Raw genomic sequence first — 128704 nt, 5'->3', positions numbered from 1 at the left:
CTGAATATACCTTAGTAAAGCATACCGAGATATTCTCATGTATATTCCTCTTTAATTAATACCGAGCAGTGACAACTATTTCGCATGAATTCTTGTACTTTGATGTAGAAAAATGAAGCAACTGAAGGAAGAAATTTTACTTACAACTGCTAAATATGGGAGCATTCATACTGATAAAGAAGACATCACCTTCCTTACCAAATATTGCCAACAAGCTGATGATCGCGATCGCTCTTGACTTTCGATCAATACACGGAACGGACTGTGTATGTGTATAATGTCAACTTCTGAAGACAGTAATAATCTGTACAACGTATAGTCCGAATTTCTAGTTCCATCAGTTTCATACCGAAACTGACAAAATATTACATCAGTTGCTGAGAATATGTGACAATATCTTCAGCTTAAATTTGCCGAAGAAACTTATTTGTTCAAATTATCTTATGGAAAAGTTGAGTCCATTTCGGAACTCATACGAAGACTATATGAATAAAGGCAATTATAAATCAAAAAGGATAAGCTTGCAGAATGAAAGAGAAGTTAAAGAATTACAGAAGAGATAAAAATCTTTTTAATTTCAAATTATTTATGGAATGTAGTGACATACTAGTAATACTAAATAAAAATAGAGCCACGATGTTGAAGGAAATAATCTTTTCTACAGATGAGAAGCTGTAAATAATTGGATTACTGAAATTTTCCTGGTAAATTTAATGTGATAGCAAAAGAATTTGAGAAAGGGGATGAAATTATCCTCTTGTCAATTTTCAATTCACTATTTAGCTTACCCATTCAAGTTATTCATTCGCCATACAAATCGTATCGGAATTAAAAACACTTCTATAAATTCTACACAGGGTGCTCACTACATTTCCATCGATAATTAGCTATTTTTGGGTTTGTGTACGAAGTACTTGTGTGTATATATATATACATGCATGTATGCATGTGTATTATAGCCAGGAGTATATATATATGTCTGCACATGCATCACTTTTAATGGCGAAAACTCATTGCTGTGAGTTGATATTTATTTAAACCGTACGCAACGATGTCAAATATCTTACAACCAAAGGTCGGAAATGTTGCGTGGCACTTTTATGCCGGCATCGTCATCGATACGACCCACCTTAGTCATGCACACATACTATTCAAACAAGATCTCAGGCAGATAAATATATATACATACACAGAAACATACACACATACATACATACTTCGAATACTACACTTCGATGATCAAACAATTCTTTTAGCGATAATAAGTAAAAGTAGAATTAGTTGATAATATCGGAGGATGATTTCTTTTATTTAAAGAAAAAACATTTTAGGAGCCCCAAGTGTACATACTAGTATTTTAATATTTGAATTTAGCCTCAAATGTTTTCAAGAATGATGTGAAAGACTAATCTGGATTAAAAAGTTTAATATTATAAGCGAGAAAAATGTATGGATCGAGTATCACAAAACTCCTAATATTATAAAAGTGATGATCAGCAACTTTTTGTTGACCCGAAAATGAAGTATACAAATGGTCTTATAAACGGGAAGACAAGAAATGCATGTAGGAAAGCACTGATGGTAACAAAATGGTGCCTTCCTGCATGTTGGTAAGGACAGAGCGTCGGCATTCCATGCAATGACAATGCCTATAGAACTGCGAGATATGAGTAATGCATGCAGCCAGCCGACGTGGATATTTTGTCCTTCTCCATGTCATGTCAACTCATGCACCATACAACATGCATTTATTTTTATTGTTTCGTTGATTGAAAATCATTCAAATTTTCATGACCCTTGAGAGTTCGTTATGAACAGTTACTGAAGACGACAGTTATAAAATATAGTTATATGCCGATGTTCCAGTAATAATAATTCCCCAAAATAAATGGTTAGTAAAAACTTATTTTCCTTGTATTAAAACTTTGACCTGCATTGTAGAGGCAAGATACGAAAATATATTGTTATATATTGTTAATTACATGTCAATAAAAATTTTTTTTCCCCACTTAACATGTTTAAATAGAGAGGATTTTATCAGTTAATTCATAAAATGGCATACACTAGACAACATGTGTACACATCCTGAATTATGGTAATTTCAGTAGTTATACATTTCCCTGTTCCAGAAATATTCCAGAAAACATTGTTCCTAATTTTTTATTCCGTTCTAACTTAAATCTTATAAACCATTTAATTTTTGGGATAAAATTAGATAGTAATTGCATGCTATTTTTAAAAAGTCGAAGTAAATTCCTCAAAAAAGCCCCATTACCGAGTATTGTTCGATGAATAATAATTTACTATTAGGTGTTAAGTATTAATTATTATATTTTAGTTTGCTGGGAGATGTGTTACAACAACAGAAAGTCTTTTTTTCTAACCACAGTAACCATTTGATCAAATACAGCAGCTACTCACTAAACAGGGAACCACTGTCTTGAAAGTTTGTCCTATTACAATTTTGCTGACGAGAAAAGTGAAGTCTTGAATAAGCAGCCCATTAATCAACCTTTTATTCAGCTTTCCGTGCAATATTTGATTGAACAACTAAATCAGCATTCTTTGTCTCAAATAGAGTAAGTAAATTTAAAGAAAAAGGAGGAATAGACCACTCCAAAAAACTAAGTGAAATGAATGAATGGAAGAAAAATGGTAATTAAACAGCGGCAATAGCACCTGCACCTACAAACGTAGCACTGATATAAACATGCTCCATTTGTTAACACATGCTATCTAAACTGCTTTATGATTCCAAACTGCGCTATAATGTTTTAATGAAAACCCCACTTGATAAATCTGTCAATCAACTAGAACTCCCATCTCTTCCTCACAGCTTTTGATTAACGGAAATGATTCCTTTCTGAAAATGATATAATATTTGAGATGATATAATATCTATCTTACCTAATGCAAGGTGAGGATGTTCAAAAGATAATAAATGTATACGATTATAATGCGACAATTGTTATGAGAGCAAGGGACTTAGCCAAGCAAAATTATTGCTCGTACTTTATTTAGCCTTATAGTTTTATTTACAAGACAGATATCTTTTTTTATAGATATTGTAATTTAATCAGATTATTCATTACATAAAGAGATTGTTACGCTGATTTCTAGCCTAATGGCTACAACGGAGTAAGCAACCTGATTATTGCTCTAAAAAGCGATAGAGTTCAACGATAGCTGGTAAGGCATAGTTGTCGTATGCTTGACTTGTTGCAATTGGCTTTCATATGTAACAACGGTTGTAATATCGATAATGTGATGAACGAATGCCCTTCACGTCTTTATGATCACTAGACCGTGTCCCTCAGTACCCTTATGACGGTACATATAATCTATGTAGATTATGTAATCACAATCAACATGCATTCATTCCTCTATTTATCATCCATTTTATTTAGCTTATTTTTTACCATTTTATTTATCTTCTTACCAACATTGTAAAAGAACACTTTTAAAGTCAGTCAATCTCTAAAGTCTGAAATTTTCTGAGCAGTAAATAATACCAACTTGGTTCTATTTATAACAACATAATTGAAGAAATGTTTCTATGCCCCACGAAATATATACAGTAGTAATAGTTTCGGTTATGATTCAGGATAATTAGGATTATTTGCACCTTAGGAAATTAAGGCTTTGGAAATTTGGTATCTAATCAGTAAATGCAGCACTTCCAAAATAAAAAGAATGAAATGATCAAAGTAGATTTCAGGAGGTTATTATAACTTTAAGCAGTAAATACGTGTAATTCAGGTCAGTAATCTTTAAAAATCTGCCGGAAGTACAGTACAAAGATAGAACTTTTTTTGACATTACGATCCATAGTCTTGATTGAAGATACTGCTTATCAATGTTATTTCTTTGCAAAAAGTAACAATTACTGTTTGTAAACAAATAGCAAATGACACACCACTTTTTGCGAAATATTGAAATGAAGATACAAAGAGAGAAAAAGAAGAGAAAGAAGAGTTAATATTCTTTTTTTGCTTGATATTGGAGATTCCCCTGCTCATCCTCTCTCTCACATTTTCTTCCATTCTTCCTAATTACTAACGAGGGCGAAGCCGATGTGATATTGGATTGTCCATTCATAAATGGATGCACAGACCTCGCCGCCTTAATTATTCCTTTGATGCCAACGGGGATGAGATTCACTGTCCCACAATTATCAACATCATTTCCACTGTCATCCTCATCATTGACGGTACCACTAATAGTGAAAGCAACAATAAACAAAAACTAATTGAAAATTTCTATCTTTTGGGACTTGAAAAGCACTAACGTATACTAACGTTACCAGCTATGTTGCCAAATTAGAAAAATCCTCTCCCAATTAGTTTTGTGATGCTACGAGCCGGATGAATTTTGATCTTTGGAACATATCTGCAATTGTTATCTCTACTAAAATGCGGTCTTGACAACTTATAACAATTGGATTAAGAAATACGAAGGATACAATAGGATGAGTGGATATCTCAGAATTTTAGGGATAGTCGTTAAGACATCGTACAAAGCATATTTCATGTTGAGAAGCTTATCCAAAAGCTTAGTCAGTGCGAGATTAAGCGTTCAATTTACAGCCGATATTATTATAGCGCTCATTTTCATACGACTGTATCTGACAAACAGTGGTATCACTATCGACAGACAACTTTCATTGACTGCTGATGAAATCCTGGCGATTTCAGTGAACTCCCAAGAGCGATTTTTTTATCCTCTGATCCTATTTACTGAAGAAATTACACTCTAAAATTCTGGATCGAAATGACCACTGGACTCAGTAGAGAATTGCATGTAACATTTGCAGCAATGGTTTTCCTCTTTCTCTTTTATCCCTTTCGGGAGACTTTTTTTCCTTTCCATCTTTCACTAAGTGATTAGTTCCCCTTCTTTTTTTCGATACAAAAAATATTTTACTGACCCATAGATCCTAGTAAAAGCCTGAGCAGTGAGGCTCTGAAACAAAAAACCGTGCACGATGCATTTTACTGTGTAAATTCAATAGTTCATATTTATTGGACAAAACATTAACATTGTGCAGGGAAAAAAGTATTGCATTCAAGAATACTGCGCCTCAAAAAAATACTCAAATATCAAATCATGTCACAGAATTGTTTAAATCAAAAAATTTGAGAAAAGGAGAATAAATCATTGTCTATTATGCCACCATTTTGAGAACTTATTAAGCTAAAACGTTCCATGCATATCAGTTTTCACAATTGTTCATTTTCCTTTTTTCACCGCTAACATTAAAAAACTAGGACTTCTGTAAATCACCAGAAAATCCTGGGTTGAAAGGCTGTTTCCTTTGCAAATGATCTCAATCTACTTCTGACTTCACGGATACGACTCTTTTCTATCTTGTAACATAGATATTCCATAAATTTAGGACTGATGGTACTAGCTATCAAATGATTATCAATTCATCATCTGACTGGTTGCTCTTACAAGTTAAAGATGCGTTTTAAAACAATATTTACGAAACTAACATGCAAAACATTTTTTTGTCTCCACTGCAGTAGCAGGCATTTCACACACTGCAAGAACTAATCATTTACAGCTGATTTGAAATGAAAAAGTAAAAGTGCTGTTGAAGATATTCAAACAACAAAATATTTTATTAAGAATAAGAAGGAGAAGGGATCGTTATGAAACGGCAACTAAACGGTGTAGTAAAACGTACTTTTAACTATAGAAAAACCGCCTAAGCTTTTCCAGGCAAGCATAACACTGAATGCCACAAATACATATGCATACGGCACGAGCTACTACTAATTCGCATATAGCTATCAATCGTTTCCTTGCTTTCGTCTCATATTACGTCTTTAACAAAAAATTTCTTTCGAACATAAATTTTTGCTCGGAGGAAATTTGAAATCATTGCAGTTGTACACAATATTGCTTTTAAATCCAACAACCAAATTTCAATTTGAAAATGTCGACTTCAGTTTGATTGTGACTAACACATACGATTAGAGTAATCCAAAAAAATCCAAATTTCATAAAATGGACTGGGAAACAAAGAGTGAAATTCTCAGTGATCTGTTTACTAAATTATTTATGTCTAAATAATAAATTCAAGAACAAAACTGCTGAAAATAATCTAAAGAGTATGGAGTGTTTTTTTTCTTTTTCACAATAAATAGATGGTGAAACGAGAATTATTAAAAAAGCTCTTATTATATTCGAGACTTCAGGCTTTTTCAAAATCAATTCAGAAATAATTCTGTACTTGAAAGAAGAGAAATGGAATTTGAAATTTATTGGAGGCTAAACAGGAAATCGAAGACTGTTTTTAAAGTAGTTTATTAGGACTCCTATCCGGTATTGAAGATATGAAATCGCCATAACATATTTATTACTAAACAAAATCCTCGAGTATTGCATAGAAGATGATCAGCTTTATTTTAGAACTGTTTTTCCTGTAAAATCTTTTGTTATCAATTATCAAAAATAAGTCAATTATTTGCCTGTTATGATAATAAATTATCATCGCTTCCTCATTCTCTCATATTTGAGGTAATCCGAACTATTAACAAAATGAAAATAAATATGCAGTTCCTACTGTCATAATTTCGTTGAGCGGTTCTTAACAGTTGAAAGGCATGAACTAAATATAAATATCGTCTACAAATGGATGAATGCATTAGCGGGTAAAATCTAGTTCCTAATGATTTCATTTCCATCAGCACCACCAAAGTCCTTTCTTTTCATGATGTTCATTCCCTCCTCTTCATTTCCCAGTTTATTAACCTTTTACAGAGGTTCAAAGGTTGAGGATCACCCACTAACATGTTCACTTTTAATTCATTTTTGTTTTGAAATGATATAGAAAAATATTTCGTAATGGCTTTGTGATAGATTTTGCTCACAGCTAGGCTGCAAAGTACTTCAGTGAGCTTGAAAATAAGGTATAACATGGCAGAATATAGGAAAATAGAAAATGCATGTTACATTACGCCGCCATTGGTACTTTGCTCCCTCTGCTGATTCCAGTTTTTCATTTAATTCTAGAACAGCAGCTTGTTCCACGCTACCACAAAGATGCACAGCTATTCAGGCATTCATGAGCATGTTTTTGGGAACCATTAGGAACAAGAAGTGATTTAGCAGCGTGAACGGATTTTTATATATACAAATAAAAAAAAACAGATTAAAAAAAAACTAATATCCTCAGCGTTTTTTTGCTTTTTAATTAATAAACAGAGCATTCCGCAATGCAGTTATGGATATTCATATTAGACTGTCCTAGAGAGATGAACAATAAGGACAATAGCGACGAAACTGTGTAAGTTAAAAACGGTAGTAGTTTTCAGATGCAGATATAACAGTGTTGACATTGCTCAAAGAGGGGTAAGAAGAGATAAGGGCGATGTTGAAAATGAGAGAGAGAGAGAGGAAATTAAGTCTTACAGGACAATACGCTTTAATTATTCAAATAAATATACTTCAAATTTCTTCCGGTGTAGGTAGACTAGGAAAAAAAAAATTCAAATTTCTGTGCTGATCAAAGAAGAATATAACTTAGTCTGTAGTGATGTAGATTATTTTAATCGCATTCATTCACCGAACAGACTTGAGAAGTAGTTCTTGCAAGCATCAACGATCAATTTCGTTTTAAAAATATGATTACATTGCGCCATAAATTTCAGGAAATTTAGAATAATGTCCGACATTCAGGTATTATGATTTTTCAACTTTAATATAGAAATAATTAGTTCGAAATCCAAAATATTATTGAATATATGGCTACTCAAAATCTATTCTGAACTGATGACCATGTTAAGCATCTTCTTCTTTCAGTACAAACAGAAGAACTAAAATCGCCTGTTACGAAACCGAATCAAATTAGACAGCATATCGGCTAAGAAATTTTATTCATTCATGAAATTTTGCCATAAAACTTCATTCATTCATGAAAAACTAAGTTGCAAAAATAGCATTAATATATCCTTCCAAAATTTTTCAGCTCGTCCTAATTTTATTTAGTTTTTAAATCAGTTCCTTAAAAAAATTATTTTTCTTAAACAATAAAAAAAAAATTATTTTTCTTAAAAACAATATCACGGGAATTAATGTTATCTTATCAGACACAACAAACAAAAACCTAATCAGTACAAAGAAAAAAAAATCTTATTGCATTTTTTCTAGCAGTTATGTAGCACTAACTTTTTTAATATTAAAATCTTTAGCGATGTTGTAGTGACTTGCTTTCAGCAAGAAATCACAAAATTCTATTAGAACTGTCGATTGGGTTGTTTCAAAAATTCTATCTTAAAGGAAAAAATTATAAAAACTTCATTGATTCTTTAGGTATATCCAACATTATTTTAGGCATACCCAAATATCCAACATTATTAGGTACCTTTATCAATGTGGAATTATTTTGCCGTACTTTTTTATGTCAGACTGAAGAAAGGACATGATTGACTAGTAGCTTCAAAACGCTACCAGTAACTAGGTCGAAAATTATAACAATGCTGCAGTTTTTGTCGATTTTGTTGATGCACAATCGTCATGTCATATCACACAAATTGGTAGTAATGATCATGACTGCACACATGTTTTTTAAGTTTATTACCTCATAGGTTATGCATTTCTTATGGGTGCACAACTTCAAGCATATGAGATACAATTCACGAATAGTATAGAAAGTCCAGTGAATCTTACAAAAAGATTTTAAAATATGCTAACTATAGTAAAAGACGAAAAGTTTTATGCAACCACAATAAAGTTTTAAGGCTTGAAATATTCCAATTAAGACTTGAGTAAACGAACTTCGAGTCATTCATTAAATATACCAATCACTTTCCACTATCGTAAGAAGCAATTGATGCTGACTGTAATTGATAATCAGAATAATCAACACTGAAACTTTTTGAAGAAAATTTCTGTAAAAGTTGCAGAACTGAAGCACAAAAAGTACAGAAGAAATGCAGCTTATCATTATCCTCGCTTCAAAAGTAATCGACCATTGCATAAGTCAACATCAACATTTTTGTTTGCATCCAGTTTTTTTAATTCATTGTTTATTCATTGTGTCCTTTTCAAATCTTTTTTGGAGTTGCGAAGACATCATCAGATATCACTTATGAGGAAAAATGATTGTAAAACCTGTTTGTGAGTTATCAAATGTTATAAGCCTATAACTAGTCTAGGATAAATCCTTAATATACGTAGCTTGCTTGAGTTTTTTTTTTTTTTTAACAGAGAAATATAAGGACGAATGATAGCAACCATTTTCGCCATAATTTAATTTCAAATGTCGTGACATCGTATACTGTGGCCTTCGCTACGAAGTAATTTTTGGTCAGTTGTTCATTTTAGACTAAATACAATTTGTTGGTTAAAGAGTTATCATCAATGTCATGAATAAACGACCGTCAAAATCTTCATTTAAGATATTGAAGAAAATTAAAAAACAACAAACTGTAGAAGAAAAAAATCTGGATTTTGGATTTAAATTAGTTATCAAAAGAGTTCCCAGGAAAATGAAATTTGAAATAAGTTGAAAGACTAAGATTTAAAAAATTCGTCCATGAAAGCGCTCCAGCTTTCTCACTTTGCAAAGTATTTAATCTGCAAAAATATGTGTGATAGCAATAAGAGTTCTTTCAGTTTCAAATATTTATATGAATTATGAATGGAGGAACGAATTTTGAAATTTGGATTGTGTGGTTCATTACATCAACAATCTAGATGATAGCAAATTGAAACTTATAGATAAAACACTAATTTAATATTAATTTGAATCATTGTCACTAGTTGTCAAAATAAATGAGAATTGGTTAATATTTTGAAAGAAGACTGAAGGATGAACTTAAAAGAACTTTTTCCGTCATTATATGTAGCAAAAAAAAAAAAAAAAAAGGTAAAAAAAGTGGATTTAGTCCAGTTACAAAGATAGATGAAAATCTATTTTGTTCCACTCCCCAATATAAAAATGAAACATTTGAAATCCAATGAGTCAAAACCATTAGCACTTCAAAAAGTTGCTATATTTTGTTTTAACTTTACTGACATGAAAATGGTACTAAATAATGTCGCAAAATAAAGAACACACATAACATTTTATGCAATCTTTTTGCAATCTGTACTAACAATAACAAATCATAGTAAGAAAGGTTTAAGGTGATTAAGGTAAGTTAATCCACTAGTAGCTTTTACCTTATATAGTCATCAATCATAACGATGTAAGCAACAACAACAACAACAAATTCAAATGGAAGTGTGTGAATTAATGATCCTGCTAGTGATATTTGCACAAGAATACGGAAGTTTGCCTCTCTTTGAAATACAGATATTTGTTTTGCGTTTAAGTAGCAATAACAGTTGATATTCAAGTGTTAAGTAAACTTTATAAGTATAAAAAGAAACGACAGATAGGAAGTGACGAGAGGTAGCAGGTCAGTAAGAAGTACCGGTATGGGCCACTTTTTTAAGTTCGTATTTATACAGCTTCGTAATTTATAAAGCTGGCATGTATTAGAATTTTTTATCTGCTTTATTAATCCCAAATTTAAAAGGAAAGATTTTCTATTTAAACCATGTCCTTTTTCGATCTGAATCACACGTATCTTTTGGAAAAGATTTTACTTGTGATATTCATGTAACTATTGTGCTACATTAAAAAGATGGAAAAATATTCTCAGAATTAAAGACGTCACATTTATTGAAACTAGTAAGCCAAACTGGAATGCAAAGCTAGTTTTGAAATGAAGTTAGAAGACTCTTGGAGGTAGAACTGAAAATGATCTTAGGATGATTGACAGCGTTTGCTGGAAAGATATTGCGTTAAAGAGCTAAACTTTTTACATTATTATTCGTCCAGAAAGAGCGAGTGAGAGAGATTTATCACTACTTTTGAATCATAAGTGAACGAACTGCGTGACTAAATCTGGTAGGGTAATTTTTCTCGGCACATTTTATTAAAACCCATTCTATTATTCCATCAGTCGTTTTAAGCTTTTATGGTCATCTAGTTTCTAAGAAAAATTTTATATAAATGAAAAATTACTTTCTTTTTAGAGAAGCTTTTGTTTTGATCGAACTGTAACTCAGATTGGTCATAATTTGAATTTAATCACATATGCATTAATAATTCTTATCCTCTTCAAAACCTGACCATACTTTATGAGCTATTATTTATAATGGTTTTTTACAACCTTGGTCACTGATTTCTCGTAATCGGTAAGCGATCTACATAAATATTAGAAGGAAAGCAGTTTTATTATTTTTCTAGAGAAATGGAAGAAAAGTCAATTAATCTTCGCATAATTACACTTGCGCAAATTTCTATTTTCAAAGATTGTTATTTCTGAGCTTAATGCTTTAGACGATTTTATGACATTTTTGGAAGACTCGCAGGTCAAAATTTTGATCATTTCTTCCATACGACCCTATTGAAGTTTTCACTATGAAAAACGTTGTTACTGATATTAACAATAATGTGCAATATTGCAGTCAATGATTTATGACAAGATATTCCTTTATTGATATGTCATACTAAAAAGTGTTTGAAGAATGTTGAAATTATTTCAAGCATTCAAATCCTTAATGAAATGATACTGCAATATCACGAAGAGTTGTTCGAAAGAAATAATTATTATAACAATATTTGGAAAAAAAAGAGGGTGACTGGGAAGACAGCAATGCCATCAATATCTCGCTAGTGCTACGGAAAATCCAATATGCAAATTAGTTTGAATTCTGTAAACAAAATTAATTTTAATTCACTACCAGTACAGAACCTTAATGAATTTCTAGAAAAGAAATGAATTGCTTTCCTAGTGATATTTATAAATAACTCACCCCACAAAAAAGAATTTGCTAAAAGAGAAACATTTAATGCTTAAAAAACCCATGAGGAAAGTATAACTCACGCCGTAAAACGCAAATAGCCAGTAAACCAAAATTTTCATTTCCATTCCCAACAACTTATTTACCAATTTGTCGTATGTTACAGCTTTCTAAATTTGACCAGTATTCTTAAGTTTATTCTATAAAATGAGCAATGCTAAAATGTTAATATCATTCTTCAAAGTTTGACTGGATCACATGAATTTGGATCATATAATGAGTAAAGGTTTAGGAGAAATAACGAACACTTTTTGTTTACAAAAAAATTATGTCAGTGGTATATTTGAGGCAATGGAAGTGAGAGGTTGTTGTGAAGTGACAACTGTTACGAATGATATCTGCTCGGTACGAAATAATGTGATTTATTTGTTGCAATAAATTATTATTGCATTCAGTGGATATTAGTAACTAATTCGAAATTTGTATCTAAGCTAGAAAAGAAGGAAATATTTTCAAAATGCCCTGTACAACATTTTGAAGGTTAAAATGTATTGCCATATATTCTTTTCCTTTAATAAAGTAATCAAGTAACACATAAACAAGTAGCACGACAAATATACTTCAAGACATAATTCAGGTATTTTTTAGAGCAATTTTGTTTGCTGTATATAGGAAGTAAATTGTGGATTTTATTTTCTCAAAAAGGTTCCCGACAATTTCAATTTCGTGATTAAAACGACAATGCAAAACTTGTTATGCTTACTATGTATGAAAATAAATTATATCCATAGACCTGATGTTTTCAGCGACCTTGTTACTGTGAAGGAAAATGTTAGTGTAAAGGGAAAAAGAATCAAAAAAACCTTTAAACCTCCAACTCAAAACCTTCAAAACATGCAAACTTAAAATTTACTCTTGTAGTATGAATAAAACAAAGTTCCTAAAATAGGTAAAGATAAATGGATTTGCGTCCGACCTAACTTTTCTCCAAAAACCTTGTTCTAAGAAGTCGTCACTTTCTAAAACTTTTTTTAATCTTAGTATGGTCGCATTATAACACAATCTTTAGCTCATTTCTAATAAACATTATAAATAAAAACTCATTCTAGATAGAATAATTCTCACATTACAGAATCAAGAAGTCTATTTAAGTAGTATTTTTGCAAATAGTGAACAATATTGTTGTGGCATAATTTCATCTCTGTTAATTTAAAATCCATACTCAAAACACTCAGCAAAAAACACCACAACACACATTTTTCATGGCATTTAAATGGCACTATGTTATAAAACTATTAAAAAAAAAAAACAGAATCCACCGTCTATACACCTTATTTTCCCTGTAATTATGGAAGCACATGTACCAGCTTCCATAGCGAAGTCATCGATATTCAGATCTGCACTTTAAGACTGAGCATTGCGTTATGGAACTTCGATTATATCTTAAATACAATGATAAATTTTATCAACACTAATGATTTTGAACGAGCTTTCATTGCAAAAAGGTTATCATTCAAATTAAGATTTCCGTCCTATTTGAAAAAAAAAAAAAAAAAAAAAAAAAAGAAAGAATAATTTAATGTAACTGCCATTCTTCAGAAAAACAGAAGTACCCCAAATATTTTGCAGGATTCATATGTTCTTGATTTGCCTGTTTAATAAACTGCCACTTATCGACCAATTTCAAGTATACTATTATAATAAGAAATATAGGATTAAAGTGTAAGACAAGAACTCTGGTGACGAATGTATTTAAAACTCGATGTTCTCAAAATAATGTCTGCATGGGAAAAGGTATGGTCATTTGAAAGAAAAATTATAAAAAGCACAAGGGAATTCGGGAAGAACGTGTCAATTATACAAAGGAGAAACAGCTTTCATTAGTTATGAGATTACAACAAACATCAAAAGTCTGCTGGAAATATGATTCACCCCAGAAAGCACTCTCCTTTCGCATTCTCCTGCTCTCCAGTCAAGCTAAAACTGATGACAGCTCTATTTTTAAGCGATAAGCAGTCCTGCAAAAATGCAACTACTTCATTTTACAATTTTGCATGCTAATGGATCATACTGCTTGCCTAGATTCATGTTTTAAACAACAATGACGAAGAAGCACCATCGAAACTTCAATGTCGAATTATCTTACTCTTGGATATGAAACTGCAGCAGATGAAACATAATTACATCTTTTACACATGAAATAGACCAACACCACGTCCAACTACCAAAAAAATGAAATTTCAAGACTTTCCTCTGAACATACAAGTCATTTGTAGTACCTGCTCCTGCACATACATCCATAAACGGTTGCTTAACAGAAACCGGCATACAATGACAATTGCGTAGTGCAGAGTATTTATTCACGCCAAAAATCCACTCCTATAAATAGAAAAATTTTTTCACTTTTAATAACTTGTTTAAATTCATCCATTAAACCCATTAAAAACAGTAACCTTCTGCAGCCATTTTAGAAACTCAAAGATCAAATAGATCTTGTGAAATGGAGCATTTTCAACGAATAACATACGGAAATCATCGATATTTATGTTAACAGTACTCACACAGAGTAGAAAACGCATTCTTATCACAGATAGGACGAACTGGAAAATCTTGGATCACCAGTAATCCTTATTTTTTCTTAATGTAGCCATATTTTTAGATTTAAACATGGCGGAGTAAAGAAATAATAAATATTTTATAATTTGAGAATACAGTGAAATAGAAAAGAAGTTATAGATAAAATTGCTTGCAGATTCACAGTTACATTTATTGACAAAATGCTGAAAAGTCATTAAGATTTCAAAAATTTAACAACTATAAGAGTTACTGTAGCAGTAATTTTTTATGGTTACTGCAGGTCTTTCATCAACCATAGTAATGCAATGATAATGAACTGCAAGTAGCAATAAACAACAAGATCAAATACAAACAAAAGTGTCATTCATATAAATCTGAGTGAAAGAAAAACAGGAATGGATGAGATCAATAGAAGTTGGACAGCTTTTTAGACATCCTAAATAAAAAATCATACAAATCAGTTAGATAGGCTGACAATTGCAGTAAAATATATTATTTGTTTTCTTTGAGGCATCAACCAACAGATTCTATTTCTTTATCCGAGTGAAACATCAGAAGACGTTGATGAGTAATCGAGTAGGTGTTGTTGATGAGTACATTCAACAGATGAGATAAAATTACTACTTGGTAACAATACATGTCCCATACTTTCCACTGATGATGAATCTATCGAGGAAATAATTCTACTATTCGTTGGCACTTGTAGCTGCTGAGACTCTTCGCCGCTGCATCCCATATCGATATGAACTGGACGAGTAGTCTTCACCTGAAAATAAAATACAAAAAAAAAAAAAAACTGCTTTTCAAACTGATTATCGCTGTCCATACAAGCCTGATCATTGAACGTGTCAGTAACAAAAAGTCTGCTGAAAGAAAAGCCGCTAATAGCAAAGGGCGAAATGTGCAGAACTAGCTAAATATGCATAACATTTTAATACGATAAATCATTTCGAGTGAAAGTTCTGCGATAAAATGTGTTTAAAAACATTTCGGCGTTTTTACTTTAATATAACAAAAAGTTCATTTGTTTAATGAAATTGGCAGTGAAAAAATCAAATATCCACATACAGATGCAAGAGCAGATCATTATGTACCTTTGAGTAAGATGGTGGAGGACTATAAGTTCTGGTGATACCAACAGTACGTGAATGATTTCGTTGTTTTCGTCTATTTCTAGTGGAAACTGTCCCACCGTGCTGCAAATGAACTCGCATCCCAGCTGGTTTCACAACACCATATGTTGACAAACTATAAATGATCGATTATAATAATTTTTTGAAGCCTTAATTCTTTAATCCATTCATAATTCTTCAAATTCAATTTTCCGGTGTAAATTCTTTTCACTGATTAAGCGACATTAACCCAAAATTTATAATAGTACAAAAGATTAAAATTTTGAGCTTTAGTAAAAATGCCAAACCGTAACACCTTGCAGCAGAAGGTGGTGGTGCAAAAAACTTCCGCGAATTTGCTTTAGCTACAGCAGTAAGCATGGAACCCTTTTCCGAAGGGCTACCATTGAGTGAGTGAAGATATGAAATTGTATCGGCTGATAATCGTGAATTTGGTGGAGGCAATGCATTATACAGCGATGATGCTCCAACAGAGTAAGTATGAAGCTGGAACTAAAGAAAATGAAATGAAACTTGTTTACAAACAACTGCTGCGCAAACGAAATCTGATAAAATGGATTATTCCAGATTTCACGGAATTCCTTAATAACATACCTCAATCTGCGTATCATCTGGATGTGCTGGCAATAGCACTAGTGGCTCAGCATTCATCGGCAGTGAATGTGTTGTTGCATGAGATAAATTTTGTCCTGGTGGTCGTTGCTTCGAAAGATGGCAGCAGCACACACTTACAATACTAAGTGCTAAGAAAAATACTGCCAAGGGTATAATCAATTCGAATGAAGGTGATATAGCTGTAGCAACTGTTACTGTCGCAACAAATTCAGCACATAGCTAGAAATTCATAAGCATGATGTACGCTGTATGCAATGGCATTTAGCTTTGAAATGCTTTTAATACATCTTCCAAATTAACTGGAGTTTTAACCTGTTTCTCTTCATCCTGACCAGCATAGCAGTTGTTTATACCATTACAAATCAACTCTCGGCGAATACATTCAGCAGGATGCAATGCAGCATTTAGTCCAAAGGTACAGTCGAAATAAAAAAGCGGATTAGTACACCGACAATGAGCCTCGTCTGATCCATCGGCACAATCTTCTGCTCCTAAATAAAGAATATATCGAAAACCAAAAAAATGCTGACATTTGCGAAAAGTTAAGTTCACAAACAGTAAATTGGAAAAATGAATAAATAACCGTTACAAACAAGCGCTCGGGCAATTGATGCTTTCCTGTTATCACATGGCCATTTATCAAAAGCAATATTGCCACACCAATGCGAAGATTCATCACTACCATCGGCGCAATCATAATGACCATCACATTTTGCCATTGCATGTATGCATTTCTGTCCATCGTCACATTTAAATTGCCAATGCAGACACGATGTATGTTTAAAACAAAAAGTTTCACTGAAATCATAATTCCAACTTCAATGTTACAAATATAAATATGATGTTCTCAGTCAAATAGCAAAACTGACCTTGGAGTTTGCAAGCCAAATCCAAGAGGGCAAAGACATTCATGACGTTTCCTGGAATCTCGTGGGACTCGGCACAAATGTGAACAGTGTGATACTGCACAAGTATGGTTCAAATTAACATAAAAGTCCCTTTCGATACTGCCAACCACTGTCAGTGCCAGAATATGCTTGACTGAAAAGGGCGATGTTGTGCTCCATTTCAGTTCATCCAAAGAAACAGTAGGAATATCATCCATTAGTTCCAAGAGCATATCATCATATCTGTAATTGTGAAGAAGAAAAACTGACTGGCACATCTCTCGTATAGATAACAACTAAATTGTAGATTAACTCTAACTGGGATTCATTTTTCGCAATAATTATCAATTTCTTCTCGTTGATTGGAACCATATCAAGATCTGAAGGTCGCGCTTTGACGTGATGACGTACATCCGAAAACACGTGTGCATCTCGTGACCACAACCCTAAAAACTAATTATTCCTTCGCTGTCCAGAAACCTAGCTTACTGAGCAATAAAATACGATAAGTCTGCTTAACACAATCTTCACAAAACGACCTGTAGCAAAGCAAGTTTATTTCCTCGATTTTAAAAATCAAATCTAACCATTTGCTGTCGTATAGTACAATCGGTCGTTGATTTGAAAAGCATGAAGTTTCACGGTGTGCATTAAATTTGGTGTTTCCCACTGTACACACTGGCGACCATTCAATGAACACCGAACAATCACAGGAATGGAAGCAGCATCATCAACGTAAAAAAGGAGGCTGAAATAACTTCCACTAATATAAGAGCTCCAAAACTTAACGATTAAACAAAAATCACGAACTAATTTGATGAATACACTGTAAAGAGACGTACTTCAGTCTAGGAAAAAGAGCAATTTGTCGAGGATAAGGAGGTCGATCAGTTACTACAGAACGCTCTCTTCCTGACACGACAACGCCGATATATTCCAAATGATCATTATTCTGAAGAAAAATAAAGTAATTTTGTTATAATAACTGAAGACAAAAAATGTAAATACGAAATACCTTTATACGCCAGACATGAATGGATGATGCATGGCTAAGCCCATGTTCTGCGCATGAAACAAATAACTGTCGACCTACTTCATCGACTGCTAAGTTGAAAAGTATCGCACAATTCGAATGTTTTGATAATGTAATTGTCTGCGTCTAAACATAATACCAATAATGTGAAAATAACACGAATAACGAAATATTCATTTACGATGTTAAATTTAATTCTTCAGTAACTTTGAAAGTAAAAAGATAATAAAGTGTATACCATTGATTGCGATAAATCTGATGATCGTTTAATAACTTTATCATCATTTGAATCAATCCAGTAAATCGAACGATTTGCAGAAAATAAATCAACACCCACTGAAACCGGTGTGCCAACATCTGTTATTGATAAAATTGAATAAGGGTCCTGAAATTACATTAAATCAAAATCGGATCCTTTCAAAAAATTCTGGTTAAGACATACATTCTTCCAGAATACGCCATCGGTATCTGTTTGTCTCAGATTGAAACGTATGAAGCGACTTCGAACAGCGACCAACAGAAAGTGTTTTGGTGCTAAAATAAACAAATATTTCAAAAAATATAAATTAATATCCCTCATTCAGAATACAAGTATCCTGCTTTCCTTACCTACGTCTTCATAGTAATTTTTGCAAACAAATAAAAAATAACTTACGCAAGCACTTTCCACCAACGTCATCAAAGGTAAAGTGGTCCTCACAAAAACATTTGGCACTTGCGTTGTACAAACTTCCGCTGACTGCCACGCATATATCACTACAGCCACCATTGTTCTGAACACAGCCATTCCAACCTAAACAGTTATGAATATTTAAGTTAAATGGTATACAAAAACGTTTGTATTCAACAATTTCTTCGCTGCTTTTTTCAGCAGATCCATCTCGTTATTATGTAATCAACAGAACCATTGGAAGCAGCTCATACACACTAAATGAAGCAAGCTTGTTTAACTAACTCGTAATTTTTTCCAAAGAACAAACAGATTCACCTTTACTTATCTGCGCATGTGCAACAACAAGATTTGAAACATGACTGACACCATCATGTAAAACTGTTAATGCATGGCCGCTATACAGATCAATAGTATTGCTATTCATATTGGCAATATATATTTGTCGATTATAAACAGCTAATGCAACAGGTAATAACTGTTCACTATATACTAAACGAACACGATTTCTCCCTGCAAATGATTTGATTCCTTACCTTGAAACATTCACTATTTAAAGGTGCGGCTTGAATTATGATGAATCAGTTTCAATTCGCAACACCAATGAGTTGTAATAATAATAGTAATGAAAATAACGATAGATATCACAGATTTAACATCCATATAAATTGAGTGATTTTGGTAATTTAGGCTACTTATATGATTCCACTTTTTTTGATGATAGACTCAGTTAGAGTGCAATAATGTAAAAGAAAATTTTTCAAGAAAAAAAAAATTCACTCTCTTTATGAAGAAATGAATTTGGCTTAGGATCTAAACTGGATCAATATCATTAGATAGTAATCGATTCGCTACTAACAGTAGATCCCAAAATCCAAAAACATACATCTCTGTCTGGAAGACAAAAAACAAACCACTGAAGTCAGAAATGGAAACTCCACCTCCACGTTCATTCAGTTCTGACCACACTAACAATTCAGATTCAAAATCAATTGCAAGTGCATTAACTGTGTCCAGCTGTTGAACAATAACTTGGCCTCCTGATTGTTCGCCATGGAGAGGTATTTTCTAATTATGTAATACTCGTAAAATGCAAAAGAAGAAACCTAAAGATGGTCTTAATCAAACCATCTTCAAAAGAATACTTCTAAACAAACAATCAGGAAAAGAATTTCACTGTGAAACCGTGAAAAGTAAGTTAGAAAAAGGCATCTATTTCAAATACAGAATTTTTCAGACTAAAAATGAATGCATAAAATTTAGACCATCTATCAACCAAAACGAAAACATTATAAAACATAGAATGCACTTACATTTATAGTGATTTTTTGCTGATTATAATAATTAACAAAAACAAGAAATCGCTGAAGTGGATGGACAACTAGATATCGAGGATCAATATTTTCCCATGCAATTGTACGATGACGACGTCCATCACCACGAACCATTTCAATTCGACGCTGTTCCATATTACACCTTAAAATGACTAAAATTAAAGTAAAATCAAAGTAGAAGAGAGATATATAATGAAAACGTCGATACTTTTTTATTTTTATTTTATTTATTTATTTATTTTCTCATCTTCTATCTCAAACCTTTTATTAGAAAGCAAGCGTACAAACTTAATACCATTGAAATCCAATTCAAAGCTGGCTGATCTTTGTAAACACTCAGAAAGGCTATGAAAAATTACTCTTCTTACATATTAAAATCAATATCTTTGAGTTAAGAAAAAAATTCACTGTCTAACCAATAAATATTTGAGGTGATCCAGTCCACAGCGATATAATTCACTGCGTTTCCTTCATACACAGTTTCCAAACCAGAGCCGTTAAAAAAGGCGCTACGAAGTAGTGAGCGGATCGAGCGACCATGTCCTTCAGACGACCAAAAAATTCTCTGGGAATTCTAAATAAAAGGCAGCGATATTTAACGCAATTTGATGAATGGCAATGAAAGCATAGCATGATAAACGAGAGAAACCAACAATAACAGAACGACTGGGCATAGTAAATGCAATCATAAACCTCTTTCAGGAAAGGATCATGTTCAGAGATCAATCACGATCAATCAGGGTTGTGTTGCTCATTAAACATGAAAAACAAATCAGTTACATAAGAAATCGAGTTAGTCACCTGATTAATGTCGACGCTAACTGGAGCTGATGTCATATCAGCAATGTTGATACGGTGATTATTAGCTGGAGCTGTTTCCAAAGAAATTCGCATGATGCTGTTAGCTGTATTCACTGCAGGACTTTGAGTGTAGATGAGAAATGCAGTAGGCAAAATGCATGTTGTATTATCTGCTTGCAACTCATAGCCAACCGGACAAACACAGCCTCTTTTGCCATTTGGTCTGCAAAAAATGTACTATTTATCAATTGTTTAGAAAACAGTACTTTAATATGTTCACCTATTTAAGAGAAGTGAAGTAGTTCAATCAAGATAACTTCGAAGGTTTATTAGATAATGTTCACTTGACAAATTTCAGTAATATTTTATTTGCTAATATATACCAAAAGAAATATTTTATAGAAATCTACAATAAATTTCACTGTTTTAAAATTATACTGAATTCACAAACTCACAGCTTGACACAAATGTGCGAACATCCACCATTACTTGTCTGACAGGGAGAAACACCCTCTGGGATATGATTCAGACTAACCGCTCGAATACCCATCTGACCAAAAATAACAGAATCAGATACCACAGATAACTGTACATTCAAAACAGATTCATTGTGTCGAGGTACACGAAATACTGATATCTTACGACCATACAGCGAATTGCAGTATAATGAATTACCTGCAAGTGGAAATCTTATCACGTTCAGTAAAATACGCCTTTTATTAGAAGTAAATTTAGAATTAAAAAATTTTATAACTTTAGTTCTTCATAAATTCCTCAATTAATTAAAAGGATTCCACATTTTTCATTTAGCGGTTTGTACACAATATTTTAACGTTGTGCTCGGTTAAAAAGAAATCCTTTGTTTCGAGAGGTAAAATAATATGACACCAACATAATATGAAACTCGACAATACTAACTCCATCACTTTTCATCAAATCTTGATAAGGACGGTTGAACTTTGTCTTCATAAAAAATCTAGAAATTTCTGAATACACGCAAATGAATATAATGAAGCAACCTAATATAGTAAGTGAATAAGGATGGTTCACACTTTCTGCGAAAACCTGAACATCTAACGTCCCATCAACTGCTACTGACTTAATAAATGATCGACTCCCTTCTGCCCAATATAAACGCTTATGCCTTGCATCAACCACAATTCCATTTGGCCAGGCATTTTTCTCCAGCGAAACCTGAATGTTTATATTATTCTGTTAAAATGATTCAAGACACTAATATACGAGAGGAACAATAACCTGAAAGAGCGAAATTTTAGAAACAGAACAAAAACATACGAGCACTCGCCTATGTGAACCATCTAGCCATGCTTTTTCGATGCGGCTCGTGCTTTCGTGCCAGTCTGAAAAAAACATATAACCACCATCTGGATCCAAAGCTAAACCACGTGGCTGTTTCAATCCGTGCGATATTACTATCTGTCGTCCTTTGCTAGATAAGCTTTGCATCTAAATAGAAAAGAAAAATTTTCTAGAAATTTCAAGCACAGAAAAGTTAAAAACATTAAAAACAACATGAGTATATCGTCAGTATAGACAATATCAAAACAAATACAATGTTTGAGCTTCTTCTAATTGCTACATAAGATTTCAGAAGTAACAAACAGACAATCACTATAAAAAAAAGTGCGTTAGGAACCTTGATTTGTGCAACGTTACTATCTAACCAGTATAAATTACGATTCAGCCAATCAACAGCCAGAGCATCGGAAACTAGCTTATCTGAATCTTCAACAAAGACCTGGAAACAGGAAACATCAAAGTCTTTCAGCAGTAACCTAAAACTAAAACAAACATTTTTTTAAAATATAACATTTTTTTTTTAAAAAATATAATTTTCCAAGCTAAAATTAACCTCCATTCCTGTGCCATCTGGATTGCACCTACGAATAACACCCATGTCTCCGTCAATCATGAATAACTTCTTATCGATTGGATCAAAATCAATATGCACAACTTTAGTGTCTCGTATCTCAGAAGCTACATTTGGGAGTGGCAGAGGTGTATGATGGGCTGTATCTAATGAAATAAAAATCAAGCCTGATGTCGTCGCCACATATAACAAACTTTCTATTCCTAAAATTTCAAAGACAGCAAAGACTAAAAAAACAGCTTCGAATATCTTCTAACATAACTTGCATCAATTTTACAAATTAGCACCACAAAGCATTCAAAATCTGAAACAGTAGAGAAAACCACATTATCTTATCAATTGTTCAAAAATACAGATTTTTAGTTACGTAAATATGAGATAAAAATGTAGCTTAGATCATAATAAAACATCTTTATCTATCCAGTACCCACCACTTATAAATGAACATTACTATCACAAAGTTGTTTAGTGACTTATAGAAATAAAACTGAAAATTGTTAATTACCATTAGGTGAACAAGTTAAACGATCTTGAAGAAGACGAACTCCCACCGGGCATAGGCAAGATCGCCATGGTGCACCAGGAATCAGAACGCAAATGTGTGAACAACCACCGTTTTTTGATTCACAAGGATTCAACGACTGCTCTGAAATAAGAAAAACAAGGTTTTTAACAGAATAACCTTCAAGGTTAATACTTGAAGTATTTTGAAATATGCATTAGTATTTTCACACCAGCATCATTAAGGACTTCATATAAATCAATTTCACAACACAAATATACAGTGGACCGATTTAGAAAACAATATCTGAAACTTACTCAGTGGCTGAACCTCTTCATCGAATACAACGAGAGCTTCAACACCACTTGAATTGATCATTTCACGAGTTGTACGATCACAGTCCATTTTCTCACATACTGTTATGCCGGAGTTCTGATTTGTCACTGATGTCCATATCAAATAATCCTTAATTCTTTTTATTAAAAAGAGACATAAGAAGGGTCAAAATTCTACTGTCGGAAAAGATATTCGATTATACCACATGATGCTTGTGACCACATGATTCTCAAATAAATATTTTTATGCAAAACAAAAATGGATTTCGAACCAACTACGTACACTGAAAACATCGAGGTAGAAGGCGTTCACTTTACTGGCAACTGTTCGGCATGATTCACGATCATATAATGAACAGCTCCAAATTTGTGATTCGTCCAACGATGTCCGAGTACGAACATAGTACAACATTCGACTTACCTTAAAATCAATTAAATTTAAAAAAAAAAAAAAAAAAAAAAGAAAAAAAAAAAAACGAAAAACCTGATATTGATTGATTACGACAGTTCCTTAAACATATTCATTCTTCATTCAAACAACCTACAATAGAACATGACCACAACTTTATAACTGGATCAAAATGTTTTTCATCAGATCAATACCCCTTATTCCAATATGAGATGGTCTTACTCCCAACATATGTGTTGCAATGAGTGATCAGACAAACCCTGTTTATTCGTTATATTAAAAAGAGGTCTACAACTAACTGTTGTTACAAACGTGTTTTTAAAAAACAATTTCTTTGCAAACATTTATAATCACAGATTTTGGAAAATAGATTCACCTGTTCTAGCGTAAGAGCAGATGTAGCAACAACACCAATAGTATCATCTTTAAAACAGTGAGGATCGTGATGTCGACCGTCCATCCACGCCCGTTCAATACGTTTATGCACACGATTCAACCAATACATATAGCTACCAAAAAAAATTGGTAGTGAAGAAGTGATAAGTTTCAACAACAATAAAGTTCATTTGAATTTGAATTTACAAACGAAGTAAATTGATTAAGCACGAATTCAAGCAAACAGCGAGCCTAAATATGTAGCACTTCTTAAAAAAAATCTGGTTTTTTGGAGGGCTGTTAGTAATAAATTAGAAAAATTATTACCCATCAACTGGGTCAAGTACAAGAGAATGAAGGGCATCAACTCGAGAATTCAGATTTTCAAAACTAGAGTGCAGTGCAATAGCACAAGTAGTCTGGCCATCCAAAGGACATACTTCTATGCGTCCAGCATTATGTATACTAGCTGTTTCAACACCCACGTATCTTAAAAAGTTTCCATAAAAAATCTTGCTTCCATTACTTAATGACACAAGCTTAAAAGATATGCATAACTGTTACCGCACTTCAATTACCATGTTATATCGACATTCAGTTCCATTTTTTCCGATTGTGACTCCCTTTGACAGTGTTCTATCTACCGTACAAAAAAAAAGAAAAGAAAATTTTTTCCGTCAAGAGTAGTTGTTCATGTCACTTTATTTTTTAAAAGCTTTTTTGGAACGTGAACCGTGTTAAGGCTTAGAAAGCATTAATTTTGATTCAAGCTCATCTAAAAATTACTGATATATGGTATGCGAAAAAATAACTCGTAGTTATAAGTATTCCACAAGTATCCATCTGTACGGCTAGGTCTTTGGAATAGGTTAAGAAATTGAGTCTAAAAAATATTGAAATGACTTTTACATTATTAAAGAGATATTTTGACAAGGCTCAGCTAGCTGAATATTTCCCAAAATATTCCTTTCCTGATGTTGCAACTTACTTCCATGGGGAATGCGAATACCAACGTAAGACAAGCAAACCACTTTTTCCACTTCAAGACATCGAAAATTAAAAAAATTTAAAAAGGTACATACAGTTTGCCAGTTACCCAATCGATAGCAAGTGAAGTGACTGTTTCTTCTGCAACACCGCTACTGCGTTGTATGTATGATGGAACTGTACTATTATCCAGAGCAATCACGCGGATGTTGCCACTAGATGATCGCTGCCAGCTTTCCATATAGGCCAAAATGTTCTGTAGTAAGAGTTGCTTAATGTTATAGTTTGATACTGCTTAATATTAAATATTTCCAAGACAAATTTATTATAAAAACTAGTCAGTACTAAAACTTTAGTTAATCAGTACTAACAAATGGAATATGGTTCTTTCCACGCTATTCGTATTAATACAAAGATAAACTTTAGTCAAGTGGAACGTATATCAAAGATCAAAACACTGGAAGAAGTGTAATGTCTCAGGCTTTTTCTTTATCAACCAGCAGTAGAAATAGATAATGCGGTTAATGCCATATATAAAGTTAAATAAGAAAGAGATCCTTATCAAAGTTTTGGTATTAACCAGCCGACAAATGGTATACTTATATAAATTATGTTCATCCTTTAGCTAGTTTCCAAAAATATAATTTCAAACCCTGCTAAAGTCCAAGGCGATGAGAACGGGGAATGATTCATCAATACCAGAAACAATTTCCGTTGCTGACGTGATCACAGTTTTATCGATGTCCAGTGTTAATTGTGTGATAGTTTTCCGTTGTCGAGCTAACACTGGAACTTTTGTTAACACCGCTAAAAAAGCATAAAAATGACCACATATTCATATTTCTAACGCATGAGATTTAGTGATGTGTATCGAGAACTAAATTTTTCTAATTGTTTATTTCGCTTTTTAAGAGGCCAAATTATGCTTGACTCTTCCGAGCACTTCAGCTTGGTGTTTCTCTTGAAATGGGATAAAGCTGAATGGAAGGAGGGACTCAAATAAGATTAATTAATGCGGATGAAATTTCCAGCCCGACCCTCAACTATATAAGCTAAATCCATGGAGTCTCGTAGGTAAAGTAATAAATAACCTCGTTCGATCAGAGCATAATACATAGCGATGGTAAAGAGATTTGCTTTCATGTCACTTCATTGGCCATGAAACTCAAAGTGTTGAAATGTCAAAGATGGAAACTGAAAAATGTTATGCATATATATATAACCTGGACGGATGCAGAAGAGAAAGCAGGCAAATTTTAGAAGGCCTACGTAACTTTATCGACATAGAGTGAGTCATCATACGCTCCCATGTTGAGAATAGCACTATATTGACTTTATAGCTGCCGATTTAGATACAAAACTCTATGTTTCATACAGTAAGCTACCATGCACGCCCGCGCCCTACCCGCACTTCGTTATCATTGCTCGCACCCAGCAGTAATATCCATACTTTTTCGAGTGTCTTCTACTTTACGGTGGCACAATATCTGCCAACAGAATGATGATAGAAGTGCTGACTTGATTTAATGGGCAAGTGGTTGAGAGGCTAAACTTCGCTGTTTTAATTACAAATTTTCTATTTTTTCCACTTTCAAGAAAGAAACTGTTAGATTTGTAGGTAAATTTAAAATGACTGATCTGATGCTTAGTTTTCATTACACAAGAGACCACTTATTTCTTTGCCAGTCATTTCTGTATGTGATGTAAAAATAAACATTGGCTGAAGAGGCTGTATTTCTCAGATGTAGAACAATTCCTTCCTCAGCCAAAAACTTCAATTTGAAATAAAAAGCCATTTTCAAAATTATTTAGCCTGTTTGCTAATTTTCTTTTTTTTTTTTATTCTGTCAGGACTTTGATATGTAACACAATAATTATCTTGGTGGTCGAAAGAGTATATATTTATCATCAATAGATTGAATATTCCGAAAAATAATAGAGAAAATAAATAAAAACAAAACAGCTACAGTTGCAACAATATACACTGTTATGACATAAATCAGTGAAACAAAACATACACTGCTAAAAATATTGTTTCCTTCACAAATCACTAAAACGAAAACATCTGTTATCCTGTTAACACTTTTTTCTAAACAACAGTTCAACTATTTCGAAAAATTTTTTCAGTCCAAATCATTTTTTAGACCAAATCATTAATTTGCTAGCACACATGTATCACCTATTAAATACAAGAATTAACTGCAACTACCAGTATACAAGCAAAAAAAAAAAAGTATGTATTTATGATGAAACCCCTTGAAATATTCACGAAAAGAGCGTCTAAAAGTTGATATTCTCTAAAAATTAAAAGAAAAAAAAAATCATCTTCATAAGGATTTTCTGGGCACATTCATATTTGCTTGGATTTTGAATGTCGCATTTGGAGAATCTTTTACCTACTCAACTTGCCGCTTCTGACATTACTGTATTTTAATCGGAAGGGTCCAACATTTATGCTGCTTTAATTTTTGCATCTGAAAATACTTAATAATTCAAGGAAAATTTTACAGTCTTTGAAATATGTTTCCATACAGTTATATGATGAATAAAGGTGTTAGTCTCTCCGACCAACTTTGATGCATTTTTAGGAGCAGCAAATCAGACGTGATATTAATGTGTTATTTTGGAGTGGTGACTGTTATGATAACGGAAGCAGAAAAGGCAAAGTATATCTGTAGAAGAATTAGCAGCCTGATCAGTCAGAAAAAGATGACTCGTACGCTGGGTATTTTTGAATTCCGTGTAAAAGATAGAAAAGAGATAAACAACGTTGAATTGTAAGAAAAGATAGCACTGTAGTGAAGGTACTGGTTCTGCTCTAAACATTTTGAAGGCGGTTAAACATGGATATAGTACAGCAAGTCGAACGTGGTACGCAGTAAAGAGTTCTTGTTTGCTGTAGTCAGATTTTTGTATAACTAATGTAAATTCTTATAAAATATTAAACAAACAAGGATTGTGAAGGATAATCAAATGTAGCATATCCACTAATTTTATCGTTAAACAACCTTTACAAATATTTTAAACAACTTTATTAAAGGCTAGAATCCTTTCTGTTATCCAGTTATACTTGTTAACGACACCATCCACCTACCTCTTTATCATCTGTTTTTCTTGATATAGCATGGCCAAAATCACTTGTATGCAAATATCCAAAGTTTGAATGGTATTTTAAAAATCATATCTATCTTATTTAAGGATGTTAGAAAGTACGGGTGAGATTTGCAACATTCCAGGGGATGACTTTTTAAATATCAATATAAAAACTGATGGGTGGAAATGGACAAACCAAATTTATATTTTAAATTTTAAACAATAATATATTTAGCAATAATATATTGGAATGATTAAACACACAAATAAACGGGACTTACTGAGTTCTTCTGATACATCATTTGACATGAGAATTTCGCTAATACTACCGGACGCTTTTGGATCCTTTCCTCCGGACCTTTCCTCCAGCTCTTTTTCCATTTCACTAACTAAATACAGATCGCTTATTTCACTCAAAATAAAGTTCAGGTTAACATTGGTAATGATAATAAGATCCTACATGCTCTTAAACTTCTGAGTTTCTTCTCAGCTTCCATAAGAGCTTCCAGCACCACCGCATTTCTTACCAGTTGTTCCAATCGCCCTCCGAAGATATGAGCTGGCCAATATTTTATAGCTAAATTCGCACATACGCTTGCTTCTTCATTGAAATCTCTAAACTGTGAACATTTCTGGCAGTTATAAAAGGATTTGAAAAGTAAGATATAAATACATTAGAAATATAAAACTACATTTATTAATGATTTGTATTCATATTTGAGTTCAAGAATATTTGGGCATTCTTTATACTCATGGTGTAGTAAAAAAAAGATTTAGTGCTACTCACTCAAGAACATTTAGAAAAGTATAAATAAAAAGGTTAAAACGAAATGAACAAGTTACTACTAGATACATGAGATAATTCCAATAATTCAGTATTGTTCTCTTATAATTGAAAATGAGTTAGAGAAACCGCATAGGAGAGTAGGGAAAGTTAACTGAAGATAACGTAGTGATATGGATTGAATATTTGCAACATGATGCAACAAGCTTAATTAGAAAAAAGAGACTGGTAAAAATGAGAAGGAATAACATATCATAATCATAATAATACGCAGCAATAATTTCAAAGACATAGAAAAAGCAGAAACTGAAAAATACTAACAAACGATGATAGAGTTCAGTGAGATTTAAATATAAACGAAAATATTCGGGATCATCCTTAAGTCGTTCCTCAACTTTGCCTATCCAATTTAAAATATTTTCTGTATCGATATTTTCTTCTGCAGAACATTTGTTCTCTCTGAAAATCTTTGTATAATTTGCTTCACAGCTCAAAACACCAAGCCATTACTTTAAAATAGTCAAGAGAAAAAAAACCGAAAACTTACAAAAGAAAAGATGCAATAAAACCAGGAAATAACAAATCTTTCTCTAATTCCATGCCGTACTTTATTGCTTCATCGGTGTCTCGGTTAATAAAATGAGCCTAGAAGTTTTTAATATGTGATGAGCATAGGAATTATGACTAAGAAAAAAAAAAGCTCCACTTATCTTTGCCTACCAAAATATTGTCGACCTATGCAGTTCATAAGGAAATTAATTACTATCATTAGAAAAACTTAAAAACTGGTGGTGCTTACAGAAAAAAGACACCATAAGGAAAAAGAGCGATCCTTAGGTTTGAATTTGTCCTGAATTGCTTCAATGTATTCTTTAAGTGAAGCGAGTGCGCGGGAAGAATGATTGCTTATATTATCAATCAATGCTATTTCCACCACCGTATATTCTCTCAGCATGCTAAACATGAATGTACTCCATTTCAATTTAAAAAGACTCTAATTTCATCTAATCGCCAAACATTGTTCTTAAACACAGCATCACAGCGCATTTGCTCGGTGTATGTTAATGTACGCTGTAACAAAAATTGGGAAATGAGACACACTCAAAAACAATGTGTTCTGTTTCACCTGTCCAGGCTCGTAAGGAATGCTATTGAAAATATAATGGGACATAACTAAGAAGCCAGATCGATACAATTGGACAGTATATCATCTCGATAATACGGAATGTCGTCTTACAGATGTTTCAGGAAATATGATTTTTGATCCAGTATTCTCAGTTCAGAGATTCAGCAATGGAATATATGATTGTTTTCAAAAATATTAGGGATGGCAAAGTAGTAGCCCAATGAACTAACCCAATGTGTAAAAACTGTCTGTCGGCCTTGATGGCGCGATCACATAAATTTTCAACATTCTCCAACTTCATCAAATTCGTTGTATTCATTTCCGCTCGTGCTTCTACTGTACCTCCCAAAAGTTGCAAGCGTAAGATTATTGTGAGCGCTGTTTGTGTATAAAACTGTGCTTGTTCTTCGGATGAAAACATTGATAAGTCGAGATTCCTTTAAGAAAATTTTGATAGAAGTCTGTCAATTTTCAATCCAGAGAGTAAGGATAGTATCTAGAAGGACAGATCTTAGTTTACGTTCCGCTAATATGTCTTCTGCAAGAACGCATCAGCATGTAACCCATCTATACGATGAAGTTTTGAAATGCTATTAAAAATTGTTTTTGTACATCCATTTTCCTTACTCAAAAGGTGATGATGGCAGAGCGCGCGCTAAGCTCATGTATCGCATAAAAATTTGTTTTCGTCGAGGAAGTGGCACTTTATACTGATCAACTTCCCAAAGGACTATAAAAGTGTCCAAATAATAATCAACCTGAAATTTCTGCTGCTAAAAAAAAATTGAAAACTTTACTGAGATATAGATCAGAAACAAATGAAAAAAGCTACCAGCTAAATTCCAGTTTTGAACAGAGATGATTATGCAGCTTTATATATATGTCAACTTTCATTTACATTTTAGTTTTGCTTAATTTTAAGCAACGTATTTGGAAGACATTTACCTTATTGTCGCAAATTTGAGAATAAATTAACGAGAGCAATAGAAATGCTTCGGATCTATAAATTCCTTGTCTTTCTGCATACGCATCAAGTAATGTGTCAACAACCATACTATGATATCCTCGAGCCGTTTGCTTCAGAGCATCCTTATAAGCACTACAATGATATAAGTAAAAAGGAGAAAGAACGTATTGATTCAACTGAATCCAATAAAAACAAAACTTCTTATCAAAACAATACAACAAAGAAAGGTAACAAAAATTTTTTTAAACCAACTATTTGTAGAATTTTTGTGATTACGAATAGAATTAAGGTCATTAAACATCAAAGATAGTTTCCGATAGGAAATTCTTTCAGAAGCATTTGATGAGTCTGAAGGGTACTGGTACTCTATTATAAATATTACAAGACAAGGCACAGGAAATCAGCCTACTGAAATAAATCATGACTACTACAAAAGACTATGTAAGACGTACTACCACGTTATAGTCGGAAGGTGATTAAATAAGTTGTCACTTCCGATGATCATTTCATCCAAAATCTCATCCAAAAAAAAGAAGAAAACCTCTTCCTATTACGGACTCTAAGTTAGGTTTTGAAATTATAAAAATGAAATGGGAATTGTGACCTTTCAGCGAGTGTGGATTTGTTCTGAGGATTTCTGTCTTCTTCACGAACAGATAACAAGTCTTCGAGTAGTATATCGTCACATGGACATAGAGCCCACAAATTTATCCAATCCGAAGTTAAGAAGGGCTTTTTGGCTCTCTGCTAAATTACGAGATTTCTTCAAATTAAGTACCAATGAAAATATGCATAGTTTTTGAGTGCAGTAAATCATTCTGAGACTTTGCATTTTATTCATTCTACCAACCCTGAGAAGATCTGACATCAGCAGTATCCTGGTAAATTTCATTGATAATGAGATTGTTTGTTATTTCCAAAAAAGAGCGTTAAGCTAATCAGCAGTTAAGCTTATACGCATTTATATGTTAAATGTTCATTTTTCATCGTTAAATTCTTATCTGTTCAATTTTCAACTATTTTTCCCTTGTTTTACCACTTTTATGGATAAAACTGATTGCATATTTCATACATATTTGGTAACTACTATTATATAAAAGAATTTTGACAAAACAAAGGTCATATTTGCTTTATCTGTGAAAATAGCTATCTCCTTCATGTCGATAAGTAATGAAAGTGGCAATCTGAAACGCAGATAGTGAACGCTCGGGCATTCGTGGTGTTCTTGATATTCTTTTAACAACTGTAATTTGGTAATTATTTTAAAAATTAAGGCTTACTTTTTCTTTTTCCAATAACCATGCCATCTTCGCTGTTTCTCGAAAACAATAAATGGTATCACTCACTTCTTCCTTTGCTACTATCAAACGATACTCCTTCATCAGTGTCGTAAATAACACAAAGTCTAATAATGTTGTTAGCTATTGAAAACTTTTTTTATCTCTTTTTCCTTAATATTTTATACAATGATTGGAGTGGGACTCTCGACCGAGGCTTAAGATGTAGTGCTGAACAATATTGCAATACTGGTGTATTCTACAAGCTTCAGAAACTGCCATATGTGAGCCAGAAATGACAAGAAACATTGAAAACTTTCTAACGATTAAAGCAACTAATACAGAAAAGCATTATGATCTTTCTTCAGTAGGGTGCAGTTAAAATCAAAGACTTATATGCAGCAATAAATGATTACTTTGGAGAACAATGATAAGAAATTAAAACTGACCTTTATAAGCTAATTTGTAGTTGTGACACTCGTCGCGCAGAAGAATTGCCCGTCTTTTGTACCAAAAAGCATGAGTCGAATCTTTCTCAATTAGCTGGTTGTAGCACTCAAAACATTTGGTGAGAAGACTCTATAAAAGTAAACAGAACTAAAAAATGTATATTAATATAATTATTTTTACTTGTTTACTCAATAAATGATAGATATCATTTGATTTTATTTGATAAAAATAAGTTAAAATTAGACTTTATGTCAGTGAAAGTTCCCGATTTTCCACTACTTCAATTAAAATTTCAATTTCACAATAATACCAACAGCGAAAACCAGTGCAATTTAAATTAGTTTTCATAGAAACTGGCAAAAAAGAGACTTGATTTCTCTCCATCCTATAGAGTACCCAGAAACAAATACAACATTTATCCTGATATACTCGCAACATTTTCATATCTCTTCCAAATTCATCGCTGATATTCCCGTGCTCGCCTAGTATCTTCATTGCGCATAAAAAATCAGCATAAGCTCCACGAAAATCTCGTTCCAGAAACTTTTGATCACCTCTACTATGATAGTCGGTGGCTAGTAACCTATACTCCTTCAGCCTTGCATCTAAAATATTTATTTCTATTTATATTTGAATTTCCATTTCAACACCGAAAAAACGAAAAAATCACTGTTACTTTAAAAAGTTTGTGTTTCCAATACTACTGTATCAAGCAAGCTATGCATCTTGAAGAGAATGATTTTATCTTATCTAGCAAATAGCTTGAACATTTAGTTCCTTATTGTAACAGCATTACGTTAAAATTATTGAACTGGCTTATTTAGATCTATCAACAAACATTCCAAAAACATATGTGAAAAGAAGCAGTAAACATTAAGATCGTTATTCAGTCACAGTGATGCTTCTTGCGTTAGTAATGGATATGAAGTACATCTGCAATTTTTCTTGCTACGAAAACGTTAGTAAGATCACAGACAAAATACTGTCTTACACTCCCGGGATTCATTACGATTAATATTTCCTCTTGGCGTTCGGCTGATATTTTCCGTTATAGAATTACTCCATAATAATAAAGGGTTGCACATTGGCTGTGCCTCAACTCGTGCGTTTGAGCTGTCATTGCTTGAGACCTCTTGTGTTAAACGACTTTTTCCCGCTGATAATGTCTGCGCAACGGAGCTTTTGTTTCTAACCTTCTTCACTTTTTTGCGACTTTTGCTTTTCTTAACCATACTGCGAAGTCTGTAACAATGGTCAGTTCACGGTATTATTCACGTCTGTTTCTAAATGCAGATGTTAATGTTCTCGCGGCTTGGTGGTGTAACTCTTGAATCCTGGACCTCTTCCTTGATTCATATGTTTACAATTTTACCTTAATTCACTATCTAAATTTCTCCTTCATTTCCTTCCCTAACAATGAGTAGAAAAAAAAAAAAACCAGTCATTCAAATGAACAATTAGAAAAATTTAGTTCTCGATACATACGACCAAATCTCATGCATTTATCTTGATTTGTATACTACATATAATCAATCTAATCAGTTAATGAGAATGATTAGTGCACAGAACGGATAACTACTTCAAGACTAGGTGAAAGCAGAATATATCAGAGCAGCTTTGTGCCACAAAGACATTATAGATCATTCTCCATGTTTGAGTGGCGAAATCGCATGCAAATTTTATGTCATCCAACAATGAAACAATGCAGATTTTATTAAAATATGCTTCACAATGAAGAACTTTTGAGATCTAACATGGAAAAAAAAATTATAAAATACATCGGAAATGCGGATATTGCAAATGAAAATTCGTGAATTGATCACACTGTATTGTAGTAGTTTAAGTTATGCGCACGCTGCAACAACGATAAAGCAATGCAAACTCCAATCAACTGAAATATTCTCTCACTGTAACCATAAGCGATCCCACAATGTTCGTAAACTTTCACCTTCGTTTAATTATAACTGCTTTTAATTATTTTTGCATTCCATCAGTGTGTACAATTAAAACAGAAAAAGAAAATTTAAGGACGTCAGTTAAGGAAACAACATACAATAACTGCAAAAGTTTAAACAGAAGCTGTAATAAATCTTTTAACTGATTTATCAATTTGAACCTTACTTTAAATGTATTATTATAATGAGCAAAATCAACTGTACCTTAAATATTGCGAATGATAAACCAACCAAGACAAATATGATCGTCTGGGCAGTGAGCCAGTCTAACAGCTTTTCATGACAACCCTACAAACAATGGTGTATTATTCCAGGATGCTACACCATTAAGATGTTAATGAGCTACACTCCATTTTTTATATTGTATTTCAAAATGGCTCATCAAATTTGGCGTATTTCTGTAACCTAAATGGCGTATGTAACAGAAAAGTGGAAGTTGTTTTTTGGAGAATCCTTCAGCAGTTTGCTACATTTTCCAATCATTTAAATTTCTTCCCGTTCAAGAAATTCTGGATGTAGGCATGTTTATCTCTTAGTTCAGCTTGTCGATACTTTTAAGCAAGAAGTCTCACACTCTAAAATAAATGATTTATTCATTTCCAACTTATCTTTAATACAAAAATAAGTTGAAAATGACTAAAGCACACCAAATACTTTTTTTTTTTTTCACTTTATCAGCATTTCAAAGTAATATTTCCAATAATTTACCATAGTTATCAAAACTATGTTGCCAGAAGGAAGATCATGTTCAGTGAATTGACTACAATGACTATAAAATAAAGAAGCAAAGATTATATGGACGATAAAACGTAATAAATATAAATAGCCTCATGTCCAAGTGATTATCTACTATTTGGAATCACCACTTATCTTTGAGAATTGAACGGGGAATTAATAACAATAGAACAAAAATGTCAAAAATGTACCCACTCACGAAAATGCAACAACAAACAGTAGTTAATTGTTAATGAATTTTTGAACATGCACCACTACTCCAATTGTAACAATATTAAAACAGAAATTCCACTCATTCAGTTTTCTCTTTTCTATTTCCTATATGACCTACAACAAAAAACTAGGATCACTGAAGAACGAGGAAATAAATTTGCCAGTAACATATGCCAAGTGTTGTTGAAATTTGTTGTACTACACTCAACAATCTAAGACATATCTTTCATAATCAGTGCCACTTGTTATCATGACTATCACAATTAGCATACCACAATTTTGAAACCTTTAAACAAATCTCGAGTCTTCTCTATTTTATTCTTTTAGCATGAACACCTTCTCAACAAATCTTGTTTACCTTTCCATACAATCTTGAACAGCACGCATTTCCCGATTCTGTACAAAGTGAAAGACGACCAATCTTTCGGCTAATAAACCATTCCTAATAACAAACTCCTTTCACTCCTCTCCCATCCTTGAAGCTACCGCTCATGGCGGTTCTTCCACGAAGAACTTTCTTCACTACGAAAATAGAGGACTACCACCAAAATGCTTATAATTACTTCAGAACTCTCTATCGTCTCTATGCACCTCCTTCATCACTATTGTTTTAAATCCAACGTTTCCCGTCTTCTCAAAAGTTTGTTTCCTCATTGCAATTATTCCTAATTGATAATGTGCTGTAACTGTTGCCTCGAATTCCAAACTAGCAAAAATCCTACTTCCTTTTTCTTGATTAGCTTGAAATTGCATTGAGCTCTTTTAATGACAGAATTATAAAAATGGCTCCGCTTATCTTCATATTATGACCCAACTAATGTGGTAAATATCGTTTATCTATTTTCAACTGTGTTATCAATTATTTACCATGTTCCCAACATGGTTTGGTCATACTGAGACATCATTTATCACCAACTCTAATCCATCAGTGCAAACCAATGCCTACGTAACTGTACTTAGAATGATAATGTATTTCTAGTGTTTTGTATTTTAATGATCCTTACATGACAAAGTATCACTAGTAAGCAATTTTGAACGAAAAGTTTTTAGATTAAAGAATTATGGGACTAAGGACAACACTCTGATTTCCCCATAATAAAATTAGTATATGTTGAAATGTACAGCACCCGTCAAGTAGCTGCGAAGATTTTTTACGCTTAAAATAAAATGTGAAGAAAAAAAATAAAGAGATATAAGCACCATACCTGCGCATTGACAGAACTATTGAAAGCAGAAGTATAGTAGTTATATGATGTACACATTGGATCAACTGGTTTTATGAACCAGGTTCGTGCCTCCCGCATTTGTTTGCAGCACGATTGCGGTACAAATGATATGGTACCACGCTCTGTATTGGTTTTGTACCAGAAAGAATCATAATAATTGTGGGGACCGGTAGCACCGCAACACTGTTGCTGAAGAATATATAAGTACATCAACAAACATGCATTAGTTAGGCATGTTTGGAATTTAATTCAATATATATTGAATTGTTTACGTACCATCTATAGTGATTCATTATCCATAACTTTGCCCAAATCTCCCGGTAGGAACAAATCACGACAAGCTTCTGCTTTGCAAGAGACATTAAAAAACCACAAAAAACTACACGAAAATAACACTGATTTAATAACATGATGACAAGAAGTTGGTAACACCCAGTTCAAAAGATACAACAACTCGGAAACGAAGACGAATAACTTAATTAAATAGATAACAAAGAATTCTAGGACATAAATTTTATAACATAAAAACAGTGGTAAGACAGAAACGTCTGATAGCACACAGAAGCATATATGTACATATACCATATAAACCGCTAATTATTCATACCTTACATCCCCTAATGTTCCCGTCCTCGTAACACAAAGGTGACTAATTCCATTCGTCAAATTGCAAGTAGCAAAGCGGTTATACATTATTCAGCAATTTTTTTAACAACCAACTTTTGTCATGTTATTTAGACAAAAGATGACCGTGTAACTCAGATATATTTCAGGAAAGCAGAGTGTTCAGTTAATTCTGTTCCACACAGCATATAGGAGCCTATCAAGAAAATAAAAGAATGGGTAGAATCGAGTGAGAATACTAACTTAGTGTAATTCATAAAATTTGAATTTTTATGTAATATATAATCTTGATGATTTGGTAATTTGCAAAGTTAGTGTCAATCTTAACAAAGCAAACGGCTTAGATTTAGAATGTGTTATATCGGCCACAAGGATTATTCGAATTTAAGATTTCAAAGTGTTAGCTACAGATCTCCTGAAAGACTGAATTCCTTTAGATATTTCAGTACTTGCATTAAACAAAACGAATTTTACTCATAAAACTTTCAATATAGGATACCGTCTGATGTCTCCATAATTTACTAGCTTGAAAATGTTGACAACGTGCCAAACTCCTGGCAACCGGATTCTTTGGTGTTGCACCAGCCAACTGCACACAGCATGTACTCGGTACTATATCAAAGCCAAACTCTGGGTTATGTTGAATTAATTCAATACCTGTCCAGTAGGATGCACGCCACCGACTACTGCTCCACTCCCTGTAATCCAAAGAACCACAACACTGTTCCTAAAAACAATTGCAAATTATAAATCTTGAAATATTCATATACCATCTCAATATTAATATCGTTGTTAGTATCATTGATATTGTGTACTCCTAATTAGCACCACTAGCAGTATTCATAATCAGCTAAATTCCGTGTTACTGAAATTTCAATGAAGAAAATATAACTAACATTAAACTGCAGTTTATCAATGAGCGCTGTTACTTTGGTATTATATTCGATAGCTGGATTAAATCCATAACTTTCTCTTATCATCAGTTGCAATTTCTGGTCAAAATCACTTGTTAAGAACTAAAATTTTAAATGAAATTCCACTCGGAATTTTGAAAATTCGGATGGCATAATTTGAAAGTAAGTAAATGAAAGATTTGATAACGATGGTTAGATTTTCTATCAGGAGATTCTATCAGCTAACTGCATCATACCGCTCCTGAAGTTTTAAAAAAAAAAAAAAAAAAATGTTAAAAACAATGCGTCAAAGCTTCCTAAGAGTAGCTGTGAAAAGAATTTCTGCAAATGGTAAAATGTCAAGCAAAAAAAAAATGGTCAACGGTTGTCCCTGTGAGAAAATTGAATTTCACATCAACAATGATGAACGATAATACAACGACACTCCACAACACACCATACAATATTTTATCTTTTCAAAACCTTTAAAAAACGGAATAAACAAAACAGCAACAGACATGCAAATAGGTGACTAAAGTGTGGGAACAACATTAAATTAATTCTAAGGTATTACACAAGCTGAGATATGAACTGGAATAACTTGAAAATTCATAATGCTCTTAATCGACAATATTCTATATCTCTGATAAATAAAATTAAGTACTTATATCCGACCTTCGTACTCTTCCAAGAGTTCCACATATCACCCAGTTTTTAAAGCAAAAAAAAAACAAAGACTTTGAAGTCAAACTGTTTCTTGCAAAGTTCGGCCGCTGAAGTAATTTGAACCTAATGGTGCTGCGTTATAAATTATTGTGAATATTAAATTAACAGAAGACAAATTTAAGTAAAAGTTACATAATACTGGATGATGTCGATGAGTGGCGTGACCCAATAAAGACGATAATACCGATCGTGTGTTAAATTTGTTAAATACACACTAAGTCTATTGCCAACAAACTGCAATTTACAATTCATTACATAAAACATTAATTGATAATATAAAAAGTTACCAACCTTGTTGCGGTAGAACAGTGCCAGGCAAGCGATTGTTATATCAGCAAAAAATAAGATCAATAAACAAATCACGAACTGAAAAAATTTCGCAGAGTTTGAGGTACTATTTTTGGAATCAGTGCTCAAGTATATTTCTAAATTATCACTTAGTTCAGGATTAGTGGTTCCCAGACCTGATAGCATTACTGCATACTGTTTATTTTTTAAATTATAGAAGCATTTCAACCAAAATTTAATTGAAATTATACAGGTCTATGCTAAAACATTAAATCAAATTCGATGTTATTAATTGACAGAAGGAAAACCAACGGTAATGAGCAAACACAACGATTTTTTTATCGTACCACAGCAACCAATAAAGCCAACTATCATTACAACAGAACCAGTAATAAGAGCCAGATGACAGGCTCCACGAAGTAATGGATCATCCTCCGAGAAATCGACCAAGTCAAGGAGATAATTACGACGTGGATCAAGCAATGTCCACAGCGACAAAAATATCAGTGCCAATCCAGTAAGCTGTAATTTGACAAAACGTCAATTCCTATACAAAAACCAAAAAAGACAATAACTACGCAAATTTTTAAGGTAGAGATATTGTTCATACAGTAGACAAGGTTAACTTCAAGTGGTTTATAAACACGCAGAGACAGACACGAGGTAGATAACTATCGTAGAAAATTTGAAAATTTAATTATTTTGGGAGAGGTTACTGATCTCAGGGAGATTCATTGGAATATATGAAGTAACAGAAGGAAGTAATAATTCCTTTATTAGTAGAAGCAGTAGTGCAATAATTTGATAAAGAATTGAAGGTGAACTCTATCAGTTCTTGGTAAAAACACATAAAACTCCCTTGAACAAGGTTAACCTCCTTATATAGCAAGCAATGTGCATAAACAAAGTATATGATTTACAATATGAGGTTGACCTGACGAAAGAGTAATCGATCTAACAAAGAGATGTTGGCAAAGAATTGTTTACAAGCAGATCTAATTGCTAGTTGACAAGCCGTAAAGGACATCAGTTAAATAAAAGTTGTTAACCTCGTAGATTCAAGGATAATTTACAATTAGTGGCGACACAACAGTGAGGGTCAACTAAGTGAAGAACTGGTACCGTGTAAACAATATATGAAAGATTTACGGACTAAACATGAGACTGGAAACAAAGGATTCAAGATATAAACATTACTTACAAAATTTCATATGAGATATTTGTTACTCATATTTTCAACTCTCATATATATATATATATATTTTGAGTTTCGCGATATTAAAATCCGCGACAACTAATTGTTAATTCTCTTCCGAGCATTAGTTCATTAAAAGTTAAGTACTAGCAATATTATTAAAGTCATCCTTCAGACTGACTCCTAATTTACTATTCAAGGTAACTTACCCAAAAAAAAACGGTATAGAAAAGTAGGCATATCTGTGCGCATTGACCATTTGTATTCTCACTCATCATGCAAATATTCATTCATCCACTTCCATCTTTATAAAAGGAAAATAAAAGCGATCCATTGATAATATATAATAAAACTTCTTATGAGATGACTCAAGACGACCTAAAAAAAGTACCAATTCATTCACCGATTATAGTAAGTTGATCGAGCACACCATTTTACGAAGCGCGGAATATGACAGGGCGTTTATTAAGGGTAAGCAGTTGGATTTGGGACAGCTCCTTGCATTCAAGCGCACTCTTTCGAAATGAATTAATTGAATTTCTACTTTGAACATTATTAATTCTTGTGAAATTGTGAAATTCTGCTTCCACATCCCAAGAAAGCTTACTAGCTCCGACTCAGGTGTACGAATGATAAACGTTGGATGGCATTGAAGAATGGCAACATATATACATATATATAACGAGTAAAAGTGTTGCAAAGTGATAATTGAATTCGAACTGGTAACCTAACGAGCAGGTCACAACATACGGAAAAAATCAAAACCACCTAAAATGAAATAAGCACTGAAGTTTGAAAAATGTTTAAAATGATACCGATTAATTTGGACGATTATTCTTCGTTTGTTGTGTGTATGTGTATGTTTGCTCATCCCTAATTTTTTTCCCCTCACAAGGATTTATCCTAAACAGATTTCTTGCTCTTTGCTTTTGCCCACATCCAAAGTGAAAATTACTGCTTAATTACCTTACTACGCTGATTGTTGAGAAGCACTGCAATGATGAATGTAACATTTACCCCACACTCAAACTCCAGATGGAACGTTTAAGGAAAATCACTGCATGTTTCAAATGTCTTTGAACAGCATGCAACAAGTGATTGCTAAAAAGGGAAACTTTTGTGCTTCCATTATAAACGTTCACACAGTACGGCACTGTGAGGAGCTTATCGATTGATTTGTTGCAGGACCGAAACAAACGGAAAGCGAGCCATGACTAGGTCCTTATTTCATCGTTCTATGATTTGGGGAAAAACATATGATGTGATGAGCATCTAGCAGATCCTACATACAACTTGTTAAGAAAAAGTTACGGAAGAAGTGAAAATAAAGCTATTAATCCGGATTATTACAACAGTAAAAAAGATTTAAAGTTTGATCCCTTTACGACTGGTCTTACCACTAAAAGCACGGGAAGTGTGTGGAATCAGCATTCCTTACTTTTACATAGCCCTCACATCAACAAATCTCCCCTGACTATTATATATTGCATTGAAATATCTTAAAATTAATTGCGATGGAAAAACCGAATTCATCATAAGCATGGCAGGACATATCAGCTGTTACATGTGCAGTATTCATTTTTGGGGCTGAAAAAGTCGCGGTAAATCTGTTATCTCAACAACATTCTCTTTCGGCACAGACATTAAATAAACACCGTCCATCTATAAAGGATAACTAATAAAGGAAAAAGAACAAACACTTATCTGAAACACCGCCAACATGGAACCCACCATTCTAAAATTCTAAAATGTGTCGAAAATTGTCTAATACCTGCAACTTTCTAACTCTCGTAATTAGTTACAATTACCATTATACCCTGACCAACTATATGGTGGTGACAGAATTATCGCATATGAAACTAGGACGAGGCCTACAAAATTCAAAGAAATTAATAATACATGCGGGATACGAATAGTTTGAAAGTACGAGATATTTATTAATCAGTATGCAAGGACCGATGAATTCTTCGTCATATTTCAAAATGATTTTGTTATGCGAAGGATTAAAAGATCTGTTACCTAAAGGGCGACACTGCTAATCCTGCGACTACCATTACTGTTATTAACAAATTATTTACGAGCTGGAACACAGCGTCTTTTCAAATAAAATTTCAGTAGAAATGACTCATGATCGTTCCTCACTTGTACAAAAACGTACGCAAAATATTGCATCAAAGGGACACCATAACAATAAATCACTTCAGGATTTGTTGTAAATAAGTATTTAATATGAAACTGATCCCGGATTGAAGTCCCGCAAACGAACAACGAATAACTCGACGTCCATGTATCCAGATATAAGTATCTTAATTAGATTATGGAGACCTAATCCCTGTTAATTCTGATTTACAAATCTAAATCAAAGCGAAAATGTGAAACTTCAAGTAACCACTAAAGAATTCCAAAGAGAATTAGGAACTTACCTTTTCTACTTTGGATCGAGTGAGCAAACTGTTTGGGTAGAGAACATCTTCATTGTAGACTTCGAATATTCAAAAATTTCAACTGTCTTCAATATTAGTTACGAGTAAAATAAATAAATATGTTCATACACGAACGGATAAGTTCATATCTCACACATTTACTGCTAACAACCGGCTATAAAAATTCTGAGATTTCGACATGAATAACTCATCAGTACGTTAAAAAACTCAGTCTCGCAAGCAACAGGCCATTGAACAAGTTTAAGGTTTCAGTCGAAGAACAATCCAATAACTGATCTTAACAGTTTAAAAATGGCATCAATATCTTACTATTATTGTAGCGACAGAATTTTCCTTTATTCTTTGCAAAAGAATCCCCGACAGACTTCATAGCGATATTTTGTTACCCATAAAGTTTTTAAACCAATAAGATTAAACAAAAAAGTATATACAATTGCTTTCAAGTAAACACAATACATTCATAACTTCTTAAATATCATGAGCACTAATAACTAAATCGTGGATACACGAACTGTAAGTTGCTGAATCAAATCAAATGTACTATATTATTTGAAAAAAACTGACAAAGAATCTCCATCGGACTATACATTTTGAGAAGCATCCTCAACAGTACACATGCAGCAATAACACGGAAATTAGAGAAAAACTAAACGTATTTCATTTCGGTATTTACAGATCTTTAGATTATCACAGAGTTTCGATATACGCAGACAACCCACATTTTATAAGATTACACACTGCTTATTTGTGGTAATTTGGTGAAATTGTTTGTCAGCTTCAGCGACGCTGTTCATCGAAATTCCGTAACCGTCACTCATAACTTGCACATATTTCTGATGAAGAATTCAAAATGACGCATCAGAACTTTCTTCATAATATCAACGTATCCTCACTAATTAAAATAAACTACAAAGAAAAAAGCAGGCAGGAAAAACTTCACTATTTGTACAGATTTTTAGTAATTACACCTTGTGCAAGCGATCCAGTACAAGCAAAATTAAATTTTAAAAAATCACTTAAGATACACAAAAAAGATTAATCAAATAAGAAATTACATTAATCATCCAGTAAAACCAACAGAGCTGATAACAAAGTTAGAAGAAATGAGATAAGGGATGAGAAAATGAAACATACTTTTATTCGTTCCGCTGCAGATAACCAATCGGAAACCTTACGTTGTAATCTGATGGAACGCTCTGTATTACGATTCTCACTGCTTAAAACGCGCATTGCACTCTCAATTGCTAGTGTATACTTCGCTAATGCCTCATTCCACTCTTCCTGACACTCCAATTTATGTGCCGTGTGTGCTACCAGCTCCGCAGCGCGGACCTCGAAACAAATACAGATTTCGAGATTTTTTAAAATCAAACAAGAATATCAGATACTTCCTAAAATATTGGTTTAAAACAATTCAAAATAATAAAACTTTACCACCAGAGGTTCAAAGAATAAAGAAATGTAATCTTGACCTATTTTCAAACAAAAATATACCTGAGGCCAATCATTCCACTCTCTTTTATCAAGTGATTGTGATAGAAGGAGTTCCTCTATACCAAGTCGCAAACGTTGCTTCATATTTTCAGCACGTTCTAGATATGCTTTGATTTTTTCACGAAATTTCACTTTCTCTTCATCTTCATCGAACAATTCCAAACAATGAATGTAGATTTGCACGGCATTTGATAATAATTTTGTCGCTTCAACTAGATTCTGTTAAAAAATGATGTAATGCATAAATATAAAATCCTTCCTATCTGAATCCGCTTTTTCGACAGCTCTTCTGCTGAATTTATGTACATTTCTCTCAACGTCAAAGAATTTTGTTTTGTAACCTATACAGTGAAATGAAATCTGTTCCTAAACGACATCGTCCTTCATATCAGTACCATTGATTACTCTTGTTTGGAACGGATATTGTGTTTACAAAAACAAATAAAATAAAACGACAGTATAGTCTTTAATGAATAAATTTTATTAGGTCTTTAATGAATTTTCATAAAAAAACAAACATCTTCAGATTCAGCTTGCTGTGACTGCTTAACATAACTGTTCGCTTTATTCAACTCAGCAGATGAAGGCAATTTCGTAAGATCCACAAACGGATGTGCAAAAAACTGTTCAAATGTAATGCGATCATGGGGATTACGAACAAGTAGCGCTGTAAGTTAAAGGTTTAATTTTCTGCATATTGAGTATTCAGAGAAGTGCCTTTGATATAACACCTTGCACCGAACTTTGAGCCAACTAATACATAAAAATACACCTTGTAAAAGGTCAAGACAAACACACGAAAAGCGCACATTCGTCGGGAAATTTATAGCCTGTTGTGATAAAATTTGTTCCACAAGTTCATCATATGTGTAGGCAGTAAATGGAGGTACGCCATATAAGCATTCATAGAGAATAACACCGCAAGACCTGCAATGCAAGAGTTTAAAACTTTCGGTTAAAAAATGTTAATATAGCACAAAACTTGGAGAAGTTAAGCGTGAAAAAAAAAAAAAAAAAAAAAGAAGAAACTTAACCATAAATCGACACGGCTATCGTATTGTTCACGACAAAAAATTTCAGGTGCCATGTAAAGAGGTGAACCACGGAATGATGACGTCTGTTCATTCTTCTTCAAATACTGCGAAAGACCAAAGTCCGACACCTGTGACGACTTGTTTTAAGAAGAAATTGAAGTGAAGCTTTTAAAGAAGTAAAGTTCTAGATACCAACTACTTAACATACAGTTTTCAAAATCAGGCTAGTTTTTAATTTAGACAACCTTGATAAAAGGTTTCCGTCGGTTGGTAAGTAAAATGTTTTGTGGTTTCAAATCCATATGCGCCACATTCATTGCTCGCATATATTGGATTGCCGCAGCTAACTGACGGAAACAAAGGCGCGTAATTGCTTCAGGAAGTGAGCCGTAATGTTTGATAAATGAACCTAAATCACCACCGCCACAATATTCCATAATGAGATATATATTGTTTCGATCCCATTGAAAATCGTATAAATGAACTATGTTTCTGAAAGAGTATGCATAACATATTTCGAGACCACAAAACCGTTTTGTTTCAAATCTCACAGCTACAAGATTTCACATCCTTCAAGAGTAGGTTCAACTTTTTTGCTATCTTGTTATCTCACAGTTTCACTTGTCTTCAACAGAAGTCTCTTTGAATCAGTTCTCAATCTGAACCAAATATAAAGGAATGCCTGTGCTTTAAATTCTTCAAGATCCTTATTTCCGAAACAATGCAGTCAGAGCTGAGTTTTGAAGCATTTGCAACCTGCATGCTCATAACTTTAACTGCTACAGTAGTACGTATGCCGCTGTTATCCGAGGACGCAGATATCGCTTTGAAGACAGAAGAAAATGTCCCGCTTCCAATTCTACAATAAAATCAGCATATTGCAAGAGCCAGTGAAAGGGAGACTAGAAAAGCATAATCAAAACGTATAGTAAGGAAAGTATAGAATAAAATACACTTTTAGATAAGAAGCCTAATAAAGATTGGACAAAATTTGTTACCTCTCAGAAATACTGCATCCAGCAATGGTGCTTGGAATGTTGCACAGCTGACTACTACCACCTGGCATAATTTATTAGTAATGTATGTTTTCTACAAAAAAACTAATAAATCGATTTAAACGTTTTGTCAAAGTCATAAATCCAAGCGAAATTAAGTGATTAACGATAGTCTAGCTTACAGATTTATAATGGAAGAGTCCTATAACTGACAGTATAAGTTAAAGTATTTACAAAAACATTCAATGGGATGTAGTAGGAAGTGCATGAGCACAGGGTATTTGGATTGGAAGCTTATTTTGGATAGAAAAATAACATGTATGATGTATTAGCAAAAAAAAAAAAAAAACACATTTTAATTTTGAGGTAATCATGAGTTATTAATTTCATGATAAGCAGATATGCAGAACTATCAGAAATCGATAAGTCGACGCTATTTGTGTCTCTATTAATTCCTACTATTCATCCATATCATATCATCAACACTCATACTCACGTCATATCCTTATCATTTCATCCTCCTTCAGTGCACTTCATCCCAACATTAGCATCCTGAACTTCTGTCTGAACCCTTGTCTGTCAGTGTTATCCTCCGCATTCCCTCAAATTCTCGTCACAGTTTTGCACAATCGTACCAATGAAGTTTCAATTTACGATGGTGACGAATTCTGTGTCACACCAGTTGCATCGTTGTGAAACATTAATATCGCGTTGGTGGCAAGCAAGATGGCGTGAATCTGATTAAGATAAAAAGAGCAAGGGATTTAGAGAGAAATGTGAGAAGCCTTTAATATCTACCAAAGCAGGGGATGGGATGAAGTGTATGAGGCATTTGGATCGGAAGCTCATTCTGGACGGAAAGCTTCTTTATACAAACAAATGTTTCTGCCTTTTCACGTTATAATTCGTAGATTAATTTTCTTTTTTGCAGGATTTCCGGTATCTCAGAATTCAATCGAGCTAAGTCAAAGAAACGAAGAAATTAAATCGTGATTTTTTTGGTATTATAAGGGAAAACACCTGAAGTCGACTTGTACCTCTTGTTATCAGCAATATAAAGGCAAATTGAATGAAGCTCGATTTACTGCATGTAAGAGATTTGTCAATAATGGTAATAGTTCAAATAAGTGAAAAACCAATGCCGCAGTGAATTCAGTGTGAAGCTTTGAACATACAACGCATCGTTTGCATTACTGAATTTGGCTATGCTGCGTAAAAATATGATAACATAAGCGCGAGTCTAACCAATGTAGTGTATAAATTTGATATAAATTTTTTTTTGATAAAAAAACATAATGTGATAAAAATTTGATATAAAATAGAAACCAACTAGTAGACTTCTCATATATTGTGATCCATTTGAAATCAAAATTAATGTAGTAAAGTGAATTGCACTTGGGTAATTGCTAGTAGTAGGAACAGTGGAGACCAAGATTGGCTGGATAGCAAGTGGATGTTATCTTTAGTTTTCCAATCCAATTCGAGTTGTATGTTGTGCTTCTATGACTGACTGAATGAATAGTATTTCAGCGGACAGCAAAACTTCTTTGAACACTTGTCAAGATTTTGCTTGGCTTCCCAAATTTAATGAAACCTCCAGATTACTGTTTTAACTCATAAGCCAAATTTTATAACCCATCATAAGATGTTCTTTCAGAACAGAAGCAGATATTTGGGAGTTAGAGAAATGGAAGAGAAACAGTGGTACACATGTTCTTCTGGTGTCACACCACTGATCCAATTCCCTAATTTGTACTTTACGGACAACATAATACTTGAAGTACCTGTTCTTATTCGATGGAAATAACGCCCCTTTGAGTCGTTTCGAGAATTTCGTTTCTTTCTTTTTCTTGGTAGTGACAAGATTTTCGTAATAATATCAACTCGACCGCTTCATCTTCCTAATACACTTTTCTTTCCTGTCTTCATATGTAACAAGCACTACAAATGCTTCTGATCATAGACTAAATTGTGCTGCGTAATTAAAACAGGTTGGAAACGTCAACTATTTTCCTGATCGTTTGAAAATATTAAAAACTTGTTTCTGTAGGTGACCCCACTCGTAGCTATCCGGAGCTGCGTTGTCAGTAAATACAAATAAAACATTCAAAAAGATTTCTATGCACTACACAGGATTTTTATGTTCACTTTCTGATTTCAAGACAAGCGAAAGTACCCGCAGAAATTCATGTTTAGAAGTTTCTGGTTGGGAATCTTTTCGTCTAGGTTTAGTGACGACTATAACTGTTCACAGTAACTGGAATATATATTTTCTTCGAGAGATAAAATACAAGAAAGTATTGGCAGTTTATAGAAGCATGGTGATCAAATCCATGAATTTAGTTATCAACCTATTTTCTTTTTTTTTTCCAGCCACTTCCGTCAACTAATCTATTGTTGATATTGATATCAGTGTTTTTCATCTCATTCGTTGATTATATGAAAATTAAACTTTTCGTTTGTTTGTTATTTCGTCACTTACATTTTGCTTAAACACATATATCTAAAGTTCTGTAATTAAGTAAGGAGCGACTAAATAAATGTGAGAAAAGGCGGAAATGAAGGTAGTTAGCAAGAACATAGAGCACTTGACAATGTGAAATATTAATCAACGTTAACAGGCCGTCCTTGTATATTTGCGATGTATTTTGTATCTGGAATATCCCGTTTCTTGTCGCACCGTATGTTGAAAGAAAAAATTACTGATGGAATCCTAAGAACAACAGTAGATCCATCAGTAGTATGAACCTGTAGAGTTATTCAATAAGCCACTTGTTCAGTATTACGAATTATAAGCAGTAGTGTAGCAATGCAAAAAAAAATAATGGGAAACAGTAATCGAAAAACAGTTCTGCTGTGTCAGCTAAAAAAAATCTTATGAGTTGTAAGCGTCGATAGCAATCATTAATCTAGTTTTCCTTATCATTTTAATTCAGAAACAAGCTGGTTCAAATTAAATAGCGTGAGGTGCTCTATTCCCATCGCTCTCCTCACACACTACAAACACAAATCGAACATATGGGCAGTTTAGTAGATTTATTTATGTAATCTTTCGGAGAATTGCAAAGATGTGAGTAAGACCTTTTGATAGTACTAAACAGCGGGTGAAGGTAATCATATCGATTGTAGGTATGGTAAGTTACTTGTTTCTTAAAGCCGTGTCTAGGAAGAACATGCAAAATTGGGAGGTCTCCATTGAGAAGTGCTCTTAACCGAGGCAATATTATCGATTGCGTGGTTATGATCATTTGCTCAACGATGTAAATGCCCCGAGGAGATTTAAAGTTAGAATTTATTCTGAAAGAAGTAATGGTTGGAAGAAATACCAGAAGACAGATAACAACTGCGATGTCAAGCGAAGGTTACTGTTTAAGTGTTAGGATCGAAAGTCGTCAGTGTTCTCTGACCGAAGGAATGAATGAACGAGTCTGCTTAAGTGACTAAATACTGCTACTTCGTAAAATCCCCACCTCCATATGATCCGTACACAGGAAGACATTGCGGGCTTACTAGAGCAGGCTTCTAACAGATTCAGGTGTATACTCCTTATCATTTACAAAAGAGAATGATGATGCAAACTGCTCTGTCATCTCCTCCATCTGGACCCTCTTCATCCCCACCATTCTTTCATTGCGTTCATTGCATGTGGTACGTTTGGGATGTGGCTATCTATATTTATTTTCCTTCTCACTTTACCCACTATATCTGCTGTATAGGAGTTGTAAGAGCAGGCAAAGTATGAGGTAGTGAGGGGAGCAGAGGAAGAACTGAGAAAGTGCCTGAATGCTTATATCATGCCTGATAGTCGTTCACGTTTTTCAGTATAAGACTGGCTAGGAAATGTTCGATGAAGGAATTGATGGTAAATATGCAGGTAGAATACAAGCGCAGAGTGACAAAGGTTCTGGTAAAAATGCTTATATTGCCGGCAGGGATCGCAATGAATATAGCATTGGAAACTCTGATGAGGTCGCATATCGTCGTTAACTCCATTTATATGTATTAACATTGAAACAGCGTTTCGTGAATCTACTTTATCGATCTCCTAATTAAAAATACTTAAAAGCATATACGGTTTTCATCCTAGAAATTTGTATGAAACTTCCAATGTGTCTGAGCGTATCACAATTGCTTACATTTCAGAAAGTGAAAGATGAGGGATAGACTGTCTGTCCATTGTCATCTTTTTCTGAGCAAATTTTGAGAAGTTTAGTGGGGAGATGATTTCTTGACTTCATCTTTCATCTCCAGCAGCTTAATCAACAGATGAATAAAATAGAACTGTCGTACGGCAGTTTTGTGACTATTTACCAAAGGACGTGGACGCAAATTGGACATCACTTTTAGTCTTGCATTTACAAGGTACAGTTCTGTGATGATCTTTTTTACGTTCAATAGAAACTTTTTTCTTCCTTGAGTTGATAATCCTTTGCACTGTATAATATTCATCTTTTATAGTTCCACAAAGATGTATTAAGTTGTTTAAATATTGAATATGCTACCGTTTCCAATGATTCATACCATTTCTAGGATGAAGAATGCAGCTCGACGTCCCTTATTGAAGAACTGGAAAAGAAATACTTATGTAATGTGGACATCGATGAATCAATTATCATGCTGAAGTCTATGGTTAGTATTGCAAAGTAGAAATATTCTAATTTAATTACATTAACTTTTGGTTATAGGAAAAGTCTAATAAACTGGTTAGTTAAATTCACCAGTTTAGTAATTCTACTTTGAATTTTTGAATACTCATGTTACTGGACTCGTGGTCATATAAAATTCATAAATAGAATGTTTGCGCTTCAAATTTAGACAGGTACAAGTCCATGTAAGCTGGCTAGTGAGCATACTCTTGTGCTGCTTGTACTCAATCACAAATATATTAATCGAATTGGTGATAAGTGTCAGTTCATGTCAATCTGCAGATATGCTCGTGAGGTATACAATTCAACTCATTGGAAATAGCTCCAGAATCCATGTAGAATTTTAACCCTTGCTGTTCAACTGTATTTTTAAGGTAGATTTGGCTTGGAACAGGCTCTCATCGTGGGAAGAAATCACTGCCATTTTTTCTTTACCTAGACTGGAGATATTAAATTTGGGATACAATCCACTACAGTCATCTTTGGCAGTATTACATCTTCCTCTTGCCGTGAATTTGGAGTTGTTTATATTAAATGGGACAGATCTGCAGATGTCAACAGTGCGAAAATTGTTAAACAAAATGCCGAAATTGAAGGAATTACACTTGTCAGAAAACAGGTATCTTGTCATTTTAATTTTGCAGATTTCTATATAGCATTCTTACTGGCACGCAGTTTTTAGAATTTAATGGAATGCAACAGATTTTTTCAGAAATCTTGAAAATCATTTTGATGTTAGCGATGAAGTCATGTCTAAATCATTAGAGTCTTTGCATGTGAGCAAATGTGATATCGAGCACTGGGAAGCAGTCACTTCTTTATGGAGGTTCTTTCCAAATTTGACGTCATTATCTCTATGTGAAAATCCTATTCGCTCAATATCATGTAAATTGAAAGTAGGTACTTGTAAGTTTTTTTCTTCTTCAGTGGCGTTAAGCTTGTATGAAGATAAATGTGCTTATAGAGCGCTGATTCTCATTTATCGTTTCTCGTATCATATCATTCTCATGTCTTCGGTAGGTTCAAAAAGGTCTTTAACATGTAAGATCTTATGCCAAGCCTCGGAAAGGTGGAATTGCAACGCCTCTAAGTTAATTAGTCAGCTTAGTTCGCTTAACAAAGAAGAAAAAAGAAAAAAAAAACACAAAAAAACAAGAAAAAAAAGCTCTTTTTCTGTATTTCCCCTAAATGACGATAGTGTGAATCAGACGTTGCATTAGTATCTGCATGTATCTATATTTTTTTTAGGTGATCTGAATTGTTTGAATGGTATTCGTCGATTGAGTTTAAACAAATGTCTGATCGATAACTGGAGTTCCATTGAACATTTATCAAATATAACTACTTTACAAGATTTGCGGATCATCGCTATTCCTTTATGGGAAGAGTATACAAATGATGAGCATTTCCATCTGGTCGTTGGACGCATTCCTCAACTGAAAATTCTAAATGGATCAGTTATATCGGCTGAGTTGCGAGAACAATCCGAAAGATTCCTCATAAGGTTATTTCCTTCTCCCATTATATTGTAATGCTGTTAAGTTTTTTCATTACAATTTTCTCCAGTTGAATGCACTGCAGTGACGCTTATCTATTTGTTTTGCATATGTGCTTCGCATAAACGTTTGAAATGTGAAATTAAGCTTGGTTAATCTTGCATCTTTATTCTCTCCTTTTTCATCTCATATAGATTTTGTCGTTGTTTATGATCATCATGTAGACAAATCTCTGAGAGAAAGTATTTTACATGCTTGGGATATTTTGTATCACTTTATTTTGATATAACACTTTCTGAAACAGTGCTGAAATGAGCTGTGAAGAACTGATATTTTATATGTCATTTAGTATCTTGTTCTTTTAGGTATTATGATGTCCATGAAACTAAACCGAAAATATTTGCTAGATTAATTGAGCGGCATGGACATGTGGAACAGCTTTGTAAAGTTGATATGACTCCGAAAAAATATGCTGTTGTTGCCGTAATATGTGAGGAAACTGGGTAATCAATTTTTGCTTGATTTTTCTACACAATTACCTATTCTCAGAAATTTCTAAGGAAGCCTTTTTTAATTTTTTAGAATTCCGTTTCAAAAAGAAAATTTATTTTGAGATACAATGCAAATCTGAAGATACGCTTAACGCAAACAGTCTCTTGTCTGATGCATATGCTTGAAAAATTAACAAGAATTCCTGTGAGACGTATGCGCCTGTTTTACATTAACAGTGGTAATCCATTCCCGGATGAGTTGCGTTTCCCAAGTCAAATGCTTCAAGCGTTGCATATCGAAGATGGTGGTAAAATCTGTGTCCAGGTATGACTGTTACTTAAGCTACTGTAATTGTTATTTTGATAATAATTTACTGTCTAGGTTGCGAAGTCTCCCGGGGAATAACCAAGTTTACCAGTTGCTGCTACTTTGTTCTTAATAAAGCACTGTCCACTCAGAAATTCGCACATTAAAACTTTCCCTTCAGTACTGATTTATGATATTGTTCTTAACTGTTAGTCCTGCACCTGTCCTGTTATTTACCGCTAACTTCAACGACTATCGTTTGTATTTTTATAGCTTAAATTGATTGATATAACTTATTCATTCAAGTTTTCTCGGGGTGTACATATTTCCTCTGGAACCGTTTGTCTATCGTTTTCCTTATTCGTTTTATCGTCATAATTATAGGTTGAACTGTTGCAATGACGAAGACCTTACAATCGCTTAACATTTTGTAGCAAAATTTTTACTCACACAGACTTTTCTTATATCGGATCTAATGTGCATTTCAAGAATACCCAATGACATCGAAATATTGTTAATCATGCTTTTGCAATAATTGTTTTCAGTCGAAAATGGTGATTAGTAGAAAGGAATGTATTGCAAAGTGATGCTTTTATACAACGGGAACTCGGGTTGTGCTGCTTGTTTCTTTTCTACTAACTCGCTTTGTACAATTACTTTGTAATATATATAACTGATCTTAATCTTACAACAGCTGGAGCTTATGATATTTTTATGATATGGTTCTGCTAAAATATCAGTCTTTTTTGATGTAGAAAGTGAAGCTAAAAAACAGTTTTTATACAAAGGCATTTTACTACATTGTTCTGATTACCACTTCGTAATTAGACTCACGAGTTTAATCATTTTAACGAATAATATCTCGTAATTGAATTCTTGAGCGATTGCTAGTTTTAATATTTTATACATTTGGAAATGTTGAATTACTCGTAATATTGGAGCACTGCGGTGAATATTAAAATTAGAGTTTGAAATTGCAATTGAAGTATGACAAAAAAAAAGCTCATAGGATAGGGAGCTTGTCGTGCAGTTATATTAGTGAATATTACTGAAAGAAGCTCTGTGACTTGGATAGCGTTAAATCAGGGACGTCTAAGAGGTGTTTCAAATGCGGTTTACAAAGAGTTCGGGAATTTTTCTCAGTTAACTAGACTTTGTCCAGATTTTGTAGTGTTGTATGTAGATTCTATAGTTGAATGGTCATTGCTATGGCTATCAATTTTCTCATCTTGGTGACATGTTTTTATTCAGACCATGTCTAGAACGTAAAAGGCAGTCAGCCAGATTTGTAGTAGACAGAAGAAGATGAATCAGAAAGAGCATGAGAAGGGAGAGACAAAGGATTTGATGGAGAAAATAAGAAAAGTCAGGAAAAGAAAATACTACTGTTCGTTGTTGAGTTTTGTTGCTTCACTGCGAAGTTTCTATATAAAGTGGAATTGAAAGTATAGTAAGCTCATTCATATACGCCTGTTTATTGTTTATTTTGTTCAAAAACTCATTTAAAAAGATTCTATTCTTGGAAAAGGATAAAAATACCCGTCAAGGGAAAATCGCTCCACATTTTCCTTGTCGTTATTTTGGTGTGTTATTAGGCTTATGAACAGATTATTTTTGGGACGTTCACAGCTTTTCTGATAGCTGCTTTCTGCGCTACAACAAGTGTTGCTGACTGATTATTAGCTATGTTCAACGTCCTATTTAGCTTCGTTGTTACCACTTTTTTGTTACTGTTGTCATTCAAACTATTTGGTACATTGCGACAATTTGCACCCACGTGATTCCATATTTGATCCAGTTGAGGACGAAGAATTTTACCGCAAACTCCACGAGGAATTTCAGGAACGAAATGGATAATACCATGAAGTTTTCCGAAATTTGGTACCTTATCTTGAAAATGACATTAGGTAAATCCTATAGCAAAGAAAAGAGATTTGTTCGATGGACTGAAAATTTGGACTTAATTAAATTTGGATCTTAAATTCGATTTTAAAATCTAGTTCTAATATTTTGATGTTACGCTCTAATTTGTCAAATTTTCAAACATTCAGTTATTTTGCGAATTGTGAAAGGTAAAAGTTTACTGGTTACATAACGTATGAGTTCGTTCCGTGTCAGTTGCTGATGAAGTTCGTTTCTGACAACGAAGGCAGTCGGTACTACCGTCCCAGATAAATATTCCCACTTCCCCACAACTGTACAGTCATCAATACCGGGATGGTCATGTAAGGCGCTCTCCACTTCTGATGGCCATAGCTAAATAGCAGCTTGGTCTTTTTCAAAGTCAATTTATTTTTTTTATTCCTATTCGCGCAGTTAATTCTTAGTTATTTTCGAAAGTGGATTTCTGTAAACTGCACCAAATATAAATAAGTAGCAGATGAATGTTACTTCAACTGATTGATTAATTAATTAAATATCTTGTTATATTACTCTATCGCCAATACTTTATCCTGATATGATTTAATAGTGCAAAGTACTTTTTTCCAATAAAAATTTCGGTGACTGTTTTCCAATGCTGCTGTGAGTTAATAGTTCAAGTTAAATTCTGCAGTAATTAACAAGAATGACTAAAGAGACATACCAACAAATCCTTGCATCTGATAATGTCTTTCATTTTGTTTACTACAAAAATATATCCCATTTCGTCGTAGTAACCTGCATCACCTATAGAAATTGGTCATTACTACAGCATTAATGATTATTTGTACATCATGAGTCTAAAGAAATGTAAGTGGAACATACCTATCCAAGTTCGACTAATTTTACAAAGAATCCACATTACTGTACCTGTCTTGAAGAACTCTGATACAAAGGCCGCGTTAAGTTGTTCTGGATTTTTGTGCGCTGGTGTTTCTATATGTGAATGATGGATAAGAATTTGGCCAAGTTGTCTCGGCATACAAGTTTCTTTCATTCCGAAATCCATCACCTGTATTTTGAATAGTTTGGGAGATTTCTAGTGAGGATTATTTATTGCTTTCAATAAACAAACCTTAAAACGTAGTCCAGGCATTGGTATACCAACACTTTTCAATGTTTCTTGACCGTAGGGTGCAAGAGAACAAATTCCACCAGCTTTTGTTATTGAATATGCTGAACATTTGCAGTGGAATTTATGCATTAATTATATTTAAACCAGATTTGTGTGATTTAAAAGAAATAAGTAGCAGCTAGAATCTGTTACAAATAATGAATCAGCAAATTTTAAAAGTCTGATCCGAACATCCATTTTATCACCTTAGCTTTTACTGTTGATAGTACTACGGGCAATATTCTGGTGGCTCTTGGATTTAATTAGAATGGTGAAATCTTAATTTTCGGGTGGAGATACTGATAATTGTGGAAACATAAAGTAGTCCATTTTTGTTGCTAATAAATTACAGGAAGTAAGACAAAATATCTCTTATTTTGAAATGGATATTAATATCAACCTTGTCGGAGATCTTGCAGCTTCAGCCGTTTTTTGCATAACTGCATAGTTGCCTCACCAATTGGTGCACCACTTGTAACAATGCTTTTTAGTGATTCTAAGCCATCTTTTTCTAAGCTAATATCCTTCGAACATTGATGTATGAAAATTGGGATGACATAAGCCACTGTTACCTTTAATTTATTCAAAGACTTAGATTCTAGATATTTGAATTCCAAGCATTTCCTTATCTGTGTAAAAATCATGATAAACTAACTGCTGGTCGGGATCATTCTTACATACAGTAAAAAATATTTATGATGCAAAAGAAGTGCAACATCCACAAACTGAATGCTGCTAGACATTTTGTTGAGATATGAAAAGGCCTTACTTTCCATTTTTTGATTATGTCAATCACTTGACGTGGGTTCTGTTCAGGTGTTACAATCAATTGTGCGCCATTTTTTAATGCTAAGAAAGCGGTTACAAGCCCAAAGATATGATGGATATTTGTTGCTAAAAAAAACTCTCGATAAAAGATACATTTGATGTCGAGCTGTGGGAAACTAATGCAACTTAAGTCCTTTGTTGAAATTCAGATATACTTGATGAATTTCACCACTTTCACTAACAACTAAGTTTTTTTTTTTACTACTCTGCTATATAATTTGGCAGCTCTCAGCTGAAAGTACGAATGTTCTCTAAACTAGAGCATCAATAAAAGAAAAAAAGCAATAAAAAAGTAAAAAGTGAAAAAAAAAGTAGAAAAAAAATGGTAGAAAGAAATCATCAGTAATAAATAAAGAATAAAACTGGGAATCAAATAAGAGCGGATTAAGTCTAATAAGTGCTAAAAAACAGAATCAGAATTCCATATGAAACGGTTATAAATTTGTGAAAAGCAAACCAAGCAGGCATTTGTCATCAACTGATGGTGGTCCAAAGATGGGACAACTCAGTTGTTGGAGGTTATGAAGTAGGGAATGACGTGATACTTCAGTTGGTCTTGGAAATTTTGCTGTTTTTGTAAGATGAATAGCTGTTTTTTGGAATGATGCTGCCAGAACTGAATTTGGTTCTGAGTCTGTGATCTGCCCTTCATCCTGATCACTTCTTTCGCTTAGTGATAAATCCTAGATTTAACGAATTGATGATGGAAGTGATAACATATCCAAAAGATTCAAAAATTATTATCAGGCTTCTGATTCCTGCAATGAACAAATCAGTTAGACTGTTATATAAAAAAAAAAAAAAAAAAAAAAAAAAAACATTACGAGTTGAAATCGAAACTCACGGTGCGGAATACTTCGTGCAGTTGTCGTTTATTCTTTAATTTCAGTTTAGTTTGAGTTTGGCCTGATGGTACCAAACTCTCATGACTGCAATACAATTTACTTAAAATGAAATCTATTAAACTAAATCTACTTAGGCTGAAAATGGAGGTGTAATTGGTATCTTTGGGCCAGCTTGCTTGTAGTAATGATTAAACAAGTCTCATCAGATTCAGTTGAGCCAGGAAACACTTACTTTATAGACAACTTTGCACTGCCAAAAATTTCATCTAACAATCGAACTGACTAAAAAGAATAATCTTCTGTAGTAACTTAATCAATATTTTCCAAAATAAAGTTTTTTATAAAAGGATCGGGAAAGGGGGAGGGGGGAGAGGGTTGAGAGAAAAAAACAAGAATCAGACTACTATCTTACATAAAATTTGACTAATGAGATAACAATACCAGAAACAATAATAAGATCCGAAAAATAATTCGCAACCATTAATGTTACAATATTGTTTACATTTGATAAATGCTGAAATCAATCTTCTTCAAAATAATTAGTTAAAGTAAAATTGAGATGTTCAAGGATGGTTAAGAGCAACAAAATAATGATTGTTGTTGCATAGTCTAATTTAGGATTTTTTATTGTTTATTCTTTTTTAAAAATTTGGTCGTTCTTTCTTTAAGTCAATTTAATATAAACTCAATTTTAAGTTTTCTTTTTTGAAAATTTAATGAAACATGCTAACTAAAATACGTCTGCCACTGCGAACAGCCCCAGTACGTCTCACGTTTTTTAATTTTAACAATTTGTTTTCTTTGGTGAAACAGTACACTACTTGACTCTTCTCCAGTTGAGCCCATATTTCTCCTGAAGATAAAAAACAACTTATATGCTGTAGAAATCGGAAATTTACAGCATAATTGTGCATATGAATTCTTCTAGAATAGGTTACCATTCATTTTAACTTATTTTCACTTGACTCCTCGAGAAGTAGTCATTCCGTAACCTTCAGGAGGGATTGCTCAGATTCTATGCCATGTCATTACATCTCTACATCATGATGAAGTTCAAATGCATGACCTTTATTCCAAATTTAATCATAGAAACGCTTCCTAATCAACAGATAAGAGTTGACTTACCGCGGGGCTCTAAGAATTCAACGCAACTTCTATTGTGGTGAGCTCGTGCAAGTATGGGATGTAAAAGTGACAAATTTCATGTCCCGTGAACCTGAGCTTGACAAATGGATGTTACGCAATCGCATGTCTATGTCCGGTTATGTCCAACCATGTCCAGTCTTCAGAAGTATTTCAGAAAGTTGATGAAAACGCACCTGATGTTAAGCTAGGGTTCACGGATATAACGGTCGCATCCAGCATTGCGCATGCTATATATACAATAATTGCCTGCGCCGTCACTGAGCAGATTAAAGCACATCGGGTTCTCTGACCAACACCAATTTCTTGAAGTCGTTGAGCACAGTTCTCTGTACAGATTCGTAGTTCAGAATAATTCCATAGTCTGCCACTTTCCAGATCGACCTGTAAATCAATGTTTCATAGTCTTTGCTTTATTTTTGTTTTCTTAAAACAGCATACCTGTGTCATCCATTTGTGTCCCTTCATTTTTTGCATAAGTTAAGTCAGTTCAGACCTTAACTTGTCGGTTTTTTTGATATTTCAATTAATACATTATGTAAGATGAATGAGAGAATATTTGACAATGACCACGTCCATCAGAAATCAGAAATATTACATCAGAAAAAAATAAATATTATAATGGGGAGAGTTTTTTTCTTACATTGAAATTTTAATCTTAAAAATTTCAAAAGGACAGATTACCATAGCTAAATTGCAGCCGTATTCATCAAATTTATCAAAAAAATAATCGGTAAATCCGTCGAATTTAACTTGTTGTAAGGTAATCTGAAACGGACACTGTACTTCCATCGAGAGAATCTCAGGATTTTACCGTCGCTGAAGTGATATTATAATTGAAGTGGACAGATAATGTCGGTTAACTTCATATAAGAAAATTATTTTAATTGTTCCTTTTTCTTAGCCCACACTTTTTTTACGATACAAACAAATCATCACTGTTATATATTAATGGCTTGGTAAAGAAATTTGTCTTGAATGTTTGCTTGAAAACTGAGAAAAATTCAGTTTTTGTTCTAAGAATTTTTTTTTGAATTGACATTTGCGATTTCAAAAAAAAAAGTTTGTGAAGGAAAATCTTTTTTTGCACGACATTAAAACTGTAGAAATTAAAACAATTAAATGCAAGAAACGGAAACAATGAGGTGTCATAAAAAGTAGAGGAGGGCTACTCAAGGCTAGAAGTTTATATCTGAAGTCAGCAATTGAGATTCTAAGAATTCCAAGAGAGAGAAGTTCTAGACAAGGGAGTGTTTGGAAAGTTGTTTAAATGTGTTCGGTAAATGAATCAAAAAAGAAATACACGAAGTCATACATGAAGTATTTCATGTATTTTCTTATGTAAAATTAATTTGAAGTACAATAGTGGATATCTTTCAGATTCATGATAAAAAAGCGATAAGTAAATTTATAAAAAGTTTTATAGCAGAGCTGACCACAAATGGCATTTTTTGTATATCTTTAAATCTTTCTTAAAGCATTGAAGGTAATTTGGAAAAACACAATCCTGCAAATTCAAATATAAATTTAGATCATGGTCCAATCTTCAATTAATAACTGGTTCCCTTAGAAGCCATCCTCAGAATAGTTTAGGTACGTAATGAAATAGTCACAAATTTTGCGAAGAACCTCATTCTCGCTACCAACTCGCTATCCTTGCTTCTGACTTCCAAATTATGACCCATGTTGTCACTTAATAAATCGAACTCTTTCTTTTATTATTTTCAGAACAATGGAAATGCTCAATGGTCAATAAAGCACTCGGTCTACTAGAAATCACAAGAACAAAATCGTCTATTAATTCCGTTTTGTTTCAAAAATCAACAGCGCTTCGCTGAAAACATTATTGTGAATAAACGTGAAAGAATTTTTCTGGTAATGGAGATTTGAAAATGGTAATAGAGCATCTTGGGATGATAAATATTGTTCTTATATTTTGACAATCTTTTTTTTTTAAAGTGATACTTAAAAATGCATTGGAAGTTCTCTAACATATCTCAATGCATAAATGTATTTTAGTTCAACATAAACAGAGTAGATGTTGAATATTAACTTAAAAATTCCATGCATTTTTGCTAACTTTGATCAATGCCATAAGCCGGTCAAAAATTTTTTATGTGGCGTGTAAACGGCCAATTGTGACGTCAGGAACAATTTTCATCTCATTAAGAATTCATTTTATCTTAAAGTGGAGACATTGATCAGATTTTTTTCAGCTAATTCATGTAGCAAACCTAATTTATGAGCTACATTAATGATACTATGCACAGTTTTACGGCTGGAAGCCCATCAAATCTAAACATCTGATATTTTTTAATAAATATTCACATCAATTAAAAGAAAAAACATGTTTAACTTTATCAAGAATATATATTCTAACTTCACTACTTATTTCATATGAATTAACTAGCAACTTCGAAGTGATTGGTTAGCTGAAGATGACATGAGAAAGGAATATCTTAAACTTCAAATACGTCGGTAGACTAATCTGTATTTTAATCAAACAGTATGGACAAGTGTGAAGAAAATTTTTCGGCTGAATGAATTCGGAGACCAATGACCTAACAATTTACACAACTTTGTTCTAAACTGCTTTAATCAGGAAGTAACTATTGAAATTAATCATTAAGAAGCTTTTTGTTTATGGATAAAACGGTTAATGTCATACTGTGAATAGCTGCTTTGTATTGAACGCACAGAATTAGCTGTATTAAAAAGCTTTTTGACAAAACATTTAACGTTTCAGTCTTCACTGAAACATTTAACGTGACAAAACGTTTCAGTCTTCACTGAAGTACAGTGAAGACTAAGAATTGTATTTGCTTCGTCTAATGACTTGTGATGCAACTCATTCCTTTCATTTTCTAAACATGACGACGTAAGAATTGGGACAAAAAAAGAAAAGACTTCCAGTGCACATGGATACCACATTAAATTTTAAAATCTTTTGTTTATCATACATTTCCATAATGAACTGATTCACGATAATATAACAGACAGTATAATTTTTCTTTCTTAAAATCAACACAAGAGCTCAAATATTTTTAGAAAAGAAGGCTTTAGCATGCTCTCGAAGTGTTAAATTCTATAAAATTCTGGAAGCAAATTACTAAACAAACGCAGCTGAGAATCCAAGAAAACCATTGTTGAAAATTCTATCCGTGTTGGAGCAATAAATCAGTTGCAACCATATCTATTGGTGTTATATTTACAAGTCATTCGATTCCAATCAATTTATGCAGTCACCTGGTAAATTTATAGCACAGTTGACTTAAGCAATTCAACAAAACATTAAAGCCACAGAAACATAAAGAAATGCCGGCTGCATCAAAATTTCTTGTTAGATGAGACATTCATCAAGTAATCAAAATTGTTATTGATTTGTAATTCCTCTTCTTTGTAGTTGAATTATTGAGTTCTTTCTAATCTCACCAACAGTATCTAAATTTGACAGTTTACTCTTGAATTTACTCTCCATTGTCTAATGTCATTTTACTTGTAGTATAAGCAGAGGTAATAGTAGGAATAACAGACAAATCAAACATTAGTTTCTTTCAATAATATAGGTACAATGGCAGCGACATCACTAGTTGATGGTACCAACAGACGGTGAATACAGTTCCTACGTCGATGAAACATACGATAATACTTTCCTCCCGGTTTATCATAACTCTTGTTTTGCATAATATATCCATCTTTCTCCGTAATGTCACCAGGTAGTATCTGAACTTTAACTTTTGAAGAATTGCGAATAAATGAAAACAGTAAATGATTAAAAAGGCTTGAAAAAGATTGCAAAATTTTTTGCTAGAGCACCTGACAGCTCAAAAATTACTTTGATATTACTACTCTTTACTAAGCGCTGCACTGTTGGGCTCAGTGGTTCATAGAGTATATTCTTCTGTTGATAGTGCAAATCGGTTAATATGTAATCGACACCCAGTTCTCGAGCCTGCTTCTGGTTCAGCACTGCGCCACGAACTTGGACCAGTTTACCACCAGCTGTTCTAATAACTTCAATACCAGTATGTTTCAGTAAATGTTCACCAGCTTGCAAACCTCTGGAATAAAAAGAATGCATAGATTTTAAAAGCTTTTTTTATAAAAACTTTAAAAACGCAAACAGAAGTGAATATCCTGCAAAATCCACAAAATATTCAAAATAATTTAGAATTATAAACGACTAAATAACGTACGTCATTACAGCTCCTTTTGCACCTTCCATTTTTGTGCCTAAGTAATGGATTTTTCGGATGTATTCAGTACCAGCAAGGTCAATGCACATTGTAGCCCTAAAAATAATGTTGCAGAGAAAGATGCTATAAAACTTTTTCTGCATAAAAGAATCTATTATTTCGATCACAAAGTATCTAACTGACAAATCATAGTCATTTGCTCATGGTTTTAAAGGCAAAACAAGCATGAAACTCACAAAGCCAAGCCGAAGATAATATAAGCCATCGTAAAAAACATATACATTTGCTCAGTTGGCACAATGTCACCGAAACCTATTTAAAATATATGACCATTAGTTTAAACAAATGAATAATGATATGCATACTTATTTTGTACCTTCATTCTTTCACAAAAAACTTACCAACAGTGGCCATCGTAATGAAGCAGAAGTAGAAGGCATCGAAATATTGCCATCCCTCCCATGCTCGAAACAGTAAGCCACCTATTGCTGTATAAGCAACTAATACAAATAGTACCATTACAACCGGAATACGTAATTCATCCTGAAAATGAGGAAATGAACAACATGAAAAGAAACACATATATGGGTTAACAATTTCTTACACATCATACTGGAATTTCACTTCAATAATCCTATTCCAGTTAGCAAACATAACGTACTGATTTACAGTAAAGGTATATCTTTATTATCCATTTCGTTTTCCAAAAGAGTATTAATTAGGTAAGAAAAACATACAGAGGACCAAACATTGACACTGTCTTCTCAACAACAGTGGGAACGAAAATGAACCTTAATCCTTTCCCACAATGGTATTCATTTTAGCGTGCTTTTCTTTAGAACTGGCCGAATAAAATCAATAAAATCAAGGAACTTTACGACATCAGTCTTTTTAACACCTATTTTAGAAACAAAAAGATACCTCACAACTCGATTCTGAATCACTGTCGATGCTATTTAGATTCATGCTTCCAGCTTTTGTTGATACAGAACTACTCTGTGCAGAAGAGCTCCGATCCCGATAATGATGTGATATACGTCGTGATTGTTTACATACCTACAATTCCAAAGATTAATGTTTCATAAAAAATTACTTTTAACATAATCAGCTTATTTATAATACGAATAGCCCTAACCTTGCGTTTGAAAGTTCGATAGGTTCGGTAGAGAAAACTCAAAAAATCGGACAAAAATTTGCCTATGTCTGCTATTGTGACCAAAAGCAGGGGAATACCAAACAAAGCGAAACATATGCACGCGATACGACCAAATTGTGTTGCTGGTACTAAGTTACCATATCCTTAAAATGTAAAACATTTGTTTCTAATAGGTTCCCAAAATTTGGATAAACATTATCAATATCAATGATAATCAGCAATTCTCAGACTTAACAGAAGAAAATATTTCCTCTCACCAATAGATGCTATTTTAAAGCACTTTGTGCAATAGTTCAGTGCAGAGAAACTTTACCAATGGTGGTAATAACAGTTGTGGCGAAAAAAATACTATTCGCATATGTCCATAGCATGGCGTCACCATTCGTTTTATTTAGTAAATGATTCTCATTGATAAACTGATTCCGGTATGCCTCGAACATCGCAAGTACCAGTGATTCGAAATATTGCTCTCCAAGTAAATCCAATGACTCGCGTGTAAAAAAACTATCCCCGCTGACAGTTAAATTCCAAACCATATCATGGAAATCCTTTCGTAAGCCAAAAATTGCCCTCAGTTCGCGGTCGCGAGTCTGCAGTTTAAAATTGGAAGCCATTTTAAAAAAAAAAAAGAGAAAAAAAATGGTCCTAATAAAAGCAATAGTGACTTAACTTCAAACATAAACAGGGAAAAAGCAAGAGAAAGGATATTGTAGAAAATGAGATCTCACATCCATAATTTGCTGATGGTGATGAATACTAAATTTAACAAACAACTAATATCTTCTATTCAATTTTGGCAGAATTACTCAGTTCTGAATATCTTGGATTGTTATTTTGCTCTACTTATTAAATTATAATTGGCTCCATTTAACTATAACATTTTTGTCACTTTTGTGGTTCAAATAAAAATGAATCAAATAATTTGCACAAAAAGAAGTGAAGGAAGATTAATTATAGAAGCGATTCTACGGTTAATATGCATACTGAATGTTTTATTATAAAAGAGTATTTTAGTTATTTCGAAAAGTGAGCTTGTTTTATTACTTAAAAACATTCAAAAATTAAGCATAAACATTCACTATTGTATTAACATTTCAGAGCATAAGAGACATTATTTGCTTTCAGTCATGTCCAAATGTATAAACTGTAGCTCACTTCGACTTCATTTGGCGCTTCTAGATAACGAAACACTATAGCGCCAAGCAAAAGATATACAATAAGTAACACGACAAGACCAACATGAGGTAATATCATTCGAGCATACTGTAATATAATTAATTTTCTTTCGAAAGTATGAGAAAGTTTCACACTAAACTTCCAAAAACTACAGTGATATATTTATGATGACCGAAATAATTAAATATATCTAACTGACCATATTATGTAATCTTCGACATTAACTGAGAATTTATCAATCAAAAAGTAACTTTCTAATGGACAAATATGATTGAAAGCTAATTTAATATACCATAATCGTTTTAGCTTGCGCACCGGACTGTTCGGTGACTGACTCATCATCTGATAATGGTGGACCAGCCGCCGTAAGATCCATTTCCATCGGTATTTCGTCACCATTTGAACTATTCCCAGAGTCTGACCTCTGAAGTGCTTTCTAGCTTATGACCAAAAAAAAAGATAAATGATCATATCATTGGCTACAGAAATAAAAAAATCGAGGATCACAAATTTTTTTCCTTATTGTCTTTTCAAACAAATAGATGCCAATTATTATGTTATAGACAAAGAAATGATCAAAAAGACGAAGTCGGTTTAAAGCATTTTGGAAATCCAATTAAGATTTGAATAAAAAAATCTCAAACATTTGTGCTGAAGAATCTTTACTACTAATTGCATCTAATCTTCTAAAAAATGTTTATATTTGAAGGGTGACACGACATATCATATCAACAAACCAAATAGCACGCCTTGAAAGTTTGCAAACAGTTAGCAGCTTCTTTACAGTATCGTAGGCAGAATACCTAAACTCAATTTCAGCAATTTTATTCCCAAGAATTAAACCAAATTTGCTCAGTGTACATGTCTGAAAAATAAGATTTCATCTCCTGAAAGGCATTGGAAATGTTTTTTAAAAAACTATGTTTTGAAAGATGAAGTTTATAAGCGTTACTTTCATCAGATTCTTCAGCACTATGATACAGCTCCTGCGAAAACACAGTTTATCCTTTCCATAAAACTTTTTAGGTAAATCTTGTAAATAAATCATTACTCAAATGCCTATTAAAAAAATTAATAGAATGGAATATTAGTAATAAGTGCTCATTTTATTCAGTGAATCAACGGAAATGCAATGTCAGAATTTGCACTGCTTGGTGATTAAGTTGGTGCATATTTTGACATATATAAAAAGTGTACTGAGAAACTGTAGCAAAACACTACAGGAAGAAAAAACAAATTGAAATAAAAAGTAATCCACATTTACATATGTGTAAAATCTGCTAAAGTGGCATTTAAAAGTTCAGAACCGAAAAGGTATGAAAAGATTACTGAATGTATCGAAGAGTAACTTACAAGATCGAATTCGTCGTTCTGCACAAAGACAGTATCACGTCTCATTACAGCGGATGTTTAATTATTATGCATGAAAGAGTTGATGAGTGACGTAAGTGAGGAAAAACACATTTGCATTAGTCTTTTCCTATCAGCAGCTGTCCAAAAGTCTAGCCTACAGCTGAAGCAACTTGTTAGCGTTTTCCTCTATCACTTCTTTACTGCTCATATCCACTGCATCTGTTTCTTTCCTCCTCAGGTCATTTTGATCTGTTGATTTGCAATCATTCGCTGCTACTACATCACTTCAAATTTGTGATGTAAGCTTTATTAAATAATCCTATTGCTTATAATTATTTTTTAAAACTTTCCATATCACTTCCTGTGTCAAATATAATCAATCAGTTATGCGAAAATTTTACAACTGGTAACAAATCACTATCAAACTTTCGAAGATATTTTAAATGCTCTTCGTTTTCTCTGTTCTTCAATGTCTTACTTTCCATAAGCAATCGAAATCTTCCTATTTTCTAGTTACTAGAACCAGAGATATATAATATATTGCAAATGTGAAGTGTGTTCTGTTCGTTCAAACATTACTTTGATTACCGCCAACGCAATAAATAAACATTTCAACTTTGATTGGCATTTGTTCTTTAACTACAAAAACGCATAATAGAATATAATCAAGATTCACGCAGGTAGTGAGTGTTACAAGTCGCAAAGCACAACAACACTCCTGAAATCCTCAAGAAGTTATGGATTTCAAAAATATCTTCGCTCATTAAAATAACAATTTTTTTTTTTTCATAGCTACTGTCATTCTACAAATATTGTATTTCTAGAAGGGCAGAGTAACTACGTAAGTCAACATAATTAATGCAATCATTTCCAAGTAACGAATTTCAGGATTTCAAGACCATTCCATTAAAAATCAATCATTCTAGAATGTGGTTCATAATGTGAAAACGAGTGGTAGGAATGAACAGATGATTAAAACTGACATTAACTCCAAAAAGAATATTTTTTGTCAGCAAACTTCCAGGATTTGATAACTAGAAATATACAAAAGAAGTAAAAATGCTAAATGTCACCGTTATCTTCAAAACCAAGGATTTGCACCAGAAATGGAATAAGTTAATATTGAAACTATGATAATCATTTTTGTATATCTTTTTAAAAACAAAGCTTCAAGAGAACTGATTCAAGAAAGCCCAGTTCGATGTACAAATATATCGATGACTGGAGTTATGTGGACCTTCAGACAACAAATAAATTCCATAAAAACATATTGCATCACTTACTTAGTCCAAATATTGCGATAATCATTATTATGCTTATGCAAACTCGTAACCAGGAATTCCGGCCCAAATATTGACTCATTTCTTTCCACTCAAATCAGGTCAAGTAGTACCAACCAGTCAGTTAAGGAGTATTTATTCAAAGTATCTTTCTATCCGATCAAAAAAAACATTTCGGAAGGATTACAAACCCTTAAATGAAACTGAGATCCCAAGAAATCCAAGACCGTTTTTTCGAAGGAAGACCTTAACTTTTCCAATATTTCCTTCGAAAAATATCCACCCATATAATGAATCAGTGCTTCAGAAGAACGGAATTGCACAGCACTCGGCACGGCAACTATAATATTCCGGATAATGCATATATATGTATCAGAACAAAATGTTATAATTGTCTGATAGCTGCTATATACAATCTACCAATCATACGAAAATTACAATTTATTCCAATCAGAATTAAACAAATGATAAATACGACAAATTTTATCAGTTTTGCAGTATTCAGCAATGATAACAATAATACTAGAAATCATATGCAAGTGCTTCTTTCTGCAGATTTTTTAAACGTAATTTTTAAAAATTGCTACAGCAAATACACGTAGCAGAAAACTGACTAAGTTCTGCTGTTTTCAATTTTTGAAAAACACCTGGACCAGTTTTCCGAAATTTCGAAAGAAAAAAAAAATTAGCAGTTATTAAGCGGAAAAAAAAAAACCAGATGAATACTATCAATATAAAATACAAAGACAACAAAGCCAAAAGTTGCAGAATTAAACTACAAAGAATAAGATTACCGTTAATATGCATGCAAATTTAACATTGCGTAAAACTTTCTCTGATAAACAGTACTAATCAAACGGTGTAATAAGTTTTTCTGTAATCTGTAGTAAGAAAACATTCAGCGAACTTACAATGTTATAAAAAATGAATATTGAAGAAATGAAATTTGAATTACAAAACTACCCATGACAATGTCTTGTAAACATACACAAAAAAATCAGTTGCAAAGAAATAAGTATTGAGATGAACGCAATAAAATGAAAAAACCAAATTACAAAATGTGCAAAGACAACAGAAGCGAAAGGTTTCTTCACTTCGACAACGTACTTTCTCGACCATGATCATCGCAAGTTGTTATCATAGTACTAAGGAATTTAACATCTTGTTTCATAAAGTCCTGATCTGCCTATATAACGCACCCACTTGATGACATCGTGATCCGAATAATTCAATTTTGGTTCAAAAACTTTCAGATATCTCACTTTCAAACCTGATGGAGCAAATGGTACCTGGAAAATACTCCATTGATAATGCCTTCTGCTAACGACAAAGAAATACAAATTTATTTTTAATCTTCGTTCAATTCCAAGAAATTACCTCGAAGTTCATTGACACAGGAGGACGGTTCCACTTTTTCTTTTCAGAGTTACCTGTACTCAAAATATCAATTTCAGCAGAAATTTGAGATTCTTTTAACCCACCCATACGCTTGATTCTGAAAAGTGAAACCGGTTTTTCTTTTTGATACATGTAGTGCAAATACAGTATTCTAAAACTACGTCCAACACTTTGAACACTAAAAAAGAATGAGATTACCAATTTGTATTTTGTCCAAGAACTAACTGACACATAATAACAACATCAGTCCTAACAAACCACTAATCCCCCTTAAGCTTTTAGTGCGATATGCTGATCTTAATAAATTGATCTTAATCGAATAAGACTGGTTTGTTCCACCATGCTGATGGAGGCTAATAAAATGGTGCAGAGGCAAACAATGAAATTGCTTGTTACGGAAAAATCCGCTCGATTTCGCAACTTTACAGCTTACTTTTAATTTAAAACAAATAAGTAGATTTATGTGAAATGAAATAACGCAACAGTAAAACCAAACTAGGGTTAAACAATTGAGAATCAAAAAAGACGACGTATATTGAATTTTTCCATTTGATCATTTAATAACAAGATTTAATTTGTAACAGTTGAAACATCTAGAACAGTAAAAAACTAACTTCCAAACGATTGCATTCTCGCCAGCTTTGTACTTAGCTTTACCTTTCATACAAATTAACTGTACTCCACTAGTATTCGGAGGAGTAGGTATGCGAACTTCGATTTTCTGTGCCAGAAGTGATGGTTTAAAGTTTGATTTCACAACTACTTTTACCTATAAAATGCCGAATATAGTTCATAATGCAACAAACTTAATGTGTATTGGTACACTGAGTAATATCGAACCAGAGCAAACGTATTTTCACGATTTTCAAGTAAGCCAACAAAATACCCCGTATTGATGCATTAGCAAAAAGAAACTACAAGGTTTCAATAATCAACTAAAGATGGATTTGAAGGAACAAAACGATCTGCCGCTACTAAAACTGTCTCCCGTAAAGATTATGCGTAGCCATGTCATGAGCTTAATACTATAGTGCACTTGTATAATCCGACAACTCTGACAAAAATCCAAAAGACGACATTTGCAATCTTAAAACGCAAAAGAAATAGCTTAAATTTTTATACCTCCATTTTGTTTCTGGAAGTTTCTCGAACAAGCGGAATGACTCGAAATGGAAGCTGTATGTCCTTGGTTGTGCGGTATCTGCAAAAGAAAATACATTACATTAAAGAATACTTAGTCACATATAAGAACACTGATCTACGAAAAGGTAAGAAATCATACCTCATAAGTTCATACTCTCCATCAGGTGGAATAAAACTTATAGCATGTTCGGTATCAAATTTGGTTAATTTAACACACTGATGGAATTGGCAATCATCAATTGCTACAGAAATACGTGCCCTGCAACACAGAATCTACTTCACAACAATACTTTCAAATTATAACCACCATTACACTGCTCTTAGTTGGAAAAACAAACGATTTGGTAGGATCATCAGCACCAGCACGTCCTTTACCCTCAATGGTAAGCTTGTCATTAATTCCAAACTTGCATTCCGGCATTCCAGATAAGTATGACTTCATTGCCACTTTTCCAGCAACATGCGCTGACAAAACTTGCCCTAAATCAATTTACAGATTCGCAAGGAGATATATCAGAATATTAGGTAAAATAGCCTTCCATAGTTTGTAGTACTAATTTAAATACCTTGCTGAGACATAAGGAGATTGACATATTCGATAACATCCAAAAACAATTCATTTCGACGATACTTTATGCCTTCACGACGCCACCCTATTTGCCCCGTTACCTGCGACGTAATCTGTGCTTGTTCTTCTTTACTCTGAAATTAGTAAACTTGTAGCCATTTGAAAGAAAGCAATTTCCATTTATACAACTATGAGGAACTACACGAAACAACAATGAAAGCAACTTATAAACATGAAAAATTGAAACAATGCACAGCAAACAACTAGCTGTCTTCTATAATGTAGATTCATAAGAAACTTACCACCGGTGCCTATGTATGGAAATTACAATCATAATATAGTTCCAGAACCAAGACATAATGAAATAATATATTCAAGATTTTTTACAAATGTACAACTTTCCAGTATAACCAAAATAAACAGAGAAACGAGAAAACGAGAAAAAAAAAAAAGGAACACACTGCTGTTCTAACGCCTTGTTGTGTAATGAACGTCTTTAAAACTCCAGGATCTGTATTTTGTGGATAACCAAAATCAAGGATCTCTGCAAAAAGAACGCTGCATGGACTTGAGAATTCCATGAAAGGTAAAATTATTTACTACAGCGATTGAAATGAATCTATTAACAAAGGTCATACTACTTTTCGAAATGTCTCTAAACATTAAAAGTCGTACAATTAGATAAATTATTAGGTTACAAAATGGAAGATAACACAAACTTTTCATAGTCATGCAGCAGTGAATGCAAAAAGTTCTAGTCGTGAACTAGTGTAAAGGAAAGAATTAGCAAAGTTTCTGTGAGTGCAGCACAGAAAAAGCATACCATCCAGAAGCTCGTAAATGAGAACGAAGTTATTCTTAACATTTTCTTCATTCAGTTTTCCAAAGTATGACTGCATGGTGTCCGCAAACCTTCAAAAAATTAAGTTTTTTTTTTTTTATGTGTTTCAAATACGAATGAAAAACTAACCTGTTTAGAAATTCAAATACCATTGCAGCATTGATATTTTGTCGTGTCACTGCACAAATCCAAACATTACCTCGCTTTATGTGGAAAAATGATGTTCTGGCCATATTTGTTACCGGACTCCGTACCTTAACAAACCATACATTTGGTAAATGAAATAACAGCAGCACACAGCAAAACATAAGTGTAAATTCTACAATTCGTGAAAGATTTGCAAATAAAAATAAAGAGAGTACTTGCTGCCGCGCGTGAATAACATTAACTCGAAAAGCGTCCACTGCATTTCGACTGAAACAATAATACAAGATACTTAAGCATTTAGAAATGTTCAGTCAATGCAATTTCAACTCTTAAACATAAAAAATAAAAGTGATAGAAGTTAATCAGAAATCGAAGGTCAGACTTTCTCACTATCAGACTCTCTTATTACATTTCTCCTCTATTGCATTTTCATGGAAAAAATTTTTAAATAAGTCTTACATATGTCTTACCTGACGTCATCTCGATAAATACGCGAGATAAGCACTTCACCCTTATGATTATAAACGAATAAACCACCAATCATCACTGAATATGCACAGATCTAGAACAATGACTACATAGGGCAGAAAAAATGCGAACTATTCAATAATGAAAGACAGCCAGTTAATTTGGAAAATAAAAAAATATAGTGTGTGACAGAGTAAAAATGAAGAAAAGCAATTTCGATGAAAGAAATTCGAAGAATGCAATCGTACAAAGAATTTTGAAATGTGTTCCGGTAATGGAGAACCATATCTATGCTTAACTAATGTTAGCTATCGTCACACAATGAAGGAAGTGATTTGTGTGAGCACTCTGACAGAAATATGCGAATCAAAGACTGGGAGGAAAAAAACTCCTGAACAATACTGAAAGGCAATCTCTTGCAAATCCAGTCTTTGTAAAGATGGCGCAGACTTCTTGTACTACGGTCATTTAAACCTGTAGCAATAATAGCTAATAGTCTTCTACCACCACTTCTGAACCCGACTGTCGGGATAACAGTTAAAATACAAAGTCAATGTTTTAGCAATTTATCTCCAAACCAGTCGGTACAGTACCATCAAAATTTCGAGATTGCTCGTTGAAGTTGTAGCACTTTTGTCGATGCTTTTATAAATCTCTTCCTTTATAAATCGTCTTCCTTATCTTCTTCTGTTAAGTTTCCTTGTAAAGGTAGTTGTGAAGATCTTGCAGTATGGTTGCTTCTTTCAATGTGTTTTGATGTAAAGTATTACTAGTGTTTTCTGCACGAAATCGTTATGAAAGGAAGTACCTGTGCTACAGTCAGCTATGAATAATCAAGATTCATTGAGTATTCTTAATAAGACTGGACAAAAATGGCTTCATTATTTCTTTTTGACGAGATGATAACAGATAAGATTGCTTATTATGGCCTGTGTATAATGATAATTTTTTTTTTTTTTTTAAAGTTGCCTCCATACGACACGCCTAGCAAAATTTCTAGCGCCACCGATCATTCCTGGATGAAGTTTTGAAAAACTTGCGAGTCAAAATCTCGAGAAACTGATTAATATCGGAAGTTTGTAGTGGTGAAAAGACAAAACCATTTCTCAAGAAAGGCGAACTTCGTGGAACACAATTCCAGTGAGAACTTTGTGGCAAGTTTCAACCTGCTTCTTTGTCCTGCTAAAGAAAAAACATCGTTTTTTTTCTCTCCAAAAGTTTTCCAATGAAAAGTCTTGTTTTCTTTTTTTCAGCATAGAAACATCACTTTAATAAAACTGCAAATCGTCTCAAATTTTCCGTTATAAATATGACTAGAAATAGTGGCATCTATGAAATTATGTTTTTTCAGTTCATTTGAACATTCCAGCATTAAGCACTGATTGTCTTCACGATAGTTCGAACCATGACTTCGTAGTAAGGTTGGTTTTCTCATACATTTCTAAACTTCGCCCTGTTGTTCACTACGTTTCTTAGAGGAAGTTCATTAACCTAAAAAGTTATTTTAAAAAAGACATGGCTCACAGTGTACTGATATTTGGCATGCTGAAAGTATAATAGTAGTTAAGATCAGATCGAGGGAAATAATGATAAGAATGCGTTAAAAAACCCGGGAAGAGGAATACAATAAATTAACGGATGATTAATAAGGAGGAGAAGAATCACACTACTACTTAGCGATGTCGTTTCTTTTCTTCTTTTTATAAATCTTAACTATTGTTTAACTGCAGTACTTTGCAACTGCTGATCACGGTGACTTACAAAACCAGTCACTAAACACTATGGATAATGGTTGGGATGAGTTGTTTAAGAAGAGTTTGATATCTATTGAGTATCAAAAGAATTATTAAAATAAGATAGTTTCGTGAAGTCGTGTCTTATTACGACATTATATTTTCAATCTCACTAAATTGTAAATGGAGGAATTGTATTTTGTATCAACATTTCTTTGTATATTGTTTTGCAACTGTTGTATATGGGATCTGTGAATTTGAATTAAGTTTTTGGTCAGAAGAGTAGTTGATTTAAATTAGTTAAGTTCACTTGACTTACTTTAAGTTTGTAGAACTTGAAGTGAACCTTTTGCTTCCTATCAGATATGATTTATTTTCTTTATAAATGTGAATCGATACAATATACAGTCGAATAATTGAAACAGCGAAGGAATAAATGGTACTGTTATCCTTTCTTTTTTTATTAACTGATTAGAGAAGATTTTTAAGGATGTAGAAAGTGGGCTGGGATGACTTAGCAGATTAACATTTACAATGAAGACAGATCTACATTTACTATTTGAGGTTTAGATAAAGAATTCATTGTTTGAAAAAAAAAAAAAAAAAAATGGAGTATAGCAAAGGAATAACGAATTGATTTATAGTAATGAATCATTGGTATTATTCTAAACACTTAGCGTGTAATAAAAAATTTTCAGTTTTCCGACAGGATCTAGCAGTCATATGAAATGCAATATTCAAAAAAGACTGAGTTCATTCCGCAGTTTCGAGGATAACAAATTCCTGATGTTTAAAAAGAACATAGAAAAAAAAATTTGTTAGAAAAATCAGATGAATTCTTATGGATGAATTGACTGGTCTAGTTAGCTGGTTATTAGAACGTAGTCACGAGAAAAAAATCATACCTATTCCGAAAGTAGCACAGCAGATATTCCTCTGAATATTATTTATACAGCCTTCAAGGATGGTGATGAGACGTTGACTCGTTAAATACAACTTTTTTTTAAATCAACATGATCTCGAATTTAAAAGCATCCAGTAGGAAATGATTATTCGATAGTGAAGAAATTTTGGTGGAGTCACTATGTATATAGTACCATAAAAACTTTTCCTGGCTGAATTTCAACAATACAATCTGTATTTTACTTCTCAGTTTTGATAAGACGAAGTGCACGGATGTCGCTGATTATACGACTCATGTTGAGGAAATATTGAAGAAGGTAAGTGTTTATGTTTTGTTTCAGTTTTTTCTCATTAGGATAATGGTCTTTTTATGTTCAATTACTTAAGTTTAATGATTCTTATTTTTAGTTTTTCCCAAAATCTCGTAAAATTTTATGTTTCACGTATGAGGAATACTTAACTGAATTTGAATTAGAAATAAAATGCACACAGAGCGAAGGAAAAAACCAAATTATGGCTATTATAAATAATGTGTCCTATGTTATTGTTTCTTACCCTACTGGTCCAAAAGTGATACTAGGTTTATTGATCAAGAAGTCCTAAAGTATAAACGTGAATATTACTAACGAAAAGAAATAATCATTTGGTTAATAATATTACTGCATTTCAAGTGATGCAAAAGCGAACGAATTTCGGACATTATCAGCATATGGTATTCTGCTCTTAAAATTAATGTCGATTTCCGCGAGATATTCATAATTTCAAGTCAAACAATATCAGTCAGTGTAGCACAATTTCTGGTAATAGTACAGCTGCTGATTTAACATAGCAAATATCTTCTAAGAAATGTATCTTTTACCAGTCTCCAGTCAGTTTTATTGTTTTTCTGTACGACTTCTTTCTGCATATCACAGTTTATATTTTTTAACCTACCTAAAAAATAAAAAAACAAGCAAATTTGCTTGTAGGTATTGTCACCGCCTAAATCGACAGTTAAATTTTGATATTCATTGCTTTCTTTTCTAATAGAGAGCTTACTTTCGGTGGATTAGATATTTCAGGAAAATTTACTTTTCTTGTCAGTTCGAGAAATTATACTTCAATAAAAATATAATAAAAAGAAATACTCAAAATTAATTGAATTGTCTATTGTAGAGCGAAATCTACGATGTTTTGATTTTTGAATAAGTATCATGCATATGCTGCATAAAGGTTGCTATAATTTTATACATATCATTATTTATCAGAATGAAGTAATGTCTCACTAAAGGAATAAGCTATCCATTATGCTACTTCTATATTAGACCGCATGTTGGACATATGGCCCAGAATAAATAATATTATCTATCTTTCTGCCTTGTCATTACCATTTGTACTATATTTCAATATTCCACTTCACATTAGGAAATTCAGACATTTTAAATTTGAGAATAAAAATTCGGTTTTTTCTTGTGACTTACTAACATACTGAATAGCCAATAATAAATACCGGGCAAACTACTAACCAGTAAAAATAAATAGTTTTAAACTATGCTTGAAAAATTGGTGTGAAAGAAGTATTGGAGAGATTTCCTTCCATTTCCTTATTGCTTCTTGAGAAGTCCACCTTTTTATAACTTGAGAGGGAAGTAATGCTAAGTTAGGTTTAGCTAAGAAGTGCATTCAACAGAAACATTGCAAGCTACAGAAAAAGGATCCAATTATGAACTAGCATTTTCAATGTCTTTACTACTTTGAAAGATAAAGATAACTATCATATGTAGATAGTCAACATTTTATTGAAATTTTCAGTAATGATATCAGTAAGCTGTGTACTATGGAATGAATATATCTCAAGATATCATGAATGTTTTTGAACGCACAGCTTTTAGTATTGCATCCAGTAGCATAGAGAAATGAAATCCGTATAAAAGTCTCATTGTATAAAAATTCAAGAGTGATATAGTTCGAAATGGCATCACAATTACTTTATAATCATATTAATCTAACATTATCTTAATGATTTTCAGTAATTCAAGCCTATGTGCTATATGGCCATTTTAATATCACTAATGGTTTCATGAACTGTCAGCCAGATCCATTAGTGAAAACTGTTAGTTACCGCACTGCATTTGTACATCTGATGATTGTATGTATAACTTTACCATCCAAGTATTTATCTTAACAGTAACATTTTCGAATTTTGATAGTTTTGCTAATTCGGAATTCTTTTTTCTCCCCTTCTATAAGATTCGAAATTTTACCAGTAAATAACCTATATTTATATCGAGAAAGCCACATCTATGAGCAATGTTGCTCACCTTTAATATTCGATCAGGTAAACTGATATGTTGAATTTACTTAAAAATTTTTTTAAGTTTTCGTTAAACCTTTTTTAAGTGAAATAATAGACTCAATAACAATAAATAACGAACATTGTTATTCATAATAAAAAACTGGTAATTTTTAAATAGCGAATTACACATTTTTTGTGCATCGTTTAAGTCTCAGAAGTATTGCAAAATTAACAAATCATGACTGCTTTAGTGATATCAGTTGAAAACAACAATATTTGTATTTATTAAAATATTTGTAAATTTCAGTATGGTTTTCAGAAGTCCATGACAGAAATTTGATTAACTTACCTCTAACTCTATTTTTAATATATATTGCAGGTATTATCTTATTTGCACCTTGATTACACAAACTATCATTTTACTTATAATGAATGATCAGATATCGGTCTTAATAAAACATACGAAAATATTATTTTTGCAATGCCTCAACCATAGTCCATAAATGGATCAAATTATCACACAGCTAACTTGTGGCAGTAATAAATCAAGTGTTCATTGCACCAGCTGACTGAAATATTGGTAGTGCGAACTATAAATTTATTTTTGATTGTTTATTTAACAAGGCTGTTTATTGATTACCGATATCAATTCTAAATGATCCAGTGTTACCTTATCTACCTTACTTTCTATCCCAAATAAATTAAAAAATCTAATTGGACAACAAATAAAGAAGTAATTTGTGTCATCTCATTTTCTGTAATTGTTTACTTTCAACCATAATCGAATAAAAGGAAATGGATGATTATGATAAGAGAAAACAGGTGCAATATTTTGTCTGTTTGGACTTATTTTCTAGGCTCCAATTTTCCAAAATTATGTTTATTACTGCATGAAAGGACAAGTAGTTAAGTTCGCATCGTTATTAATCCCAGAAGTAATTGATCGCGCAGAACACTAGATCATTCATTGATTCGGGTCAGTACGAGGACGAAAATGTAAAAAGATGACCAAATGTTCTTGGAAAGGCCTAAAAGTGTAGCAAAAAAAGAGTGGTCTGTAGATTAGTTTGTTAGCCTTTAAGGCCTTTAATTAATCCTGTTTGAATGTGGTTGCATAATAATTTGAGATATATTAGAATGATGACTAGCCATTATAGCATGTATAGTCATAAGTATTTCTAATAAAGTGTTATAGAAACAGTCATTTAAAAGAAAAACCAATGCAAACTTTTGCCAAGCCAATCCATCCCAATCATTCGTGGTCCAGGCATCTTTTCTTATTTTTTTTAATTTCAAAGAGAAACATCTCAGTCTCAAATGCGCTTTTATTATCTATTGGAGAGAATTCCTAAAAATCACACAAATCAAGTTCTTCAAAGATATATGAAAATTCCTGCTCAAGTTTCTAAATTAAACCTGTTCCATTTATGAAACTTTTGCGAGAAAAGGTGCTTTTTATTATTCGGAATCTTCTTGACTGAAGCATGTTATTAATATGTTCTTATTTGGCATGAAAATGATAAGTTCCTTTTAATAATGGACAAAAAAAAAAACTTCATATTCAGTGCAATTTTTCCGAATCATTATATATTGTTTTCAGAGATAGCCATTGGAAGTTATTATTACTCTGAAGTTGGCAAATCCGGCTTTCTTTTTCGTTTATTTGGATTTGCCGGAGCAGAAATTATACTGCTTCTCAGATTTCCACAAATTTTCAATATTAACAATGAAATTTGAAATTCCAAATTATATGGACACCTGATTTCGTTTAAAGATATGCACTTCCCCGACCGACGAACTAGTTAATGACCCTAAACACTTCAATATTGAATTGCTTTAAAGGACAAAATTTTGATTTTAATAAACTACTATTTTTACATTCTTATTATGCGTATTAAAGAGAAAACCAAACAAAATAAGTCGAAAAATAAATCACATTAGCTGGATACTTTGAACTTAATAGGATGATAATTAAGAACATCTTCCAGTTTATTGTTATTTCAGTAAATTAAGTAAACCTTTTTAAATTAATTTTCTGAATTTAAAAAGGAAATTCCGATTGCTTGAAAAATCACTGTCGTCAAAAAGTGATGTTCGTGGAGTACGGATATGAATTACGATTAGACGATCGGTAGGCGAACCAGCTAACCACTCATGTCTTGTGAATTATTCAGTTGTCTTACAACAACAGGATGCTTACAAATGGACAAACAGAAATATTCCTCCACAATGCAATTGTAAGAATTCTATAAAAATATATAAATGTCTATAAATGCCAATAACGCTACGAAGGATCGTTTGAATGTCCTGTTCAGTGTTTCTCCTGTTCCGGTACGTTCACGTAATAACATATGCAGATTAGCATTTTGAATGCCAAATTGTGTAACTAAAAATACTACGCAATATTTTACGTTCTTTGTTTTCTTAAAGCTTTAAGAACACATCCTTCTAAACTCTGATATCAGTTAATTCAATCGTTGTTGACTTTACGATACGGTGATTAATGGTCTCCTTATACATGCGCCAGGAATAAATCTTATAAGTTCACAGAATTATTAATAAACTCAAATAAAAAGGTTGAAAATGTACAGCCAGCATTCAGTGGAAGACTTATGAAGAAAAACTGCTCGAATTAGAGAGAAGTATCAAAAGTGTTGTCTTGATAGCACTGTTCCTGATAATTTTTTAAAGTATTACTTAACTTATCAGATTTAAAATAATATGGCTTAAAGATTTGGTAGAAGAAAAAAATCAAATGATCCTGAAAGGTTGGGTTAATGGAACCAAACCGTTTAGGTGCAAGTGGAGATGGTAATGTTTTAATGGCAGAAGCAGTGTAAAAGGATGGAAAAGGAAGAATGAGTAATGGTCTTCTTGAATTAATGAGACAAATCTCTGGTTGCTCTGGTTATAGCGTGGATTGGGGAAACATGAAGAATGAAGATAGACACTCGTCATGTTTCCCCACACCGAGACAACTATTTACTCCTTCATGTCGCTCAATTAAATGTCGACTTTATGCTACGCCTATTAAAACAATTCTCTGCTCGCAATTTCATTTCTGCTACGGCCTTTTATTACCTAAAATGCATTTCTGTGATCATAAAGGAGAATTTCACATTTCACATTTTAGTATAGAAAAACTCAAACTTCATTTCTGATCTTCCTTTCATACATATTTTACATCATTAGCTGTTATCTTCACTATTTCTTTCTTTTTTTGCTCATGTTAGTAATTATGAATCATGGGTTGCAATCAGAATCCTCAGATGCATGTGTAATTCACAAAAAAAGGATTGAGTTAAAATCTATTGGCATTGGCAGATCTGCTGATTAGTCAGATTAGGACAGCTACCAATTTGGATGAATTCTCGACATACTAACTTGAAATTCATTGGCTACGATCAATCTTAATTGCATTCAGTTATGGTTTTTAATTTAAAAAGGAAAGCAACTTTCTATAAAATAAACGCAAAGAAGAAATATGCATTATCAATTGCATGAAATTAAATTTCTGAACTCAGAATACTTGAAAAATCTGTAGTGATTTGTAGTTCATATATTGTCCTGTATAACCGCTAACTGAAACTTCACTGGAATTATTAAATAACTTTCTACGGTGCATTATCTGATACTGTTATGATTATTTGTCGGTTATTGTCAGCAGCTCTTCCGAAGTTGTAGAATTTATTATATATGATTCATTGATTGCAATTAACATTATCCTTTTTTGAGAACCTTGCAGTATGCCAGAATATATATTAAATCGAATAAATACAGCTTGAGAAAATTTGTTGAAATCTTATGGTTATGAACGGTTTGGATTATATTGATAAAAGAAGTAATATGTGCGCTAAAAGTTAAGAAAGACTAACAACACTTATATTGGGAAGTACCGTTATTTCTGGTAGCATTTCGTAAGACATGCAAACATGCTTTCATCAAAACTTTATAGTGCTACAGATTATAGTTTAATATTTAACAATTTTTTATTGAATAAATAAAATGTATTAAGGTGTGAAACTTTTGGCACGATTTATGCAGCACTACAAAATAATTTGCAAATATGCATGAGTTGGTGAATGGTATCGAGAGATTAAATAAGAATAATACGTAATTAATTCCAAAGAATCTCTTTTTCAATCCTTCCTCATACGTTACCATAATCACTATAATATTGCCTGACACTGCTGTCTTGAGTTATTTGTTTTTATTTGCACCATTTTAGACTTACATTAAACCACTTTTTATTATTCAGTATCTGTTTTCGAGAAACTTGGGGAGAAATTCGCTTTATTACTAATTTCAACCAGAAACTTTATAAATATCATTTTTCTTTCAATAAATTTAAGAAGCCCTTACCGCATAAAATATGGTTTTAAGTGGCTTTAATCCTAACTTTTTAATAAGTTAATCTCTAAACGGATTTGTAAAGCGAAGATTTGTTTTACGATGTCGAGAGAAAGATGAGAGATTAGTGCCAATCAAGATAAGGAAAACAATTACCAATTCCACAGGACAGTCTCCATTTGAAGCATTAATCGATAAGAGCAACTTGGTTCCAGGTGATAATCTAACAGTATCAAATTGATAATTATTCCTCCAGAATTTACAGTATGACGATATTTGCAGCTTCCTTATGGACACGATGACAATTTCAATGATACTGTAGGTGTAATTGCGGTACGCACACCTATCTCATTCTAAAGAGGTACAAAAGGCCATCATTAAAAACGATTCCTTTTTCGTCGATGATTTACTGAGACGATGTCGAAAAGACTTTAATTTTTTATTATAGAAAGTAAAAATCATTGCTTTTTTCTGCTTTGGTTCGTCTTTTTAATTAACTGTTAAATTCTTTTCCTTTTTTTTTTCTCCTCTCTCTCTTTCTTCACAAATAAGGTACACGTAGAGGGCGTTCATGGCCATAATCTATAAGTAAAGTTGCAACTAATTATCCCATAATTTTCCAGAACCAATAGTAAACTACAGCCCAACACTTATAACGACCTTTTTTCACCAATTTCCTTAACATTTCTTTAATTTAGCTTTTTAAAATCATAGTTCTGTAAAACAATACCTTTACAACATTGCTACCCCCATAGATTGTTTGGGCTTTTTTAATAATTCTTCTCTTAAAATTTCTGCAATGCATACATGATCTAAACGACATAGAACTTGTCTATTCTTTAGCTTTTTCGAATCCAAAGATAAAAACTGCCATCTTCCACCTCCCTTTTTTCTGCCAAGTTTCTTTTTGTGTGGGTACACTGCTTCCAAGTTTAGCTATATATTTATCTTATGTATAAGAAATAACCAGGATTTTTTGAATTAACCAAAATAAGAAAATTATCAAAGAGTAAATTTCCTTCATCATTCATTATTAGTTTTTATTAGTTTCCACATTAGTATGTGATTCATTTCTAACTAATTGATAGATTTTTTCAAATTGTCCTTCGATCCAAGCTATTAAAAAGATCAGCACAATACGTTATTAATGTATTTCCTTATTGTTATATAACTACATGTCATAAGGGTAAAAGATCTTTGAGGCCAGCAAAGGCCTTCAAATCATTCTTTTAATTTATCTTTTGTTGAAGCTCTAAACGTTCAGCAGCACATCCGAGTTCACCTTAATGATATGTTTACACCATTGCTCTCATATTGCCGTAAATGAAAGAAATGATAGTCCAGTTACACTTGTGATCATTCATTAATAGCGATGCCAACTTCAGTATCACACCATCCATTTCAAATAATCTGCGAGATTTGGGATATTTTCGGAAAAATACTATGAATAAGATGAAAGTTTGCCTACCTCCAATTCACCATTTTATATGTAAAACATTTTTCCTTAGTAGATCTTATACAGAACAGACCTTGTCTATTGTAGCTCCGAAAATATTTTAAGTCTTATAAATCGTGTGAAGTGAAAAAAGGGATAACAGAAAATAGTCGTCGCTCCTAATGTATTTTCGGATTTTCTTTATGCGAGATTGATGAAAAAAAATTGTGGATCAAAAACAATTCTTTAGGTCTTGTAAGTCAAAGTAATTAACTCAGTTTTTTTTTACATATTACATTATTTTTTTACTGCAGTTCTCCAATTTACTGCAGTTCTCCAATTCAATTAATTTGAAGAAACATTCCTTAAAGACTGGAAATTACGAAAAGCACTACTATATAATATATTCAGTTGGTATCAAAATTTCTCTATATGCGTAAAAATTCAGATGTTATGATGAGTGATTAAAAACTAATTCCTTTGATCATTTATTTCTGCATTTGATGGCGTCATAAAACGGAAAAGGTTAAAAAAGGTTTAGAGTTTTAACGACAGACAAGATGCAGCTTAGAATAATAGTATTGACCATCACTTATTCAAACATAATAGAACTTTGAGACTACTGAATAGTTTTTTTTTTTCTGTGCTGATACTAAAGAGTATGTACTAAACACGTAGTGAATATGTATCCTTATTTTTAATTTTTGCAAATAATCATTAGTTATTTAATTTCTTCCTCATCTTGCACATTGTTTGTTATATCTTTTTGAATCTTTTGACTTTTTATTTTGAAAAGCTGAAATCAAGAAATATTTGTAAGATTGATGAGAATAGCAGAAGGATTGTGATATGAAGAATATTGGTGCAATGGTCTGTCTATAAATGGCAACTATTAACAAATCGCTAAGTTTAATTTTGTTAAATGGATAGCTGTTTAGAAAAGCGGATGGTGTGGACAAATTTCTTGTTAATTAAGTTAATTTTCTCAATGGGAGTTTATATTTCTCGCTTAGGTAAAGATGTTTTTAACATATGCATGTTAGATAGCTAGATGTTACAATTTCCTCTATTTTCATTTAAATAAATTTTTGAAAAACAATATTTTTGGTTTTTGACCTCATCATTCACTGTTATGACATAAAATATTAGGTATCGTGCCATGATGTGCGTTGTGTTTTTATGATTGTCTATTTTCGATTTTGGTAAAATACATCCCAAGTTTCATAAATTCCAAGACTTCCTAAGTTTGGTCAGTGTTCACTCTTAGCTTAGTGAAAAATGCTTAAAATTCAGAGTGATCTCATTTTATATATCTTTGTTACCATTCAGTGTAATAGACAAAAAAAAAAAAGAAAAAAACAAATGAGCTATTGTTTGAAAAATCGATTAGTTAGCGGCAAATTTGGTTGTGATGCGTTTTATCCCATCTAATGCTTATCATTCATAATCCATGCATTTAGATCATATCATTTGTAAACTTATTTGTTACTTGTTTCTGACTTCCTTCTATTATTTTCTGTTATGTCCATTGCTACTGTGTCAACCAATAAATTACCGTTCGCTATCCAGACTATTTTGGGTGGTGATGATGAACAATTGAAAATTTCCGAATCGGAGCGATCAAGTTCCAAAAGTGATCTTCCAAGAAAAAACTATGATCAAAGCTGCTTGCCTGAATGTCCTGATATTATTTCTATAGCTCCATATCACTTTCCTTGTCAAAACATAAAAACTGCTGCACTCGAAATTACATCTATACTTCCCTCTATTAATCACTGCAAATTTATCGATAATCCATCACAATCCATTATTAGTACAGTTCAGAATTATTGTCGCTATAATCCTTTTTTCATACAGTACTCACCGGTACGATACGGATTTGCTTCTACTTCGGTAGATATGTGGAATCAATTTGCTCATTCTAACGAATTTAATAACCTGTTCAATTTACCCGACATAAAATTTAGAATGCTGTCTGTAAATTCTTCAAATTTTTCCTTCCATTCCGACTTGTCTAGTTCTAAAATTATAAAAACTTCTGACAACAAGCAAACTGTATCACACAGCAATGTAAATCACGAGCGTGTTGGATTTTGTTCAGTTAGAAATTCTTCATCACTCCCAATTATTATTACATCTTTCAAATCCTCGACTACTGATAGTACAGGAAGCGATTCAGTAGAGTCACAAAAAACCAATCGACGAAAAAGTTCCATAACACTACGACATACCAGGCATTCTTACCAGAATCGAATTCCAGCAAGGCGCAAGAAACCGCGTGCATTCTTTACCAGAAAACAGGTCTATTTTTCAATATAATATCATAAATTTTTTTATATTTCAGTGATATCGTTTTAATAAAAACACGCTACAAAATTTCGTACAGTCACTTGTCTTAATGCTACATGTTCAAATATTGCACAAAAGATCACTTTGAAAATCTTACGTAAAGAACTGACAACAGATAAGTAATATCAATACAAAACAGCGTATTCCTAGAAAACAAACTGAAAATCCGAAGCAAGTTGGCCAGAGAAATAGAACGACTCAAATTGATGAAAGCTTAAAAATGGATTCTAAACATATCGCTTTTATGGCGTGCAGCATCAAGTCCAAGTCTTCTGCTCGTTATTGTTCATGCGCATAAAAATACTTCAGGAAGAAGTGCACAAAACCAAATCACTGGATACTTTGTTTTAATAATCTCTCTCCTGCTGAAATGATAAATTTACTGAAAGTACTTTCACTAGCATTTACTCCAATTTTAAGCAGTTTGATGCATTCAATTCCTATTGTGCTAATTATATCAGTCAAATAAGGATATCAATTTGAATATTTCCTATCCAGTTATCATTCGCTACTTAAATGCACATATTAAAATTCATTTTGCTACTCGACACTATTTGTTGAACATTTTTTTAAATCACAATAGGTCTTTTTAAATTTAAGGTAGAATCACTGGAATCCAGATTTCTAGCGCAGAAGTATTTAGCAAGTACCGAAAGAGTGAACTTGGCCAATCAGCTAAAAATGAGCGACATTCAAGTTAAAACGTGGTTTCAAAACAGACGTACAAAATGGAGGTAAATTTCAAAAAATAAAAAAAAGCAGTTTTATATTTCGTGTGGTGCCAAATTAACGGTCTGACAAGTTATGAGTGGACTTCCCATCTTGAAATGCAGTGTCTTCTGAATTTTAATGCTCAACTTTTTTTTGTTCTATAAAATTACTGAAACATTTGTAAATTACCTTAGTGTTACAGCTTTTAACTGTGTTTAAAATAATTTCGTTGCTGAATGGGTTGATGTTGTTTCTATAGTTATTTAGCTGTCTGATGATCATAAGAGAATTTTCTTTTCTGAAATTGAACTTCTTGTTAGTAATAAATTCTAATATCCACACTAAGGAAAAATAAGAGGATTTAAAGTAAGCAGTTATATTCTTCCCTTGGAATTAATAAATGGAAAATGTCCGAAAAATGAAACACATGCATTATTGCAGACGGCAAGAAGCAGAAAAAAGAGAATCCGAAGGCAAAAAGAAAGTCAAGATGATGTCTTGTTACTCAAAATGCTTTTTTGCCAGACCTGATATAATGCTTTAACTGGTTTTTTCTTCTATAAGTAAACAAGTGATTAGTTGAAAATGGCAAGCAAAATTGTTTTAGAAAGCTCAAAACATTTTCTAGTTCAAGTATGTCAACCCTCTTTTCCACTTCTTCCTCAACTGATGCTCCATTTACCATTTTCGCACTCCATTTCATTTCGTTTCATTTTCCAATTTTTTTTCTAATTTCCTAATTTCGGCTCGAGTTTTATTTCTTGTTATATTACCTTTCGAAAATAAGGTGAAGTTGAGAAACGTTAAGTAACTAAGTCTTTATCTTGTTCCTTCATTAAGTTTCGTATTTTTCTTTGCATCTTCTCAGTTATCCTTTCCTTCACATAATTACTGAAGTTGAATGGGTTCAGATTGCCTTAATAGCATAGGAAGTGTTTTAAAATGCATGCCATTGCCATTGCAAAAATTTCTAGTCATCTAAAAGGTTTTCAAAAGTATTGAACAGAATATCTGCCTGGTTAAGTTTCTTTATAAAAATGCCCACAGCAGTGCCATTTACAATAATAGATATGTTAACAAATTCAATAACTAAATAAGTTGCAAAAGTCATTCTCAGCAAAATCTTAATTCAGTTATGACCTCTCTTATGTATTGCTGTAAATCCTTAATTTTCTTTCTTCTGTTTCATCCTCTTTTCTTCTCCACGAAAAACTTTTATTTTGCACAAATTTTATCGGAACACAATGGAAATAATCTATAAATGATTTCTACATTAGAAAAGTCTTGCAGATGGCGTTATCAGGAAAAAATGACTGAGAATGGGGAATAAAATTTGAGAAAAGAAACATTATAACGAATTCATCAAAGTACAGTTGATTGTACTGAACTTATAAAAACAGGAGAACTTTGACTTAGAATCAGTTGAGATGAAAGTTGTAATGATCGGTCCAGTTCTATCCGTTTACATTTGTAGCGACGATTTTGGAACCAAATTTTGACTTGGGTGGAAGTAAGACCCAGCGTCACTGCTAATCTATCCCGTTCTGCTGCATTCACATATCGCTGCAATTTGAAACGCTCTTCCAGTTCATTCACCTAGAATTCAGTTATCCGTCTCCTATCATTTGCGACTGGAGGAGTTTTGATCTGTTCTGTTTCTTGTAGCATAACAATTGCTAAATCAGAAAGTACTTTCTGTCGATAACATGCATTATGTATGTACGACATGTTAGGTCTGCAGTTCCCGAGTTCTTTAATTTGGCACACAGTTCCTATGGGCACTTGTTAATTAGAAAAATGTAAGGAAAAAAGAAGTCGTACCTAAAAGTATACTTTTTGATCTTATGGAAATCTAAAAAAGTTTGAAACTATGAATTCCGTTCACCAAATTTGAGATGGATTCAGCCGAATTGTGTACAGTGTACAAAACATAGGGTTAAACAAAGAACAAAAAAATATCTGTAAAATGCAACAAATTTATCAAAGCCACCTGAGACTGGGTAAACAAAACGCGGGGTTTCCGTCGCGTCTGCTGCGACCGGAGCTGTACAGAACATTTGAGATTACCATTACTGCCGGGACGGCTAGCGGTTAAATCGAATCGCGAGTCACTATGCATATCTAGAATTCTAATCCAAATAAACTGAACCATTATTCACCGGATTAATCAAGCAGCTAATGCTTGCAATAAATAAACTGTTATTATCATTATTTACAACTCCTTCATTACTAATACTGTTCGAGTCCGAATCAGGAAATTGTTCTAAATTGCTCATTTTAGACTGTAACATAACAATCAATCATTCCTAATTTTTTTGTCTTTTCGGAATTTTAGATTGAAAGTTATCAATCTATAATTCATAAAGTTAATATGCGAGTGATAAACACTTACTTAAATGTGCATGAAATGCAAACTGTGGTACAGATGTGCTAGATGGTAACCGTTCATTGAAATCCAAATATTGCATATCATTCATCGAGGTTAGCTGTTTCAACAAAAAGTTCCGTACAGGAAACATGTAAGACGACACGTTTGGAGTTGCTGATAATGATGATAAAGTTGTACTGTTTGTCATAGATAAACTCCAAGGGTATTCGAACGTTGACATTCGGAAATTAGGTGCTGATATTGAATTATTATCTAGATTCACTACATTCAACTCGGATTTTTTGGATGAGCGAAATTCCGGATGAGGAGTATGCTAGCAGTGAGGTTATCGAACCGTTTTGGATTTTGTTAACTGTTGTTTGATGATGCATGGCCATTAATGGGGGATTCGATGATTCAAATCATTGAATTCAATTGATGCGAGTGTTGGGAGACGCGTCTTATGTCTTTAAAAGATTCTCACGCGGCTAATTTTTACCTTGAAATGACTTTCTAGTCCTCTTGTCCACATGAGGAAAGAGTATGTGAGAGAGAGAAAGACAGAAAGGAATTCTAATGGGTTCAGAGACGATACGAATAGATGTTACGGTACTGAAGTGTATTTACATAGCCAATCAGTAGTGCTCATTTTCTAGGAATTCTGAATAAAGAAATTGGAAAGTGAGAAGCGAAGAGGAAGAAAAAGGAGAAATGGATTACATTACAAACTTAAATGCGCCTTTGCTTGAGTGAGTAGAACTTACTGCATTTCAAACCTTTGTATTATTTTCCATTATCCCTCAAGCCGTCTTTGATGTAAACAGAATTGATCCATTGAAGTGATATAAATCAATTCCGTTAATCTACCAATGAGAATGCCTAGTTGCCTACAACAATCACTGTCTTTCATACTTGGCATATTTTTTCGAAATTCCTATTTCTGAATTTCCCCGCCCTCCCTCCACCAGCACTTATCCTTAATTTGAAAAATAAGTTCCAAACAAATTGCATAAATAGTTTCTTAATTCCAACTAATAATTATCTACATTCAACTACTCTGCAAACAGCTGCTTTGTAATTTCACTTGAAAAAAAAGTGATATTGGCATAAACTGTTAAAATAATTTCCCATAATAAACACTGGATTTCTTGAAGTGGTGCTTCAATGTAGTATGTTTTAATATTACTATCAATCAATCAATTACTATTAACTATATCCTAGTAACAGCAATAAGTGAGGATATAGCACAAATCTTTTTAACCAGTTAAGCAATGAAATTTGTTTTGTAAAATTAAATGTCTTGAAAACAATTTAGAATGTTAGCAGGTCAGTTTATGCAAGTAGATGGTTCTCTAATGGTCAGTGTGAATTCAACTGTGAATAACAGTATGAGCAACAGAAAAATGGATAAAACTTTACTGTTATAAATTCAATATTCTTAGTGAAATAACTGTTAGTCTTGACACTTTCACTTTTAGAACTTTTGGATGGTAAACGAACCATGAATCAGAGAATATAGGATCAATTTCCAGAGCTTTCAATATTGTGCACTAGTTCAATTTGAAAGGCATTGACTTGATTACTGAAACAGTTCAAATCAGTAACTTGAGCATACGAAATACCAACAATTTGAACGAGCGATAAGCTTACTGAACAATATCTAACCTGTTCGTGCTCAACAATATCAAATAATAATCTCAATTTAGCAGTTCTTATATTTGATTACTTCATGGAATTTGTCTCCATCTTATTTATATTAAATTTCGCGAAACATGTCCATCACATGTCTTAAACCATTTTTAATTTCTCTTTCTTGTTCTCCTCATATTTTGATTTGTCGAATCATGTGGTCTTTTAACGATAAATTTCTCACAAATAGTTGCACCTCCAATAGACTTTCTAAAGATCACGGCCATGATTATTAATACCAGCAGATTTTTCGCGTTAGAAAATGAATATTGTGCTTTTATAATTGAAATAAACATAAACACATTTCGAGAAATTAGTTGCTAAAAATCTATAAAATTAATGATCAACCATATTTCCTTCTCTAAGGTATATGAAATGCGTTGATGAATGCACCCCAGTACTTTTTACTAGAGCAACAAACCATAACCACTTTAAAAAAACCAATACTTAGAAGAAATTAATTTCAAAAAAATTACAAACAAATCATACATCTACATGGCATGAACGTGCGAAGAATGTGGATATTACAATCTTTTAAGCGAAGCATGTGACAGAAGGATATGTACCTGCGTGATCGTCTTACAGTTTCAGTGCTGAAACTGTTGTACTCATTTTACACAATTTTTCACTTACTACCACAAAGAAGAAACTGAAAATATACTTTCTTTCTTACTTATAAAAATTATTATTCTGAATGGAAAGAAGCATATTCAATTCAATGTCATCAATTCTTTTTCGGAAAATTTCTTGTTGATGAATTATCAATCAATATAATCTACGGAGTGGTATCTGTCGTGAAACTCAAAATAAATTATAACAAATATGGCTAAATAACCAAAAAAACTTGTGTTGGAAAATTTCACCCAAATGATTCACCACACAAAATACGACTAATTAAATGTTACCATGGTCAACATGATGAATTTTCTATCTTTTTTTTGTTTATCACGAATCTTTTAACTAAATTCTCATCTTTATCACAACCATGCTTATCTTTAATGTTCAAACCAAACCACATGCAATGTCTCTGATCTGATAATCAATCGTATTTCAATTGTTATGCTAATCAAATCTTCCTTAACACAGTTTTCTTTGTTGATCACAAGCACATTTCCTGCCCATTTTAATTGAATTTTATATGCAACAGGATTTTCTAATCTATCTATCTAATCTATCTATCTATCTATCTAATCTATCTATCTATCTAATCTATCTATCTATCTATCTAATCTATCTATCTATCTATCTAATCTATCTATCTATCTATCTAATCTATCTATCTATCTATCTAATCTATCTAATCTATCTATCTATCTATCTAATCTATCTATCTATCTATCTAATCTATCTATCTATCTATCTAATCTATCTATCTATCTATCTAATCTATCTATCTATCTATCTAATCTATCTATCTATCTATCTAATCTATCTATCTATCTATCTAATCTATCTATCTATCTATCTAATCTATCTATCTATCTATCTAATCTATCTATCTATCTATCTATCTATCTAATCTATCTATCTATCTATCTAATCTATCTATCTAATCTATCTATCTATCTATCTAATCTATCTATCTATCTATCTAATCTATCTATCTATCTAATCTATCTATCTATCTATCTAATCTATCTATCTATCTATCTAATCTATCTATCTATCTATCTAATCTATCTATCTATCTATCTAATCTATCTATCTATCTATCTAATCTATCTATCTATCTATCTAATCTATCTATCTATCTATCTAATCTATCTATCTATCTATCTAATCTATCTATCTATCTATCTATCTATCTATCTATCTATCTAATCTATCTATCTATCTATCTAATCTATCTATCTATCTATCTAATCTATCTATCTATCTATCTAATCTATCTATCTATCTATCTAATCTATCTATCTATCTAATCTATCTATCTATCTATCTAATCTATCTATCTATCTATCTAATCTATCTATCTATCTATCTAATCTATCTATCTATCTATCTAATCTATCTATCTATCTATCTAATCTATCTATCTATCTATCTATCTATCTATCTAATCTATCTATCTATCTATCTATCTATCTATCTAATCTATCTATCTATCTATCTATCTATCTAATCTATCTATCTATCTATCTAATCTATCTATCTATCTATCTATCTAATCTATCTATCTATCTATCTAATCTATCTATCTATCTATCTAATCTATCTATCTATCTATCTAATCTATCTATCTATCTATCTATCTATCTATCTATCTATCTATCTATCTATCTATCTATCTATCTAATCTATCTATCTATCTATCTAATCTATCTATCTATCTATCTATCTATCTAATCTATCTATCTATCTATCTAATCTATCTATCTATCTATCTAATCTATCTATCTATCTATCTATCTAATCTATCTATCTATCTATCTATCTATCTATCTAATCTATCTATCTATCTATCTATCTATCTATCTATCTATCTAATCTATCTATCTATCTATCTATCTATCTATCTAATCTATCTATCTATCTATCTATCTATCTATCTATCTATCTATCTATCTATCTATCTATCTATCTATCTATCTATCTATCTATCTAATCTATCTATCTATCTATCTATCTATCTATCTATCTATCTATCTATCTATCTATCTATCTATCTATCTATCTATCTATCTATCTATCTATCTATCTATCTATCTATCTATCTATCTATCTATCTATCTATCTATCTATCTATCTATCTATCTATCTATCTATCTATCTATCTATCTATCTATCTATCTATCTATCTATCTATCTATCTATCTATCTAATCTATCTATCTATCTATCTATCTATCTAATCTATCTAATCTATCTAATCTATCTAATCTATCTAATCTATCTAATCTATCTAATCTATCTAATCTATCTAATCTATCTAATCTATCTAATCTATCTAATCTATCTAATCTATCTAATCTATCTAATCTATCTAATCTATCTAATCTATCTAATCTATCTAATCTATCTAATCTATCTAATCTATCTAATCTATCTAATCTATCTAATCTATCTAATCTATCTAATCTATCTAATCTATCTAATCTATCTAATCTATCTAATCTATCTAATCTATCTAATCTATCTAATCTATCTAATCTATCTAATCTATCTAATCTATCTAATCTATCTAATCTATCTAATCTATCTAATCTATCTAATCTATCTAATCTATCTAATCTATCTAATCTATCTAATCTATCTAATCTATCTAATCTATCTAATCTATCTAATCTATCTAATCTATCTAATCTATCTAATCTATCTAATCTATCTAATCTATCTAATCTATCTATCTATCTATCTATCTATTTGAGAAGACCTAAAGTCTCGGCTCAGAAGCTGAAACAGTAAGTTCGCATATATTTTTTAAATAACTTGAATCAGCGATAATCTCCCTCTTAATAAAATAAATATTAACCTCAACCATATCATTTTTGCAAAGTACCTCCTTTTCGGCTCTACAAATTACTCCAATCCGATATTATTTCGTGACAGTATCCCAGCAAAGTATCTTTCGCAGTAATTTTCATTTACAACACAAAGAATATTCGTAATAAATCACAGAGATAATGGATAAATTCTAGAAAAATCCGTTATACTATGGAAAGAGGTAACGAATATAAAGCAATAAAAATAGACTAACAACACATCAGTGTTATACAATTCGACGGTATTCCAAAATCACTATAAATTTACTAACAAGGTATCCTGTAGTGCAGCGAATTTTGATCATAATTAAACAGAGCACACTGACAAACATCATAGAATTTAAGGATTACCGCTTTTTATACAAACAAGGCTTCAATATTAATCCAATAGGTCGTTTCTGCACCACTTTACCAGTTTTCATAAATTCCAAAATTACAAAATAACCACCATCTTTCATCATCTAGAAATCTTTCAATAAATAACAAGTGTACTATTTGAAATGTATTACTGCTATTAAACTCTTTTTCATCATCCAGGCGCTATATAATAACAACGAACCTTTCCAGTAATAGCAAATCCCATTTTTGCTACGGCGTGAATGAACCGTTTTAAGCTTATAAATCGACTCGCAATTTCGGCTATTTTCAAAAAACCACTGAAAAGAGACATTAGTCAGATTCTTTTAAAAAAATGATTAATTTGAAGGACAAATCTGCATTAAACTTTCACGTTATTATTTAAAAATATATGAAGCGATAACAAACCCTTTCTTCAATATTCGATTCGCTTCTATCAAATATTCGTTCAAATTAGTCCCCATCAATGAAAGACAAAAAATAACAATATCCACCGATTCATTACACAGTGGGACCTACACAAAACTATTTATCAATGGAAACAAACTTCAGCTAGAAAAAAGGTTGAATTAGGAACACAGTTAGATGAGTCTAGAGCATGTTCACATAATTGAAACTACTTTCAAAGTTGCTCCTGATATTAACTTGTTATGTGCTTCGAATCACTCTGATGATCTAAGGTTATATTTTTTTCATCATAAGTCTTATCATGCTCACTGGGATAACTTTTAAATTAAAGCAACAATTTCAACTTTTAAAGTTTGTACTTGTTGAGGATAGTGTACTTATTATTATTGCCTTCTTTTCTAACAGCTCAATGCAAAATAAGTGAAGCGTAATATTGCTATACGTTAGCGATAAATTGGTAATGAATTTAAAGATGCCCAATAATAGAAGATTAATGAAAACTATTATACTACTAGCCCCTATTATACACTACTTATACCAATAAAACCAATATTCTCATGATCAAACATACCATGGACATGTCACACGCCACAACGCGATCATTCACAGCAACCAAATCGAATGAATGTACAGTGGCTATATGTGACAGTGCATCAGCAATTGTTGCATTTCCACATCCCAAATCAGCAATCACTAAGCCATTATGCTTCAATGATTTTATCCATTGAATAATGATGCGAACTGGATTAAAAGGCCATTTGTTTGCCTATAAATGATCCCTTTAATAACCTCAGATACCATTCTCATTTTCTAAACATGCATAATTGCCTAAAGTTTAATTTTTTCCAAATACAATAGATTTACTATATCACTGCGGGAATACCTCTACAGCATATCAGCTATTAAATTAACTACATCGTACTTTGTATTCAAACAATTAGCATCCTTTTCATCGAGGTGGATAAATTATTAAACAACAAAATTTTTACATTATATATTGACACAAGTATTTGTGCATTAATTCCATATGATTCTCATTAGCAAACCTGTTTCTGATATCCTTTGTGGTACAATTTAAAAGCCTGTGGATCCTTTCGAAATAGTTCCATAGCTTTCGCACCACTCATAGTATATAACTGCTCGTTGATATATCGAAATAGTGAGGAACCAATCCCTTCTCTATCATTTATTTCTTGTCTATTCATTGCGCCATTTTCAGTTGAACCGTTAGAGTTGATCCTCTTAACTCTACTTCTCCTCTTTTTTCTCATTATTTGCACATCACTTGAAGAGATGGTGTATTCATTACCTAAAAGAACAAATAAATGCAAGAAGAAAAGTATTCGTACAGCTCTGCATTTAATGGCTCTTTGACGACACCTTATATAAATTATATATACATATAATTTTACCATTTTCTTTCTTCAGTTTTCTTTTCGCTTCCTTAGCAGCTTTCTTCCGAACTTTATTTCGCCATGGACGATGCTGTTTTTTCTGCCAAAACAACAAACTGTTGAGAAATATTTAGAAAGACTAAACTTAAGGTCACTTAAATCCAACAACAGTTGGCTGTTGCGATTTTAACTACAACTTAATTCATTACTGGACGGTTAATTACCGAACTCCCATCTAATCAATACAATATTATACTCCATCCATTCATCACACTATAATTATAACACAAAATAAAACTAACAAATATTGTCACCAAAGTTTCCACTTCTTCACTGTAATCGACATCTCCCTGCTTGGATGAAATCATATTATTTCTGCCCACCAATTTCTCCTCATGTATCATCAAACTCTGTCTCTCTCTCTCTCTCTCTCAAAAAAAAAAAGAAAAGAAAACCAGTCCAAGTGTTATTCTTTGCAAACAATGAATATTCTAACATATTTAAAACAGCAAGCAAGACTGAAATTCTCAAATAACTGGATGAATTTTGGAAAAATGGGTAAAATCCGCAATTAGATGACCTCAAAAACTTATTAACGTCGAGAATTAAATCAGCCCTAAGAAGATTAACAAACGATTGGTCCATAATGATATACTGATAAGCTACCACTAAAGTTATCAAAATTAAGGTGTAAAATAAGTATTTCGATGTGTTACTTGTACAAAATGAATGTAGAGGAAATACAATATATTAACAAATTTTACTTTCAAACAATTAACTACTGTACCAGAAATGCAGTAAAACACAGGCTTAACATCATTAAGCATGGCGATAAAACAAACAGTGTAACAGATAACAAAATCAGTTCAAATTCAGCCGAACAGGGTTTTTTGATAATTACTACATATTAACGATACAGTAACAAATTCAGCAGTACTTCAAATTTACCGTCTATCTGTTTTCCCAAGTCCACGCTTGCCAGAAAACAAATGCTTCGGACGCTTGACAAAGATATGCCTGTCAGCTTCACCTTTCCTTGCTTCGTATTGTAAATTCCTCTGTTTCTTTCGTCCAACTTTCTTCGTTATCTCTCGTACCTAAATTAAATTTCGTTAACTAATTTAAGCAGAATTCTTCACTAACTTCACCCTACCAACATCAATGTTAGCACCAAGTTCACGAACATATATATGTTAGCCTTATCTTAAAGAAATGAGGTTACATATTTGAGCATCTTTCGCAGTAATGCTGATCTTTAGCTCACCATTATTAAATGCATACAAATTCAAAAAAAGAAAAATCGCTAACTTCATCATTCTTTATACCCCGGATATCACGACTTGGTGGTCGACTAGCAACCAAGCCTGGACTCTTTCCCACCCGTATTTTTTTGATAGTAGGTTCTTTTAGCTGTTCCTTAGCCAAATTTTTCAACTGCGATGGATCAATGTTAGCACCAAGTTCACGAAATTGTTCTTCTAAACATGCCATAGTTCTATCCCGTTTTCTTGCAACAGAACGACTTAAACGTGGCTTCGTGATACTTTTTTTGGCTTGTGAAATCTGCAATTCTAAGATTTAAATAAATCACTTAACGAGTTAAGATTACAGCAATAGTTGAACTAATGTAAAAGACAATACTAAAAACTTTTCATTATACCATTTTTAGCCGACTCTCTTTCTCCATAATTTTTCCGGCATTTTCAAACAATTTCTTCGTTTCATCATCATCCAAGACCAAACCATCATCATAGTACCTAAAACATAACTTTTTATAACTATACCAAAATGCCTCTAACGTTGATAAAAGTTGTGTAAGAGCAAAAATAAATATGAATTCCTTAATAAAATGAAAAAATCTCATACCCAGCTTGAATTTTTGCTTCTTCCTCTTTCCTGATTGACTTTAACATATCTCTAACATCTGATGCAATAAAATCGGAGATATTATGTCCTTCCCATATTTCGGGCACAACATCGTATTTTTCTTCATCATTCTTTAGTAAATAATGCTCTACAAGAAGTAGAAATATAGTTGCATTAATTATATATAAAACAACTTTTTGTCATTTATTCTGAGCTAACATCATAGCCTTGTAACCTACGTAAATTTATCAATATGCAAACTCTGACGATTATCAAAATAGATAAGAAAAAAAAAAAAAAAAAGATGCATTAATTGAATGAAAATTTACTTTTTAAATCAAGTATGTATTCGTCCTGCATTTCCAGTTCAATCTGGCGTTCTAATTTTCGTATTTTCCTAAATTTCTCCTCATTAGGATTATTACTGCCAAAAAATTTTTTCGTCACAACTGCTTCCGGTATATGTGGTGCACGTACCTGAAATCCAACAGTGACCGGTGACAGTGAAAATAACAAATTACAAAACCTTTAAATTCTACAAAAAATGGACATACTTTGTCATCCCTCGGAATAGGGTAAGCAACAAAAACACGGCTTAACACACCATCTTCAATTGCTAACTTCCTCGACTGCAGTTTACTTTCAACACGTTGTGTCAAAAGATGATTGCATGCCTAAACGGTAAAACATCATTTTCTTTTCCAAACAGAAATCACATGGCAACTTTTTCTTACGTTTTAAATAATATTTAAAAAATTCGTGCTATGTTTCTGAAGAAGAGAATTTTAAATAACTACTTAAACATAAGCAAAGTGATGCATACGATCTAAACTAAAAACAAACTTTTTTCTGCACCAATATCAACTTTTTGACTAACATTGATTTTTATCATACGCTTGTTTAAGGTCAATAAGTACTTCACAATTGTCATATTTCGATAGATTTATTCGCGCTATTAGAATTCATTCAACCAACTAGCATTAATGTTTCTTTCACTTGATAAAATTTCCTTAAATAGTTTTCGACTCTACTTTAGCGTTGCACAATCTTTATGCTGTAAAATACTTCAATACAATAGAAATGTAACAAAGAAACAAAAAAAAAAAAAATACTGTATTTCTGAAATCCATGACTCCCTTTTGTGTTACTGTGCTAAGTTCAAACATAGATGTAGAATCGTCCTCTAATCTTTTCAGCTGTTCCATTTTCTCCTGCTTTAGTTCATCTCGCCTTACAATATCCACCTTATTTAATCCAATCAATACTGGTTTATTCACAAATAATGGACGAATACTTTCAAATAATGCTACCTGAAAAGCCCATATAGAGTTAACATTTCTAACAAACGTTGCATAAATATTATATCGAATTAGATTTATACCTGTTCTTCAATTGTATGATCACATGTTTCACTTATATCCATGATGAACAAAATTGCAGCACGCAAATGTGCAAGTGCAGTGATTGCTTGCATCTCAATTGTATTACGTTCTTCCAAAGATTGGTCCAAAATACCAGGTGTATCAATAACCTAAAATTACTCAGTTATGATAGTCCAAATATATCTCAGATTACAACTGTAACACATTTTCTTTCAAAACAATACGATTTTTTCTAGTCTTACAAACTTCTATCTTTGAAATTTGAAACTCGTTCAAAAATAATTAGAGACAAATCTTTCGGAAAAACGATCAGTATTAGCACTTGCCTGCCAACGAAGATATTTATAATCAAGATGTCCGACATAAAGAGCTTTAGTGGTAAATGCATAAGGCTGTACTTCAACGTCAGCACGTGTTAACAAATTCATCAATGACGATTTACCGACATTTGGAAAACCACACAATATTAATGTCCTAAAATCCAAGATTAACAATGTAAACTTTTTTTGCACTCCATCGTCGATAATATCTTTTTTTTAATTATAGATTATCGCCAAAAAAAAAAAAAAAAAAAAAAAACTAACTCCCTCGTACCTTGTGTTTGGATCAATTGTTGGCAAACGAGAAAGATGTTGTCGCACCTGTTCCAAATAATCAAAACTTGATTTCTGCCTTTTTAATAGCTTTACCATTCGTCCAAGTGCTGCACGCTTTAACATTTTACAACGATATAACGAGTCGCCATATTTCATTAGACGAACATATTCTCGTGCAATACTGAAACATTTTTCATCTATAATTCATATTTCAGTCATCGTAGATGAGCTCAACTGGAACTTCAACGCGATGATAATAAGAATTGTTAAAAATTACCCATCGATCAAATGACGAGCCATGTTCATTTGTCCTAAAGCAATCTTGTAGTGGTCCTTATCGTATAAAATGTTCATAAGATCGGCATAAAATGGATGAACCTCCTGAAAATATCCCACACTGTTCTGTAAAAATTCGGAAATCGGCATTTTTGTAATTCGCTTCAATTCATACTAATGTAATTTAGCATAGAGATTTATAGCTATGACCAGGATAAAAAACAGGAAGCCAAAGAAGCGATAAGTAAAAATCACCTCCATTTTTGGAAATTCATCAATAATCTGAGTCAATTTATCGTGTAAAACCTGCTGCAAAAATTTAATCTTCCGTGTATAAAATGATCGGATCCGGCTAATTGCAAAGTGACGGCGAATCACGGTCGGTGTTTTTCTTTGTGTTTTGGAAAGAACAATCTCCTTTAAATCCTGAAAAACAAATCTGCGCTTCACAGGATTTCACTTCTGCTAAAATCTTGAGTGTAATCAAAAACTATACAGAACTTTTTTCTTTTCCACATCATACTTAAAATAAATTCGATATTATATCATTTGAATAACTATCAACCTTCAATAACAATTAACTCACTGCAGCGGATGGAACGGCTGTAATCTTTTTGAAGTTGTAAATCGCCGGCATTTGAACCTAAAGTGGAATAAATTAAATAGAAAAAAAAAAGCGCAAAATTACTGATGTCACCTTTATTGCATACCTAATACAAGCTTACTGCAACTATTATTAAGTGATCTAGTTTACCTCATCTGATCGTATAAGAGTAAATCCCCTCCATCGTGATCAAGGGATTACGTATCACCACGACGACTAACTTCCCTAACACCCCAACCGGAACACCTCCATCCTCCCCACGTCCACGTGCCACGTTATGAAACGCTATGAAACCAAACCCATCAGAGTAACACACTACACTATCTGTGGTGATAGGAAAACGAATGTCTCATATACAAAACTTTGATAATACTTGGAAATTGAGGTGGCACAGTAGTGTTTATTGTAAGGCTTGGTTAGAGGCTAATGTTCGATTTTTGGCTAGTGGAACGGAAAATTCTTGAGAAGTTACATGCAGAGACAGATTTTGATCCACAATCTTTAGAATAAACAGGAAAATCTCCTGAAAAGGCGAATTTGTCGAAGTGAACGCAATAAGAGTCGCAGATGAGAGACACTCCTTATCACCCGAAGTATTCCTATAAAGTACCATTCCAAGATGAAGCAAATAAATGATCTCATCTTTTTTCACTTTCCTGCATATATATATATATATATATATATATATAGCGTACGGAAATAAGATTCTCAGGAACAAAAATTGTGTTTGAAGAAATACTTTGTATGTAGATTTTGTTGGAATGTTTAGAACCAGATGAAATTGCATCCCATGCTCAACATTCTCATTAACTGTACATTTCTCATTAACTCTAATTAAGTTTTTTTGTAGAAGGCAAAAACTTAAGTAATATTTTTATTTAGTGTAAGAAGAGATTTGTTTTTGGCAGCGTAATATATCGGAACTGTTTTTTGAATGCTTTATTTGAAAAATGAGATTTCACTGACTTTTTATCAATTTGTTTTCGCTTACTTTCTTCCTACAGAATATTTGAAGAATACAATTCAAACTTTGATTCATGAAAAAGTTTGATTCTGGTTAAATTTTAAAAACACTTAAAGAATTCTTAGCCGAAATAAATTTATCGCTAAAACAGATTATTCTACATTGCCGCTAACTGGCTGAATAACAACTGATAATTTTTTTCAATGTATTTAAGAAAAGTGATATGAAATTGTTTTTTTCTAGAAATGACAAGTCATATTATTCTTATTAGCTTCATATTTTCAGGATAACTCCTGTACTGGGAGTCCAACTTTTACCATACATAGAAAGAAAAACAAAACTAGGTCACAGAAAATGAAAGTGGAAAATGGGAGTTTTCTTTAGACACATACCTGTTGTTAAATTACCCAATACAGCATGATGCAATTTTCCCTCAACTTCGTTCTAGTCCATCAGTACAAGAAACCAAGAAATGAAAACAAAAAACTGAATGAGACTTACAGAAACATTTTATACAAGTTATAGTTCTCCTGAAAATGTTGTCAACAGTAGTTATAAAATCACCGGTTAAAAAATTTATAACTTAGAAGTAATTATTTTTAGTTATGGAATTTTAGATAACTGGATAAAACAATCTTGATAAACAACTGTAGTGAGTTATTTGAATCCAGCAGTTAAAAATTGATGAAAAAAAACTCATAAAAATAGGTTTTATTACTTCTAACTGGTTACAGTAAGCCAGATGATTCTTAATACTCAAGTAATCTATGACGATAACATAAATTTTCATGCTAAAAAGACACTCGATTAACCAAAAACCGGACTGCTGCAGAAGCAACAAACGGGTTTTATCAAAATTTTCCCAAAAGGTTTTCCCAAAATCAAAAAGGGAATGCTTAGCGGATTACTATGTAAATTTTATGCATCTTTTTTGCTATGTATCTTGTTTGTGTATGTGTTGTGTTGCGTTTTTATACTAAATTGAAAATATTGTTTGAAATTAATGCAAAATGATTTTTTTTGCTTACCAAAAAAGGAAAAGAACCGAATAGGATGAAAAACGTAAGAGTTATAAGGGGAAACTTTTATGATGCAGCATCCATTACTTTAGATATCAACATTAAGACACCAACTTTTCCAAATGGCATTTGCCAGTTTTTAGCGAAAATGAAATTCATATATGTAAGTGACAATTTTAATTATGATAGTGCTACTAGTATAACGGTCTGCTGCCAGCTGTATCATTGCTTGAATTATTTTTGGAGAAATAAAGTGCTCCAAGATGCGCTAATACAGTTAGAAAACTATCATTTACTTTGACTTGATGACAGCTAAAGATACTCGTTGATTGGTGAAGTTAATGTACACTTTGGATAGTTTATTCTTGTTTTTCCCCGATAACATTCTCTAAATAAACATGAGTTAGTTGAATAAATGAATCTTATGTGACAGCTTTTATTCTTTTCCAAATAAGTGACATAATGAAATGGTTGGACCGTGAAACTTATTGGTATACGATTACTAATATATGAGGATGTGAATCCAGATGCTAACATAGATTAGTGAATCTTTCAACATCACCTGGCACATGGTTGTAATATGAATACAGCGCTCTATCACGAATTTATGTAATAAGCCCTTTACTACTTAATATATTCATTTATTATGATTTAATATATATTCGGTTTACTAATATACTTTTACCCCTTTGTTTCGTTTTTCTTTTTTCGAAAAGTTTCAAGAAGGTTTGCTCGAACATTTATTAATCTCGTTTTGTTTGTCGCAACATTTTTCTTGCTAAGGCTGTTCAAAGTTACAAGTGTAACTTTTCCAGTCCATTTTTCATGCAAATTCATTCAATCAGAACCGACAGTGACCATATGCTCGAACCAGAACTTTGATATTTTTAACTGAAATAAATTTCTCCAAATTTATGTTAAGCTTAGTAATGATGAAAAATTTGAAAAAAAAGAAACTTTTCAATAGGCTAACTAACCGAAGCAGTTTTTCTTTTTTTTGAAGTAAATCTATTCAAAACCTATGGATTTCGGCTGTCAATGTATAGAAGCTAATTTATACCCAGTAAAAGTATCTGAAAACAATCGATTTTTACTTGAAAAAAAGTAATGTCGTAATAAAAAGGCTTATAACAGCACAGCTTTTTTGTTTTTTAAATTGGAAGAGAAGTGAGTTACATGCATAGTTGAGGTGCTTGTACATATTTGGAATTAAGAAATCAAAACGGGAAATGTAAGACGAAGGGGCACTGAGTGGTTACATCATTGATATAGCCGAGAGTAGTGGTGATTCTCGTCACACATTGAATAATTAAAAGTGTTGACAAGTAATGTCGCGTCTTTCCTTTTCCTTTCATCATATAAACTGCACTAGATTTGGCCAAAGTTCTGCAATAGCTTGATAGGATTAGATATTTCTAATTGCGTAACTTCGGCACTGACAACGGAAAGGGGAGAGACTACACGGACACGACTGCGGTCGTTTATGGGTAGTCAACAGTCGCGACTGCTCAAAAATCGACAGCAGCAACAGCCTGGCCTACGTCGACAACATCGCCACATTCATCATTTGCTAAAGAAGCGGGCAAGCATCCGTCATCTGCAACTGCAACGTTCTTCAATAGGATTTTCGATGAACAAGTAAGTGACATATTTATTGCTCTCTTGATGTCATGAACTTTTTCTTCATTCACTTATTGCTTGGTAGTTCTACTTTCTACTTTCAGCTGTGATTCAGTGATAATCTGTTTCTGAATTCATCCATTTCTACTTCACTGTCTAGCCATTTCGTGATACCTCAATAAACAAGGAAGCAGGTGTAGATAACTTATATAAAGATGCCAACAAAGAGAGAATGCACTGCTTGTTTGGGACATTCTCCTTATTTTCAATTAATCACCAAAACATATCATTGGATGGAACGTAGACAACAATAGTGATAGATAACACATATCACTGGACAGAATGTAGACAATGATGCTGATAGTGTGGAATTCTCCTGCTCATCTTCGCTTCATTATAAGTAATACAAAGATGGCTCGACTCATGGCGTACAACTCCTTTATTACTGACATATGTTTGCAGACCAGCCGAACTTCTTTCTGATAGATCTATTTTTGTTATTTCACTATCACCTTTAAAACTAACAGCAGTGGTTGTTTTGCTTTTTGTTGTACTGCCACTATCTTATCACGATAACTGTAATTGAGTATGATGACCAAGTAAAGTTTTACGAGACTGATTTAAATGCAGAGCGAGTAATTAACCTACAGCTGAAGGTTACTGCAAACAATGATTTATTTGCATTATTTGATACACCTTTTAGATTAGTAAAAAGTAGTTTAGCGATAGGTCCGATTGTGGCACTGAAGTGCCGTTGTAGTGATACCCTATTAGTCAATCAAGCATGTGCAGCATTAAAAAATTTTTCACTAATCTCACTTTTAGTCGTTTGCTTCTTATCTCAGCCTTCTCTTTCAGAGTTTTGCTCCTTATTGCTTTGGTTTTTCTTATTCCTTTGAAATTTTATGTTTCTGCGTTACAAAAAATGGAGAATATTTTTCCCTTCATTATCGGCATAAAGGAGGAGAAAGATAAGATTTGAAGTCTTATAAAAAGTTAAATTGGTGGAGCGTTTGGAATGATACTGTTTCAAAACAGAAAATTCTATTTGCGCTATATCACTTGTTGCATAAAAAGGAAAAAAAAATCTCACAAGGTAATTAATTGTTTATTACAAGTGTTAATGGCTTACCAGTTTGCAAGACAACTGGAAAGTTTCAAATATTCTAGAAAATAATAAAGCTTGTTGGTTGGCCTAGAATAAATTATTCTGAACTATTATGTAATCTAAATGAAATTCGTATAAAGCTAGCTTGAAATGACTGGACAGACATGGCTCTTGATTAACGCACATTTTTCTAGAAATATACGGAAGAATGTGTTTGGATTAAATGGAAAGACTACGTGGAAAGGATTCTATTTTGCGGGAATGAAGTTTTCAACTATGAATTAATTTGGAGACATTTTCCACTAATATGATCGAAAATTTATTTTAGCTCAAAAAATATCTCACTCTAATAAGAATGTTTCGTTCATCAGCATAGTTAAAAACTTGGAAAAATACCGCTACAGTTTTCTTCACCTCATTTCCAATCATGCGACATTCTTGATATTTTTCAACAAAATCTTGATTTTTGACTATGCATTATACTTGTTCATATTCGTTCAAGTTTTAGATGATACTAACAGACTGTTCTATCAGTTACTGAATCAGCTTCTAATTGTACATCGGGCTAAACTTTAAAAAGTGTGTGAAAACCACACTTCTCTTCATGATATAAAAAATATTTCAGACCACACCTCTGAAACCGTATCGCTAGGAAATCCTACAAAGTCAGTGAGATATTCAGTATTTATTCCTCATTGATTGATTGATTGATTTTTTTCTAACTTCCGTAATGTTATTCTGTCCATCCCAGTTACCGTTGGATGTTTTTCGAAATTCTTTGATATGTATTATTATTTGGATGTATACTAAATCTTGACCTCTCAGTATGGAAATGTTGCTCAACTTAGTCATCTCGATCAAAGAAAATTGTTGTTACGCAGGATATTCAGTTGAGTTCATGAAAAGTTTGAAAATATGGGAAATATTAAAGCTGCTCGAGAGATTCACAAGAAGGGCAACTGTATACCAAACATGGACAGTTGTGTTTGTAGAAATTCTGGAATAAAAATCCGACAAGCTATGGAAATCTTATTTTAGAAAGTATTAGCTATCGATATAAAGGTACTTGATAGTTTTTGTAAAGTAAATCGACATTATGTGCTTATAGGTTACATGACATTTTTTATTTCTTTTTTAATTATATTGTCGGAATTTTGAAATTCCTTAAAATATTTCAGTAGGTTTGGTAAAGAGCTTAATTTATTTTTTCATTATTGATCGGCTTTCATTTTCACTTTAGCAATTTTGATCTCGTCTTAATCGTTTGTTTCCAAATTTCTTCCACAGATATATTTCGTGTAATTAAGCACAGTAACGTCAAGCAGTGCTTTTTTAGTTTTTGCCCAAACTGCGACCTAAACATGAAATGAAATGCTCAAATGACCGTAGTCTAATCAGCAAATCAACCAGGCAATTTACCTTGACACGGTTGTAATGGCTGTTTTCTTCGAACATTTTCATATTCCACTTTGTATCTTGTTTCTTTGATCAAACCGGGAACAACGATTTTTCAGGATCTATCGTTCGTCCTCACAATCATATCCTTATCCACGAACGCATACACTCGTTGTTGTTCCTCCTTCACGACCAGTAATGGAGAATAATGCCGAAAAAGAGCATACTAAAATGCGACCACCGCTGAATCGTACCATACCACCAATACCCGAATCGAAGTCCAGTGATTCCATTATAACTCATATCTCGGAAAAACGTGTTGAAGCTCATGATGAACTGGAGCCTTCAACTTCCCGAGCTATTCGAGAACCTTCATGCGACAAATTCATAAGAGAGCTTGTTCCATTATTTACCGCTAAGGTAAAATAGTTATATATAACATGAAGTTAAGTACTGTGAACGGAATCTCTATTACAGTTTAATATCTTCAAATTTCTAAAAAATATGGGCATAAATAAATAAGCAAATTGTACACGCCTAATTTTTTGAGACACACTTTCAATTCACGAAGTATTTCTGGAGCAAAAAGTATATAAATGAATAATTCAGTCTTCTCCTTTTATCACTGCTTGGTTTCAACTTAACTTCTAAGTTGGAAGATTTTTTTGTTAAAACCATTTCAGAAATTTTCAGAACGAAATATTCGAAAACATAGGAGACGTGTTATATTGTTACAAGAAATATTGTTTCCATGAATTTCTCATGGATTTGTCATGTTCACAGATTTAGAGGGTCATCGGGATTTTTCTGTCGATCGCAGTCAAAAATTTTAGTCTCACGAGAATATTTTGTTCTGGAACAAAAATGGAAGAAAAAAATTCAGATTTATTGCAAATTTTCATTAGATTATATAAATTTTCGAATTTTTAGAAAGAAGAAAGTGTTCCTGTATGAATTTACAAAATTTTCTAGGAACTACAGATATCTCCAGAAAAAATCAAGTGTAATAGATCAGCAGTTACCGAAAATAGAATGGCGCATAATTTGGTAACAAAAACTGCGGTAATCATTTCCAACCATACCAGACGGTCAGAAGATGTGCCACGAAGCCCGTTGATGACTGTTGCCCACTCAGTGCGGTCAAAGCTTACAAAACTTGGAAATCGTTTTAGTCGATCAGATGGAAATCAAAATATCCGTACCAGTAGCAGTTTATCTAGGTGAACATTGACAAGTTCCAGTGATCTTCCAATAAATTTTTAAAGGACCGTGTAATCTTCAATGCATCCTTCAGACAGTAAAGAAACGTTTAGAAAGGGTTTAAAAATTTCTTAAACTTGTAGTTTTCATTGGTTTGCTGTTATTATATTATAATGTTATATCATAGTGATATTTTGTTTCATTAATGAGATGAAGCAATGGTCATATTACCAACTGTCGGTACTAAATGTTAGTCACGGTTGCTTATCGTCGGTTTTTCTCGTCATACCGCTTGTATGTTTATGTTAAAAGTACAAAATTATTTTGTAATTGCGACACTTTGGTGCAATTTTTGAGAATATTTTGTGAAATTTTTTGTATATTTGAACTGTTACTCACTGACTTCATTTAACTGCATGGAGAAAAATCACCATTTTAGATTTCTAGAATTTAACCGTGTTGTTTCAAAAAATTGACAAAGTCAATTTTCTCATATAAGTTCGATGCTGTCAGTTAGAACTCATCAGTTTCTATTTTTTATCATCTATTTGTCTTTTCTAACTGTTTTTGTAGACTTAAGAGTTGGGAAATTCCTTTATGAGTGAGGAAGTAGATATGTTAAATTATTTCGAAGCTAGCTTGTTTTAAATGTTTTGAAATTGGAAAAAATATTTTCCTTTTAGCAAAATTTTTATTACAGCATGCGTCGAGGTCCAGTCGCTAAACTGAGTTACGTACCACCTAATGCGCAATGCAAGAAATCAGCAAGTATGGAAACGCGAACCAATCATGATTCTAACGATTCAATCAAATTTGTTCCCTCTAAACAAGCTCCAGGAAACAATGCACTGAGAATCCCAAGAATTCCGAGATCACGAACATCTTTAAATAATCAGTCATCACGTTTGGAAACTTATAGACAAAATGTTTTATTGAATCAGGGGGAATGTTCCAAAATTAAGAATTTGCTATCCAGATCGGGAAATGATGCGGAAACGAACTCAGGTGTGAAAGCTTTCAAGATACATTTGGAACCAAGAACTATGCGGAATGTTTCACCATCTGATAGGTCTCGTCAATTCAATTCAACCATTCTAACATTTACAATGACGGCTGAAGCTCGCACTTCCAAGAATGAAGAAAATATCAAAGAAGCGAAAATCAAGCCTACAATGAATATTTTTGTGAAAAGTGATATAGGTAATTCGTAATACTTGAACTAATACAATTCATAAACAAGCTGCAGTTAATTGCAGTTCCCTTTCAAGTTTTATTACGGTCAGTGAAGTTATGCATTTTTATTCACTGCTTATTTCTTCAACTTTTTTATTATTCAAGTTGTTGTACCCACAGAAGATAAAGCTTGCTTACATCTCCATCCTCCACCTCTTAGATTCTTAGATCACAGAATTTAGTCTACAATTTTTTGCTTAACTAGAAAATATTTTAAGTAGATTATATTCTGATACATGATGGATATCCTTCCTTCTTTTAGGGCAAGATCGAACATCCAGTGGAAAATCTCAACATAACAGAAATGATCATGAGCAGATGAAAGCAGGAAGTACCAGTCGACAAAAATCTTTTATACCCCTCTATACAACATCACGAAAACTGCCTGCAAGTAGATCAGGTACCGAGATGAGCCAGGTACTTCCCATGTCTGATTTTTTTTTAATTAAAAGAGAAATAGAGTCAGTGAATTGAACTTCTTGACTTCCCTTGCAGTTGATAGAAACTTCATGGCTCTATCTAAATCTAAATAGTTCTACTGTACATAGCTCACGGCATGATCTTTTCTTACAGGCACCTTTGGCAGAATGTGAGTCATCCTGCATTGAAAACTCGCCAGCTGTTGAGGTATCCCCGCTAAAATTTATTCCAGATGAGATTCATTATGGATGCATAAAAGAAAGTTCGAAGGACAGGGCTACAAAATCACAGATAGTGGGCTCTAGCTCATCAACAAATTCAGTTAAAGGTTCCTTTCAGCAAAACAGATATTTTGAGGTCTAAGTATTGTCATAATAACCCGAAAAATTCAGCAGTTCGTATGATTATTATTGTTCTCGATGCATTTCAGTCAAAAATTAAGTCAGTTTTATCAAATTCAGTTTTTTAGCACTTGAAGAATATTCCTAATTTGACATTCTTTTCGATTGTTTTACAATCTATTTAGTATTTCAGAAGCTTGCAGGAATCAGTTTTTGAGCAGTGAGTTAACTTACAACTGTGTCAAAGCAACAAGGGAAAAATCGTTAAATGATAAAAGAAAGTGCGTTATCGACAAGTCGAGAGTTATTCTCAATTCCCTTTTCCAAATAACAAATAAATTTCGAAACATAGTATCTAGTAAAATTTAGAAACGCACGAATTCTTTTTAAGAGATGGTTGTACAATGACCAATGTTGCACTACGAGACGGTTTGTTAAATAATAATTTACCAGACAATTATACTGATTGCTTCTGTGATAATGATGTCAAATCGAGGGACAATCCAAATGCTTTCGTTTCACCAACCGCTGTGACATTATCTGGACTTACAACATCCTCTGGTTATCAATATTTTCCTGACAAATTTCCAGATAAAGATGCGGAATTGAGTGAGCAATTTGTCGATATGACCATCATCCAAAAGTTCGTCTTTCCTGGCTATTCATTTCAGCTCGTCAAGGGTTACTAATAAAAAAAAAGTTTCGATTTTTATAATGTGTTTTTTGTGGGATGCTTAGATAGAATTCAAGTGGTATTAACGAAAGAATGCGATTACAAGAATTGCTAGTCACAGTTCAAGCCGAAAAATATTTTTTAATTATGTATAATCCACTTTCTGGTTTCTATACAATGTAATGAACGCAGCTAATTTGTATAGCATTTAAATTCACGACAAAAATTCTGCGGTACTGAGTGTTTTTATACAAGTGAAATCAGTCCTGCAGTTGTATTCTGATACAGCAATTCTGAAATATCAGAAGTATGGTGAATTTATTTTTAGAAAATCTGTTGTGGCAATTGTATCAGCTAATTTCTTATAGCTACTGAATTTGGTTTAACTGATACAAGTCCTTACCATCTAGTAGCTACTGCTATATTCGGTGACGTATATGCTATTTGGCTAAAAAACTTTTGTAATATCTTGAAACGTAATAATGTGTTAAATGATACCCAAACTATATTATTCAATGGTCGATATCATCAGTAAATGTTTAAAGAATTTAACCTTTCATTCACTGTGTGTCTCTCTCTTTTGCCAGCTTTATTAAGTTTATCCGTAATAGTTGAGCTTATGGAATTGTGATTTTAATTTACAATTCGTCTTCTTTGGAATGAAATCAATACAGAAGATTTAGTTTGGAAAACGAACGTATCTGCACGTCAGAGACACGCAGAAATGTTATACGCGTCCTATATAGATTGGATATCTTCGAGGAACTTTTGAAGCACGGTTTTTAATACACCTTAAAAATTCGAAAGTCTTAAGAGTACTTCCGGAATTTTTCCGTTTGCAGCAAATCTTGTGAGGTGACTGTCTGAAGTACCGATAAGTACGGATTTTCCAAGTAAATGTATATTTTACCGAAAAAACGATTTCCATTTCCGAAAAACTTTAAGTGAATTTCATGCGAATCTGTTATATCAAATAGTGAAGGTCACCCCAATTCTCTCTAACCGTTTGAGGTAAAGCTGGGGTCTTTCCAGAGAGCAAAACTTTCGAACAGTTAGTTCTCCGTGAAATAGGCAATGAGGAAGACGGGCAGAATCAGTTATGTTAGGCGGCGATGGTGATGACGTTGACGACAATGACAAGACCCTTTTCGCTCCTCCGCTCTTTCCGTTTCCATTTGGATGTTTGTGGTGGAGTGGTTTGTGTGAATGGTGCTGGTGCGGCTGTGCTGTGATGGCTGACTGTCTGCTGCTGAACACGTTGATCAAGTCGGTGAGGTGAGCATCTGCTTAACTTTTTGCGCAATTGTTACTCTCAAACCTCTATTTAATTTCTCTCTTCTGGCTTATTACCTTCTGCTTATCGATCGTCTTCATTGCTACACTTTTTGAATTAAACTTAAGTTCGGTAGTCACACAGTATCCATTATTTCCATTTTCAGTTTGCCGTACCATCCTATTTCAACAAATTTAATTACATATACAAATCAATTAATTTTATTTACTTGTCTACTTAATCTATTTATTTAATAGTTAATTAACATGTTTAATTAATTTGTTTACTATCTATTTATCTGTTTATTATTTATATTCTTTATGTTTGTTTATTAATCCATTTTGTTTTATTGATTTATTTATTATTTATTTAATTTATTCATTTGTTTATGTTTATTTCTTTAACTAAATTAATTTATTTATTCATTTATTTTTGTTTATTTATTTATATTTGTTTATTCATTTATCTATTTATGTGTTTATATTCTTATATTATTATTCGTAAATCAAATTACGTGTGCTCTTTAGTCTACAAAAAGTGACATCGTTTTTTTTATGTTCCAACTAGCCGAATTCATCATTTTACTTAATTTTTCGCTTCACAAGAAGTACTGGTTTTTTTTTTTTTTTTTTTCATGTTTTTAGTTTTATTCCTGACTAATCTTGACGGATTTGTTTTCTATTACTTTACTCTAAGTAACTTCAAAATTCGTTGAAGGCGGTGAGCTGAGGCGCACCGAAATATGAATCTATTATTTCTGTTGTTCAAGAAATCCTTCATCATTGCTGCTGGCCGTATGGGTTGCTTTCTACCTTAATAAATCCAGCTTGTCGGCTAGTTATTTCAGACCGCATAAAAGTGTGAAAAGGCATTCCTGTACATTATTGTAACATATTTAGTTGTAAACAACTGTGCATTGTACTATTCCACATGGGAGAGTGAAGTTTTAGTTTTCTTGATAGTGCACTGAAGTGGATGGCTGAAGGTGTGCTATTTATTCACAGTTGATTAGTGCATTAAAGACAATTTGTTTTCTGATTTAGGCTTATGTAAATTCGGTTTCAGACTTTAAGAGAGTTTTGATTTCGATTGAGGTATTGTTTTTTTCATCTTGATCTAATTACTGTTCATATTTTTCTGCAAAAGATGGCTACTTCCTCTAGTAAACCTGCTACTAAATTTATGTAAATATAAATATATTTATTTATCAGTCAAGGAGACTTAAGCAGCCTGTAAGTTCTATTAACCAGTTCTATTATATTCAGGCATTGCCTTGAAATGATACAAGTACATTTTAACTACTCATTTGTAGGAAATGCGAATATGCAGAAATGCAAGTTTCGGACAAGCAGCTTTCTACTACGCGTGTTTGTCCATGTTTCATCTATATGTGTCAAGGGACTTTTCATAGGAATTGCTCCTGCCTTTTATTCCCTCTACCTCTTAAAATCAGAGATAAGTGTGGATTAGAAAACAGCTTATATTTGAAGTTGTAAAGTATTTAGTAAGTTAAGGTTGCATACTGCTCCATTAGGTCTTGTGTACTTTGTTTTGTTCATATTCAAAAACACTGAAGATATCTACTAGTTCTGCAGTGTTGTTATAATATTTGTGCTTCCGATTTGGTTGCACCTGATGGACTATGGATAATGGTTTCTGTGCAGCGATAAATAATTGTTCCATAAATTTGATATGCTTATGGATGTATTAATTTTAGGACAGGTCGATCTCGCTCACGGCGACCACCACCACGCGACCTTGATCATGGATCAGCTGTTCCACAAGATTCAGTTACAGGTCATTACAAGTAAGCATTATATTGAGTAGCTTATCTCAGGTGCTTTCCGTAACTTTGAGTTTAATTTTATTGTGACTACATTGCTGCCTTTTTATCTTCTGTCAATAAATTTATACCTTTGATTTAAACATTATTTTTCAAGCGTAATCTTACTTTTTTTACAGTCTGTAGTTTGAGGTCAGTTTTCATTAAGAATTCCTAAATTCAGAATCAGAAGTACTTTTAACATCCGAAAACATTTTGGGAAACAATTAGTTAATTCTATAGTCTTCCGATAATGATAACAGTTGTTTGAAACCAGCAAAAAATATCCTATCATTGATGCATTCGAAGCTATAGCTTGTCTTGACAGTAATTTTTTTTTTCATTGTAGAAATTCCACATTCATGCTTTTGTTGACTGTTTGCTAATTTTGATAAAATTATTTTCTTTTGTGGAATTACACTCGAATTTGATATGGAATTGTGTCATCAGTAAAAACTTCTATTTCGACTTTATTTTATTCTTATAAACTACGCTTCATAGATTTGAAATTTAAATACTAATTTTGCGTTTTTCTACAGGAATCAAGCATATGATGAAGCACTGATCAATGAAAATAAGATCGTTGCATTTCCTAGCGTAGCGATGTATGAATCATCGTGTAATGATGTTGTGTACATAAAAAATCAACTGCTGGAATTGAGAAGATTGATTAATGCATGTTTATCGTATTATATTACTACCATCCGTTCTTTTTTATAAGGTTTTTAAGTGTTGGCCAGGAGCGTAGAGCCGTGCAAATTATTCCAGAAATTTGTATCTTTTTGTACTTAAGAAAGTCATTCTTAATTTGCGACTATTAACTTTTTGACTGAATATTAAAATCAGTTATGAATGCATCTGTAAAAAAAACTCGAATTATTTCATCATTTCTTTGTCTAAAATTTAATTAGCTGATCTACTAATGAATCGCTTTATTCATTGTTTTCTTCATTACTGATTCGGATTTTTTTCAGAACTCAGCAGCAACAGAAGGCGCCAACAAATCCACCTCACTGGTATGTTTCTCTTTCTCTACTGATTGCTTTATACATAATAATGAGTCTGAAGAACTTTCTGAAATTTGACTGTTCCAGAAAATAGAGGACAGCGATGTTGTGAAACAACTTCTTAAGGAAAATGATGCTTTGCGTAAGGAATTGGTGGAAAAAGATAGGACAATCAGTAAATTAAAAGCTCAGATGTTACTTCATTGATTCTGTGATTGATTGTGATATTTTGCCTGATACATATGTGTCTTATTAGGTATCATTTTTTCGTTTTCATCTAATTTAGCTGTTAGCTATTAAGGATGTTTTCCTTAATTGACATTAGGAAAGGTATATTGAGAATATTAATTGTAAGCTGAAATTTGAGTTGTATCGTGTTTTCTTCAAAAAAAGAACCTACAAAAACACGTAGTGAACTATGATCACTGCTTTTGTTGCTTCTTCCTTTTTTTCCTTTGGAGCAGAATCTTATTTAGGGATGACATTTTGAATGCAAACTCAGAATTAAAAATCTCAGTGAAGATGTTTTTTGTTTTCCTGAAATCCGGAAGTACTGGATGAACAGGATTCAAAAACTTCATACATTACTTTATAAATTCATACGTATATTATTTCTTTGTGCATCGCTGTAGGCAACAGTTGTTAAGATTTTTTTTTTGTGTAGGTAGCTAATTTATTTAAGATAAGTTATTCTCTATTTATTATACATGGAATGGTCAAGTATTTATTATTTAACATTTTATGAAATCTGAAGATGGCGAGGATAATCAATTTTGGGGAAGCCGCATGATGTCCTTTAAAGTGAAACCTTAAATAAATATTTAGTTTTTCTAACAGTAAAAATTATCTTGTAAGGGTTTCTGAGTCTTGATATTGGGCATTTTTATGTGCTATTAACTGTACTATTAACTATTATTATTTTGAGTTTAAAGTATATTCCAAGGATCATACTCCATGGATCAGGATTCCAATATTTTCTGGAAGCAAATTAAATTAATGAAATGGATACAAAATCATTTGCTTTAGACTTTATATGTCCAAGTGCGATGTTCATGCGTAAATTCTCAGTGAGCTCAGTTAAACTCCGGGTAACGTTGTCTGCAAAATTTTCAAATTCTTCAGAACAATTTATCAAAACTGATGAGTATCTTTAACCGAATATGTGACGAATATGAAGTTTAAAGTAGATCTGCTTTACTAAGCTTTATTCCAAACTCCCAAACTGCTACATTTTCTGGAAATTCGTTTCAGAGTGTTCTAGAGTACTTACAGTATAGATTATTAATCACTTAACTGACGAACAAATTAACACATGTGAAAAAAAAAAAATGGTTCCGGAAAAATGCTAATCAGGGTTACCAATAAACATAGCGAATAAGTTGATATCAACTGCTTACATTCCAGTAAGAGATCAGTGAACATTTCCGATTTATGCCACTTTTATGAATTAGTTAACGAGAAGTTTGCATTTATGCGTTATAAATTTGTTAAAGATGCACATTTCTATTTGAAACGAAAGCATATCAGTTCTCATGATTTTCAATTTCTGCAATTTGTTTGAAGACAAAATCAGTATCAACCATATTAGAAGGAAATGCTAAGATGAAGAAAACTCGAAACATTCCGAAGACGATTTTACCATTTTTGCCACAAATTCATATAAAGTAGGACATGATAAAACTACAACTTAAATGACTTTTCTGGATGATTTGTACTTGAAGAAATTTTATAAAGTTTATCAACATAATGGTTTTCTATCTGGCGAAGATTGATTGTGGCAGCAAAGCGGAACATTGTTCCTGAGATGATTGTTATTATTACTACAGCCAATACTAGCATCTTTCAGGTGTAAGAAAATTTATTTAATTCTGTACTGGATAAAAATGATAATAAAAATGATAACAGTAACTTTTGTAAAATAGGAGTGAAATAGAATATCTGATTCTGAACCTGTCGATTTGAGAATGAATCTAAGACGATAAATTTCTTACAGTAATAAGTGAGTGTAAAGTAAGTGAAAATTAGTGTGAAAATTTTTAGCTAACAAATTTACATGGAGAATTTGATGTTAGCCAGTATTTTCCGATTACAAAACATTTCCATATTTTTCATTGGTTTAGTATCTGACTTCTTGCACATCTCAGATTACTTTCTTATGTCGTGAAAGGATCCACCCCTTACATATACAGATAGTGTTAACTCTTGTTAATTTGTAATAAATTATTGAATAAAGATTATTATCTAATAGACTAAGATTGTTAGTATTAAGAAAGCTAAATTAAAGAATTAAAAATCTAATATTCGCAAAAATTAGTGACTTTGGAAAGATCGTTATCAGTTATCAACACTTGGGCGATTTTTTTGTTTTTCTTCAGTATCAATCTAATAATGGTCTTAGTTAGATTAGCCAGAAAAGGAAAAAATGATACTTGACAGAGTGGCTGAGTTATTGAAATCGAGAAATGAAAACAGTAAAACGAGTTCTAATTGAATTTAAATCAAAGTTTATACCTAATTTGTTACCTTAAAAAAATTCGAATATAGTGACAGAAAAAAAGCAGCATGTACTATTGTCGCTCTACTTTGTATGATGACATTTTCAAACGGACCTTTCGTATTTTGTTTTTTGAATTTGAATGCATTTTGAACTTCATGTATAATATTTTCCACAGCAACTTCATTTCTATCTTGGGACAATCTGTCGTGGATTTTAATATCACGAAACTCTAAAATATTGTATGACAGTTTAGAATATGAGTAAGAAATATTTGCAATGAAATCTTGCAAATAATGTTTATGTTTCCAATCTTACGTTTAATGGATAAATCTTTTATCTATTGTTTACACGGTATCAGTTCCTCATTTAGTTGACCTCACTGTCACTAATTGTAAATTATGATTAACATCCTTGTTAAGAAGGGGCATTGTGTGTTTTTACCAAGAACTGGTAGAGTTCACCTTCAATTCTTTATCAAATTATTGTACTACTGCTTCTACTAATAAAGGAATTATTACTTCCTTCTGTTACTTCATATATTCCAATGAATCTCCCTGAGATCAGTAACCTCTCCCAAAATAATTAAATTTCAAATCTTTCATGACATAATTTGGTAACACCAGACTTCATCCTGCATAGCAGTCTGAAGGATCTGCTCCACCAGTCATTATCTCGCTACCAATCCATTATTTATATTATATATTTATACTTACTACCAATCCATTATTTATATTATATATTTATACTTACTACCAATCCATTATTTATATTATATATTTATACTTACTACCAATCCATTATTTTTCCCATGATCAAGAGTTGATTTTGCTTTTTTCATTGCAAATTAATTCCCCCAATTGAGTTAATTATAATTTTTGATTTCGGCCTATTTATATAACAGAAATTGAAGTCAACTGGGTATATCATTCAATCTTTTAGATAGTATTGAGATGCAACCGCTTCGTTCAAACGCAGTCATTTTAAACCTGTTCTACTCGTCTGAATGAATTTCTTATTCCTCATCTACACTGAATCCCATTGGATTTTATTTCAATGATTATTATTCCTAGATACACTATGGTTAATCAAGATTACATGTCACTCGTCTACAACATAATATATCCATTTTGATTTGCAGAGAATACGATGTTGACCAATATTTTATTGAGATAAAGATTATGATAATATCAGGAAATAGTTGTAAGAAAGCAGTGAATGTCAGATTGTTATCTAGAAAATCTAACCCAGATAAAAAGTATAACTCTTTATATAGTAAGCATTAACTAACAAGCATGATTTACAATTCTGTAAAGAAGATCAGCTAAATGAAAAATTAACCTTGTCAAAAAAATTTAGAGAATGCCGTCCATTTGATGTTGACAGAAAAAAAAAAAAAAAAAAAATTTAGAGAATGCCGTCCATTTGATGTGGTGATGATACAAAAAAGTTAGAGTCGGATGTTATGACTTAGCTAATTCCTCTGAATTGCAGTTTAAATATTACATCAATGGGAAAAAAAATGCAACATTGCATATAGTTCTGATAGCAATATTAAAATAGTAGGTAGCAAACCAAGTTATGAAGATTTAGAGAAAAACATAGACGTTAAAATCAAACTTGATGGTAAGGAGCTAAGTCTCATTGATGCTATAAAAGAACTATAACAAAAGGAAGCTTAATAAGCTAAAAATTGAAGCTTTACCGCATTAAGATTTAGAAACAGAGTTAGTTAATTTGTTGTATAAGTGCCATAGTAACGTCATAATATCACTTGTTACACAACTTGCAAACTGTAATGCGTTCGTACAGTCTTAAATATTTCCCTTTGAGGCTTGCCATGGCTGTTGCACTGTTTATACAAATTTCATAATTAATTGGATGATGCAGTTCTGCCCTCTCTTAATTTACAAGTATACCAATGATTTTCTGAAACAAAGCCTTTTTACTTTTGCTCATTTCACTGTTTCAGTCTTTATACATTTCTTTTAGCTCTTTTCTTCCCCTTGCTTTTATGTTGTTACTTTGCAGTAAAGTTTTAATTTGTATCACGTGATTTATTTACAAAACCTAAAATTCCTAAGCCTTTATCATTTTAAAATCCTTTATCAAGTCCAGCTCTCCATCTAGCTTTAGTTAGTCCTCTTAACTGAATTTTTGCTCCTTTCTTCAATCGTATGTTTTTTTTTTTTGACTTTCTAAACATAAATAATTTACTATGTTGCTCGGGTTTATGAATTTTCTTTTGTAGATCATTTATCCATTCTATAGAGTTTTAATCTGATCATCAAGATTAACAGTTTTCTTAACTTCTTCTTTAATTTGCTCAAACTTGCTCTTATCTCAAGAAGTTTTTCTCAGATATAGCAGAATTATTTTGCTCTTTAGGAAAGTTGGAATTTCAACTTTTCTTGGCACTCTTCGGCTAAGTACCTTCCTAACTCCAGCAAATTTTTGCTATCGTTTACCGCAGCTTTTTTTTTTTTTTTTTGAGACTGTTGGCTTTAAGTTAGATGATATTTCATTTTTATTTGATATTAAGCTTGTATCAAACGCTTCACTGTCACCTGTTAAATTGAAATTGAAAGTTAAGAAAGGATAAGCTTTACTTTATCTAAAGATGCTTATTCAGGAAGCTTGCAGATTCCAAATCTTAATTTTCCAGTGAATATGCTTTTTTCGTTTTTGTTTTTTAACAGCAAACCAGTCTTTTAAATAATTTCTGTGAATAGGGAAAAATCATTAGAGAGTTGCAATGCAAACTGCAAAAATTAATGCAAATTGATTGCATCGTTTATTCATGCTCTGCAAACAAAGTTTTTACAAGTGCAATTGCACTTCTGATACTTTTTTGAAAAGCAGTAAGCGAAGAGAGACAAAATAAAGTAAAACGCAAGTTACTTGGTTACTCAAAGATTTTGAGTCTCCAGACCAAATCACCAGCCCTTTTGAGTATATTGCTATAACCGTCGGATTACTTGATTCAAATAATTTCATTTGATTAAAATTGCTGGTTTTGTCCCAAGCAAGTGTTATGTCGCTACCAACCAGTTTCCTAAGTTTATAGTCTTGTTCACAGTTACCTTGTATTTTACTAATTTTACTACTTACACCATTGCTAATTACAAGCTCAGGCAATATTTCTTTCCTTCTTCAATTTCCAGCTTTCTTGTGTTCTCCCATATGTTTTAACCAGCCTTCCGAATAATTTCTACAAATATACTTGAAGAGTATGGCATCTTTCTTTGTCCTACTTATCCTTGCTTTAAATATAACACAGTGAATTGTTCTTCATCCAGTTCACTCATAATCTGATCCCTTAAAACTGTGTCTGCTGTTTCGATGTTTTTCAAATCTTCAGCTGACATTTGGAAAGAATTTTCAAAACAACAGATGTCGGGCTCTAGGTAAATTTACAAGATCTTCACCGCTTATCACAATTTAAGGATTCAACAAAGCTCGATCAGTAATTTTTATCTTTCATTTCTGACCAATGGTGAAAGAGCCGCACTCATTAATTTATTTTCAATCTATATCACATTATTGCTGGCTATGTTCAACTATGTGACTCCCAAAACGCCTTCATTTATGTGTTTGACGGAGAGGTTACCTCTAAATAAGCATGCAGTTTTCTTTATTAAAGTCTGATTCATACGAACCGCTTAATAAATGATTAGCATTCTACCAGGTTTCTGTTTACCATAACGTCTTGTTAATACTATATGATGTGGAAATGCGATTCTGTCGCTGACTAATCATGAGCACTGTTACGATTTTTTGATGAGATGGATTGTGACCATCCACTTTTCTTAACTTTCTCGATATGTCCCTGTCATCGAGGAAAAACGTATCATCAAAAGGTACACTTCTCGTTAAGGTGTCATCTTCGTAGTACTGTCTCTAATTAGCAAAAGAGATTAAGAAACGTTTGGCATCCGGCCTTTTTTACCTTTTTTAATGCCTTCTGTCGAGAATACAATGAATTTGGATGCCCTAAAACATCATTTCAGAAACCTCCGTGACTCTCACAACCCCACAAACTGCACTTTAAATTCGATGCACTCGATTTCCGACATTGGTGTTGAACAGAATGGTTAGAGGATCATCCAAAGGATGAAGTTACTTTGAAATCGATATGTTGGACTTCCTCGGTTACTTTTCATGATTTCTTCTTTGTTTTGAGCGCTGCGACAGTATTTGTAAGCTTTTTAGGAAAATTGACAGAACAAGACGCTTCGGTTAAGACTGAGAGAAAACTGTGCTCATAAATGCTGAAGAAAGAGTCAATATCATGGATGAAGATCGTCTTTCTCTCCGCGAAACCATCTGCAATATTGATTTTATTTGCGATAGGATTTTTTATTCCAAACTCTGTTGTACTGCTGACGGTGCTATGATCTGAATTGACCTTCTAGACTGCAGTGATAAATACTACTCGGTTCATGTCGTATTTTCGGTGATATTGATTCTTAGATGAATCGTTTCGTGCTCTCTTGCTGCTTCTAGGCATGTTTTCAGAACCACATATGTTTCTGAAATGATTTCATTGAATTTATTAACTTAATTTACTTTTTTTTACACATTTCACTTGCATCACTCGAGAAAAATCGTACTAGCACCCTTATTTTAAGAAGTCTCTAGTAACTGTTTTGGTGACATATAAACTAACAAAGATCGCAATAAAATACAATATGGATTTATGAGCTGCGCAAATAGTTCATTTGTATTCCACAAAGAGCTGTTTTAGCTTTGTCATATCTTCCATATGCAACGTTATTTGCTTTTTTAGATGGTGGATGTATACGTTTGCTGATAAAACGACGAATACTTCAATGTAAAAGATTACGCACATGATCGTAAATGGATTCCAGAAATCAAAAACAGAAGTAACTCTTCCATTTTATTTTGTTTTTGTGTTGTGCCATTTAGTTGAATCTTGCAGAAATTTTTGCTACAAATAATCTGTTTACTTTGCAGATTCCTGTTTGTAGTTGCTACGTTTATGTTCATCTATGTTATAAGACATGAGAAGGCGACTTCACCCTTGCATTTCCAGCTCTGGAAATTTCCATTCTTCATACATGCGATTACCACATTAATCACTCACTAGACCAGAAGTATGATTTGTTAGTTGGTCAGCGAATTAAAAAATTTTTCTTTGTGGACTTATAAGTCGTCAGTGCAAAGTTTTGTTGGCCAGTTTTCATATTATTATCACACTTTTCCTTGTTAGGGATTTATATATTACAATTTTAAATTAATGATGATATGGTAGTATTCTTTCATGCTGCAAGAAAAGAGGTGCTAGAAACCTTTCACTCCAATTTTTCACTGAATTTATTTGTCAAGGATTTGGGAAATACTCGTTCAGGTAAAAAGTTCCGCAGTAGAGTATCCATTTAATCATATGTTGTCATCTATGAATCATTACTAGGAAAAATCTAGTTTTATCTTTGCGTGATTATCTTTCTATTTTTGTTGTCCAGTTTTTTTAAACTATCCTGCTCATGTAGAGTTGGATGTCATTTGTTATACTTGTTACAAACTGCTTATATGTTAGCAAAATTTTCGAAATTTTTAAATTTCTTGTAAGTGATGATTTCTTTTTTACTGTGTTATACTTTGAACAACTAAATCGTATGTTTTCTGCACAAACTCGTATTAGCTTCTTAATTCCTCTATTAAAAAACGCACTTGTTTCTTCTTATCTTTAGTCATTGGTTTAGTTTTCACCCGTACCTTTGTAAATCAGTTTCTTTTCCTTGTACTTTTTGAAAATCCGTTTATTCTTGTGTTTCAGTAAATAGTTTCGTGGTTGTTTCACCCTTTTTCTGACTATGCCAGTCTTTAATGGCCGAGATTCCTCCTTCCTCATGGATTCTTGTTTGTCAGTTGAAATGACCATATCGATACATTTTTTCAATGCTTGGAAGAATTCGAAGGTTAACTATCGTGAATGCTTATTAGAGCCGCTCTTCAATTAGCTTTTTGAAAATCGACCAAGTTGGAGAAAGTTTTGAAGAATGATATGGTTCTTGCATTTTGCATTCGGTGAAATATCTTGTGATGGTATTTTCGTCTTGAGTTTTGAACTTGATTAGTTGTGGATTTTCCGCTTTTTCTTTAATTTGCGTAAGAAAAGTGGACGTAGTAATTTTCGTGGAGAGAAAATATATCAAGGGAGATAACTTTTTATTGAGTTTTCTATTTATGCTGCCAATAAAGATTCTTATTGTTGCAGTTATAATATCGTGGTTTTTTTTTCAGTTGGGAAAGCTTGTGCAATGCAAAGGTTTGTTTTACTCACTATTTTGTTTCATCATGTCATAATAATTTAACGGTCACATTATCAGCGTCCCATAAGTGGTTTGGTATAACTTGATTTAAAGCATTTCTTCCTTAAACCCAAAATTTTAAATATGCTGAGAAATCAGCATATATGTTTACTTATTTGCCAGTAATTCGTTCTCAATTACGAATTATACTACAACAGATCAAGTTTGTGGAGTTCTGATGATTTTACAGAAATCCTGATGATCTGCCTGCTTTGTTTTACCAAAAATTGAATTTATGTTTCTTTATCTTTTTCGGTAAAGAGCAATACCTCAAATCAGTTTGTAGTTAAGATGTATGTCTTGCAACTTATACATACTACTAACCTTTGCAGTTTGTGAATTTCAGGCATTTGTTATTTCTGAATGCTTGGGTTGTGTTGCTGCTGATGCGACTTGCTTGTGCAGGACATAAATGTGTTTGGATACATGGCACCGTGCGTTGCCATAAGGATCCTTCAAGAAATTTGAATGTTGAAGTACGAGTTTACGACCGAGATGGGCTATCAGTTGCCAAGATTATTGATCCTGATGATTTAATGGGGTTAGTTGACGTGTTCTTGTTGCTTTTGGAACTGAGAATTGTCCTAGTTCAGTGCAATATCGGTGCGAATATATGTGCCAAGAATCACGTAATAAAGCATGCATTAGTAACGGGTCTTCATAAGTTTTTTGTTTGGTTTATTTTGCTTGGTCAACTAATCTTGCTGTACTTTCGCTACAACTTTGAAACTGCCGGTTGTGCTTTAACGAAAACACTTTAAACCATTTCAAAATTTGTACTTTGTTTCCTAATATTCGAGGGTTGGGAATGAAGGAGGAGATGATTATCCAGCACTTGCTTAGATAATATTAGGAACAGTCAAATTGTGTAATAGAGATAAGCAAATTTGTGTAGTATATCATGTAAGCAAGGTTCCACAGTGCTTCGTCGGCTTGTTTGCAGTTTTGGTTAGTGGAAATGAGGTGAAGTAAAGCAGTCTGCGCATTTCAATAGGGAGGATACGATGTTATTCATTATCAACACTCAAATTAAATGGGGATTGAACTGGTGGTGGTACAAATCGAGCTTTTTGAGGTCTCCTTTCATTTATCTGAATAACACATGTTGCTCTTGTATAGTTTTTCTGAATATTTACATTTTCATGTAAGTTGCCAATCAAATATTTCAATTTCTTTTATAGAAGAAGAATGTCTGTGTTGTCTTCAAATTTCATTTTACACTAACACACAGAATTGGGTCCTAAATCTTTCTGTCCTTTCCCTTTTCTTTCTCTCTATTCTTCTTTCTCCCTCACTTTCTTTCCTAGAAGCATACATGGAACTCGTGCACTTCATTTTTAAAATTTTTAAATTCTCACCCTTAAAAAGCCTAGTCGTTTATGTTAATCTTATTTCCATTAAGAAAAAAGTTAATAGATTAGTTTCTTTGTGAAGTTTCTCCACTGATTCTTGGTGGGTAATGTTTATTAGTTTTCACTTCCATTCCTTTACAAAAACAGATGTAACATCTTATCCCCGGAAATTGTATTAGCTATGATTCGTAAGCATATTGAGAGCATCCTTTCTCACTCTAGAATGTTTCTTTTTTTTAGATCGTTTGCATTCACTGTACCGTCTATCCTATGCTGCTGTTTTCGCAAATGACTGATTATTTTTTAAAATTCGTATGATGTATTTTTAGCCTTCGTCCAAATTGAAACTCATATCTTTTTGTTTTATACATTCTATAGGTAAGTCATGAACTCTAAACCGTCGATTATCTGTGTTATGTTGAATATCATTCATAGCGGAATTAGCATGAAAATTAGCAGAAATGCTGAAATGTCAGCTATTTCCAGTATGTTTTCTGCAGCTTCCATCTTTATGGAAGATCCTCTCAAATATGAAAATTACTTTAAAAGAGATGAAAATTGGGCCAAAAAACACCGTGAAAGATATGAGTGCGTGTGCTATATTTCTTATGTGTTGAAAAGAAAACCTGTTATACGGAATCAAATGAAACGATATGATTACTGATATCGTAATTCTGTGCGCTAGCTTAAATACACGTCTTATAAAGATATGAGACATCTTTTTTTGAAGAGAAAATTACCTAACATTTCTTTGAATTTGTGACTAATAATTGTTAAACTGTACTGCACTTTCGGTGTATAAGGATTCTAGCGCTTCCGATCTTTAAAAATGCTGCAGTGCCTTGCTACACTGTGTTTGCAATGTTCATCTTAACAAACGTACAAACGTTCAAGTAAAGTTTGTTCGGTGTGATTCATGATAAGAAAGCAATTTGAGTTGTGATGTAAAAAAAAATTTTTTTTTTTTGTGCCCTTTTCCAGTTTAATTTTATTTATTTAGAGTGACGTTCACAAGCGAAGACGGTTCGTTCCAGTTAGATGGATGTGGCGAAGACATTGATTGGGTTCCTGGTATTCCAAACAATCCGGAACCTTATTTACAAATATTGCATTATTGTAACAGACAGACGGGTGAAATCATAAAGCTCCCACCATTCAGAATTTTTGTGCCAAATACATATGAAGTTGGTACAGTTGATCTCGACTTACCGATTCAAGCTTCATCTGCAAAAAACAGTACTTAACTGATGATTATAGCTCTCGAGGTTTATATGTAACACTGTAGAATTTTCTATGTTCTGAAAATATTTTCAAATTTAACGACCAATGTAAATGATGTACTTAGCTTATCGTTTGCCATTTTTTTTTATCGACTTTTGAAAGGAAGACTGGTAAAGAATGTTTAGTCAGGATTTCAGACTATTATGTTGGATTAGTGAATTTGTCGAATCTGTCTTTAATACTCTTGCACATTTTATTCATTTTACTTTTTTTGTCTTCTTTTTCCTATAATCTATATTTCTTAATTTTATTTTACATGTATTCTTTCTCCATATATAATCTGGCGAACTGCAACTCGTATTTTACGTTCTTGCTTTAGAACTTTTTGTTTCTGACTTGAATAAAATTGCTTTCATCCCAACTTTCTATTCATAAGGAAAAAATTTTTACTTTTTTTGTCAGAATCCAATGAAATAGAATAAAATAAAAATTCATTTCTACTCTAGCAAGAACTTTTAGGCCTATTGGTGTTCTTTTCTGAAAACTTTACAAACTAGACGCAGTAAACATACTTATCTGTGTAACCTTTCACTCTTAGTCCAACAGGAATATTGAATGGTAAGGATACTTTCTTCTTTATCGCTTAGTTATGCTTCATTTCTCGCTGTGATCATCTTTGTACCTAATAATATTCCAGTTTCATTTTCAGCCAGTTTTATATTGCTGTTTTGCTTAATGTTGTAATGCTTTCTCTTATTACTTTTCTTCGTCAGCATGGAGTATTCTTTTTCTGCCTCATCATTTATAATTCATCGCGATGCACTCTCTGCAGGAATACCTTACGTTGAATAACGGCAAAAGTGATTTTATATTTTCATAAGGCATGTTCGCATAAATAAATATGTTAAGTTATGATGTTTGATGGAGGTGTTTACTATCACAAGATTCTTGCTGCACTGAACACGAACTTTGAGATCAAATGTGAACTGTTTGTACGTTGGTGGATTTCAACTTGCGCTACCTTTACATCAATCGTTTTCTTAGATTCTTTGAATTCGTTTCACTTTATTATACATAGGATACGGATTTTATTTTCACTAAAATACTGCGGAATATGGATGTGTTGGACTACATTTCAAAATCAATTTCTTGGGGAATTCCATTATTATTAATTTTCTAGTTTGAGTAGTCTTTATTCTAAATTATCTCATGATCATCGAATATATACATAATACTTCGGGGTTTGAAAACTGACAGGAAGTTTAATTCAAAACTGCATCTTTTTCACACTTATTGCGGATCCGAGATCGTGAGATTATGGGCAAAACCTCTGTCTCAGTTGAACGGTGAAATGGGCGGTAGTAAATTTATAGTTAGTACTGTGTTGTAAATACAAAAAAGTTGGCCAGTGTTGTTTTATGTGGTCTCTCATAAACTCTGTTATTCCATGAACTTTGTTCAGCAAGTGTTTTTATAGTTTTAATTACGAAGTTCCTTTTTTTTTTTTAATCCTAATTTTATGTCTGGTTGGACAGTTGTTCATTTGCGTAATGCACCTACAAAGGAAATCACTTTTAGCTTAAAAAATCTCGCAACTTACCAATAAACAAAGAGATACTCTCAGTCGAGATACCTTCTATACCATAGAAGGAAATTTATAG

General features: G+C 32.7%; 16 protein-coding genes across 35 annotated transcripts; 6 read left to right on the top strand and 10 right to left on the bottom strand.

The window, feature by feature from the left end:
* Positions 1-14917: 14917 nt before the first annotated feature.
* Positions 14918-26497, bottom strand: Bm5564 (Uncharacterized protein; the record flags this gene model as incomplete). Of its 4 annotated transcripts, none has more annotated exons than XM_043073765.1 (32): positions 14918-15148; positions 15477-15630; positions 15811-16007; positions 16110-16349; positions 16443-16621; positions 16714-16928; positions 17000-17260; positions 17337-17463; positions 17605-17765; positions 17860-17969; positions 18033-18176; positions 18289-18435; positions 18493-18584; positions 18706-18843; positions 19039-19233; positions 19635-19788; positions 20034-20196; positions 20471-20628; positions 20856-21078; positions 21311-21530; positions 21875-22049; positions 22152-22322; positions 22513-22614; positions 22729-22949; positions 23252-23392; positions 23566-23713; positions 23867-24004; positions 24369-24501; positions 24695-24856; positions 25450-25610; positions 26007-26161; positions 26446-26497. In XM_043073765.1, the coding sequence occupies 32 exons, from the start codon at positions 26495-26497 to the stop codon at positions 14918-14920; spliced, it is 5268 nt and encodes a 1755-aa protein (XP_042929699.1). The 4 variants fall into 4 exon arrangements, with proteins under 4 accessions (XP_042929699.1, XP_042929702.1, XP_042929701.1 ...); XM_043073768.1 differs by having other exon boundaries at positions 15811-16001; XM_043073767.1 differs by lacking the exon at positions 24695-24856.
* Positions 26498-27805: 1308 nt separating this feature from the next.
* On the bottom strand, positions 27806-34283 carry Bm16921 (Uncharacterized protein; the record flags this gene model as incomplete). Of its 3 annotated transcripts, XM_043073762.1 has the most annotated exons (14): positions 27806-27828; positions 28729-28836; positions 28908-29062; positions 29553-29690; positions 29779-29876; positions 30031-30187; positions 30588-30794; positions 30985-31115; positions 31303-31456; positions 31929-32071; positions 32605-32729; positions 33051-33180; positions 33421-33656; positions 34043-34283. In XM_043073762.1, the coding sequence occupies 14 exons, from the start codon at positions 34281-34283 to the stop codon at positions 27806-27808; spliced, it is 2046 nt and encodes a 681-aa protein (XP_042929696.1). The 3 variants fall into 3 exon arrangements, with proteins under 3 accessions (XP_042929696.1, XP_042929697.1, XP_042929698.1); XM_043073763.1 differs by lacking the exon at positions 34043-34283 and having other exon boundaries at positions 33421-33546; XM_043073764.1 differs by lacking the exons at positions 29553-29690; positions 29779-29876; positions 30031-30187; ... (6 more) ...; positions 33421-33656; positions 34043-34283 and having other exon boundaries at positions 28908-28944.
* Positions 34284-34870: 587 nt separating this feature from the next.
* Bma-tsp-17 (Uncharacterized protein) lies at positions 34871-41196 on the bottom strand (the record flags this gene model as incomplete). Of its 7 annotated transcripts, XM_043073755.1 has the most annotated exons (9): positions 34871-34942; positions 35211-35294; positions 37160-37369; positions 38304-38531; positions 38701-38820; positions 39556-39657; positions 39715-39789; positions 40024-40233; positions 41116-41196. In XM_043073755.1, 9 exons carry the CDS (start codon positions 41194-41196, stop codon positions 34871-34873), a joined length of 1182 nt encoding a protein of 393 aa, XP_042929689.1. The 7 variants fall into 7 exon arrangements, with proteins under 7 accessions (XP_042929689.1, XP_042929691.1, XP_042929692.1 ...); XM_043073757.1 differs by lacking the exon at positions 39556-39657; XM_043073758.1 differs by lacking the exon at positions 41116-41196 and having other exon boundaries at positions 40024-40086.
* Positions 41197-44072: 2876 nt separating this feature from the next.
* Bm9610 (Uncharacterized protein) lies at positions 44073-46944 on the bottom strand (the record flags this gene model as incomplete). Its single annotated transcript, XM_001899206.2, has 9 exons — positions 44073-44183; positions 44485-44682; positions 44845-45063; positions 45363-45511; positions 45617-45771; positions 45879-46006; positions 46124-46370; positions 46561-46737; positions 46877-46944. 9 exons carry the CDS (start codon positions 46942-46944, stop codon positions 44073-44075), a joined length of 1452 nt encoding a protein of 483 aa, XP_001899241.2.
* A 998-nt stretch (positions 46945-47942) lies between these two features.
* Positions 47943-48680, top strand: Bm407 (Uncharacterized protein; the record flags this gene model as incomplete). Its single annotated transcript, XM_043073754.1, has 2 exons — positions 47943-47963; positions 48531-48680. 2 exons carry the CDS (start codon positions 47943-47945, stop codon positions 48678-48680), a joined length of 171 nt encoding a protein of 56 aa, XP_042929688.1.
* A 2033-nt stretch (positions 48681-50713) lies between these two features.
* Bma-coel-1 (Uncharacterized protein) lies at positions 50714-54400 on the top strand (the record flags this gene model as incomplete). Its single annotated transcript, XM_043073753.1, has 9 exons — positions 50714-50842; positions 51404-51502; positions 51689-51814; positions 51894-52138; positions 52232-52425; positions 52768-53023; positions 53381-53518; positions 53630-53831; positions 54359-54400. The coding sequence occupies 9 exons, from the start codon at positions 50714-50716 to the stop codon at positions 54398-54400; spliced, it is 1431 nt and encodes a 476-aa protein (XP_042929687.1).
* Positions 54401-55410: 1010 nt separating this feature from the next.
* Bma-mec-18 (Uncharacterized protein) lies at positions 55411-60455 on the bottom strand (the record flags this gene model as incomplete). The annotated part of the gene is made up of 13 exons (XM_043073752.1): positions 55411-55703; positions 55898-56069; positions 56398-56480; positions 56559-56745; positions 56809-56909; positions 57248-57419; positions 57617-57741; positions 58133-58358; positions 58520-58604; positions 58753-58802; positions 59252-59373; positions 59840-60047; positions 60348-60455. The coding sequence occupies 13 exons, from the start codon at positions 60453-60455 to the stop codon at positions 55411-55413; spliced, it is 1932 nt and encodes a 643-aa protein (XP_042929686.1).
* A 2745-nt stretch (positions 60456-63200) lies between these two features.
* On the bottom strand, positions 63201-67589 carry Bma-twk-28 (Uncharacterized protein; the record flags this gene model as incomplete). 4 transcript variants are annotated; one of them, XM_043073750.1, is made up of 12 exons in its annotated part: positions 63201-63386; positions 63499-63724; positions 63860-63955; positions 64096-64171; positions 64261-64402; positions 64781-64915; positions 64995-65158; positions 65329-65605; positions 66171-66278; positions 66484-66615; positions 66929-66994; positions 67545-67589. In XM_043073750.1, 12 exons carry the CDS (start codon positions 67587-67589, stop codon positions 63201-63203), a joined length of 1653 nt encoding a protein of 550 aa, XP_042929684.1. The 4 variants fall into 4 exon arrangements, with proteins under 4 accessions (XP_042929684.1, XP_042929685.1, XP_042929682.1 ...); XM_043073751.1 differs by lacking the exon at positions 66171-66278; XM_043073748.1 differs by lacking the exon at positions 66929-66994.
* Positions 67590-69978: 2389 nt separating this feature from the next.
* Positions 69979-73465, bottom strand: Bma-dpy-23 (Uncharacterized protein; the record flags this gene model as incomplete). Its single annotated transcript, XM_043073747.1, has 12 exons — positions 69979-70113; positions 70202-70319; positions 70837-70991; positions 71345-71423; positions 71505-71624; positions 71704-71845; positions 71932-72065; positions 72393-72477; positions 72757-72845; positions 72904-73028; positions 73137-73188; positions 73392-73465. The coding sequence occupies 12 exons, from the start codon at positions 73463-73465 to the stop codon at positions 69979-69981; spliced, it is 1308 nt and encodes a 435-aa protein (XP_042929681.1).
* A 1006-nt stretch (positions 73466-74471) lies between these two features.
* Bm1262 (Uncharacterized protein) lies at positions 74472-76345 on the top strand (the record flags this gene model as incomplete). Of its 4 annotated transcripts, XM_043073743.1 has the most annotated exons (3): positions 74472-74529; positions 74741-74810; positions 76276-76345. In XM_043073743.1, coding segments are annotated over 3 exons (198 nt in total), but the record flags the coding sequence as incomplete, so codon positions are not given. The 4 variants fall into 4 exon arrangements, with proteins under 4 accessions (XP_042929677.1, XP_042929678.1, XP_042929680.1 ...); XM_043073744.1 differs by lacking the exon at positions 74472-74529 and having other exon boundaries at positions 74737-74810; XM_043073746.1 differs by lacking the exons at positions 74472-74529; positions 76276-76345 and adding an exon at positions 75120-75165 and having other exon boundaries at positions 74737-74810.
* A 9261-nt stretch (positions 76346-85606) lies between these two features.
* On the top strand, positions 85607-87689 carry Bm14179 (Uncharacterized protein; the record flags this gene model as incomplete). The annotated part of the gene is made up of 3 exons (XM_043073742.1): positions 85607-86386; positions 87035-87168; positions 87587-87689. The coding sequence occupies 3 exons, from the start codon at positions 85607-85609 to the stop codon at positions 87687-87689; spliced, it is 1017 nt and encodes a 338-aa protein (XP_042929676.1).
* Positions 87690-88507: 818 nt separating this feature from the next.
* Positions 88508-89721, bottom strand: Bma-ceh-28 (Uncharacterized protein; the record flags this gene model as incomplete). 2 transcript variants are annotated; one of them, XM_001899211.2, is made up of 3 exons in its annotated part: positions 88508-88741; positions 89136-89266; positions 89538-89721. In XM_001899211.2, 3 exons carry the CDS (start codon positions 89719-89721, stop codon positions 88508-88510), a joined length of 549 nt encoding a protein of 182 aa, XP_001899246.2. The 2 variants fall into 2 exon arrangements, with proteins under 2 accessions (XP_001899246.2, XP_042929675.1); XM_043073741.1 differs by lacking the exon at positions 89538-89721 and having other exon boundaries at positions 89136-89297.
* Positions 89722-95030: 5309 nt separating this feature from the next.
* Bm5632 (Uncharacterized protein) lies at positions 95031-97210 on the bottom strand (the record flags this gene model as incomplete). The annotated part of the gene is made up of 7 exons (XM_043073740.1): positions 95031-95144; positions 95243-95339; positions 95449-95555; positions 96020-96214; positions 96495-96757; positions 96861-96942; positions 97145-97210. 7 exons carry the CDS (start codon positions 97208-97210, stop codon positions 95031-95033), a joined length of 924 nt encoding a protein of 307 aa, XP_042929674.1.
* Positions 97211-97786: 576 nt separating this feature from the next.
* Positions 97787-101599, bottom strand: Bma-nog-1.2 (Uncharacterized protein; the record flags this gene model as incomplete). The annotated part of the gene is made up of 13 exons (XM_001899212.2): positions 97787-97939; positions 98151-98405; positions 98503-98599; positions 98709-98856; positions 99038-99185; positions 99263-99382; positions 99821-100018; positions 100090-100239; positions 100417-100564; positions 100685-100867; positions 100964-101067; positions 101218-101388; positions 101549-101599. The coding sequence occupies 13 exons, from the start codon at positions 101597-101599 to the stop codon at positions 97787-97789; spliced, it is 1926 nt and encodes a 641-aa protein (XP_001899247.2).
* A 3433-nt stretch (positions 101600-105032) lies between these two features.
* Positions 105033-115848, top strand: Bm3678 (Uncharacterized protein; the record flags this gene model as incomplete). 2 transcript variants are annotated; one of them, XM_043073738.1, is made up of 12 exons in its annotated part: positions 105033-105187; positions 107792-108092; positions 108645-108892; positions 109573-110072; positions 110368-110522; positions 110679-110853; positions 111060-111147; positions 111258-111509; positions 114530-114619; positions 115174-115309; positions 115609-115650; positions 115729-115848. In XM_043073738.1, 12 exons carry the CDS (start codon positions 105033-105035, stop codon positions 115846-115848), a joined length of 2262 nt encoding a protein of 753 aa, XP_042929672.1. The 2 variants fall into 2 exon arrangements, with proteins under 2 accessions (XP_042929672.1, XP_042929673.1); XM_043073739.1 differs by lacking the exons at positions 114530-114619; positions 115174-115309; positions 115609-115650; positions 115729-115848 and having other exon boundaries at positions 111258-111555.
* An 8571-nt stretch (positions 115849-124419) lies between these two features.
* On the top strand, positions 124420-127066 carry Bma-ttr-53 (Uncharacterized protein; the record flags this gene model as incomplete). Its single annotated transcript, XM_001899215.1, has 3 exons — positions 124420-124427; positions 124817-125011; positions 126823-127066. 3 exons carry the CDS (start codon positions 124420-124422, stop codon positions 127064-127066), a joined length of 447 nt encoding a protein of 148 aa, XP_001899250.1.
* Between the last annotated feature and the right edge of the window lie 1638 nt (positions 127067-128704).

The sequence above is a fragment of the Brugia malayi genome, assembly GCF_000002995.4.
Source record: "Brugia malayi strain FR3 genome assembly, contig: Bm_v4_ChrX_scaffold_001, whole genome shotgun sequence".
Lineage (NCBI taxonomy): Eukaryota > Metazoa > Nematoda > Chromadorea > Rhabditida > Onchocercidae > Brugia > Brugia malayi.
This window is presented reverse-complemented; position numbering and strand designations above follow the sequence as displayed.